The sequence below is a fragment of the Leptodactylus fuscus genome, chromosome 3, assembly GCF_031893055.1.
Source record: "Leptodactylus fuscus isolate aLepFus1 chromosome 3, aLepFus1.hap2, whole genome shotgun sequence".
In the NCBI taxonomy this organism is placed as follows: Eukaryota; Metazoa; Chordata; class Amphibia; order Anura; family Leptodactylidae; genus Leptodactylus; species Leptodactylus fuscus.
This window is the reverse complement of record NC_134267.1, coordinates 119,668,323-119,810,894: the sequence shown is the minus strand read 5'-3', so window position 1 is coordinate 119,810,894 and position 142,572 is coordinate 119,668,323. Positions and strand designations below refer to the sequence as shown.

The window sequence follows — 142,572 nt, the reverse complement described above, 5'->3', positions numbered from 1 at the left end:
TCTATTAGGGGGAGTTCACACTACTGTTACTAAAGTCTTCCGTCATAGGATGACAGCAATAGACTTCAGCTATCACAGAAAATGGTCACAGACTGATTCTGTGTCCATTCCCATTGACACTAATATAAACAACATGACAGAAGCTAGCTTCCATCAGGGGCGTAACTACCAGGGTTGCAGCGGTAGCAGCTGCCACAGGGCCCGCGACATTAGGGGGCCCGGTGACAGCCGCTACCACTGTTTGTTTTTTCTTTTTTAAATAGGCCATTAATGGCTGGAGTTACTAGAGTTGGTAACAAGTCCTATTTACATACCGATTCTGGTTCCTGCTCATGGCCGCCTGCATCTCTTCTTTTACAGAGGTCAATGTGAGCAGAAGCGGGGGAATCGGTAAGTAAGGCCACAGGCCTCACAATCATTAGTATTATACTCGGGGGTCTATTCACTGATCTGAGGCTCAGGGGAGGTAAAAGAACATTAAAATCATTGTTACTTACCTCTTCATGCGGGCTTCAGGCCTACTTCAGTGACGTCCCTGACGTCACATAGCCAGAACCTGCATCCTTATGCGTCGCGGCGCAGGCCTGGGTCACATGACATCCCATACGTCATTGAAGATGGCTGACATCATCAGGGATCGCATCGGAGCCATGGATAGGTAAGTAACAGTGTTTTTTATATTTGTATCCTCCCTTTGGTCTCCGATTATTATACTCTGGAGTCTGAAAAGACCCCAGAGTATAATAATTGTACATGGGTGTCCACAATGGGGCAATAATAGTGTGTGCAGAGGCCAATATGGGGCATAATAGTGCGTGCAGAAATGCGAGGGGGGGCGCAGTCAGTCGGGGTCTTAGGCATCAGTCGTTGGGGGGGGGGGGGGGAGGCCTTGACAAAAGTTCATCACGGGCCCCCGCCATTCATAGTTAGGCCACTAGTTTCCATCATGTTGGTTTAATTTTATAAAAGATGATAAAGTCCTGCATGCACCACTATATAACATGAATGGGCCTAGTCAGGAAGGAGTGTCTTCAGGCAGATGTCGCGAGGCGAATTCGCCTGAAAGAATGAGCATGTCGCTTCTTTTTTCCGGCTCCCGAAAAAAAGACCTGACCGTCTCCCATTGATTTCAATGGGAGCCGTCACTTTGGTCAGGATTTTGAGGCAGATACAGCCTTGACCAAAAAATCCTGTGTGAACTTACCCTTATCCTACTCAGTGATTGATAGCCTCTAGAGATGAGCGAGTACTATTTGAAACGGCAGTTTCGAATAGCACACACCCATAGCAATGAATGGAGCCGGCCGGCACGCAGACGGGGCCAGCGTCCTGCCGCTTAACCCCCTGCGTGCCGACTGCGTCCATTCATTCCTATGGGTGCATGCTATTTGAAACTGCCATTTTAAATAGTACTCGCTCATCTGTAACAGCCTCCCCTGTGTGATGGTGCATACATATACTAATATGGTCTATCACTGAGTAGTAGTTAGAACGGGGTAGGGTTTCTCATCTATAACATGCAGCTTGCAGATTGTACTGCTTTTTTGAATGTTATTGATTCCCTCCTATTTTTTTTTTACAATTATATCGCCTAATAATGGTTTGTTTTGTTTTAGGATGAGTTATATTTTCAGTGCTATTTTGGAGTACAATAATATATATATATATATATATATATATATATATATATATATATATACTTTTACTTTTTTACTTTTTGAGGGAAAAACAGTAGTTCACAAACTCATTCTCTGGTTTGATAGAATTGCAGCATATATATATATATATATATATATATATATATATATTTGTATATATGCGACCACCCCGGGAGAACCGTGCAGGAGGCTGGACTGTCACGGTGACCTTATAGGCACCAGAACTCCCAGGAGAGGTGCACAGGGAAATAGGCAGAGTCAGTTAGATGTGACGCCAGTTGGAGTATTAAGACACCCGCTGGTCCCTGGGCTGGAGATGGTGATGTGGGTGCCAGTGCTCTACTCCAACAAAGAGCATTAGCCCAGGGCTTAGCTGTAAGGAAGGCAATGTCCAGGCCAGGATCAGTAGAAGTGCTCACTGCGTTATTGTAACAGGCATCTGCTGGTCACTTGTCCTGTAACAGTGAGCTGTGGCACAGGGGCTTGTAGCTGGCTGACACCTTCCCATGTATTAGCAGAGAGTCTAAGATGTCTGCAGATCCGGCTTCTGGTCTACTGCAGGGGCTCATTTACCTTGTAGAGGTCGGTGCAGGCTGCCAGGGTTATAGCTCTGCTCAGCCTGATATAATCCTGTCCTCTTACTGATAGTGATGGGGGCGCTGTTACAGCTTCTCTGCCCTGCTACTGCGGTGGCAATCCTCACAACACAGTGTCTGAAACACAAGATGGCGGCTACTGCCACACTTCTTCTTCCCTTGCTCTTACAGAATACTACTTCCTCTCTCTGCTATGACTATTTCCTGTTCCAGCTACAGATCCACTCACCATAGTGTGTGTTGCTATGGAGACCACAGCTCACTAGGACAAGTGATACCAGAGAACAACAGCTTAACAATATTACACAAATGAATACAGAATAAACATGACAACATATACAAACTATCATAACATGTAAGGCACTTCTATGGTCAAATAACCATTAGTAACTCCTGTGAGGGGGTTACATCCCTCCCTTCTTGAATGTAGCACGTCCTCAGGCTACCAATAACACAGAAAACAGTCAATGACTTAAATATTCCATAGTACAAAGTAAATGGAATAAACGTTAAATGGGTTAGAACCAAATAATAAACATAGAGGTAGAACTTTGGGCAGTCCAAGCATGGTGTCGCCACTATGGCACCAGGTATATGGCTTATTTGTTGAAGTGAAGATAAACAACAGTCTCCAAGGCAGATGATCAGCTGAAATGCACAGTCTACTATGGCTGATCTTGGCATGCTCCTTTAAGGGCTGTAGCGAACTGAGGGTTTACCCTTGTTTACCCTTTGGGATCTCCTTTGAGAAATTGTTTCAGGCTCTGAGGCCTCCTCTCTCTCAACAGGGAGTACCTGAGTATCCGGAGTCTCTGATACAAAGTCCTCTAAGGAAATGGAGTCACTTGTTTCCCTTGACACAGAAGGAGTCTCTCTTTGCAACGGTGTAACCGTAGGTCTCACAAAGAAATATAAGTTAGGGGAAGCCAGAGCAAGTACTAATTCTGTACCATGTTGGCCAGGAATGGGTATACAGGGTAATGTCCGTCTTGGTTGTGACAGAGCGTGTGGAGTAGCCGGTAACCGACGGGTCACTCTAGTACTTGTATAAGAGGAGGGACAGACTTTGAGATCATCTCGAGACACTAACTGGGATGGACCTTCTCCATCCTCTGGAACAATTTTACACACTTTAGGGTTATCATGTGGTGCCTCTTGGACAACATAGGCTTTGTCTTCCCAACGATCCTCTAACTTATGATGCCTAACATGTCGTTTTTTTAGGACCTTATCTCCAGGTTGCAAGGGTTGAGCATTTGCTCCTTTGTCATACTGGAGAGCCTGTTTGTGTCTAGCCTGGTCCAGAGATTTACACACAAGTTCCTGAAGTTCTCTATTAACCCTTAGTCTTTCTGCTACCCAAGTGTCATTTGGTAAAGGTGGGGACCTAACCTCTGTAATCACTCCCATTTGGTGATCAGCGGGGAGCTGTCCTAACTGTCCTCTAAGGAGGTATGCAGGAGTGTACCCTGTGGAATCCTGTCTGGTGTTATTATAGATCTCAGTGATCTCTGGCAATAGCTCTGGCCACTCAGATCGTTTTTCACGGGCAACTGTTCTCAGCATGTTGATAATGATTTGATTGGCTTTTTCACAAAGCCCATTACCCTGGGGATGGTAGGCTGTAGTGCGGATCTTTTGACACCCATAGAGGTTGCAGAACTATATATGCCCCCACCAGGGTCCCCCTACCACGACCCCGACACTTACGAGGTCCTACAAAGGGAAGCTGTCCACTTCCAACCCAAAGGCAGAGTACTAATATGCGGAGACCTGAATGCAAGGACAGGCACAGAGTTAGACTACCTGCCTCCTGACGACAACCCACATACGCACGGTAGTGAGATCCACCACCCAGAACCCACACAGACAAGAAGAAACAGCCAAGACAGAATTGTCAACAAGAGTGGGAGACAACTGCTGAACATGTGCCGAAGCCTAGGACTGTACATAATAAACGGACGTACCACAGGCGATCCCAGAGGACGCTTCACACTAAACTCTCAAGTGGGCAACAGCGTGGTGGACTATGCCATTACAGACGCAGACCTGTCAGACATTGAAGACTTCACAATCGCACCTGACTCCCATCTATCAGACCACAACCAGATCCTACTATACATGAGAACCAGGAACAAAACACCCATACATGAGCCCCAACAGTCCGGCCTCTACAACCTACCAAGACATTTCAAATGGGCCAACCAACAGGCCATAGAATATAGCAACGCAACCAACCGACCCGAAATCAAGACACTGCTCACAAACTTCCATACAAACACCTATCAGCCAGACCAACAGGGAGTCACCAGAGCTGTGAAGGATCTCAAGTACATCCTACAGACCACAGCAGAACTAGCAGGCCTGAAACGAACCAAACCCATAAGACAAACCAACAAACAGTCCCACAAATGGTTCGACAGCGACTGCAAAGCACTACGCCATACCCTAAGAACAGCCTCCAACCAAAAACACAGGGACTCCAACAACAAGGAGGTGAGGGAAGCCTACAGCAATCTATGCAAGCAATACAAGGGCACCCTCAGAGAGAAGAAACAGAGATACCTCTCCCACAAAATTGAACAACTAGAGGACTCCCTCCAGGACAGCTCATTCTGGGAGACCTGGCACCACATGGGCACAAAGCCCAAGAAAAACTCTCTCCACATCCAAAATGGCAATATCTGGCTCAACTACTTCAGAGGTCTCTACAAAAACATCCCAGAAGAAGACCTAACTCCAGAACAGCAACAGATATTCACCAAACTGAGGGACATGGAGAAAGTCATCAAAGACTTCCAGAACCCTCTGGACTCGCCAATCACCATAAAAGATATACAGGAAAGAATTGCCGTGCTGAAAGGCAAAAAGGCCAGTGGCCCTGACGGCATCCTACCAGAGATGATCAAATACAGCCCTCCAGCAATACACGCGGCACTGGCAAAGCTATTCACCCTCGTGCTCAATGCTGGACACTTCCCCCAAGACTGGAACAAAGGGCTCATAACCCCCATCTACAAGAATGGGGACCAATACGACCCCAACAACTACAGAGGGATCTGCGTCAGCAGCACGCTAGGGAAACTGTTCAACAGCATCATCAATAACAGAATCCTCACCTTCCTCACACAACACGGGGTCCTCAGCAAGAGCCAAGCAGGGTTCATGCCAAACCACCGCACCACAGACCATATCTACACCCTGCACAGCCTCATCAAGACGCACGTCCACAACACCAGAAGAGGCAAGATATTCGCCTGCTTCGTGGACTTTAAGAAGGCGTTTGATTCAGTATGGCACCCAGGACTACTCCTAAAACTCCTAGAGAGTGGAATAGGAGGAAGAACGTACGACGTCATCAAGAGCTCCTACACCGGAAACCAGTGCAGTGTGAAGGTGAATGGGAAAAGGACAGCATACTTCCAACAGGCCCGAGGGGTCAGACAAGGCTGTAGCCTGAGCCCAACGCTCTTCAACATCTATATCAATGAACTGGCTACAGCCCTGGAGGCCTCACCAACCCCAGGCCTCACCCTGAACGACCAGGAGGTGAAGTTCCTGCTATAAGCCGATGACCTCCTACTCCTGGCCCCCACCGAGAAAGACCTCCAAGAAAGCCTGTCAGTGCTGGAAAAATTCAGCACCACATGGGCCCTACCCATCAACCAGAAGAAGACCAAAATCATGGTATTCCAGAAGAAGGGCCACAATAAAGCCTCCACCACCTCACAATTCACACTGAACGGCTCCACACTGGAGAAAACCAACAGCTACACCTACCTGGGGCTGGAGCTCAGCCAATCAGGAAGCTTCAAAGCAGCAATAGAAACCCTGAAAGCAAAAGCCTGCAGAACCTTCTACGCCATCAGAAGACAACTGTACCACCTCAAACCACCGGTGAGGGTCTGGATGAAGATATTTGACGCTGTCATCTCCCCGATCCTTCTCTATGGCAGTGAGGTTTGGGGCCCAGCCACCTACCCAGACCAGTCAAGGTGGGATTCCAGCCCAACAGAGAACTTCCACCTGGAGTTCTGCAAATACCTGCTCCATGTCCATCGCAACACCACCAACATAGCCTGCAGGGCAGAGCTAGGCAGACTCCCCCTATGGCTCACCATAAAGAAGAGGGCGCTAGCTTTCCAGGCACACATCCAGGTGAGCAAGTCCGACTCCTACCACCACCAAGCCTGGCTAAGCCACCTGAGCAAACCAGACATTCACCAACCAAACAGCAGCCAACAACCAAACCAAAAACACCAACAGATGATAACCAAGGCCGAAATAAAGGCGACCACAGAGGCAAATAGAGAGCGGTACATTGAAGAATGGAGAAACGAAATAAATAACTCCAAGAAACTCACCGTGTACCAATCCCTACAAAGGGACTACACCATGGCCACCTACCTGGAGAGAATACGCCACCCCAAGCACAGACAGACCCTGAGCCGATACAGACTGAGCGCCCACAACCTAGAGATAGAGACGGGGCGATACAGGCAGACGTACAAGCCACGGGAGAAGAGACTGTGCCAGCACTGTGACCAGGGGGCCCTAGAAGACGAGACCCACTTCCTGCTACACTGCACCAAATACTCAGCTGTGAGGGCCGTCTACTACCAAAGACTCTCTGCCCACATCCCAGACTTCATATCTGCAGACGAGAAGAGGAAACTCTACATCCTACTGGGAGAAGAAGAGGCCACTGTGGAGATCGCTGCCCAATACGTGTCCAGCTGTCACCAAATAAGAGGAAGATGAGACTCCACGGACTGTTATATTTATCCCAAAACACCCGCCCCACCCACCCCCACCCCCACCTCCCCATACAGCAGCCACCAACGAAGAGGAAGATGAGACTCCATGGACTGTTATATTTATCCCAAAACACCCGCCCCACCCACCCCCACCCCCACCTCCCCATATAGCAGTCACCAACGAAGAGGAAGATGAGACTCCATGGACTGTTATAACCGAACCCCCCCCCCATACCCACCACCCACCCAACCCCCCCCCCCCCCCCCCCACCCACTTTACTAGCTTTGGCAATGCCAAATACCTATTCGGACGTGCCAATAAAGCATTTTTTGATTTGATTTGAAAAAGCTCTGACTCAAATGCAGGACCTTGATCAGTAAGGATCTTTTCAGGATAACCGTAGGGTCGCCCAAAATGTCTTTGGAATTCCCGAGCTGCTGTTTTACCAGTGAGATCTTTTACTGGGACTACAACCATGAATTTTGAAAAATGATCAATCATTGTTAGTGCATAAGTGTAACCTGACCGACTTGGAGTCAACTTGACGTGGTCAAGTGCTACCAACTCTAGTGGTCTGACTGTGACAATGCCCTGTAGAGGGGCCCGTTGGTTAGATCCTCTCCGCAAAGCACATTGTGCACAATCCCGGCACCACTGTTCAATTTGAGGGCGCATTCCCACCCAGTAGAAACGATCCTTAATGGTTCGTTCTGTCTTTTGGGCATTGAAATGTCCTGACTGATTATGATACGCATCCAAGATCAAAGGAGCGTCTTGTCTTGGTATCACAATCTGAAACACTCGCTCATGGGTACGAGGATTTACATAACGGCGGACCAGTTTTTCCTGCAGATAGGTTAAACGACCGCGCTCTCGCCAAAGATTTTGAAGTTCAGGGCTTGCATTCTTATCTGGACCTATTGAATTAGAATCTTTTAAAAGGTCTTTTAATCTTTGCAATGTTGGATCTTGTTTTTGGACTTGTTCCCAATCCATATGATGGAGGGACTCAACTCGCACGGTCTGAAGGGTACAATATTTGGTCCGGACATTTTGATTAACACGTTGAGTGACTTTATCATAGAAGTCAGGGAGTTCAATTTCTTCCCATATGTCAGGGTCATCTAGGTCATTAGTTGACTCTTGGGGTAACCGAGATAAAATGTCAGCATTAACATTCTCTCTCCCTGCACGGAATTTTAAGGTAAACTGATAATTGGCAAGACGTGAAGCCCAACGCTGCTCAATTGCTCCCAATTTGGCAGTGCTAAGATGGGTCAGAGGATTATTATCTGTATATGCAACAAAAGGAGTGGCGGTGAGATAATGATGGAATTTTTCGGTAACCGCCCAAACCAAGGCCAGAAACTCCAACTTAAAGGAGCTATAGTTAGAGTCATTACGTTCAGTTGCCCGAAGCGAACGACTGGAAAATGCAATGGGTCTAATCAAACCTTCTTGTTTCTGGGAAAGGACAGCACCAAGTCCAGTTTTACTTGCGTCTGTTTGCAGAATGAACGGTTTACTGTAATCAGGGTAAGCAAGGACATTTGGACCGACTAAGGCCGCTTTTAACTCCTCAAATGCTTTTTGCATTTCAGGGGTCCATTGGATAGTTGGACTCTTACCAGATCGGGTGGTAGACTGACCTACCAGTACAGCCTGTAAGGGTGCAGCAATCCGGGCAAAGTTTTTTACAAATCGTCGGTAATAACCAGCGAACCCAAGGAATCTATGGGTGGTAGACTGACCTACCAGTACAGCCTGTAAGGGTGCAGCAATCCGGGCAAAGTTTTTTACAAATCGTCGGTAATAACCAGCGAACCCAAGGAATCTACGGATGTCTTTTACCGTTTCAGGGGTTGGCCAGTCGCGTATCCGTTCAGTGTACTGAGGATCTGGCGACACCCCATCAGCGCTCACAATGTGTCCCAGGTATTGGATTTCAGATTTTAGGAGATGGCATTTGGAAGGCTTGAGTTTCAGACCATAGCGATCCAAAGACTCAAACACTCTCGCAAGGTGATCCAAATGCTCTGCATATGTCCTGGAGTAAACAATTATATCATCCAGATATAACAGGACAGACTCAAAGTTTAGATGACCTAAACAGAACTCCATGAGCCGTTGGAATGTGGCAGGCGCATTGCACAACCCAAATGGCATCCGGTCAAATTCAAACAGACCCATTGGTGTTGTGAAGGCAGTTTTTTCAGCATCAGCTGGGGACATAGGGACCTGCCAGTATCCACTGGTAAGGTCCAGGACAGAGAAGTAGGCTGCAGACTGAAGAGCTGCAAGGGATTCCTCTATCCGGGGCAGCGGATACGCATCCTTGTGGGTGATATCATTCAATTTCCGGTAATCCACGCAAAGGCGAATAGTACCGTCCTTCTTTTTGACGAGTACTAAGGGAGCAGCCCAAGGGCTTCGGCTGTCCCTTATGACACCGGAATCCTTCATGTTTTGGAGTAAGCCTTTTACTTGTTGGTATTGTGCTGGGGGAATGGGCCTATGTCTTTCCTTGATGGGAGGATGATCACCAGTTTGAATTGTGTGTTCTACTGCAGTGACATGCCCAAAGTCCATAGGGGACTTGCTGAAAATGTGTTCGAATTCGTGAACTACCCGCAATACCCCTTCCAGCTGAGATGAAGGCGTCTCAGGGGTTCCAAGGTGAATCTCTTGCCACCATTCTTTTTGCTCCCCAGAGGGGTTACATGTGGGTTGTGAATTGGTGGTCTGAGCTTCACAATGGACTCTGTGGAGGCAATCAGCATCCTGAACTCTGGATAATTTGGCAACCACTGTATACCGAGGTAGTGTAACTTCAGAATCCCCAAAATTCAACAATTGTATAGGGACTCGTCCATGGGTCACCTTAGCCAAACTACGGGCAGCAATAACTGTACGATCCGTAGGCATTGACTCGATGAGCACGGAGTAATCCCTGTCTTTGACACCAAACCTGGCCCGGCACCAGACCATCATCACATGACCAGGTGGTAAGATGATGGGTCTAGCGTCAGTCACCGTAGCTTTTCCGATCTCACCTTGGGAAAGTTGGACCTGTTGTTGTTGGACCAAAACCTTAATGGCCTTATGGTAGATGTGTCTCTCTTTTGGAGCGGCTATTTGAAGAGTGTCAGACAAGGCAGCAATGGCTTCATCAAAACAATTAACTAGAACATTGGTCCCAATGATGATGGAGGGAGTGTCTCTGTCTTTGGCAACGTCCACAATGACAATCCCTTGATCCTTCAGTTCGGTTTTGCCAATCTTAAGGGTGGCTAGGAAGTATCCTACCTGTTTAAGTTCTTGTCCATTGCTGACAATTAGAGTCACCTGCTCATGAGGATTGCATGGTTGTAGCTGATCTCGAGACCAATATTTTTCAAACTGGGCAAGGAGCATGGTAGTCATCTGTGATCCCGTATCCAAGAGAGCAGTCAGTGGGATGTTGTTCATATTGATGGAAAGGATAGGACGGTCTCCAATGAAGCGTCGGCCCCATTCAGGTGATAGTGGACCATTGTGGTGGTTGTCTTCTGGGGGTAGGTCCTCTGCCCCAGGACGGCCTAGTTTAAAGGCTGGCATTCTCGTTCAACGTGTCCTGGTAAATGACAACTTCGACAGATGGGCCTTCCAGATGAATCAAACTGGTCCGTGACCCTGTGACCGGGTCGATATAATGGTCTGCGTGAATACTGATGTGGCGAAGGTCGCGGCCAGTGCCGGGATGAGGGAGACCTTGGTGGTGTCAGCTAAAGGTCATCTACTTTTTTGCAAAGCTTAATTAGATTCTTTGAAAGTTCAGCGATTTGTCCTTGGAGTTCAATGTTGGAGTCAGAAGGTTGGATCTGTGCGCACTGAGCAATGGGTTGTTGGATTACACAGGGCGGAGGTGCTGTAGAAGCTGAGGGCACATTATGCTGCTCCACTGGCATTGTGTCCACTTTAAGGATTTGGATGGCTGTCTCTTTAAATAGGTTGAAGGGTCGGTCAGGGTCTTGAGAGTTAAGCATACGTAGTTGCATTTTAACTGCATCAGGTGTAGCACCCTCAATGAATTGCTCCTTCAGTGTGCAATCATAATTGTGAAGCTCGTGAGGATCTAGTTGCGCAACCTGGCGGAGAGCTTCATCCAAGCTCAGAGCATAGTCTCTAAGACTTTCACCTGCGTTTTGCTTGCGGCTAAAGAACCGAGCTTTTAGTTCTGACAGAGTCTTAGTTTCAAATATGGCACGCAGTTTATCAAATATTTGCTTAACAGTTTGTTTCTCCTTAACATCCCAGGACTTAACTTCACGGAGGGCTGCTCCTCCCATCTGACCCATTAACATAGCAACCTTCTGCTCAGCAGTGAGGGGATAAACTTTGAAAGTTGCTTGCATCTTTTCTTTAAAGTCCTTTAGGGTATTTGGCTCGCCTACATAGAGTGGCAGCCATGGCACGCCTGGGTAATAAGGCATTGTGATTGGCATCACTGCAGCTGTGGGGGTTGAAACACTACACCCCTCTTCCTCACTACTGAACCCTTGGTGTTTAAAACTGACAAAATCCTTTTTTTCTTTGTTCCTAAACATACTGGAGGTACTTGGCTCACCTGCTTTTGCCGGTGCTGTAGATTCAGGTATGGCATGCGATGCAGGGCCAAGATGGCGATATTGCACAGTGTCGCAGTCACAGATCCTTTTTTTCCTGCCGGCAGCTCAAGTGCCTCCCTTCTTTTTCAATGGCACAGCAATCCTGTTCGTGACGCCAACTGCGACCACCCCGGGAGAACCGTGCAGGAGGCTGGACTGTCACGGTGACCTTATAGGCACCAGAACTCCCAGGAGAGGTGCACAGGGTAATAGGCAGAGTCAGTTAGATGTGACGCCAGTTGGAGTATTAAGACACCCGCTGGTCCCTGGGCTGGAGATGGTGATGTGGGTGCCAGTGCTCTACTCCAACAAAGAGCTTTAGCCCAGGGCTTAGCTGTAAGGAAGGCAATGTCCAGGCCAGGATCAGTAGAAGTGCTCACTGCTTTATTGTAACAGGCATCTGCTGGTCACTTGTCCTGTAACAGTGAGCTGTGGCACAGTGGCTTGTAGCTAGCTGACACCTTCCCATGTATTAGCAGAGAGTCTAAGATGTCTGCAGATCCAGCTTCTGGTCTACTGCAGGGGCTCAGTTACCTAGTAGAGGTCGGTGCAGGCTGCCAGGGTTATAGCTCTGCTCAGCCTGATGTAATCCTGTCCTCTTACTGATAGTGATGGGGGCGCTGTCACAGCTTCTCTGCCCTGCTACTGCGGTGGCAATCCTCACAACACAGTGTCTGAAACACAAGATGGCGGCTACTGCCACACTTCTTCTTCCCTTGCTCTTACAGAATACTACTTCCTCTCTCTGCTATGACTATTTCCTGTTCCAGCTACAGATCCACTCACCATAGTGTGTGTTGCTATGGAGACCACAGCTCACTAGGACAAGTGATACCAGAGAACAACAGCTTAACAACATTACACAAATGAATACAGAATAAACATGGCAACATATACAATCCATCATAACATGTAAGGCACTTCTATGGCCAAATAACCATTAGTAACTCCAGTGAGGGGGTTACATATATATATATATTTAACTACTATTACACAATAAATAGCACTTTTGTTAAAAGTAATTGTTTCCACATTCCAAGATCCATAATGTTTTAAATTCATGTTCTATGTACTGACTGGATTAAAGTTTTAATTTTTGTGAGCAGGACATTTTTGCAATAGGACTTTTCTCTCTGCATTTTTCCACCCTTTTCGGGCACAAACTGGGTGCAAGCACAGCTGGCCCTATTATAGTCTATGGGGTCTGTGGGTTTCCGTGGGTAACTGCTTTTTTAAGCGGAATAGGTTTTACCCTTGAAGAACCCACGAACGGAAACCTGAACGCAGGTGTGAACCTAGCGTAATGTTGCTCCTTCCCTGCACTGCAGTTTAGTTTTACTACTATGTACCCAAACATTTTGTCTTGCCATTTTACCATTGCAGTATTAATGCTCTAATGTCTTATTGTTAATATTATATTACAATAACCATACAATAGGCTACTATGTCTGGAACAGTGTGCCTGCCAATGTTATGAAGCACTATTATTATGCTGTAAAGTGTTGCTCTTAGAATGTTTATGTAGTATCTTTGTACCCCCAACACCCCCCTACTGTGGCTGACATCATACTATACAGCAGTGATGGCGAACCTTTTAGAGACCGAGTGCCCAAACTGCAACCCAAAACCCACAAAATTTTCGCGGAGTGCCAACACGACAATATAGACTTAATACTATGCGGATCCACAATTGCGGACAGTTACTGACCAAAAATTACAGTCATGTGGGGCTTTACAGAGCTTTCAATAATACAAACAACGTTGTACTGAAATGTAAAGGTCTCGGCATTTGGTACTTTGAACAATTAATTTTCACTATTTACATCGCACAGGATCTGTTTTATAGTTACCGTGTAATATTCTTACATCCTGTACTAATATCACGTCTGCTATAAAACAGATACTGTGTGATATAAATAGTGAGGGGACCCCAGACAGTATTATATGCTCTGCAGTGGGCCCACCACACAATATTATATTCTCCACAGTACCACAGTAGCCCCCCAGTGTTATATGCTCCGCAGTAGGTGTCCCCCCCCCCACAGGATTATATGCTCCACAGTGGCATCCACACACAGTATTGTGTGCTTATAAATAGGCCCCCCCCAGTATTATATGCTCTTTAGTACACCCCCCAGTATTATAAGCCACCCCAGTATTATAAGCCCCCCCAGTATTATACACTCCCCCCAGTATTATAAGCCCCCTCAGTATTATACACTCCCCCCAGTATTATACACTCCCCCCAGTATTATACACCCCACCCAGTATTATAAGCCCCCCCAGTATTATACACTCCCCCCAGTATTATAAGCCCCCTCAGTATTATACACTCCCCCCAGTATTATACACTCCCCCCAGTATTATACACCCCACCCAGTATTATAAGCCCCCCAAGTATTATACACTCCCCCCCAGTATCATACACCCCACCAAGTATTATAAGCGCTCCCCCCAACATCATATACACAGTGAGCCACTCTCATACTCACCCCTGAAGAGCCGCCGGCATCCACCTTCTTGTCACTGGCGGCGCTGATGACGTCATCGCGCCCGCGTCGGGGCAGAGGTCAAACTCTGCAGCCAGTGTAGGCCGCGGTCGCGCGATCTGCGGCCTACCCTGACAGCTTTCAGCTGTATGTGCATTTGCACATACAACTGAAGGCAGTGATCGCTCATCAACGGGGAATCCTGTACCGGATTCCCTGTTGGTGAGCGATCCGGGCGACCGCACGCGTGCCAGCATGGAGGGCTCTGCGTGCCCTCTCTGGCACGCGTGCCATAGGTTCGCCATCACTGCTATACAGTATATGAACTATGGCTACTATCTAAGGAATACCACGGTGAATACAGCATAGATGGCGTACCTTATATATTATAATAGCCTCCTATAAGAAGATTTCGATTGTTATAGGATTCCCTCTGGTATTTGGTGTCTAGGGCCCACCAGTGGAATTGTTTTTAGGGGCCCACCACCAGGACCCCTGTAGATGAACAGTACCGAGACAGGGTGGCTAAAGGTAATAACATATCAGGAGCCCCGCTGCTCACCTGCCATACGATGTGTACCTAAACCCACTGCTACATCCTGTATGGCAAGAGAGCAGCGTGGCTCCTAGAATTGTCACCATTACTTGTAGCCACACTGTCCTGGAAAAGGTGATCTACAGAGGTCCTGGCTGTCAGACTCCCACAGATGTAATATTGATGGCCTATCCTAACATTGATAAATTCTTTAAAGATGATGTCCAGGAATTGGAGCAACCCATATGGCGAGCCGGAGGTTTAAAATAAAAAAGCATACTCCTCTGTCCCCGTCACACTGTTGTCCACCGCCAGTGTCCATTCACTCTCTTGCTGGCACCTTCATGCTGGGAGTCCTGCACTTCATGTGACCGCTAAAACGAATTGGGTACAGGATTTCCAGAAATGAGGTTTCGCCATGAGACCAAACAGACAGAGGTGGAGGACAACAGGGTGCTGGGGACAGCGTCCTGCACTTATTGTTTTCAATGGGAATCAGAATGAGGGAAGAATCAGCTGTTTGAGTGAACCGAGGTACCTGTGTAAGCTCCGTGACCCCTTCTCTGTTTACATAGTGTCATACATGTCATAGCAGCCATGTCATGTAACTACAGACTCATCCTATACATGTCTATGTGACAAAGCTTGAATTACATCACACAGTCACTATAGACAGACACCATGGGCCCCTCATACAGCTGATTAGCGGGGGGGGGGGGGCACTGATCTCTTATTGATGATTTATTCTGAGGATAGATCATCAATATAAATGAGCCGGAAAACTCCTTAAGCCGAGGCCCCACGTGGCATCCTGCAGCAAAAAAGCGCTGTGGCAAAAACCGTGGCCATGACACATCACGTTTCTTCCTGCAGCCCTTTGGACAGAAAGTTTGGAGAGCTTTCCACTGCATATTTTCTGCTTCAATTATATCTAAACTGGCAGAATTTCCATAGGTATGTTGCCATTTCCATAACCGAGACTGTTTTGGAAATTACAGAGTGTATCTTATTTTACCGCAAAGTGGGGATTGGGCTTCACGTGGCGAAAACACCACAGGAAAACACTACATTTTACTGTTCCTGCAAAGTGAATGGGATTCTAGCAAATTCCATCCACACATTGTGGAAAAATATGTGCAGTGGACATGCTGCGATTTTCAAAACCATTGGGGTTTTGGAAATCGTAGCATATCAATTATACCTACATATTCTTGATAGTGGTGGATGCAGGCGCTAAAGCAATATCTCAAATGCTTGAAAGTGATAAAGCTTTTTAGTACCCAGAACTGCAGTTATCAATAATATGCTTGAGCGAGCAGCGCAGCGCCCCGCATGTAAGCAATACTGGGACAGTATAACGTGCTCCACAGTAGCCCCCAAACAGTATTTCATGACCCACAGTGACCCCCAAACAGTATTACATTCTCCATAGTGACCCCCAAACAGTATTATGTGCACCACAGTGGTCCCCAAAAAGTGTTATGTGCTTACCAGTGACCCCACACACAGTATTATATGCTCACAGTGCCCATCTCCGAGAGCCTGAATCCCCATTCCCCCCTCTTACTCACACATGCTGTCTCTTCTCTCCTTCCATCAGACTGTTCCCGTCAGATTTATCTTCCTGTGTAACATCACACTGTTCTGTACGATCCCGTGTAGCTCCGCCCACAAAGTCAACACCTGGCAACCCAGTGGGTCCCCTCAGGAGGTTGGGGCCCCAGCACTTGCCGGGTGCTGACACCGGCCCTAGGTAGAGACCTTACCGAACCTCCACTACCTATTTAAAAAAAGGCAGTGGAGGTCTGGTAGGGCCCCATAAAGGCCCTCATAATGAGGACTAATAGTCAAGGCTCGGGGCCCACCAGGGGATTCCCCGGTCTCCCGGTAGGCTAATCCGACCCTGGTTGTAGTCTATTGTGCATGCTCTAATACAAAACCATTAAAACTTAATTAAAAGAATGATCGACAAGGCAAATAGTAATAACAGATCCACCGACAGAAATTAAATGGGCGAAGATGGATAAAACCTATATACCAATTGTGAACCTTATTACTGGACATTCCTACACTCCAAATGGTTCTGGATAACATGGACTTCATATGGCTTCTTGTACAACTTATACATTTTGTTAAGACACACAATGGTTATGACTTTATCACCTTATGTGCCTTCTCTGTGATACCATTTTATTGCTATTTCCATGTTTTTCTTGCTGTAAAATGAAAAAATTCCAATAAAAAAGTTTTGAATTAAAAAACAAACAAACAAACAAAAAAAAACCTATATACCAATTGTACTAGTGGGAATAAAAAAGTGTAATAATCATAAGATGCAAATAAGATCATGTAATATTAAAGTGTAAAAATGTAGATAATTCATCATATAGTGTGTATGAAGGATCAATACAAATCGAGCCTAATATAAAAAATATATATACAATAAATCAATGATATAGATAAATAAATTAAATAGTGCAAAAAAGTGCAAATGTGCCCAAGTGCGCAGTCAGTGGCGTAACTACTGCGGAGGCAGCTGCCACAGGGCCCGGGACATTAGGGGGCCCGGTGACAGCTGCTACCGCTGCAGTTTTTTCTTGTTTCTTAATAGGCCGTTACCGGCTGGAGTCCAGCCTGTAACGGGCCCTATTTACTTACCGATCCTGGCTGGGCCGGGATTGGTAAGTGATATCACGGGCCCCGCAAAGACTATTATTATACTCGGGGGTCTTTGCAGAACCCCAAGTATAATGATCAGAGGCCCGGGAGAGGTAAGAAACATAAAAAACTGTGTTACTTAACTCTCCAGGCTCCGGGCAGGCTTTGGCCTAGTTGTCTGAGGTCTCTGACGTCCCATGACCCCGGCCTGCGTCCCGGGTCATGTGACGTCCGACGTCATTGAAGAATGCCGACAGCAGAGGCTGACAGTGTAGGAGTCGGGGGACAGGTAAATAACAGCAATTTTTTATGCTTTTATTCCCCCGGGTCTCCGATTATTATACTTTGGGGTCTGAAAAGACCCCAGAGTATAATAATTATTATGGGTGTCCACAGTGGAGCATAATACTGAGTGCAGGGGCCACTAAGGGACATAATAGTGTGTGCAGGGGCCACTAAGGGACATAATACTGTGTGCAGGGGCCACTAAAGGACATAATACTGTGTGCAGAGGCCACTAAGGGACATAATACTGTGTGCAGGGGCCACTAAGGAACATAATACTGTGTGCAGGGGCCACTAAGGAACATAATACTGTGTGCAGGGGCCACTAAGGGACATAATACTGTGTGCAGGGGCCGGTAAGGGACATAATAGTGTGTGCAGGGGCCAGTGGCGGATCCAGAGTTTGCGGGGCCCTGGGCAATTGACTTTGGCAGGGCCCTACTTACTGGGGGGTCTTGCACTTCTAACCTGTACTTCCCAACTGTTGAAGACTAGAAAGAGGGAATAAAACGTGCGGCGCGCGCAGCAAATTAGGCCCCGCCCACTTTTATGTCGACTCCGCCCATTCTCATTCATTTTTCATGTGATTCCACACAGTATAATCCTCCTACAGTCACCCGTAAATTATATGTCCCCCCTCCATCTCTCCCCCATTTTCATATACACCCTTCATCTACCCCTAGTTTCATGTCCCCCCCTCTATCTCTGTCCCCAGTTTCATGCCATTCTCCCCCTTCATCTGCCCACAGTTTCATGTCCCCCCCGTCTCTGCCCCAGTGTCATGCCGTTCTCCCCCTTCATCTGCCCCAGTGTCATGCCATTCTCCCCCCTTCATCTGCCCCAGTGTCATGCTGTTCTCCCCCCTTCATATGCCCCAGTGTGATGCCATTCTCCCCCCTTCATCTGCCCCAGTGTCATGCCGTTCTCCCCCCCTTCATCTGCCCCAGTGTCATGCCGTTCTCCCCCCTCCATCTGCCCCAGTGTCATGCTGTTCTCCCCCCTTCATCTGCCCCAGTGTCATGCCGTTCTCCCCCCTTCATCTGCCCCAGTGTCATGCCGTTCTCCCCCTCCATCTGCCCCAGTATCATGCCATTCTCCCCCCTTCATCTGCCCCAGTGTCATGCCATTCTCCCCCCCCTTCATCTGCCCCAGTGTCATGCCATTCTCTCCCCCTTCATTTGCCCCAGTGTCATGCCACCCCCCCTTCATTTGCCCCAGTGCCATGCTGTTCTCTCCCCCCTTCATCTGCCCCAGTGTCATGCTGTTCTTCCCCCCTCCATCTGCCCCAGTGTCATGCCGTTCTCCCCCCTCCATCTGCCCCAGTGTCATGCTATTCTCCCCCCTCCATCTGCCCCAGTGTAATGCTGTTCTCTCCCCCTCTGTCTGCCCCAGTGTCATGCCGTTCTCCTTCTGTTCATCTTCCCCAGCCTCATACTGTTCTCTCACACACACACTCACCTTTCCTCGTTCCCCCGCAGCTCTCTCTCTCAGACACATATTGTAGGCGCGATGTGACGTCATCACATCGCGGCTACAAATGCCGGAGCTCAGCGTTAAAGCAGGAGCTGAGCTGTGACAGCTCCTGCTTTAAACGCCTATGTTTTTAGCTCATCGGCCCTGGATCCGCCCCTGGCAGGGGCCACTAAGGGACATAATACTGTGCGCAGGGGCCACTAAAGGACATAATGCTGTGTGCAGAGGCCACTGAGGGACATAATACTGTGTGCAGGGGCCACTGAGGGACATAATACTGTGTGCAGGGGCCACTGAGGGACATAATACTGTGTGCAGGGGCCACTAAGGAACATAATACTGTGTGCAGGGGGCACTAAGGCACATAATACTGTGTTCAGGGGCCACTAAGGGACATAATACTGTGTGCAGGGGCCACTATGGGACATAATACTGTGTGCAGGGGCCACTCCTTATTTTCTCCTTATTTACGGCTGTGTTTTAGTGTTCACTGTTTTTAGAATAGTGTAATTTTAATTTTGCTAACAATTTGAATGTAGGCCCCTCTTGATCTTCAGACCCTAGGCTAAAGCCTAGTTAGCCTAATGGTAAATCCGGCCCTGGATGTACCATATTTGTTTCTCTCTCTCATTTATTTATATCTCTCTCACAAACAATAGGGAAACATATAAACTCCATGTAGATGTTGTCCTTAGTCGGATTCAAACCTAAAACTCCAGATCCAAGCTAAGCACTCTGAGCAACCATCCTACACAAACATGTATAGACCAATAGAGGTGAATACAGCACTTGGAGAGTGTGGAGCAGGATACATTACATAAGAAATAGAGATGAGCGAACACTAAAATGTTCGAGGTTCGAAATTCGATTCGAACAGCCGCTCACTGTTCGAGTGTTCGAACGGGTTTCGAACCCCATTATAGTCTATGGGGAACATATACTCGTTAAGGGGGAAACCCAAATCTGTGTCTGGAGGGTCACCAAGTCCACTATGACACCCCAGGAAATGATACCAACACCCTGGAATGACACTGGGACAGCAGGGGAAGCATGTCTGGGGGCATAAAAGTCACTTTATTTCATGGAAATCCCTGTCAGCTTGCGATTTTCGTAAGCTAACTTTTCCCCATAGGAATGCATTGGCCAGCGCTGATTGGCCAGAGTACGGAATTCGACCAATCAGCGCTGGCTCTGCTGGAGGAGGCGGAGTCTAAGATCGCTCCACACCAGTCTCCATTCAGGTCCGACCTTAGACTCCGCCTCCTCCAGCAGAGCCAGCGCTGATTGGCCGAAGGCTGGCCAATGCATTCCTATTGGTAGCAGTGCTGAGCCAGTTCTGCTCAACTACACCGTGTGCCGGTCAGCCCATCTGATATAGCAGAGCCGAGTGTGCACACTCGGCTCTGCTACATCAGATGTAGCAGAGCCGAGTGTGCATAAGGGTTCTAGTGCACTCTCGGCTCTGCTACATCTGATGTAGCAGAGCCGAGTGTGCACACTCGGCTCTGCTATATCAGATGGGCTGACCGGCACATCTGATGTAGCAGAGACGAGTGTGCACACTCGGCTCTGCTATATCAGATGGGCTGACCGTCACATCAGATGTAGAAGAGCCGAGGGTGCACTAGAACCCTTATGCACACTCGGCTCTGCTACATCTGATGTAGCAGAGCCGAGTGTGCACACTCGGCTCTGCTATATCAGATGGGCTGACCAGCACACGGTGTAGTTGAGCAGAACTGGCTCAGCACTGCTACCAATAGGAATGCATTGGCCAGCCTTCGGCCAATCAGCGCTGGCTCTGCCGGAGGAGGCGGAGTCTAAGGTCGGACCTGAATGGAGACTGGTGTGGAGTGATCTTAGACTCCACCTCCTCCAGCAGAGCCAGCGCTGATTGGTCGAATTCCGTACTCTGGCCAATCAGCGCTGTCCAATGCATTCCTATGGGAAAAAGTTTATGTCACAAAAATCACAATTACACACCCGATAGAGCCCCAAAAAGTTATTTTTAATAACATTCCTACCTAAATAAAGGCTATCCCTGCCTGTACAGCTATCCCTGTCTCTTAGTCACAAAGTTCACATTCTCATAAGACCCGGATTTGAAATCCACTATTCGTCTAAAATGGAGGTCACCTGATTTCGGCAGCCAATGACTTTTTCCGATTTTTTTCGATGCCTCCGGTGTCGTAGTTCCTGTCCCACCTCCCCTGCGCTGTTATTGGTGCAAAAAAAGCGCCAGGGAAGGTGGGAGGGGAATCAAATTTTTTGGGAGTTTGCCACGTGATGTTCGATTCAAATCGAACACATCGAACAGCCTGATATCCGATCGAACATGTGTTCGATAGAACACTGTTCGCTCATCTCTAATAAGAAACAACAATTCAGCCTCATAAAATATAATTATCATAAAGCATATTCCTTACCACTAATGATGTATGAAGAAAAAAAAAAAGCAAAATGGCACAACGGGAAAACTCTGCCATCTGCTGGTGATATAGAAAACTGAACACTGAATGTAACAAAAAATAACTGAGATTGGCTGCAACAATCTATCACAAACAGACCTGTAAACTACCTCCTCTGGAACAGCCCTTCAATAAAAACTATTTCATGTAACCTGATTTGATTCCATACTTATAATGTATCATACCGGGCATATATCTAAGTGCTTGTGTGTCTCATAGAGGAACCTTTTCTCTACCCCCACAGAATCCATCAGCAGGAACTTAGAGCATCAGATGTAACGGTGGAACACTTTCATTAACACTTTCACTTTCACTGAACACTTTCTCTCTTGCAATTGTTAGATGCAGCACTTTAAGAGTTAATGAAAATTCAACAGAATAACAGGTCTTTCTAATGTCTGAACAGGTTATATCTACTTGTATGGAATGGACTGTATTACAGTCCACTCCAGTGGGTCTGACACAGGAAAAAAAACGCCCAATTTCAGTTGGTGGAGCGCATGAGTTGCTCCAAAAGGGGCCCACTGAGGTTTTGTCGCCCAAAGGCCCACAGAAGCCTGGATTACGGCAATACCCAATTTAGGGAGTCTTCACATGGAGTAAACACTCCGCTCATTCTGAACGTAAACTCATTCAGAATGAGCGGCGTTAAAACAGATCCTATTGATTTCTATGGGTGTGCGCTAAATATTGAAATCAATGGGAGGCTTTTTTAGCTATTGCTTTCAATGTGATATGTTCGTATGCCGGCACCCATAGAAATCAATACGATCTCTTTTAACGCCGCTAATTCTGAATGAGTTTACATTCAGAATTAGCGGAGTGTAAACTCTGTGTGAAGGCTCCCTTATATTGTTTTTTCATGTGTTACTAATTTTGCAGAATCTTTTATTTGCAGAATAAATACATTTTTTTTTCTTTGCCTCTGTAGCTTCTGAAAGCCAGAACATTTTTATTTTTGTTGATGGAGATAGTTGAGGGCCTATCATTTGTGGGACAAGCTTTGTGTTTTATTGGTACCACTATAGGTTACATTATGGCTATCAAAAATAGTAAAAACCCTTTAAGAACCAGCCTAATTTGTAACTTAAAAATGTTTTCTGATAAAGCCTATTTATTCCCTGTTCACAGGCAAGAAAGGAATAGAGCAGTAGGGCACATGTATGACCCCCTCTCCATTCACATGAGGGTACAGATGACCTCCATTCATGTAACCCTTAGCAACTTATTATCTATCCTGTGGATAGGGGGGAACTTATCTTTGCTGGAAAAGTCCTTTAAAGTGTAAGTAAATGTATTTATTTTCATAACACAATAATGCAGGTGAAGGGAACACATTTTGCAATATACTTAAAGGGATTCTATCATTAGAAAACCCTCTTTTAACTAAATACACAAAGGAATATCTTTAAGAAAGGCTATTCTTCTCTTACCTTTATTATTTTGATCCGCAATGCCGTTCCTGAGAAACAGCGGCAGCATGAAGTCAAGAAGATAGAGGTGTTCCTAGAGAGTTTTCAGACAGTACAGGGGAATGCCCCAAGAGATGTCTGGAAACTCATTTACATAAGGAAGAAAGAAGATATTTCTCAGGAATGACGGTGCAGATCAGGATAATAAAGGTAAGAAAAGAATAGCCTTTCTTAAAGGGATCCTATCATTCAGACGACATATTTTCTAAGTACCACGTCGGAATAGCCTTAAGAAAGGCTATTCATCTCCTACCTTTCGTTGTCTTCTCCGTGCCGCCATTCGCCTACAATCCACATCTAATACTGTGTAAGCGGCCATTTTTTTTTGTGGCCGCGAGCATGTGCAGTCGGCTTGCCCTAGAAGTTACAAGCCACCACTGGAAGAAGACGCAGTGAAGACCTTGTTGCAGAAGCAGATATTGGCGGCGCTGCAGAGTTCTCTGGCAGCATTGGGGACGCCCCCAGTGCTGTTTGAGCGCTGGGACCCGCTCCCAGTGCTGCAAAAGAACTCATTTACAGTGGGGCAAAAAAGTATTTAGTCAGTCACCAATAGTGCAAGTTCCACCACTTAAAAAGATGAGAGGCGTCTGTAATTTACATCATAGGTAGTCCTCAACTATGAGAGACAAAATGAGAAAACAAATCCAGAAAATCACATTGTCTGATTTTGTAAGAATTTTTTTGCAAATTATGGTGGAAAATAAGTATTTGGTCAGTAACAAAATTTCATCTCAATACTTTGTTATATATCCTTTGTTGGCAATGACAGAGGTCAAACGTTTTCTGTAAGTCTTCACAAGGTTGGCACACACTGTTGTTGGTATGTTGGCCCATTCCTCCATGCAGATCTCCTCTAGAGCAGTGATGTTTTGGGGCTGTCACTGGGCAACATGGACTTTCAACTCCCTCCAAAGGAGGGAGAATAGCCTAGGAGACGAATAGCCTTTCTTAAGGCTATTCCGACATGGTACATAGAAAATATGTCGTCTGAATGATATGATCCCTTTAAGGCTATTCCTACGTGTATTTAGTTAAAAAAAGGGTATTCTAATGATATAATCCCTTTAACTAAGAATTACTCCTGTCTTCATTTAGTGATTTCAGTCCTACTGTACTCAGTATACAAAGTAGATATGTTTATAATGAAGCCTACAGAGAGGGGAGCAGGGAGGTGGAGAAGGAAAGCGATAGAGATATGATGCTGTAGATAGCTTTGTATCTCTACAGCATAAAATGAATAATTTCTGTCAAGTGAAGGCTGGATACCAATTCCTGCTGTGTCAAGAAGGAAAACAGTCTCTCCATAGTGAGGATGTCTCGCTGTTTTGAGGAGCTCTTCAATCCCTATCCCCTTCCCTCTCTATAGAGGGCTATCATACAGATTTGATCAGTGACAGCAGGAGACAACTACATGAAGAAATAAGCCATTTTCTTAAAATAAACTATATTGCAAAGTTCGTTATCTTTTCCTGCACTTTGGATTTATGAAAATATAAATAAAATTATACTTACACTTTAAAGGGGTATTCCCACGTCGCATACTCACCAGTCTTCGATGCTGTAAATTCTTCTTTCTTCCAGCTTTGTTGCGTCATTGGTGGGCGGGGTTACATATGCAAAGCCAGTGGCGAGAAGTTGTCGCTTCTATGCCGCTGGCCCTGCGTGTGCGCTGCCGATGGAGCTAGGCATACAGCCTTCACAATGCAATACAGACCCGGTATCCGCTGTAATAGAGAGGCGGATGCCGGGGAGTGTAAACGCCGGCACAGGTGCCTGCAACATCGCTACGCTCCTGCCCTGCATGAAGCCAACAGCGGCAGGAGCGATGCTGCTATTCCGCTCCTCCGCCCCCTCCCCTCCGGAATAGCAGCATCGCTCGTGCCGCTGTTGGCTTCATGCAGGGCAGGAGCGTAGCGATGTTGCAGGCACCTGTGCTGGCGTCTACACTCCCCGGCATCCGTCTCTCTATTACAGTGGATGCCGGGTCTGTATTGGTGGCCCCTTACACCCCCCAAAGTATAAACTACCTCCCCTCCAGGCTCGCTCCTGTGCACTTAGCCCCTCCTCCCTCCCCCCTGAGAGCAGAAGATACATCACTTGACTTTTGACCAGATAAGTCAAGGGATGTGTCAACATAGAAATGAATAAAGTAAGATAGTGGACAAACAAAGCAGTTATGCTGAAACAGTGAATTTAGGAAAAGTCTTACATTCACATTAACAAGCAGTATAGATAGGAACCTTGCGATGGGACAACCCCTTTAAGGAGCAAACAATTTCTTCATGTTGTAATCGTCTCCTTCCTAGAGCTATAACTAATATATTATTCCATTGATGCGTGAGGTTTGTTTTATTATGGGGCATGTTCTAATTGTTGTAATAGTTGTCATTAAAGTTGATCAAAAGCCATGTGCAAAGGCTAATGAGATTCTGTAAGTATGTAAATTTAGTAAATAATACAGCTTGCCAGAAGATTTTGGTTTTGTTACTTACATGAAATATTGATAATCAGAATGTAAGAAATATTGCAATGAATGCAAAAGTACAACATCTCAAAAGGTATACAGTTGTATCTGCAACTTCTCTTTATTGGTATGGTTGTGTGACAATTACTTGTCTACTTCTCCACTGTTTCTTGCAGAGTATATAACAAATGTCAAAATATTTAAGGCTTCAATTTAATGGCATGTCATAACATGGACATGTCTCAAAAAAATGATTACATAGCCACTTAAAGTCAGCAAAAATAGCCTGGTAAATATGCTGGCCCATCAAATAGTTCAAGGAGGACACACATGTAAAGTGCTGTTTACTCTAGGGAGCCCCCACATAAACCCAGATAGATAATAATAGGAACATTTCATTACATACAAATAGGAAAGATGTTATGTTATGATTTAATAACAATCCTATTTAGAAAAATTAGACCCATTTAAACTCCTCTCTATCAAAATAAAAGGCATGTTCGTCTTTTTTCAGTCTGAACAATATTCCACATGTAATGGATATAGTTGTCCACATCCACCCTTGCAGCTATCCTTGTCAATATCAGTTATAAAATTTGGAAAGACATACAATTTTTAAACACGCAATATATTGTTTGAATACCGCACCCTAGGTCATATATACAAGAAATTCTTAAAAAATAACTGGAAAAACACAGTAATGGAAATTATGCTATGTTCACCCCTAGGTTCAGGCTGTCATCCTCTTGGCACACTTTTTGACCATAGCAGCAGTGAGTAATGGGGCTCAGTGCAGGCACATGCACCCGATATTGGGTGGTGTATATGGAGCACAGCAGCACAGATCTTACTCCATCAATTTCTTTTTTATAACGTAGATTGTGAACCCCGCATAGAGCTCACAATGTATATTTTTCCCTATCAGTATGTCTTTGGAGTATGGGATGGAAATCCACGCAAACACGGGGAGAACACACAAACTCCGTTTGTAGTGCTAACCACTGAGCCACCGTGTGGCCCCTTTACTCCCTCAATTTCTGTGAACACCCCCAGAAGCTCAATTTCCTACAATTAATGCAATTTTATTGTCCAGAAGATGTGGATTTTTCTTTGAACTTTTGTAAGGGATTTCTATCTATCTCTCTATCTATCTCTCTATCTATCTATCTATCTATCTATCTATCTATCTATCTATCTATCTATCCTACTAATATTATAAATGTGAAAGTTTGTATGTTTGGATGTTTGTGTGTTTGTTCCTCAATCACAGAGATAGATTGTAACCTCTATTAAAATATAGGCTTCTTTTTATTCCAGTAAATGACATGGCTTCATGACTGTTATGAATTTAAGTTCACATACTATATTAAACAGCTCTTAGCAGCACCTTATCTCAGCCAGGGCTGTTATCACTCTGTATAAAAATATGGTAACCCTCAGTGTGTATACACATTTGCATATTATCTGATCTGCTCCAGTGCTGACAAAAGGACATGGGCAAACACCTTTAATCCAAATTGGCAGTTTGCCAATTTTAAACATGCCTGGAAAATCTAATTTGTCGTGAACAACAACAGCTATGAAGGTAGCCAGAAGTCACAAAGTTCTCCTCAAGCGCAGCTGAGGTGGATCATCGACTCCAACAACACACTCATGATGACATGCTGGAATAATCACGGGCACAGCGCGAGGAACGAGTTTAGCAGCAGGCCAGCTTGACAGTTGCCAAAATGCCGGAGCAGGTGGATCATCAACACCAACAACATGCTCATTATATGATGTTCCAGCGAGGTGCTGAGATGCCGGAACAATCACAGGCACAGGCAAGAAAAAAGTTCTGCGGCAGGCCAGCTTGAGAGCTGCTGAAACGCCGGAGCATGTAGAGCATCAGCGCCAACAACACGCTCATTATATGGCTTCCCAGCGAGCTGCTGAGATGTCGGAACAATGACAGGCACGTTGTGAGGAACAAGTTCAACAGCAGGATAGTTTGAGAGCTGCCGAAATGCCGAAGCAGGCAAACCATCGACGGCAGAAATTTGCTGAATATAGGCGGATCATCGATGCCAACAACCCGCAGACGAAGTCGTGGGCAGAGACTAGTATGTGTGTATATACACTCACCGGCCACTTTATTAGGTACACCATGCTAGTAACGGGTTGGACCCCCTTTTGCCTTCAGAACTGCCTCAATTCTTCGTGGCATAGATTCAACAAGGTGCTGGAAGCATTCCTCAGAGATTTTGGTCCATATTGACATGATGGCATCACACAGTTGCCGCAGATTTGTCGGCTGCACATCCATGATGCGAATCTCCCGTTCCACCACATCCCAAAGATGCTCTATTGGATTGAGATCTGGTGACTGTGGAGGCCATTGGAGTACAGTGAACTCATTGTCATGTTCAAGAAACCAGTCTGAGATGATTCCAGCTTTATGACATGGCGCATTATCCTGCTGAAAGTAGCCATCAGATGTTGGGTACATTGTGGTCATAAAGGGATGGACATGGTCAGCAACAATACTCAGGTAGGCTTTGGCGTTGCAACGATGCTCAATTGGTACCAAGGGGCCCAAAGAGTGCCAAGAAAATATTCCCCACACCATGACACCACCACCACCAGCCTGAACCGTTGATACAAGGCAGGATGGATCCATGCTTTCATGTTGTTGACGCCAAATTCTGACCCTACCATCCAAATGTCGCAGCAGAAATCGAGACTCATCAGACCAGGCAACGTTTTTCCAATCTTCAATTGTCCAATTTCGATGAGCTTGTGCAAATTGTAGCCTCAGTTTCCTGTTCTTAGCTGAAAGGAGTGGCACCCGGTGTGGTCTTCTGCTGCTGTAGCCCATCTGCCTCAAAGTTCTACGTACTGTGCGTTCAGAGATGCTCTTCTGGCTACCTTGGTTGTAACGGGTGGCTATTTGAGTCACTGTTGCCTTTCTATCAGCTCGAACCAGTCTGGCCATTCTCCTCTGACCTCTGGCATCAACAACACATTTCTGCCCACAGAACTGCCGCTCACTGGATGTTTTTTCTTTTACGGACCATTCTCTGTAAACCCTAGAGATGGTTGTGCGTGAAAATCCCAGTAGATCAGCAGTTTCTGAAATAGTCAGACCAGCCCTTCTGGCACCAACAACCATGCCACGTTCAAAGGCACTCAAATCACCTTTCTTCCCCATACTGCTCGGTTTGAACTGCAGGAGATTGTCTTGACCATGTCTACATGCCTAAATGCACTGAGTTGCCGCCATGTGATTGGCTGATTAGAAATTAAGTGTTAACGAGCAGTTGGACAGGTGTACCTAATAAAATGGCCGGTGAGTGTGTATATATATATATATATATATATATATATATATATATATATATACACACACACACACAATGTTAGGATGGGGTCCCGCAGGCTTCCCGTCCAGCGCACAGCGCGGGCAGGTCAGTCCAGCCAGCCTTCGCTCTCAGCATCTTGCAGTGAGGTGTCTGGAGTCAGTCCAGCTTTTGGCCGACTGAGCGTGCTCAGACCTTTTGGAAGCGTTCAGAGGCTAAATCCCATTCTGCCCGCACTGAGCATGTCCAGTGAGCTTATGCTGCTGCCCCTGTGGTCGGGGACTTGCCTTTATATAGTGTGAGCTGACGCCCGCCGGGTGCTCACACTTTGACTGAAATCTTTTGAGACGGGAGGTCAGGGCTAGGTTCCTGTGAAAGGCAGGTTGTCAGAGCAGGCACCTTAGTTAGGATTCCTTAGCACTGCCGGTCGAGACCTGAATATCCTTTCAACTGTCCATTAACAATATAGCTTCAAGCTGTTCTGGAGCCCTTTGTATTACTGACCAGGGGTGACGTTTAACCCCTGGCAGCCTTCCCTGTGTAGCAGGGTGAATCATGTGCTAGCGTCTAGCTCTCTGCTGATAGTTCGCAGATCACTATTGCAAGGCCTCAATTGGCTTCACCCAGCAGTTATACACAGGTGCACTCTCCCAGTGAAGTTAACTGGTGAGAGTTTGTTGCAGTCTGTTCGCACCAGAACCGCACAGACACCACTGCCACTGCAGTTAACTGGTAGTTCGATTTGCAGACAGACGGCTGCCCTCCTGGGGCTTGTGGACCTCACTGCAGTGTCTTGCAGTCTAGCGGTTCTGTCCACGTTTACAAATATCATTTTCATATATATATATATATATATATATATATATATATATATATATATATATAGACAGAACCGTAACACACACACACATATATACATATATTGTGAGAGGGTGACAGGCAGAGTGCTGGAATCTCGCTATATCTCCCCCAGGTTTTTAACTTATGTGTGGTCCAGGGCGGGTCTTGAGTAGGCCTCAACCCAGGTGTAGAGCCTTGGCTCAGAAAAGAGCTGGGCCAGAAAAAGGCTGCAGATCCTGCATTCCAGTGCAGATCCATGGAGTGAAAGGAGGTGTATGGTTCTGTCCTGCAACCCTGAGTCCGGTGAGACAATATTGCTCTTGTTTTGTTCGTGTGGCTGTTAGTAAGCCACATGACTAGTTAGGCTATCAATTCTGTTTAGTTAGTTGCTCAGACAAGCAGGATTTTTTTATTTTGTTTTTGCCTGAAGTTAAAGCTGTATTTTGTTTTGCTCATTTTGTGCCTGAAGTAAAGGTTTATTTTTCTAAAAAAAAACCGTTTGCTGCATATTTTGTATCCCTGTCTTGACTGTCTGGGTCCGCCCCACTGCTTCTACTGAGCTACCTTCCCCCACAAAATACACACACGGGATGTCACTTGTGAGCTAAGATATTGTTTTTTCTTTTGCTTATCTATTTTATTATTTCTGTCCTCTTCACATAGTGCACTACTGTGTTTGTCTTCTTTTATCTAAAGGTATGTTCACACAACGAAGTGTAGAGAGGAATCTGAAATGTTCTTCCACCTCAAGATTCTTTGCAAAAACCAGCCCTTCTTCTGCAAAATCTTATGTTTCCAGTTTGCTCAAAAAAGAGGCATCTGCCCCCCTTTGATATCAACATGAGGCAGATTCTGGTTTGTTTTTTTGAGAGAGGAATTTTAGGGAAAATATGACCTCAAATATTTCTCCAAATTTAGCTGTATAAACATATCTGACATGATGTGATTACTGAGACAAAGAAAAAGTCTCCTCTGTGATATAAAGCATGATATATGTAAAAAAAAAACACTCTTCTCTTGTGTCAACCTTGTGCACAAAGATGGCATAGAAATTGTATAGTATTTACAAAAAAAAAAAAAAAAGACTGTTTATGGGTTTTGATGCATTTTTGACAAAATGGGGAGTCTATAAGAGTAAACTAGCTTTGAGCCTGCTGTAGCTTGAAAAAAAAACACCACTTGTCTCAAACATTGCAAAGAATGAGTTTTAGAAATAAAATTTTACGTTGTCCTATTCATAACATCTTTCTGTTGCATTTTTGCAAAAAAAAATAAAATAAAGCAATAGGCAAAAGCTTAAAAATCAAAACCCTCAAGGTGTCTTGTCCATACATTTTATTTATCATCTATGTATTGGACCTAGGGTGGGTTGATGTTCTTAATACCCTGGCAGCTCGAAAAAATGTCTGAAAGCATATTTCCTTGTATTGTTGATCTTTCTTTGTGTCCTTAATTGTATGTTTAGCTCCAGGCAAACAGTTATTGCTGAGCAGAAATAACATCATCAGTAATATACTCAGCTTTAACATTTACTGACATATCTGCTATCAAATTTTAGCTACCAAACAGAAAACAACAATGAGCTGTCCTTAGCTTAAATAACATTCCCCTAAAAACTATATTAATAAACAATTATTAATTACTATGTCATTATACTAATAAAGATCCTTGAGTAGTCATCTCTGGTTATGTTCTGCCACTATTTTGTTAGAAAAGCATTAATACACTGTTTCTTTTATATTACAGCTAATAGCATTTTCTTTACTACTAGAGATGAGCGAACAGAACATCAGGCTGTTCGAGATATTCGATTCCAGTTAAACGCAGGAAAAATTTGTATCCCCTCCCACCTTCCATGGCGCTTTTTTTTTGCACCAATAACTGTGCAGGGCAGGTGGGACAGGAACTATGACAATGTAGGCATTGAAAAAAAATTGGAAAAAGCCATTCGCTGCCGAAATCAGGGGATCTCTGATTCATAAGAATAGTGTCGGCCATGTTCGTCTCATTTTAGTTTTGGAGAGATAGGGAGAGCTTGTACTCAGGGTGAGAAACAGATTTTAGCCTTGTCTAGGCAGGAAAACATTCTTATAAAACAGCTCTTTTCATAACTGCACTGCAGGAACAATGTACACATACAGTGAACCTGCCAGTCATGCAGCAGGGGACATGGGCGAGGACGTGGATATCTAGTTGGTATCTAGTCCACAGTCCAGGTACTGGAGAGGGGCTGCCAGCAGTTCCCCTCATCAGTAGCAGAAGGGGGTGAGGACGTGGATGCGGATATCCAGCTGGGTATCCAGTCCACAGTCCAGGTACTGGAGAGGGGCTGCCAGCACCCACTTCACTCATCCTCCTCCTCCAACCCCAGCCCTTTCACCCTAATGTAATACTCAGTGGCGTAACTACCACCATAGCAGCAGAGGCAGCTGCCACAGGGCCCGGGACATTAGGGGCCCGGTGACAGCTACCTCTGCTACCCCCGCTCTTATCACAGACAAACTGTTGTAACTGTGATAAGAGCGGGGAAAGAGTGTAGGACCTTGTGTGACGTCATCCGTCACATGACTAGGTGGGCGTGTCTATAGCCCGTGCCGTCCTGGAAGAGAAGGAGAGATCTGCTGCTAGGTAATGAAGGGGAGGGAGAAGGGAGATGCAGGATGGAGAGTGTCTGTGTGTGTGAAAGTGTGTGTGTGAGTGATATCTGTGTATTAGGGGGAGAGGTCTGTGAGTGCTATCTGTGTATTAGGAGGAGGGGTCTGTGAGTAATATCTGTGTATTAGGAAGAGAGGTCTGTGAGTGCTATCTGTGTATTAGGGGGAGAGGTCTGTGAGTGCTATCTGTGTATTAGGAGGAGGGGTCTGTGAGTGCTATCTGTGTATTAGGAGGAGGGGTCTGTGAGTGATATCTGTGTATTAGGAAGAGAGGTCTGTGAGTGCTATCTGTGTATTAGGGGGAGAGGTCTGTGAGTGCTATCTGTGTATTAGAAGGAGAGGTCTGTGAGTGATATCTGTGTATTAGGAGGAGAGGTCTGTGAGTGATATCTGTGTATTAGGAGGAGAGGTCTGTGAGTGATATCTGTGTATTAGGAGGAGAGGTCTGTGAGTGATATCTGTGTATTAGGGGGAGAGGTCTGTGTGCTGATATCTGTGTATTAGGGGGAGAGGTCTGTGAGTGCTATCTGTGTATTAGGAGGAGGGGTCTGTGAGTGATATCTGTGTATTAGGAAGAGAGGTCTGTGAGTGCTATCTGTGTATTAGGGGGAGAGGTCTGTGAGTGCTATCTGTGTATTAGAAGGAGAGGTCTGTGAGTGATATCTGTGTATTAGGAGGAGAGGTCTGTGAGTGATATCTGTGTATTAGGAGGAGAGGTCTGTGAGTGATATCTGTGTATTAGGGGGAGAGGTCTGTGTGCTGATATCTGTGTATTAGGAGGAGAGGTCTGTGAGTGATATCTGTGTATTAGGAGGAGAGGTCTGTGAGTGATATCTGTGTATTAGGAGGAGAGGTCTGTGAGTGATATCTGTGTATTAGGGGGATAGGTCTGTGTGCTGATATCTGTGTATTAGGAGGAGAGGTCTGTGAGTGATATCTGTGTATTAGGAGGAGAGGTCTGTGAGTGATATCTGTGTATTAGGGGGAGAGGTCTGTGTGCTGATATCTGTGTATTAGGGGGAGAGGTCTGTGAGTGCTATCTGTGTATTAGGAGGAGAGGTCTGTGAGTGCTATCTGTGTATTAGGAGGAGAGGTCTGTGTGCTGATATCTGTGTATTAGGAGGAGAGGTCTGTGAGTGCTATCTGTGTATTAGGAGGAGAGGTATGTGAGTGATATCTGTGTATTAGGGGAGAGGTCTGTGTGCTGATATCTGTGTATTAGGAGGAGAGGTCTGTGAGTGATATCTGTGTATTAGGAGGAGAGGTCTGTGTGCTGATATCTGTGTATTAGGGGGAGAGGTCTGTGAGTGATATCTGTGTATTAGGAGGAGAGGTCTGTGAGTGATATCTGTGTATTAGGAGGAGAGGTCTGTGAGTGATATCTGTGTATTAGGGGGAGAGGTCTGTGTGCTGATATCTGTGTATTAGGAGGAGAGGTCTGTGAGTGATATCTGTGTATTAGGAGGAGAGGTCTGTGAGTGATATCTGTGTATTAGGAGGAGAGGTCTGTGAGTGATATCTGTGTATTAGGGGGATAGGTCTGTGTGCCGATATCTGTGTATTAGGAGGAGAGGTCTGTGAGTGATATCTGTGTATTAGGAGGAGAGGTCTGTGAGTGATATCTGTGTATTAGGGGGAGAGGTCTGTGTGCTGATATCTGTGTATTAGGGGGAGAGGTCTGTGAGTGCTATCTGTGTATTAGGAGGAGAGGTCTGTGAGTGCTATCTGTGTATTAGGAGGAGAGGTCTGTGTGCTGATATCTGTGTATTAGGAGGAGAGGTCTGTGAGTGCTATCTGTGTATTAGGAGGAGAGGTATGTGAGTGATATCTGTGTATTAGGGGGAGAGGTCTGTGTGCTGATATCTGTGTATTAGGAGGAGAGGTCTGTGAGTGATATCTGTGTATTAGGAGGAGAGGTCTGTGTGCTGATATCTGTGTATTAGGGGGAGAGGTCTGTGAGTGATATCTGTGTATTAGGAGGAGAGGTCTGTGAGTGATATCTGTGTATTAGGAGGAGAGGTCTGTGAGTGATATCTGTGTATTAGGGGGATAGGTCTGTGTGCTGATATCTGTGTATTAGGAGGAGAGGTCTGTGAGTGATATCTGTGTATTAGGAGGAGAGGTCTGTGAGTGATATCTGCGTATTAGGGGGAGAGGTCTGTGTGCTGATATCTGTGTATTAGGAGGAGAGGTCTGTGAGTGCTATCTGTGTATTAGGAGGAGAGGTCTGTGAGTGCTATCTGTGTATTAGGAGGAGAGGTCTGTGAGTTATATCTGTGTATTAGGAGGAGAGGTTTGTGTGCTGGTATCTGTGTTTTAGGAGGAGAGGTCTGTGAGTGATATCTGTGTATTAGGAGGAGAGGTCTGTGAGTTATATCTGTGTATTAGGAGGAGAGGTCTGTGAGTTCTATCTGTGTATTAGGAGGAGAGGTCTGTGTGCTGGTATCTGTGTTTTAGGAGGAGAGGTCTGTGAGTGATATCTGTGTATTAGGAGGAGAGGTCTGTGAGTGATATCTGTGTATTAGGAGGAGAGGTCTGTGTGCTGGTATCTGTGTATTAGGAGGAGAGGTCTGTGAGTGATATCTGTGTATTAGGGGGATAGGTCTGTGTGCTGATATCTGTGTATTAGGAGGAGAGGTCTGTGAGTGCTATCTGTGTATTAGGAGGAGAGGTATGTGAGTGCTATCTGTGTATTAGGAGGAGAGGTCTGTGTGCTGATATCTGTGTATTAGGAGGAGAGGTCTGTGAGTGCTATCTGTGTATTAGGAGGAGAGGTCTGTGTGCTGATATCTGTGTATTAGGAGGAGAGGTCTGTGAGTGCTATCTGTGTATTAGGAGGAGAGGTCTGTGAGTGCTATCTGTGTATTAGGAGGAGAGTTCAGTGCACTGAGATCTGTGTATTAGGAGGAGAGTTCAGTGTACTGAGATCTGTGTATTAGGAGGAGAGTTCAGTGTACTGAGATCTGTGTATTAGGAGGAGGGGACAGTGTCCTGATATCTGTGTATTAGGAGGAGGGGGAGGTCAGTGTCAGTAGATGGATCAGTACTCTACACATTGTTTGCATTCAGACTTGCCTGCAATTGCTGTTACTAATGACTGTCTAATAGTAGTCAGTCTGTGTATTCTATTGTATTGTACTGAAGGGGAGGGGGTTGTGAGATGCAGGATGGAGAGTGTGTGTGTGAGTGTGTATGTATGTGTGGTGAGGAGCAACAGTAACCTAGGGGCAGAGATGGAGGGGAGGACATGAAAATGTGGGTAGAGATGAGGGGTGCATGAAACTGGGGCAGATGGAGGGAGGACATGAAACTGGGGGCAGATGGAGGGAGGTACTTAACAGTTGGGTATTTTTAAACTACACTTCTGAATAGGCAAAAATATTTTATTAAAACTCAACTTTTATTAATTATAATTAAAACCACATATATATAACTAGTCTAGTATTTTCAATGTCATACCTCTCCTAGACAACTAAGGAGTCACTAAAAAGAGTATCTATTCCTAGGTGCAAATCCACCTGGTCTAGTGTGATAAGAAACGCTCCTTGTAAATCTAGTGTCTATATAATGCATGAGTGTTATAAGTAGGGCAATTAGAGAATATGGTTAGATTCCTAATTCAACATAGTAACAAGGTGTCACGGAGCAAAGGTATACGTCCTTCCTCTGGAAAATATCTTGAATCAACACGGACGCAAGAGGTCGGGAGACAACAGCAATTTATTGTAATCCACAAAGTTAGTAGCCGGTGGCGGTCACATCAACCGTAACAACAATAAGTCCACAGAAGTCACAATCCAATGATAGCTTTGGCTCCTTGGTCCTGTAACTAAGTCCTGGCTCTCTGCAGAGCTGTGCACAGGCCGGCTAACACATACTAACTCCAGCTACAACTATATACTAAGACTGTTACACCTATATCTGTGGGTGGGAAGGGCTGAGTCACAGATCCTTCCCCCCTCACCTATACCAAGGAGAGCAGACTCCCTGTCTACTATGGACAATGCACCATCCAACCTCTTCTTGGAGACACTGATCAGATTATCTCCACCCATTGTCCTCACTGGTCCTCACTAGTTAGAGGTATTTGCATACAATGTGCTAACACACTAGACCCTAATCAGCCAACTACACATTGATGTATATAACAGGTTAGAGAATACATTCCACATGAAATATATATTACACATGGCCTATAGTATGGACTCTAACCATCCCGTGACAACCCCTCCCCCTCTCAAAACATGTGCATGACACAATTGGCCTACACAGGTAAATTGGGGAATGCACATCAGTCTCTATAGGTCATATGTCCTCCTGCCGGGATAACCCATCCGCGTTCTGGTGTTGGTTCCCTCGGCGGTACTGAATGGTAAAGTTGTAGAGTTGAAGGGCTGGCATGTGGCAGAAAATCCGGTCGATCCATGTTGGCGTCTCTCTGAGCTTGGCTTCGGGTCACTGCTCCCACAAAGTGGCACTGTAGATTTCCAACATCGTTGCCTAACAGAACATCGGCCGGCAGCCCGCTCATCACACCAATTGTGCATCGTTTTGGTCCATAACCATAGTCGAGTTCCACGGTAGCTTTAGGAATACATTTCCGAGTACCTCCTGCCAACTCGATAGAAAGGCCAGGGCCCTCCTCTAGGGCCTCGGGTTGAACTACTCGGGGGTCCGCTACCGTTAGGAAAGCTCCCGAGTCCCGGAATCCAACAACTGTTCGGCCATCCAGTAGGACCTCCTGCAAGTGCTTCCTCTGAAGGTTTGCGGGATGTGTGGCGGAAGGCTGAATCCCATAGACCCCTGGAGGTGGAACAGATGGGTCATTCATGGAGTCATCTGGAAATGGGGCCAAACTTTCAGTCCTAGGGGTGGTTCCCAGGTAGTGAATAGGCCGGGATGCCACGGTGGCCCGTGCCCCCATGTTAACAGGGCAACTAGCTTGCAAATGTCCAGGCCGCCCGCACCCAAAACATCTGCGCTCTAGCATTCTTCCAGTAGGTCGTTGTCTAGGGACAGGGTTGTTCATAGCTGGAGGCCGATGGGCTGGGGCAGGGGTAGAGGGGGAATTGTAATCCTGAGGCCGGGCACGAAAGGTGGGTGGCTGGATGAAGGGTGTCTGGCGGACTGTGGTAGTTTTCCGCTCCTCTGCAAACAACCTCTTCCACTGCGGCTTGATGGTCAGGCCCTCATCTGCAAGGGAAGCAGCTTGCTCCACTGTGGCTGGGTTCCGTTCCAGCACCCACTCACGGATCTCAGCGGGGCACTGGGAAAAGAACTGTTCCTTAAGTATGACTTGGAGGATCTTATCGACTGTGACAGCCTCCTCTCCTTCTAGCCAGCGCTTGCATGCTTGCTTCAACTTGTGGGCGAACATGTGGAAGGAGCTTCCCCCATTGTAAGACAAAGAGCGGAACTGAACTCGGTAGGTCTCTGGAGTGACTGCATAATACTTCTGCACCGCTCTTTTAATGGCCTCATAGTCCCGCTGATCACTAGGGTCCATGGCTCTGAGAGCTTCCGCAGCCCCATCTCGTAGGTGCCCCACCAGATACCGGACCCAATCCTTCTCTGGGACTTCCATCAGGTGGCACTGGTGTTCGAAGTCCTGAAAATATCCATCAACATCCCCAGCCGCTTCATCAAAGGTCTTGAAGTGTTTATGGGAGCCATATGGTGGTTCTCTCACTGTTGGGCTGGGGGTCGACGTTTGATTATAATTCCTCATAGTTATCTCAGCCATTCGCATTTCATGCGCCATTCTTTCCTTTTCATGCGCCATTCTCTGTTCCTCCTTCTCCGTTTCCTGAGCCCTCTGTAATGCTCTACTCCTTTGCTCTGCAGTTGCTCCTAGCCCCAGCACTGCCAACTCCTCCTCATACAAAACAACCCATCTGCTCTTTTGGGTCTGTACCTGCCACTCCCGTATCTCTCCAGTCTCCTGGGGGCAGCCCTCCTCATGGTCGCTTTGCAGGGTCATCTCCTCCAGTGCCTCGATCAGTTGATCTTTCGTTCTTCCCTGGTAACTCAGGTTTAGTTCCCGGGCCCTTACTTGTAGACTTGCCATAGTCCAGTTCCTGTATTCTGAGGTTGTGGCTCCATTAATCGCTGGGCTGCTGTAGTCCATCTCGCTGTCCGCTGTTGATCCCACCGCTGCCAACCAGTTGTCACGGAGCAAAGGTATACGTCCTTCCTCTGGAAAATATCTTGAATCAACACGGACGCAAGAGGTCGGGAGACAACAGCAATTTATTGTAATCCACAAAGTTAGTAGCCGGTGGCGGTCACATCAACCGTAACAACAATAAGTCCACAGAAGTCACAATCCAATGATAGCTTTGGCTCCTTGGTCCTGTAACTAAGTCCTGGCTCTCTGCAGAGCTGTGCACAGGCCGGCTAACACATACTAACTCCAGCTACAACTATATACTAAGACTGTTACACCTATATCTGTGGGTGGGAAGGGCTGAGTCACAGATCCTTCCCCCCTCACCTATACCAAGGAGAGCAGACTCCCTGTCTACTATGGACAATGCACCATCCAACCTCTTCTTGGAGACACTGATCAGATTATCTCCACCCATTGTCCTCACTGGTCCTCACTAGTTAGAGGTATTTGCATACAATGTGCTAACACACTAGACCCTAATCAGCCAACTACACATTGATGTATATAACAGGTTAGAGAATACATTCCACATGAAATATATATTACACATGGCCTATAGTATGGACTCTAACCATCCCGTGACACAAGGGGAATAGGTTTGACGGGACCCATATGAAGACTGTCCGCTAATCAGAACACGCCTACTTTACAGCCATCCGCCCTCTATCCACATAACGTGTTTCAGGTCAAATCTATAACCACTATACCATTTGCCCTATTCAGATAGAAGTTATAGAGAGTGGTGTATTTTGTAGCTGCTATAGTGATTTCTTTGAATAATGAAGGTTCACATGCAGCTACTTAGTTACTCTGTTTCTTTGAAACACTCAGGCGTTATTAAATACACTCACCGGCCACTTTATTAGGTACACCTGTCCAACTGCTCGTTAACACTTAATTTCTAATCAGCCAATCACATGGCGGCAACTCAGTGCATTTAGGCATGTAGACATGGTCAAGACAATCTCCTGCAGTTCAAACCGAGCATCAGTATGGGGAAGAAAGGTGATTTGAGTGCCTTTGAACGTGGCATGGTTGTTGGTGCCAGAAGGGCTGGTCTGAGTATTTCAGAAACTGCTGATCTACTGGGATTTTCACGCACAACCATCTCTAGGGTTTACAGAGAATGGTCCGAAAAAGAAAAAACATCCAGTGAGCGGCAGTTCTGTGGGCGGAAATGCGTTGTTGATGCCAGAGGTCAGAGGAGAATGGCCAGACTGGTTCGAGCTGATAGAAAGGCAACAGTGACTCAAATAGCCACCCGTTACAACCAAGGTAGCCAGAAGAGCATCTCTGAACGCACAGTACGTCGAACTTTGAGGCAGATGGGCTACAGCAGCAGAAGACCACACCGGGTGCCACTCCTTTCAGCTAAGAACAGGAAACTGAGGCTACAATTTGCACAAGCTCATCGAAATTGGACAATTGAAGATTGGAAAAACGTTGCCTGGTCTGATGAGTCTCGATTTCTGCTGCGACATTCGGATGGTAGGGTCAGAATTTGGCGTCAACAACATGAAAGCATGGATCCATCCTGCCTTGTATCAACGGTTCAGGCTGGTGGTGGTGGTGTCATGGTGTGGGGAATATTTTCTTGGCACTCTTTGGGCCCCTTGGTACCAATTGAGCATCGTTGCAACGCCAAAGCCTACCTGAGTATTGTTGCTGACCATGTCCATCCCTTTATGACCACAATGTACCCAACATCTGATGGCTACTTTCAGCAGGATAATGCGCCATGTCATAAATCTGGAATCATGTCAAACTGGTTTCTTGAACATGACAATGAGTTCACTGTACTCCAATGGCCTCCACAGTCACCAGATCTCAATCCAATAGAGCATCTTTGGGATGTGGTGGAACGGGAGATTCGCATCATGGATGTGCAGCCGACAAATCTGCGGCAACTGTGTGATGCCATCATGTCAATATGGACCAAAATCTCTGAGGAATGCTTCCAGCACCTTGTTGAATCTATGCCACGAAGAATTGAGGCAGTTCTGAAGGCAAAAGGGGGTCCATCCCGTTACTAGCATGGTGTACCTAATAAAATGGCCGGTGAGTGTAGAACACAATGAGGGGTTAAATAGAGATACACATATAACCTATTTATCCCTATTCATATAGTGACGAGTCGAGCTTGAAAGTTCTCAGGGTACTGTATCGGTGGCTACAAATACAGTCCTATGAAAAAGTTTGGGCACCCCTATTAATCTTAATCATTTTTAGTTCTAAATATTTTGGTGTTTATAACAGCCATTTCAGTTTGATATATCTAATAACTGATGGACACAGTAATATTTCAGGATTGAAATGAGGTTTATTGTACTGACAGAAAATGCGCAATATGCATTAAACCAAAATTTGACCGGTGCAAAAGTATGGGCACCTCAACAGAAAAGTGACATTAATATTTAGTACATCCTCCTTTTGCAAAGATAACAGCCTCTAGTCGCTTCCTGTAGCTTTTAATCAGTTCCTGGATCCTGGATAAAGGTATTTTGGACAAACAATTCAAGTTCAGTTAAGTTAGATGGTCGCCGAGCATGGACAGCCCGCTTCAAATCATCCCACAGATGTTCAATGATATTCAGGTCTGGGGACTGGGATGGCCATTCCAGAACATTGTAATTGTTCCTCTGCATGAATGCCTGAGGATTTGGAGCGGTGTTTTGGATCATTGTCTTGCTGAAATATCCATCTCCGGCGTAACTTCAACTTCGTCACTGATTCTTGAACATTATTCTCAAGAATCTGCTGATACTGAGTGGAATCCATGCGACCCTCAACTTTAACAAGATTCCCGATGCCGGCATTGGCCACACAGCCCCAAAGCATGATGGAACCTCCACCAAATTTTACAGTGGGTAGCATGTGTTTTTCTTGGAATGCTGTTTCTTTTTGGATGCCATGCATAACGCCTTTTTTTTATAACCAAACAACTCAATTTTTGTTTCCAAAATGAAGCTGCCTTGTCCAAATGTGCTTTTTCATACCTCAGGCAACTCTATTTGTGGCGTACGTGCAGAAACGGCTTCTTTCTCATCACTCTCCCATACAGCTTCTCCTTGTGCAAAGTGCGCTGTATAGTTGACCGATGCACAGTGACACCATCTGCAGCAAGATGATGCTGCAGCTCTTTGGAGGTGGTCTGTGGATTGTCCTTGACTGTTCTCACCATTCTTCTTCTCTGCCTTTCTGATATTTTTCTTGGCCTGCCACTTCTGGGCTTAACAAGAACTGTCCCTGTGGTCTTCCATTTCCTTACTATGTTCCTCACAGTGGAAACTGACAGGTTAAATCTCTGAGACAACTTTTTGTATCCTTCCCCTGAACAACTATGTTGAACAATCTTTGTTTTCAGATCATTTGAGAGCGGGCTGTCCATGTTCGGCGACCATCAAACTTAACTGAACTTGAATTGTTTTGTAGAAAGAAATGGTCCAAAATACCTTCATCCAGGATCCAGGAACTGATTAAAAGCTACAGGAAGCGACTAGAGGCTGTTATCTTTGCAAAAGGAGGATGTACTAAATATTAATGTCACTTTTCTGTTGAGGTGCCCATATTTTTGCACCGGTCAAATTTTGGTTTAATACATATTGCGCATTTTCTGTTAGTACAATAAACCTCATTTCAATCCTGAAATATTATTGTGTCCATCAGTTATTAGATATATCAAACTGAAATGGCTGTTGCAAACACCAAAATATTTAGAACTAAAAATGATCAAGATTAATAGGGGTGCCCAAACTTTTTCATAGGACTGTATATGGGTCTACTTTAATACACTTTCTCACTCACTCAAGTCAAAACCGCAATTTTCCTTAAAAGGCTATAGAGCAGTGATGGCGAACTTTTTAGAGACCGAGTGCCCAAACTGCAACCCAAAACCCACAAAATTTTCGCGGAGTGCCAACACGACAATATAGACTTAATACTATGCGGATCCACAATTGCGGACAGTTACTGACCAAAAATTACAGTCATGTGGGGCTTTACAGAGCTTTCAATAATACAAACAACGTTGTACTGAAATGTAAAGGTCTCGGCATTTGGTACTTTGAACAATTAATTTTCACTATTTACATCGCACAGGATCTGTTTTATAGTTACCGTGTAATATTCTTACATCCTGTACTAATATCACGTCTGCTATAAAACAGATACTGTGTGATATAAATAGTGAGGGGACCCCAGACAGTATTATATGCTCTGCAGTGGGCCCACCACACAATATTATATTCTCCACAGTACCACAGTAGCCCCCCAGTGTTATATGCTTCGCAGTAGGTGTCCCCCCCCACAGGATTATATGCTCCACAGTGGCATCCACACACAGTATTGTGTGCTTATAAATAGCCCCCCCCCAGTATTATATGCTCTTTAGTACACCCCCCAGTATTATAAGCCACCCCAGTATTATAAGCCCCCCCAGTATTATAAGCCACCCCAGTATTATACACTCCCCCCAGTATTATACACTCCCCCCAGTATTATAAGCCCCCTCAGTATTATACACTCCCCCAAGTATTATACACTCCCCCCAGTATTATACACCCCACCCAGTATTATTAGCCCCCCCAGTATTATACACTCCCCCCAGTATTATAAGCCCCCTCAGTATTATACACTCCCCCCAGTATTATACACTCCCCCCAGTATCATACACCCCACCAAGTATTATAAGCGCTCCCCCCAACATCATATACACAGTGAGCCACTCTCATACTCACCCCTGAAGAGCCGCCGGCATCCACCTTCGTCACTGGCGGTGCTGATGACGTCATCGCGCCCGCGTCGGGGCAGAGGTCAAACTCTGCAGCCAGTGTAGGCCACGGTCGCGCGATCCGCGGCCTACCCTGACAGCTTTCAGCTGTATGTGCATTTGCACATACAACTGAAGGCAGTGATCGCTCATCAACGGGGAATCCTGTACCGGATTCCCTGTTGGTGAGCGATCCGGGCGACCGCACGCGTGCCAGCATGGAGGGCTCTGCGTGCCCTCTCTGGCACACGTGCCATAGGTTCGCCATCACTGCTATAGAGCATTCATTAGCTAACGGGGTTTGCAATCTATTATTCATCCCTCAATGCGCTTGGACCTGCTCTGCCTATGTTTGAAAGTGTCTCGTCTCTCTACGCGTTTCCCCCGGCTAGTTCCCTACACCGGGTTCATCAGGAGAGTAAAGTCACGTCAAGATATAACATTCACGGCCCCCCACGATGGTTGCGGTAAAAACCACAGTTCTCGGCGCCCTGATGGTGGACGCCGATACTTAAGTTGAAGACAGCGAGCGCTTCAAGAAGAGGTCTATATATGCGTTCCACGCCCCTGCCAGCAACCAATCCTCGAGTAGTCTGACGGAGGCTCGGCGGCAGGACCACGCCCCCCGATTTTGATTGGATGACTACTCGGGAATGCAGACGGTGAGATTGTATTCCCCGGCTGCGTCTATATCAGTCATAATCCGCGTCTTCTGTCTATGAATCAACAGGTAGGTATATAGTTATCAGGCTAATCTGCATAAAGACAAAATCGGAATCGGATTGGGTAAAGATTGAACGGGGTACCCAATGTAAATATCATGATATTAAGGACTTTAAAAATATACCCCTAAATATCTTTTTCTGGGGTATCTCAAAAAATCTCTTATTAGATATCTGATGACAATATGTAAACTCCATTAAAGTCACCATACATCCAAGTGGACCAAAAATGTGTTTAGATATCAAAAAACGCATCTAAGACACACAAAAACCGCATCAGTCTGAATACAGTCATATATCTAATATACCTTTTTATAAACACATAATGTCCATCCGCTTTATCAGAGACAATTGAGACGTTAATAGCATATGTCTCTTTTTGTGTATGTCATTGGATCTCATTCGTTTACCATATTTGAAAGATTAGAGGATTACAATCTATAAAGCAATATTTTGTTCCCCCTGCTTGACTATTTGAAACCATTTATTACCCCTACCCGCCATCCCAATTTGCTCTATGCTGATTTCCAAACACAAATGCCATAGGTGCTGGCACGACGTCGGGTCTGTATTTGCATTGTGAAGGCTAGACTGGTGTATGAGCGCGCACGCAGGGCCAGCAGCATCTCGCCACTTGGCTTTGCATATGTGACCCCGCCCACCAATGACGAAACAAAGCCGGAAGACAGAAGATTTCAAAGAAACGAAGACTGGTAAGTATGCGACGTGGGACAACCCCTTTAATTCCATGGTGCTTTATATTTGGGGGTTACATACAATACACAAAATATACAGGTAGATATGATACTAACAATGACCGACTGGCACAGTGGGGTAGAGGGCCCTGTCCACGAGGGCTTACAATCTATGAGGGAAGGGGGATAGAGACAGAAGGAGAGGGGGGGGACTGTTCAGATGGCAGTGCAGTGATAGTGTTATTGGAGGTTGTAGGCCTTCCTGAATAAGTGAGTCTTCAGGGCCTTCTTGAATCCTGTGATTGTGGGGTTCAGTCTTATGTGTCTTGGTAAGGAGTTCCAGAGTATGGGAGATGCACGGGCGAAATCTTGGAGACGGTTGTGTGAGGAGCAGATGAGAGCAGAGTGGAGTAGGAGGTCATTGGAGGATCTGAGGTTACGTGTGGGCAGGTAGCGAGAGATTAGTTCAGAGATAAATGGAGGGGCCAGGTTGTGGATGGCTTTGTATGTTAACGTTAGTAGCTTGAATTCAATTCACTGGGCTATGGGTAACCAGTGGAGGGACTGGCAGAGGGGGCAGCTGATGAAGAGCAGCGCAGTTTAAGGTGGACTGGAGGGGGGCGAGGGTGTTTGCTGGGAGTCCATGGAGAAGGGTGTTGCAGTAGTCTAGGCAGGAGATTATAAGGGCCTGGACTAGCATCTTAGTGGTTTCAGGGGTGAGGAAGGAGCGGATTCGGTGGATGTTCTTGAGTCAGAGGCGGCAGGAAGTGTTGAGGGTTTGAACGTGTGACTTGAAGGATAGGTCAAAGTCCAGGGTTACCCCAAGGCATCGGGCCCGAGGGACAGGGATAATTGTGGTTCCCTTAACTGTGATAGATGGGTCAGGAGGATGGAACATATGGGGTGGGGTGAAGATTATGAACTCCGTTTTCTCCATGTTGAATTTGAGAAAGTGGGAAGAGAGGAAGGAGGCTACAGCTGCTTAACAATCTGGAACTCTGGCCAGCAGGGAGGTAATGTCTGGTCCAGAGATGTATATTTGGGTGTCATCGGCATAGCAATGGTATTGAAAACCATGAGATTCTATGAGTTGGCCCAGGCCAAGGGTGTAGATGGAGAACAGGAGGGGTCCTAGGACGGAGTCTTGGGGAACACCTACAGAGAGAGGGTGTGGTGAGGAGGTGGTGTGCAGGTGGGAGACGCTGAATGTGCAGTGGGTGAGGTATGAGGAGATCCAGGAAAGGGCCAGGTCTGAGATGCCAAGGGATGAAAGAATTTCTAACAGGAGGGAGTGGTCAACTGTGTCAAAGGCAGAGGAGATGATGGAGCATCTATATTATTACTGGTATTATGAATGCTGTATTGTTATCCTTCACGATATATACCATTTAGCATATGACGATAAATATTATAGAGAGCCCTCGATTGGGTGACTTTACTCGATTTTCCACTGTATATCATATGCTTTATAGTATTATATTCCGATACTTATAATTATATGCCATATTCTATGTATTGTAGAGTATGAAGAGGGCCATATTTAGGCTGAAAATGTTCAAAAGTCTCTACTGTATATGTATACGTTTTTGGATATCTCTATAAATGTGTCTGTTAAATAACAGACACGTTATACAGTATATGTTCCTACATTTGTTCCTGCATGACCATGACTAAGTTTCTGCTCACTGATCTTACGCATTGCCATGGGTTTATTGTTTAGTAATGTATAAAAACATTTCCACATGGCAGATGACCGCATCTAGTTGCTGCTGCCAACACCAGCAGCTTCAGAAAAAAATGACTGCCACTTCCACCACCAGTGCCACCACCTTCATCCTGCGAGGTTACCTTAGTTCCACTGTGGGTAGGCTTTTTGGATATTGGGTCTGCACAGTGGCTGGAAGTCTTACTATCATCACTGCCAACACCTTCTTCATGTGATGTCATCTTCTCACCCTGACTCGGTTGTCAGGTCCTTTCTACAAAATAATCATCATCATTGGCAATATCATCATTTTCCCCACTTTTATATGGCACATCATTGCCATGGGACTCCTGCATACTCTTAGAATTCCCACCTTCAAATTTACCCTTAGCTCCGCTAACAAAATGACTATGTGTAGATGTATCACTCCCCCTGCCACTACTACCTTCACCACCAGCAGACACAACTTCCTCCTTTGCTTGCACACAATGCTTACTATTCTCATCCAGCTCATCAAAACGAGGAGGATGACTGCTCTGACTAGGAGAAATGAATAGTCCCACATCACTAGCAGGAACTTGTGTCAGTAAAGAATATGAAGGAGACATGGTTGATAGTCCATAAATGTCCTGCAATAAATTATGTTGTTATGGAGGAGGAGGAGAAATTCACAGAAGCTTGACAAAAAAAATCACAACACTATCGCAAAAGTCTCCTATAACAGAAATGAGCGAGCTAAATAATCAAAACTTCATCTACATTCTCAGGAAGTACAACAACCCTGTGGCTACTGGCTGTGCAACCAAAACCAGAATTATTGCCACCTTGATTCTTATTGTTAGTACTTAAACAAGTATTTTATTAACCTCTAACTTTTGCCTGCCCTGTTTTTTTCTAGTCATTTTTTTTTTTGCACATCAAATATGCACAGTAAATGTATATTACAGTACCATGGTATAGAACACTTACCATGGTTCTACAGACCATGAAATTGCAATAAACTCAATGTTACCTTTGTGTTTACATAGTGAGATAAAATGTACTGTCTAAGCTTTTATCGGCAAACTGCAATTAGCTGACCTGGATGTAACAGCCTCAAAACAGCATATGGTCCTTAGAACTCAGCCTCCCCCCCCCCACCACCTGCTACAGACAGCAGTGAGTCACGTCACATATCCTATAATGCTATAATGCTAGATAGAACAGGTGGGAGACCATAGAAACAATGCATAAACAATGGGAGGAATAATTTCACATATGAGGCAAACAAGCAGCTTGCTAAAGCAATATATTTAGGAAAAAACTTGAACATACATAATCTAGCAGTATATATAGGATCTTATTTTTTTTTTTAGATTAACACTGTGTCACACTGTGTATAGGGTGAGCAGAGAAAACACCATTAAGTAACATGAGTGCAGTGCAGGCTGGTAGACTGTACAATGGATTCACAACAAAAAAACAATGCATAAAGGATTTTTTTTTTTTTAGATTTTCGTAAGTGCCAAAAAACCCTCAACAAAAGATGTTTCACTAGCAGGACTAGCTAGGAAGTTTACACACTCTGTATGCAGCATCCAAAATATGCTCCCTCTATCCTATATATGATTTCTATCAGTAATCTGCCTACAATTGCTTAATTATGACTTCTATTCTTCTATTCCTAACTATTGCTTGTAATTGTAAGCTTTTCAGAAATGAGTGCCCTGTAGGATGCAGTGAGATGAAACACAGACCCTTCACTATCTCCAACATTACTGTAATACCATGTGTTCAAGCCCACAGCATCTTATATAGTGTACATGACATAATCACTGTAAGATGTCCACCTACCATTGTCTATTGGCTGAGAGGCTGTCACCTGATGTAAGCTGGTGCTACGGAAGAACGTCACACAGTGACTCATACACATGTGTCTGTTCTGTATTTCCTGCTCAAAACTTGTGACTGTGGCCATTTTAGTTCATCCAAGATGAATTGGCATTTAGTTTAGTTAAAAGCTAAACTATTTGGGATGTTCAGGTTGAATTCTGTTAGTGACAAATCTGTTCGTCCATTTCTCCTCATCACTGTGCAATTTATATTTAACATATCCAAAGAGAAGACATGAAAATGACTCCGGCAATCTTTATTATTACAGATACATGGTTTTCACCCAGTTGTTCATTTAGTAATTATTTTTAAGTATATGTTTTTGTACTGCAAACACTCCATGATGTAAATATAAAAAATTTTTTTTTTACACTGTATGTACATATATACACATTGTACATATCCATAAATAAAAATATTTTCTAGTTTTTATTTAGTTAGTATATTGTATACATGTACGAAAAAAAGTTTGACTGTGCTTTTAAATATCAAAGGATTATATACGGTACACACTTTATATTACTTGTCAAAGACTTTAACTCTTACATCTCATGCACATGACCATAGTTTTTATCCACAATTGCATATAAAAATACGGTCACATTTATTTCTATGGGACCAGACATAATTGCCTTGTGTTCATGACGAATTCAAGGACTGCAAATAATGAAGCTTGTCCTATTTTTAGCCGCTTTTGTGGCAAAGACCAGTGTAGGGAATCATACAGGATCCACTACGGTCATGTGCAGGAGGCATTATAATAAAAACTTATGCAGTAAAGGTCTTGTTTCTTACATAGAAATAAACAATTCAGTGAAAAGTGATTTATTTCCTGCACGATGGGAATCTCCACTTTTTAACACCATTTCATTTTTAGTCCAGGATTCTGTGCTGAATAATGTCATAATTAAGGTTGAGCAATTGGGATAGGGAAAGATTGGATCCCGATTGACGATCGAGCAAGTTTCACGATCGGGATCAGCTGGAAAATTATCGAAAATTGGATTTTAAAAACGATCCTGAAATCTTAAGATTGGCTTAATCCTAGGCATAATATTGCTTTAGAAGGTTGAGTTCCCCTTTTTACATTGTAAGACTCCATTCTCTCCCCAACTCTTCGGCTGAAGCCCTAAGTTGTGGAAATGCGTTTTTTTTAGGTTGCAGATTTTGCTTTGTTTTTTTGTTTTTTTTTTATCCAAAGCCAGGAGTTTTTTTTGAGAAGAAGGTAGAAGTATAAGACCTTCCTATATATTTCCCATTCCTTTTGAAGCCATTCTTGGCTTTGGCTCAAAAAAAAAAAAAAAAAAAAAACAGCAAAATTTGCAACAAAAAAAGCTGCATTTCCACAATTAGGGACCTCGATATTAGGGGTGTCTCCTCAAGATAGAGCATCAAAGATCAATAGAGGCTCCCTGAGCAGTGTTTCTACTTCACAGATCATGTAATGTCACATTCATTGGTCACATGGCCTGTTTGCAGCTCAGTTCAGGTGTTGTAAAATGTTTGGAACTGTGCTTGGCTTAGTGTAAAGAGCTGACTGTTGAGGGACTCAACTATTGGACCCCCACCTATTTTCAAATGATGACTTATCCAAAGAGACAGAGTTAAAGGGATTGATTGCAAGTATACCTCTTTGCTATATAGGGGATTGGGTTCTCTGTATTTTTGGCCTTTTTGTTAGGAATTTAATGAGTACAGAATTTTGGACCAATTTTGTTTAAACGAGCTGGACAACCACTTAAAGAGAACCTTTCATCATTTGGGGCACATGCGGTTTTATATACCGCTAGAAAGCCGACAGTACGCTGAATTCAGCACACTGTCGGTTTTCACAATCTGTGCTCCCAGTGAAGAGCTATCGGTGCTGGTACCATAGCTCTGCACTGCCTCCATCCCCTCCTGATAGTACTCGTCCATAGACGAGTGCTGAGAGGGCGTTCCTCACCGCTCTCACAGTACAGCGCTATAGGTGCTGCTCTGAGGAAGGGCGTTCCTGACTGACTGTCAGAAATGCCCTTCTGACAGTGAAGAGCTACGGTACTGGTACTGGCTCTTCACCGGAGGTACAGATCGTGAAATTCAGCGCACTGTTGGCTTTCTAGCGGTATATAAAACCACATGTGCCCCAAGTGATGAAAGATCCTCTTTAAAACAATTTCCTGAAAACGGAGAAATGCATTTTATGACACTAATTATTTATTATGCTATAAAATTATCATTTGCAATTTTAGAATTTGTACATTTTCATTCTAGTTCTCGGGGAGGTCTACAGTGCTACAGTTACAAGCAATCCAAATGTGGTGGATCCCCGAATTCAAGAATAGAGGTGGAATGGAACAGCAGCAGAACATTTAACTTAATAACTTATAATTTATTGAATACTACATTTAATAATTATAAGCTTAAAGAAAAAAGATACTAACTGTAAAAAACTGTAGAAATGCAGAAGTACTTTGGAATGTTACTATGCGTACTGTTGGGAAACACTATTTTAATTCTGAACATGCATGCCAGTGGTAAACACTGAATTGGGCCTGTCAGTGCCTTGACTGAATAAATGTCAAAGTTTTAAGGAAGTACTAATCACTGATAAAATCCTGCCTCACTGCAGGGATTTTGAGGCTTTGTCCTGTGTCTAATATTGGACTCCTATGTTCTAATGTTGCTGTAATTTTCTGAGACTGGAGGAGAAGAGTAAAGTAAAAAAAACACACAAAAACATTCTTCCACTGTGTTACATAAAATAAAAATCTCCTTAAATTTATAAATACAATATATTTCTTAAAAAAAAACTGTTGTTGTAGAAAACTTCAAGAATATGCACTGTAGATACTTCTAATATATTATTCCATTTTGCTGTTGTGTTCTTTATACAGTTTTGGTCCAACTATGGTCGTTTTCGATTGATTATATTTATGCAAAGTTATGTAGTTGTTATATATGTACAAAAGTGTATGGTCTTGTAATCCAAACTATATATTGACTTTGTACTGTACAGTTTAGCACACGGTTATCTTGCCTGTTTACAGAGGTATTTCAAGCACAACCTGCAGCAAAGGCAATAGACAAGCCAACCCTTAAATTTCCATTGTCCACATTGTGAAAAATCTAGAGGACAAAAAGAGTCCTCAGTATAGAATTCTAGCAAAAGACAGACCAATATATTAAGTTAAAAAATATAAAGGAAGCTGGAAAAATCATCCGGGAATATGTATCAATTGCGTGAGTATTTTGCATTATACGCAAACCAACATGGCCCTTTCCTTTCTTCCGGGAGGCACTAGAATTTGGACTCATGGCCAGGTGCACCACCTGCTTCTCTACATCTTCTGAAACAATTTGACTTTTAGTGTATCCTGCCAGACTGTTGGAGTCGGGATCACCATATATTCCATCCAGCATCATTGTTTTTGTGTGCGACATTCCACATGTACAGGGAAACTGGGGGGAAAAAAATGGATAAAATCTGGTAGTCATTCATAATTGGCAGGATAAACATATTTTGGAAATAATAATTATGTGAAAAGACAGTAAATCCAGTATGTTAAACATGTTTTATGTAATTTTTATGTATCTGCTCTGTGTCCCATATAGCAGGGAAGTCCCAGACAATGGCACATCATAATTTGGTTTAATCTGGGTTCTGAATATATAGGCTAGTTCAGGGACAGAATGTATTTGTATTGCTTTAGAAGCTGAAGAAGTAGGGAGTCAAGAATGCCTCAACTGCAATCTCTGCAGTCCTCAGCATAAGGTGTCATGGCTGTCTGGATAGGATGGGGAAGAAAAGGAAACGGCATAACTACAGTCAGAGAATATGTCACCCATGAATCACTAAATTTATAATGTTGCTGTCACCACTCTTGACATGTCTGTGTTAGTAAATACTTGAAGTCCACAAAATGTCCCTGTGTAGCCCAGGACGTTACCATGCCCTTTATCTTTAGAATGTGCCCCTAAATAGTCTGATACTGTCAACAATGTTTGGACACTGTTATTATGTAGTGGTGCAGTCCTTTGACAGCGGTATGGTAACACCCAGTTTGAAGGTATGGATGTAAACAGACATGATGTGGAGTTGTGGTGGTAAGGGTGGTAAAGTTTGTAAGATAGCCCAGAGCTCAGCAAAGCCACATCCTATGACACATCTCATCTCATATGACAGTAAGAATCCAATCATCTTCCTCTCTCACCAATTTGCCTGCTCTCACTTCTTCTCACTTCCTGTATTCTTAATTAAGCCTGGTTGGTCGGTCTGCTTTGACTGTTTAATGGACAGGACACTATGAAGTACCTCAGTAGATATAGACATTACCTTTACCATGTCAGATCAGCACCGCACCTCCCATGAGGTGACCTGAAGCGACCGCTTCAGGCGGCGCTATGCCAGGGCCCCAGGGAGGGCAGCATTTTTGCTTACCTAAGCCAGTCCAGGACAAGCTGTCCTGGACTGGCTTAGCACCGAGCGGTGGTTTGGGGAGGCCACTGGAGCAGCGCTGCTCCAGCAGCCTCCCCTCATGCTCAGGCAGAGAGCAGGCAGTCTCCGGGCCTACTCTCTGCCGGCGAATGGCGCTAAGCCCTGCCCCCTTTTGCTTCACCACGGCCCCTCCACTCTGCCACACCCCCTCCGCTCCGCCCCCTCCTCCCGACAGGGGGGGGGGCGGCTTTCTGTAGTTCGCCTCAGGCGGCGAAAGGGGTAGGTTCACCCCTGTGTAAGATGTACCATGTTTACTAGAAATCTAATATAAATATAGCTCAAATAATATACACATTAATGGTATATTACATTGCAAAGGTTTGGATAGGAAAAAAAACCTTATATCCTAGCAGGACCCAGGTCAGATTGCATTAATCTTAACACTTATCTCTTCGAAATCAGGCAAAATATCAGCAAAATGCAATTAACTGACCTGATAATATCAGGAGATAATAACTTTTACCCCTGGACAAACATATGGCAAAAGAGGAAGAGAGGGCTAATGACCCACAGCTCAACCCCAGATACAGCTTTCCCACAGGCAGTAAAACATCCTCCTTTCTCAGAATTCTGCATTTGGGAATAGGAGGAGGAGGGGCACCCCAGCAGGAGAACTTTGGTGAACTTTGGAGAACTTTGGAGCCAAACTTTGCCTAACTTTGTAGAACTTTTGTCAAACCTATCAGAGTCAGCTAAGTGTCCATTATCACTACAGAAGATCTCTAAGCTACTGGAATCAAGAATTATTTTAACTATTATTCTGTTTTCCTCCTATTCATTTTCAAAGTTGCTTGCCATGTTGTGTTATTTTTGTAAATTTTTCTTTATATGTTGCACTGAACTCTTTGGGTAATAAATTGTTAAATTTAAGGTTAGTTTTTGTTGCTGTATGAATCCATTAACTTTTGAAGTGTGTTTGATATGCCTGCATATGTGAGTGAAGCTTCCATTGAGTCAAATCACTGATGGTAGTGGAGTGTATTTTGGGTACGTGGACTGTGTTGGGGTGCGACTAATGCTCAATTTGCAGTCTGAGTGAGAAGAGTGAGTCAACACCTGAAAATCACAAGCACATCATGTACTAAAAGGCCTGTATGTGACAACAGTTCTGAGAGCAAGTGGGATCCAAGAACTCATCCCCCTTCCCCTCCAGAGAGCAGTGAGTCATGTCATCTGTCCCTAATCAGATAACAGACTGGGGATCAGGAAAATGAAGTGTAAACAATGGGAGGAATAATCTCACATAGTAGGTAAATGAAGCAGCATTGCTAAAGCAACGTATTTAGAAAAACTCTTGAATTTACATAAACTAACAGTTTATACAGGATCCTTGAGATGAGAATACCCCTTTAATGCTTTTCTGAAGAACTGCTAGAAACCAGTTTTGCTTCTCTACTTTTGTTCATGAGAGGATAGTGAAACATTGTACATGCGAAATCCAATTCCATATGTCAAATCAATAGTAAGATTTCAGAAACACATAACCACTTTCTTACAGATACTTAATGGTTTGATAGAGATGAAATAGATAGATAGAGGGATAGATAGATAGATAGATAGTGTCCTATACACTGGTGATCAGTGTTCCTTAACCTTTCCTTTTGTTTGCTTGTTATAAAAAGTAATTTTTTTTCAGATTTACATTACTAATGATCATCATAGCAACGGCAATTAGACCAAAACAAAACAATGAGCTATAGACTTACTAAATAAAAAAAGAAGTGCAATTATGAACAATATGTCCTCAAACTTCTGGTTATTACATCTTTAATTGAGAGTTTATTGGCTAGAAATTTCTTCACACAGGTCATTGCACTTTAGTACAAAGAGTTCATTGCTTAAAGCATAATCTTCTAATGTAAAATAAAAATAAAAATGACATATATAATTAGAAATTAAGAAACCTACAGACTTACAATTGTTACCTTAATTCAGGGTCATGCTAATAAGCATTTTATCTGTCATCTACACTTTCATTTTCTTTTACACATGCTAGACAAACAGGAATGAATACATAAAAAAATCTGTATCCAGTGAAATTAATAAAAATTTAGTAGCCTATGAAATGAATAAAAAACATTAGAAGCCTGTGTCCCCATCTTGTTTATGTAAGTGACAGCTACCTAAATTTATAAATAGTAAAATAAATAGTAGCTTGTGCCCTGTATAGTGGCAATAAATATCCCTATCTTGTTAACATACAGTTAGGGCCAGAAATATTTGGACAGTGACACAATTTTCGCGAGTTGGGCTCTGCATGCCACCACATTGGTGTTGAAATGAAACCTCTACAACAGAATTCAAGTGCAGATTGTAACGTTTAATTTGAAGGGTTGAACAAAAATATCTGATAGAAAATGTAGGAATTGTACACATTTCTTTACAAACACTCCACATTTTAGGAGCTCAAAAGTAATTGGACAAATAAACATAACCCAAACAAAATATTTTTATTTTCAATATTTTGTTGCGAATCCTTTGGAGGCAATCACTGCCTTAAGTCTGGAACCCATGGCCATCACCAAACGCTGGGTTTCCTCCTTCTTAATGCTTTGCCAGGCCTTTACAGCCGCAGCCTTCAGGTCTTGCTTGTTTGTGGGTCTTTCCGCCTTAAGTCTGGATTTGAGCAAGTGAAATGCATGCTCAATTGGGTTAAGATCTGGTGATTGACTTGGCCATTGCAGAATGTTCCACTTTTTTGCACTCATGAACTCCTGGGTAGCTTTGGCTGTATGCTTGGGGTCATTGTCCATCTGTACTATGAAGCGCCGTCCGATCAACTTGGCAGCATTTGGCTGAATCTGGGCTGAAAGTATATCCCGGTACACTTCAGAATTCATCCGGCTACTCTTGTCTGCTGTTATGTCATCAATAAACACAAGTGACCCAGTGCCATTGAAAGCCATGCATGCCCATGCCATCACGTTGCCTCCACCATGTTTTACAGAGGATGTGGTGTGCCTTGGATCATGTGCCGTTCCCTTTCTTCTCCAAACTTTTTTCTTCCCATCATTCTGGTACAGGTTGATCTTTGTCTCATCTGTCCATAGAATACTTTTCCAGAACTGAGCTGGCTTCTTGAGGTGTTTTTCAGCAAATTTAACTCTGGCCTGTCTATTTTTGGAATTGATGAATGGTTTGCATCTAGATGTGAACCCTTTGTATTTACTTTCATGGAGTCTTCTCTTTACTGTTGACTTAGAGACAGATACACCTACTTCACTGAGAGTGTTCTGGACTTCAGTTGATGTTGTGAACGGGTTCTTCTTGACCAAAGAAAGTATGCAGCGATCATCCACCACTGTTGTCATCCGTGGATGCCCAGGCCTTTTTGAGTTCCCAAGCTCACCAGTCAATTCCTTTTTTCTTAGAATGTACCCGACTGTTGATTTTGCTACTCCAAGCATGTCTGCTATCTCTCTGATGGATTTTTTCTTTTTTTTCAGCCTCAGGATGTTCTGCTTCACCTCAATTGAGAGTTCCTTTGACCGCATGTTGTCTGGTCACAGCAACAGCTTCCAAATGCAAAACCACACACTTGGAATCAACCCCAGACCTTTTAACTACTTCATTGATTACAGGTTTACGAGGGAGATGCCTTCAGAGTTAATTGCAGCCCTTAGAGTCCATTGTCCAATTACTTTTGGTCCCTTGAAAAAGAGGAGGCTATGCATAACAGAGCTATGATTCCTAAAACCCTTTCTCCGATTTGGATGTGGAAACTCTCATATTGCAGCTGGCAGTGTGCACTTTCAGCCCATATTATAGATATAATTGTATTTCTGAACATGTTTTAGTAAACAGCTAAAATAACAAAACTTGTGTCACTGTCCAAATATTTCTGGCCCTAACTGTATGTGACAAATGAATGGATGGATGGATAGATAGATAGATAGATAGATAGATGATAGATAGATAGATACTAGTTCTGTCTGAAAGGTTATGTACTATAAATTTTTGTATCTTTATAGAATTCCATTGTTTTCTTCATGTCATTGTAAATTAAGAAGTAAAATAATAAATTTCCTCTATGGTCAAGGTATGTAGATACAATCTTATAGCAGCAAATGAGACCTAGTCCCACATGAAAGGAGGTTACAATTCTGGCTGTGCTCCCAACACATGATTTACCTACCTTTTCCCTTAGCTTCCTTTCCTTCCGCTCTTGCACTGTGGTCAGGTAATTCACAGCTGCATATTCCAGCACCGATAAAAACACAAAGACAAAACTGACCCACAAATAAATGTCCACAGCTTTGATGTATGACACTCGAGGCATGGAGGCGTTTACTCCGGTAATGATGGTAGACATGGTCAGCACTGTGGTTATACCTAGGTAAAAGAAAACAGGATAACATTTCTTAATATTGCCTCATTTTCACCCTCAGCAACCATATCCAACCAGCTACAGAGGAGATATACTTTGATCTAGGATAGCTTCAAACATTTATTCTCCAAAGATTTTTGGTCCACAAACTTCTTTTATTATTTGCAAGAATGGCATTGTCTTGGAAAAACACAGCACTTGGAGATGCTGCTAAAATAGCATATACTGCTAATAAACAGTCTCTATTAGAAGGGCAATTTTGCAGGCCATTTTTGGGAGCGTATGCTGATGCAATCTCTTATTCCATCTGTCTAATGGTGAAAATGGCTGTGAAGAATATGTTTGGCACCCATGGGGCACCGTTTTCATGGATCTCTCATAAATTTGAGTGTATGGAGGGATGAGTCAAAATGGCCAAAAATAGAATATGACAGATATTGTGATGGTCCATTACAATGGACTGTTAAAATATCGGTCATCTGAATAGCCCTCATTAACACGCATTGCAATTAATGCAGCTGATATTCATGACCATCTGATAACCTGATCCAACTTGGTCCAACTTCCGATGCCTGCGCATTACGCTCCTGTATTGAATTATTGAATAATTATTGAGTGGCCTCCCAAAAATGGCCGCGGTACTGTGCAGGTGTCAGAAATTGGACCAACAGAAGAAGACAGAAGAGGCGGGGTTGCAGCTGAAGATGGAGGCGTCGCTGGAGTGAGCTCTTGGGCAGCAGTGGGGACGCTCCCATCACCGTTTGAGCACTGGGGCCCACCCTCATTGCTGCGGAGAACTCATTTGCATACCGGTTAAAACCGGTATTTCATAGGAACGGTGCCGCAGAGACCACGTCTAAAGGTAAGAGACGAATAGCCTTAATTAAGGCTATTCCGACGTGGTAATTAGAAAAAAATGTTGCTTTAGTGGTAGAATCCCTTTAAAGTGACCTTGAATAGCTAACCATACTGTATAAGGGGAAATTATTCTCAATGACCTTAAGACTAAAGGATATTCTAAAATTCCCTGTATCAGTTGTGTGTTAACGTAATGTTCCTATTGCTATTTGAAGCAATTCCATTAAAATAATATAATGGAATAGCTATAAAAGAAGCTTCCTAATATATTTGCATAGGTTGACTAAAGGTTCATTTACTTTTGTTCTTAATAGTTTCATGTGTGTAGATCAAAGTTATTGTTACCAATTTTACCCAAAAGACAAATGTGAGTAATTTTATTTCCATGCTGTCTTACCCAAAGAGACTCTAGCAGGGACTGCTCTGCGATCTATCCAAAAAGAGACCCAAGAAAGCATGACCATTAGAGTTGATGGAAAGTAAGTTTGTAAGAGGAAGAAAAAGATGTGACGTCTCAATGTGAAGTTAATGTACAGGCGATTGTACCATCCTATGAGAAAAAAAGTAACATAGTAAACTTTTATCTCTCATTGTAGTCAACATTATTGTCACTTTTCAAATAACATAGTGGATTAAAGAGATCAATAGTTTCTACCCAACCACAAATGCAGATAAAAGATAAAACACACTTTAGGCTTCCTTCCTTTTTAGTATTGTATCTTAATCTTGGGAATGTGCTATAGAAGTCGTGCAGGAAGCCTTTCAGTATTGATTTACTAAATTGTGGCATGTTTACTGTTGGGATCCAAAATAACTGTTAAGGTTCCCTTAATCTTTTATGGATATAACTCTAGATATGATCATTGTTTTGTTTTCTCATCCGTATATTCCAAAAGTCACAACTTATTATTTTTGTGTTACAAATTCTTGTTTTTTTGCAGTATGAGCTGTATTTTCCAATATCTGTCTTTTTTGTGTGCATGTTTTACACCGTTCACTGTGCAACACAAATAGCACATTTATTTTATGTTTCAGAAAAATTTACAGCTATGCCAAATATGCATATTGTTTCACTTACTACTTTTTATTTTACTACTTTATATATCAATTTTAATTATCTTGCCTTTTTTAAAAAAATGTAAAGTAATTTACTGTGTGGTTTAAAAAACATGCTATCATTATTATACAAGTCAATATTATTGCAGAGGTACATACAGTATATTGTATGTGTATCTTTTAACACTTTTGCTAAATAAATCCAATTTATATGAAAAAAAGGTTTTCTTGTCACTATGCACACATTTGTTTTATTTAACACTACCTTTTTTTTTTCTTAAATCCACTAAGAGAATTCATAATTCAATAATCTCATTGTTTGTATAACAATATGGTAATTTCAACTTACTAAATAATAATCTCGCAGTAAGAAACTGACAGGTAACTATTAGGTTGTGCCTTTGGTCTTTGACACTTGTTTAGGCTCCTGCTACTGTGGCAACCCAGTAGCACAATTGCATTGCAGGGTTCTGATGTGGAGACAGGAGGAAACCAGCCCCTCTATCTAAGCACTTAGATTTTGTGATGGCTACTGACTATGACATCTAGGGGGTTAATAGGCTAGGATTAATTAACTGATTTCTAACTCTGAACCAGTAGAGTCTTATTTTGAAACATAGGAGTGTTAAAAAATCTCTGATTCTTCATGAGATGTTCCCTTCCACGTCTGATCTCTGTTGGAGATGTGGCACTGCTCGGGGACAATGTTGCACATCTGGTGGAATTATCCTCTTCTACATAAACTTAAATAAAACTTTTAATGTAAAAAAAAGTTTGTCTCCTAATGTATCAGAATTTAACAACTGGAGTAATTTGGGTGTCTTATTGACCAGCTCCCTTCTTCCCCTCCCCTCTCTATGTAAAAAGTATCATTTTGATAAGTGGAGAAGGAAACATATTTCTTTATAACGATATATTACAAAGTTTCTTATACTCACTTGCACTATTGATTTATGAAAATGTAGTTTTTTAATTGGAGATAAAACTATTTAGGGAACTGATATTTTTTATTGTAGGGGATTTTGAGCTCTCTATCAGAAGTCAGAGCTCTCACTTGTGTAAAGTATTTTGAGCTTGATGATAAAAGATTAAGGTTTAAGGTTTAAGACCAGTTTAAGGTTATATTTTGACCCTCTGTGAGAGAGTGAAGGGTGTGGTCTGGGAAGACAGGTACATTCCAGCCAGGCAGCTAAAGGGTGTTTGGTAAAGATTCTCATCAGGGAGGTCAGCTGACTAATCAGGCCCTAATAACAGTCTGTGTGTGAAGACTAGCAGTGAGGCACCACACTGACAGAGTTGAACTGTCCAGACCGGACCTCCAAAGCAGGTACTGTGACACCCCTTGTTGTTGCCAAGGTGGGAGACTGGTAACCAGTCTCCTGTATAGTCAGGGAAAAGTTTCCTTACGTTTAAGTTAGTTTTCTCAGCCGAGAAGGTGTTTGTTTTGTTTATCCTGTGGCTTTGCAAAAGCAGTGTATGCGTTACATGAGAATAAAGCCTGAACTTGTGTGCAATCCAGTGTCTGTGTCCCTGTTTCCTGCACTGCTACAAGAATCTACCTGAGCAATTCCCCACACCCTTATCAATTGGAATAATGAATTAATACATAGATAGTTACCTGTGCTACTGTAGAATGCAAGTCTAGATGTTGTATGAAATTTCTGAATCAAAAACTGAGATAGTGAAATTTTTTCATCTGTTTTTAAGGACTCATTTCCTTTTTTCCAGTAAAGCATCAGATCTTCATCAGTGTAGGCATCTATTAATAAAAACACAGTAATAGTAGAGAGTTAGGAACACCAATCAATTTCAATACTGAATGACAGGATAGTTATTGTTCACTTATAGCCTCAATGACAACTCTAACCAGGAAGGGGATGAAAACAAAGGATTGGACACCAGAAACAGAATGAGCCTTATTGGGACTTTAAAAATCTGTTGCTCTTGCCTTCATTCTGTACCAACCATACGTGTCAAAACAGTTCTTCCTGGAAGAGGTTGATTCTTATTCAGGTTGTGCTATCCCAGAGGACCAGAGGAGTTCTAAAGGAAAATCCATCACTTATGGGTTTTTCACCAAACTCTCTGGCTGAGAAGAACTACTCCTTTGGTGATAAGAAGTTGCTGGCCACCAAGCTCACTTTGGAAAAGTTGAGATATCACATCACACTGTCATTATTTTTACTGATCCCAAGAATTTGATTTATCTACATACAGAACAGCGCCTGAATCCTTGCAAGGCCAGATGGACACTCTTCTTCATTTGACTTTTTGTTACACTTCTGGAAAGTCATCTTCTGTATGGTGAGTTTTCATACAACAATCACTTTGGATAGTCCACTGGTTCTTCTCCATTGCACATTGTCTTTGTTCAGTACACACAAGTCCATCGAGGATCCTCCTGCTGGCCGAGGAACAGACTGATGTCATAGCTGTAACATGTAATGGAGCAATAACTTCACTCTGCATAAGTCCACAGTTGCGAGATGCTGCTCTCTGCCACCTGCATCATCTAGAGTAGACTCACTTCTGTCCAAGTTACTTGCTGACTCTGGAGAGCAGTGCTAAAGTGAAGCCTAACACTGGTTGACTAAACCTAAACCAAAGCTTGTTATCACTCTTTACTCAGCAGCACAACATTGATTGTAAGGATGGGTTGCTGGAGAGAAGAAGATTGGCAAGTAATAGGAGACGTGGAGAAGCACAAGTGAGGACTGACTGAGGTATAGTGTATTATTACTGTACAGATGAAGTCTGGAATTAATGTAACAGATATCAAAGCACAATGGGAACATCAAACAGTAAAAGGGATCCCCCTTCCCACACCACCATACACTTACCAAATGAGTTCTCAATATATTTGAACACTCATAACTGGGTAAGGGTCCCTTTCTTCTCTCCCTTCCCACATTCATACATGTACTGAGCCTTCCCCAACACCATTATACATATACTAAGCCTGATATCAGTCTTGAAGTTTCACAAGAGATCTTGGTAGTTTAGAAAAAATATCAGATCAAGATCCTTGTCAGTCACAGGGGGTGCAATGACTTCTTCACTATTTATATTGTACATCATATGTTTAATAATGGCCTTGTAATGTTATTATAGCCTTGTCCTATATAGCAGAAGGTAATTGTATAGTCACTATTAATCAGATGGTATGCCATGCTAACAGTGAAGAGGTCCCAGCATTTGTATATGTCCAGTGGTACCTTTAAACAGCTGATCAGCACAGGTCCTGCATGTTGAACCCCACTGAGGCTAGATCATCATTAACAAGGAACTGGAAAACTCCTCTTAAAAGGGTTATCCATCTTTTAAAGACTGATAGTCTATCATTAAGATAGACCCTTTGAAGTCAATGGGACACCACTGTAGCACCCTTAACTGCCACTATCAAGAATGTACCATAGGGATGGTGAGAAGGCTTCATTCAAAGTTTGCACAGGACTTTAGGTAAGCCACTGCCTAGATATCTGATGACACTGTGAAGCAGGTGAAACAGAGTCCTCTCTGACAAAGTAATTTTATTAATTTCAGACTTTTGGAGTTGCTGACCCTGCTGAATCCATGGAATTCCGTAAACCAGATACACTATCACTAACATATATACTGCATGCAATTTTAGTTCCCAAATATTGTGATGTTTAATTTCTTCATATATATTCATAATGATAAGATTCCCTGCATAGCCATAAACTTAAAAAATAACATCCTGCATACATACAGCCTCTAATAGAGAAAGCTTAGCATCTTACTGAATAGTACCATACATTTAATATAAAACAGTACACAGCCTCTATAAATATTTAGAAATCAATTAGCACATACATTTTTTATTGTATTCATTTTTATTAGAATGTTTTTTATAATACAACCAAAAACAGTTTTGCTCATCAACAACATAAGTACATATCAGAGATTTAGATGCGGACAATACAGATATAAAAACATCAACATCAGATCTGATCCAGTATGAGACCCCAGAGTATAATAATGCTTCATGGGTGGTGAAGCTCCAAAATTTTGGATTTGGCCAAGTACAACAATTTTGGAAAACTTGTAATAAGCGAAACTCATTATGAACCAGTTTTTTCATCTTTAGTCTTTAGTATTTGTATTTATTAATTATGAGGACCAATTACCAGGTTCGGTTCATATGGTTAACCGTTAATACATGAATTCAAATGTGGACATTAACTCTAGGTCTATCTACCCAAACTTATATGGGGTCATTAACCCCAATCATGAACTAATCATCGGGGATCCTCATTGGGCAGTCTACATAAAAAATAATAATAATAATAATTGTATTTATGAATTTACTTTACAAAAAATACATATTTGGTGGCACCACAATTGTAATGACACATAGAATAAAGTTAACTTGTTAGATTTACTGTATAGTATATAACACAAAAAACTCAAAAGGCAATACATACCATAAATTACAACCACTGAAAACCTAACCCATTCCAAAAAAACAATGTTGGCTATGTTAATGAACATATATAAAAGTTATGTTTCCCAGGAGTGTAAAAACATAAGCAATAACTTTTTTCCATAAACCATTCTGTTATTGTGCAAAATACTAAAATGTCAACAGCAAAAAAAAATCAATACTTGCTGTATTTGTACCAAACAGTTGAATGAAGTTAAGCGGATGTTTTGAATGCATGGTGAATGGTAAAAACTGCAAAACAAATGGTGGATTTTCCCCACATAGTTATAAGGATGGAAAATAAAGTTATGCACAATATAAAGAAACTAAAAGAATTGTGGCCTTAGGAAGTTAAATAGATACCAATGAAAGATAAATGAAGTCAATGATATAAAGGAGAAATTTAAAGATGGATATATACTGGCTGGTTTACTCACAGCTCTCAAGCTCCAAGGTACAAGTCTGAGTATCCAGAGGGAATCGACTGAAGTCCATGTTGCACATCGCCGTCACAGTGATTCTTAACAAGAATGATTAAAGTAATTATATTGTATCTCTTAAAGAAATAGGAGAACTTGCACATTTTTCAAATATAAGAGCATACAGTCATTTATCTGTTAGATACAGTTCTGGCAATAATACATTGTACATAATCATTCTGTTGCCTGTTCCAAGATACATGATTCTCACTTTTAATTGTAGTGAACCGGATAAATACTACACTAGAAATAAGATGAGAACCGCTATATACTACAGGTATAAACTCAGTATCAATACTGGTCCCAATATAAGTACTGCCATAAAGTGCCTTAATATGGCATCATATTACAGAGATATTCCAAAAGCAGTACTTCTAGAGGAAAACAACTCTGGATAACAAAATCACAGTGTAACATCTTTGCCCGTCCGGGCTTTGGCGTCATCATCCGGCCGCATGCTGAGGCGCAGGAGATGTGTTCGGTTGTGATTTATTCCTTTGGGTTCTTCTTGCACTGTCTGAACACTGCCCTATTCCTTCACCTTGGTAATTGGTTTTCCACCACACCCATCTCCTTCACCTTCGTTTCTCTCTGCTCCTCTAATGGTTAATCTGGCCTTGCCCTGTGATTGACAGCCTGCCTTCCTGTCAACTCCAGGGGCGGGTTCTTACTCCCTATTTATTCTTGGCTCTCATTCACACCAGTGCTTGCTATTGCCTTGTGCGTACCTGCTCCTTACTGTCACTATCCTTGCTTGCATTCTAATTCTTGACCTCTGGCTTTCCCTACTGACTATTCTTTGGATTCCAATTTGGCACTGCATCGCTCGACTGTTTACTGACCCTTGGCTAGCTGACCTCCCCTTTGTTGTTAAGAAAACCAAAAAGAAAAATTGTTTTCAGCTCACCATATAAAGTATCCTTCTGAATCCCAGGAGACAAAAAGCCACTGCACGAACTCAGGTCAGTTTATGATAAGAAATTCCAGGTAAAAAAGCTCTGCTCAATACTGGGAATTTTCCCAGTATTGAGCAGAGCTTTTTTACCTGGAATTCCCTTTGTTGTTGTCCGTCTTGTCTGCGTTTTGTGTATCACATATACAGGAAGGGACCGTCTTTGTGGTTGCCGCCTATTACGTAGGATAGGGCCTGGCAATAGGAAGGGACAGTTGGGAGCTTCAGCTTAGGGCTCACTGTCTCTTGTGTCCCACCCCAGGGTTTTCAACAGCTACTGGGGAATTGCTGTCCTATCAATTCCCTAACACAGAGGTGTACAGATATACATTAAGGTTTCATGAGCTGCCATGGGTCTTTTATTATGGCACAATACACATCAAAAGTTGAAAGGAGCAATAATATGGCTTTGTACAGATGTTAGTAGTCCAGAAAGTTGTGACAATCATCTCAGAAGTAGTGTGTACAGACAGTCAAAAGCAAAAAACACTGATACAAAGATGACACAAGATTTAACAGTATTTGTTACATTTGTAAGCTATCTACCTCTCCAAGCTACATTAACATTATCAATTGTATTAAAGGTTTACATACTATAACTTCCCTTGGCAGTACTTACCTCATACTATAAAGGACTTGACCATCTGGGTAAACTCGCAGCATGATGTTATCTGTTGTAGTATCATGAATAAAGGATCGTTTGGAATGCACAAAAAACACATCAGGTACCCAGATTTTCTTTACTAGTCGACTATCAAAAGTCATGCTTTTATTTGTGGTACTAGGAAATGATAGGCGCTCATCCTTCCAATAATGTCTTAGGTACAGAGTCATGGTAAAGTCCTGTACAGAAAAGAGAATAAAGTAAATTAGCCCTAACCAAAATACCTTTAAAGTATATTACGTAGAAGAGATCTAGATGTAGTCTGAACCACATTTTTTGAAAGACTGTGGATTTTAAATGTGTGAAATAATGCTAGTAAACTTACAGTAAAATTTGTTCTAGTACAAGCCACTAAATGGGTTAAACATTCAAATCTAATACAATATTCCCTAAAGTTACAATGGCTTTAGATTACAACATTAGGTGTATGTAAATATATCATATGTATATCAGTGTCTCTCTGATTTAACTCCTTACTAATCGGTCTTCCCCTTACTAAACTCTACCCTCTACAATCTATTCTGAATACAGAAGCCAGACTCATCTATCAGTCTAGAAGGTACAGCGATGGCTCCAGTCTGTGCCAGTCTCTACATTGGATGCCTATTCACTACAGTATAAATGTATCACCCTCATCCACAAGGCTCTCCATAATGCCGCACCTCCCTACATTTCCTCCCTCATCTCTGTCTACTGCCCAACCCGTTCACTCAATGACCTAAGACTTACATCCTCCATTATCAGAACCCTCCACATTCGCATACAAGACTTCTCCCGAGTTGCACCACTTCTCTGGAATGCTCTACCCCAGACAATCAGATTAACTCCCAATTTCTACAGCTTCAATCGCAAACTAAAGATACATCTTTTCAGACAGGCCTATCACAATTCCTAATGTAAACCCTTCCGTACCGTCATTAGAATCCCTAAAATCCCTCTGTTCCAGCTTCCACATTATGTCCAGGCACCATCTACACATTAAAGGACACGACTGGTAATGGCTCATAAAGTTTTATGTTTGTGTAATGACAGTAACCTCTATTACAAAATTGTCTGACCTCTGTATAAGCAATGCTACCTCCGATGCTGCCCCTTCTACCTCTTGTGTCAACCCCTCCACCTCATAGATTGAAAGCTCTTATGAGCAGGGCCCTCAGTCCCATTGTGTGATGTGACTACTTCTTTGTAATGTATCTTTTTTTGCCTGTACTTGAACCCTACAAATTGTACAGTGCTGTGGAGTATGTTGGCGCTATATAAATAAAATGTATTATTATTATTATTATTATTATTACTATTATCATGTATTCTAAGAGGACCAAATATCTAACAAATCAGCATTAGGTTAAGTTTGTCAAGACACTATTATTTATTTATTTTACATATGTATATAGCACTAACATATTTTTCAGGGCTGAATGTATATATGCATCACTTAAATTGTATCCTTTGAACTCTGGGCACCATATTCTCAATTCTGGACTATCCAGAGGAAACCCACACAAACATGGGGAGAACAAACTCCATGTAGATTTGAACCTAGCAGTAAAGAGCATTAGTGCTAACCACTGAGATGCCCACAAAGGCAGAAACACAGACATAAAAAACATAAAAGTCACAAAATTAATACATGGGAACATATGCCCCTCCAAGACTGAGGAAGTCACAGTTGTTGGCGATGAGTATTTAGTGTTGTGTCTAATGTTAAAGGGGTTGTCCCATCACAAGGATCCTATCTATACTGCTGGTTAATGTGGATGTAAGACTTTTCCTAAATACATTGCTTCAGCAAAGCTGCTTTGTTTGTCCACTATCTTACTTTATTCAATTTTTTGTGGCCACAGCCCTGACCTAGCTGCTCCTGAGTCAAGTGATGTGTCTGCTGCTCTCAGGGGGGAGGGAGGAGGAGGGGCTAAGTGCAGGGAGAGAGCCTGTGTATCTAGCTAATCCTGTGTCTACACCATGTGACCTAGGTCCTGCACTCAGATAGAGGAGCTGCTTTCATTTCTTCTGTTCTCCCAGTTATCAGGCTAGCTAAATCAATTGTGTTCATTATGGCAGAGACAGGCAGTCTCTGTATGCAACACAGAATGGAGTTGCTGCTGCCTGTACTTCATAGTCCAATGTGGGTGGGCGGAGCTACACGCGAATTTGGGGGCGGAGCTAAACTGCAGGTTGTCTGTGAAACCCCACCCACCAAATGATGCAAGAAACCAGGAAGAAAGAAGATTTTACAAGAGTGAAGACTGCTGAGTATGTGAGGTGGGAATACCCCTTTAATTTATGTGTGACCTGTACCTATGCCTTTAACAGAGGCTTATACATTTGGGGTTGATGGTAATCTGTGGCAATCAGCAGCCTCAGGAAGAGGACCCGTGATGTCACAGGTAGTCGCATTCAGACCCTTCGCGAATTAGCCTCAGCGGTCACAGTACAACTCTGGAAGAGACCCACCGGAGCAGATGAACCAGAAGGCACAGAAGGACACCGGAGGATCGGGTACAAGTGAGTATGCATTTTTTTTAAATCATTTTTTCACTGCCCCAGCTTATTTAAACATTTAAAGGGTTGTCCAAAAGCTAACTGACTTATATACGTAACGATGTATGTTATCATTATTATTTTCTGCATACACTGACGAGTGTGAGACTTCCATAATTTTATAGACAATCATCTTGGATATCTCATACATAAATTTGACTTGCAACTATTTTTTATATGATTAATTATAGAGATGAGCGAATACCTGCCACTGCATAGCTCCCGGTGCAAAAACACTTCCCGAACATCAAATTTATACTGCCCCTTCCACCTTCCCTGGTGCCAGGAGCTATGCGGCGCAGGTATTTGATCGAGTATATTCGCTCATCTCTTACTAATTATGCAGATTCTTGTCATGTAACTGCATTGTTACTGTTTTTCTCCTAAAACATCTAAATTTAAATTTTTATTATTTTGTAAATTCACCTTTGGCTTTCAACACTGTCTGAATCCTTCTGGGCATGTTCTCAATCAGATTCAAGCAAGTCTCAACCGAAATCTGGTCCAAGGTATCTTCTACACATTTACAATAGTGGGGCATTCGCTTGCGTAGTGGTGGACTCACTTCACTTGGGTAGCATATGAGCCACCTCCACTGATGTGTTTTTCATACCAGAACTGATAAACCGACTTGTTGATTACAACATTTTGCATTCTCCCAATTGTCATGGCACTCGCATAAAGCCATTTGGCAACTTTCTTGGCCAACAGCTCACAATCCATCAACTGGATGATGCTGTTTCTATTTTCTTGGAAAATCTTCTACATGGCTGATCCTGGATTAAAACCAGTTCTCTTTTGCTTGGGAATCAACCTAATAACACTGTGCTATTAGGGAATATGAGAACTGGTTGTAATTTGTAGTATACAAAAAGAAAAGGATTTTTCCATCACTAGGTGCAAAATAGTAACAATCCAGTTACATGACAAGAATCTGCATAACTAATCATATGCTACATAGTTGTCAAATAAGATATCCAAGATGATTGTCTATAAAATAATGGTAGTCTAATGTTTGAAGCTGTAGTGGATGGTGAGATATGGAGCCTGAAAGTCAAAAGTTCAAAACATTGTTACCCCTTTACTCGTCAGTGCATTTCTCTTTAACCCCTTCCTGACATAATAGTATGGCGCACCCAGGAAGAACTGCCCGCAAACCAAGCACTGAACGAAACTGTGTGCATATCATCATGGTTGTTAATCAAGAAGCTGGAAATGGAGAAGTTGGCAAAGCCAGCCATCCATGACGGCTTCATCAGAAGGAAAACGACTTCCACAAAGGTGCTGTTTCATCTGTGGGAATAGGTGGTAGTCCAAGGGAGCCAAATGAGGGGAATAGAGTGGGTGCTGAAGCAGCTGGTCACTATAGGAGTGAATTGCAGCCTTGACTACAAAATGACTGTTGACTTTGCTAACTTCTTCATTTTCATATTTCAGCTTCACTACCTAACTTTAAAATGCTGTACCTGAAACAAAAAAAATCAAAATACTTCCAGATTACTCATGATTCCTTTCAAATAACTAAATAACATATTATATTGCAAAACAAGACCATGTGAAAAAATTTCATGGGTGGGCTACAAACTTTCAGGTGTCCCTCATAAATCTGCTCTCTGAAAGCAAAACCTGGGATATCCCACCTAAAGGGGTTGTTGGAGAAAACTGGAAATCCCTACATTAATCTAAGCACCCTCCCCCTCCAACTTTCTAAATAACATAATGAATCAAAAATCTATACTTTTGGTGAGATTCCACTGTTATGGCACCTCAGGGGCTCTGTAAATGGGACATGGTACCTGAAAACTATTCCAGCAGAATCTGTCCTTTGAAAGCCAGTTAACGCTCTTTCCTTTTCAAGCTCCGCCATGTGCCCGTACACCAGTGTGCCAGCACATATGGGGTATTGTCTTGTTCAGGAAAAAAATTCTACTTTAACCCTTTGTAAAGATGAAAAATTTGGGACTAAAGTGACATTTTATCAAAAAAAGGTCATATTAAATTTTCACTTACTCATTACACCCCTTGATAAATTCCTTCAGGAATCTAGTTTCAAAAATAGGGTCACTTTCTGGGGGTTTCCACTGTTTTGACACCTCAAAACATGGTGCCTTGAAACTGATCACAGTAAAATCTGACCTCCAAAAGCTTATTGGTGCTCCTTCAATTCTTTGTGTTGCTGTGTGCCCATATATCAGTTTACATTCACATGTGGGGTACTCTGGTAGACGGGAGAACTTGTATAATAAATTGTTTGATATAATTCCACCCTTTTGAATGTAGAGGAAAGGACCAGCCTTGCGGAGGACAGGCAGAGAAGAAATTGCTGAAGCAATCTGTCCATAGTGGCGGGATCAATATTGCCCTTGAAAAAGGGCTGTTTGCCCGGAACGCGTGGTGCCTAATAAAGTTGCCTTCCATTTTTCAAAACTTGGTGAGCGCTGATTCTCTGCCTGTCCTCCGCAAGGCTGGTCCTTTCCTCTGCCTCTGTTTGACGTCCCTGTGACTGCCATCAGCAGCTGCCTTCCAGTTCCCTACTGGTTCTTGTCTATTATGTCCATTGGTTGTTGTGTCAAACGCAACCAAGCCAGGTGAGCAGACACCTGTTTTGCTCTATTTATTCATTAATATATCAAGGGTATCATGCAAAGAATGGCTCGGTGCCAGGGATTTTGTTTTCTTCTCCTTACCCTTTTGAATGTGTAAATTCTATGACTAAATTAAAATAATTTCACCTCCATTTTGTTTTAATTTCTGTTAAACGCTTTTAGGGTTAAGATACTTCGCATATGCTATTTGGAATTATTTAAGAGGTGCAGTTTGGAAAATGGGATGATGCACAAGCTAGAAATAATATATCTGTATAATAATATACTGTATATTTATTAAAAATTATATTGTATAATTATATTAAAACAAAATCAATTACAGCTTACCATATCAACTTCTGATATGCTATCCAAACTCTCAACTTGCACATCAACACCAACAGGGATTGCAGGACCTGTAGTAAAGAACAATTACGCAAGATTGATTGTATACTACCTAGAATCTGTAATCTCCAATGACCTCTTAAAATGCTGAAAACACGTTAGACCACCAAAAAAAGGAAACATCTAATTTCTAATTATAGCAGAAATGCATTAAACAAAATAAAAAATGTAGTTAGTGAAGATCCACCCCTTCATATTACCACATCTGTAATAACATCATCAAGTAGGCATATGAACTTGTTAGTTGTATAAACTGTGAAATACACACGCCTATGTAAATATAATCCCTATATTTCCATTTATAGTTCACTGAAGCATTATTGTGAAGATCAGTGTAATATATTACATATATTAAAGTCATTCGTGCAGGTTTGCAAGCAACTATACACAATTTCTTCTATATAATGCCATATGCACACAAAAGAACACAGAAAATTTTATGGCAGAGCATAGATGGCAACATCTGACAGATCCCAGTACTGGAGTTGGAGGATACGTTATATGACATCTCACAGCTTTACTAGTGTCCCCCTAGCTGACCCTCAATGTTATTTACTATTTTATATTGAACAAAATGGTCTGTAGGAATATTAAGGTCATTTTCTTCTTGCAGAGGAATCACTGAAGCTGAAAGACAATTGTACTAATGGTCTCTCTTATTACTGTAAAGCATGTCATTCCTGTATATTCTGCACAGCTTGTTTACACTGGAATTCACATAGATTTGAAATCTCTTGAAGCAAGTTAGTTCTGGCGATCGAAACAGACATGTTTTAACATTATGTATCTCATTGTGTATCCTATCCTTGCATCAACCATGTGAAGTTCAGAAGGGACTGTCTACCCTGCATTATATTGGCGGCCAGTACATAGAAACAATGAGATAGTGAACTAACCTAGACCTGTAAGAGGGATACTAGAATTTCTATCTAAGCCTGTGATTATGATGCACAGGACAACTAGCTGAACTTAAAGGGGCTCTATCACTGGGAAAAGTCATTTTTAACTAATCACATCCTTGCATAGGCTTTAGAAAGTCTATTCCACACTTACCTTTTGTATGTAGATTGCCTCAGTGGTCTCTGAATAAGTCCATTTTTATTAATATGCTAATGAGCCTCCAGCCAGCTCAGGAAGTTCCCAGCAGCCTCCTCTCTCCTATTATCTCCTATGTGTGTGAGGCAAACAGGAAGCGAGTTATCATCATCAGCAGCAGCAGCCTCCCATAGGAAACAACAGGGAGAGGTGTGCACCATCTATCGTGCACTAGTCTAATTAGCATATGAATAAAAACGGACTTATTCAGAAACCACTGAGGCAATCTACATACTAAAGGTAAGTGTGGAATAGACTTTCTAAAGACTATGCAAGGATGTGATTAGTTAAAAATGACTTTTCCTAGTGATAGAGCCGCTTTAAAGAATTAATCCAACAAAATAAACATTTTTCCTTCCCTGCGTCCATCAACTGACTGTCTGTCACCCTACAGGCTTCTTTCATGTATACTGCCATTATATCCCTGCCATCCTAGCTTCTCTTCAGCTCCAGATCAGATACCATCTTGGCTTTTATGTTTCTCTTTGCTCTGATATCAGTCCTATGATACCTCAGCATAGCATTAAATTGTCAGCTGAAGACTGTACTATATCTACCTGCTGGTGTGTGTGTGTGTGTGTGGGGGAATGTAAATATCCCCCTCCTAAATAATCTAGAGACTATACCGACCGACTCCCACTGAAAGGAATGGGAGAGGTGGGAGGCATTCTTTGAGGCGGATTTTGGGGTGGATACTACTCAAAATACTGCAAAATACTATGCCTGAAGATATCTTTAATCTGACAGACTAGATGTGGTATTTTTCTGTCATCTATCTTTAATGCGTCTATGTTTCTACATGCATAAGCAACATTATTATTTATTATTATATATTGTTCTTTATGATTAAATATCTTATAGTGTAATGATGTAACATTTAAGGACTATGCTAGCATTCTGGTATACATGCTTTGAGAATATATATGTATTATATTGCTTTGCTGTGGAGTTCCTGGAAACCCTATAAATAATATCTATATTGTATAATTTTATACAATACAACATAATTCAATAATCTTGCAAATATTGTGTGGTTAAAGGGGTTTTCCCATCTCAAGGTACACACCCTATACTTCCTGGCTTCCATAAGAAATTGGTGGACGGGCTTAGCTTGAGTGCAGTGCTCTAAGAATAACAATGTGCTTGAGATTTATGTACATAAATAAGAGACACTGATCAAGCACTTATCAGACTCTTATCAGGTCTGAGCTAAATGTACTTTCCAGAACTAGTAGCTGTCAATGACAATAAAGGGAAGAGGACAGAGGTGACTGGGAACACCTTGTTAAGGTGTAAATTTTAGGGTTAAATAAAAATGACAGGCGAGGTGCAGATTGGGGTATATGGCACAAGAAAGGATGTGTCACCCTGAAAACTGGTGTAGAGGGCATCTTGAATTACTCTTAATGTGTCATGAAAAACATGACCACAGAAATTGACACATTAGGAATAAAAAACAGGGCTGTGTCCTAAAGGGGAACATGTCACCAGAATATTACCTAGTTTTATGGTGAAGTTTTTAAAAATTTTCAATATTATCTATAATTTACAGAATTCAGAAGAGTTAAGCATGTCTGATTCTGGCCACTAATCCGAATAATCTGCTGAGATTTCTAGTTTTCTGTAAGAGAATTCTTTGCTGCAACTCATTTAATCCCCTCTCTTCAGAATGACCTCTACACGTGTCATAAAGCATGCTTAGAAAACTCTCCCATAGAAGTCAATAGGTCTGCTCCAGACCATTGTGTTTATTATTATTATTATTATTATTATTATTATTATTATTATTATTGTTTATTTATATAGCACCATTAATTCCATGGTGCTTTACATTTGGGGGTTTACATACAATACACAAAATATACAGGTAGATATAATACTAACAGTGACCGACTGGGACAGTGGGGTAGGGGCCCTGCCCGCGAGGGCTTACAATCTATGAGGGAAGGGGGGTAGAGACAGAAGGAGAGGGGGGAGGCTGTTCAGATGGCAGTGAGGTGATAGTGTTATTGGAGGTTGTAGGCCTTCCTGAATAGGTGAGTCTTCAGGGCCTTCTTAAAGCCTGTGATTGTGGGGGTCAGTCTTATGTGTCTTGGTAAGTAGTTCCAGAGTATGGGGGATGCACGGGAGAAATCTTGGAGACGGTTGTGTGAGGAGCGGATGAGAGCAGAGCAGAGTAGGAGGTCATTGGAGGATCTGAGGTTACGTGTGGGCAGGTAGCGGGAGATTAATTTACAGATATATGGAGAGGACAGGTTGTGGATGGCTTTGTATGTTAACGTTAGTAGCTTGAATTCAATTCACTGGGCTATGGGTAACCAGTGGAGGGACTGGCAGAGGGGAGCAGCCGATGAAGATCGGGGGGAGTGGTGAATTAAATGAGCAGCACAGTTTAAGGTGGACTGGAGGGGGGTGAGGGTGTTTGCTGGGAGTCCATGGAGAAGGGTGTTGCAGTAGTCTAAGTGGGAGATTATGAGGGCCTGGACAAGCATCTTAGTGGTTTCAAGGGTGAGGAAGGAGCAGATTCGATGGATGTTGAGTTGGAGGCAGCAGGAAGTGTTGGGGGTTTGAACATGTGACTTGAAGGATAGGTCGGAATCCAGGGTTACCCCAAGGCATCGGGCCCGTGGGACAGGGGTAATTGTGGTTCTGTTAACTTTGATAGATGGGTCAGGTGGAGGGGCCATACGGGGTGGGGTGAAGATGATGAACTCCGTTTTCTCCATGTTGAGTTTGAGAAAGCGGGAGGAGAGGAAGGAGGCTACAGCTGCTAAACAATCTGGAACTCTGGCCAGCAGGGAGGTATTGTCTGGTCCAGAGATGTATATTTGGGTGTCATCGGCATAGCAATGGTATTGAAAACCATGAGATTCTATGAGTTGGCTCAGGCCAAGGGTGTAGGTGGAGAACAGGAGGGGTCCTAGAATGGAGCCCTGGAGGACACCTACAGAGAGAGGGCGTGGTGAGGAGGTGGTGTGCGAGAGGGAGACGCTGAATGTGCGGTCAGTGAGGTATAAGGAGATCCAGGAAAGGGCCAGGTCTGAGATACCAAGGGATGAGAGAATTTCTAACAGGAGGGAGTGGTCAACTGTGTCAAAGGCAGAGGACAGGTCAAGGAGGAGGAGGACAGAGTAATGACGTTTGGCTTTGGCAGTTACAAAGTCTTTAGTGACTTTTGTTAGGGCAGTTTCAGTGGAGTGACGGGGTCTGAAGCCTGACTGTAGTCTGTCAAAGAGCAGGTTGGACGATGGCCAATGGTTCATCTCCAGGAGACAGGATGTCCCAAACTAGTTTAGGTGGAGTTGGAATCACAAGGTTTTTAGGACATCTTTTTAAATGTAGAAAATAATATGGAAAATTCAAAACATCACCAAAAATTCATTGAAAATATGTTTAATGTAAAAACGTGATTTAAACAATAGGCTATTTCCTAGTGACACTTTCCCATTAAAGGGGATTCCAGGTTAAATATAATTCATCACTATCAGATCAATAGGGGTTCAAGTTCCCAACCAATTTGTTCTTTTCATCAGCCAATACACAGGGAATGGAGCAAATCTGCACTTTCCCTATAGATTTAATAGAGGAAGAAAACATGCAGACAAAAATGCAACAAAAACTCAATCAAAAATGCAATGGAGAAAAACGCAATGTGTTTTCCTGCCTTAGTTTTAAGGTGATTTTTGACTGTGTCCTTAAGAGGTTAAAAAATACATATTCACTATGCCGTTTTCATAAAACATTGTAGTACTGCTGAGTTATTGAATCTATTTTTGTTATATATTCTTTTTAGCTAATCTGTGATCTGAAGGCATCTCATGTCATGTTTTTATATTGCCAGCATCAAAGAGGATTTGTTCATTCAAGTAATCAGAGCACTATTCCCTTACTCTTGCCTGCTCCGGTATCTAAGCTTTCCAATAACTGCTTGGTAATGAGATATACTTTACCCTTCATTCTCATTTTCTAAATGATTTCAAACAGTTAATCTCTTTTTGTGTCTCTCCAAACTGATTTGATATCTGCTTTAATCTCTGCCTTCCCTAACACAATACAATGCACTTGCTAATGCTGAATGCATTTGCACCGAAGCTCCATAATGTGAAACTGTTGTCTTTCTGATATATAGAATTATATAACAATTATTGAAGGGGCTCAATAAAGGGAAAATCTTAAAATATATCTACAAAATCTTTCTGCTGTTTTCTTTTATATTTTAGCCTGATGCTCCAGATCCCTGGGAGCTCCAACGCTGTATCGGCGTGCTGTGCAGTTCACGCCAATACTGCTTAAATTCTATCACAGACCAGGGAACTGAAAAGACCGCTGATAACGCAAGGGATGTCGCGGCATAGGTGGCATGATGACATCACTACACTGCGCCACTTGTGCCACTACTACAGGGAGAATCTGCAGATGCTCTGCTTATCGTGGGAGCGAGGTAAGGTGAGTACAAGATTTATTGTTTTATGGTAAGTGATAGGGATTACCTGCTAAATATTATTTATAGAGGGCTAATATTTATGAGGGGGGAACTATTAAATATAAGGGGCTAGTATTTATAATTGAAGAACTGTTATATATAAGGGCACTATTTTAAGAGAGGAAGTATTATATATAATATTATTGTTAGGGAATTGCTAGGACAGCAATTCCCCAGTAGCTGCTGGAAACCCTGAGATGAGATACAAGAGATAGTGAGCCCTAAGCTGAAATCCCCCACTGTCCCTTCCTGCTTGCCTGGTCCTATCCTATGTAATAGGCGGCAACTTGGAGACAATCCCTTCCTATATACGTGAGACATAAAACGCACACAAGACAAACAACAACAAAGGGACGTCAGCTAGCCAGGGGTCAGTAACAGTCGAGCAATGCAGTGTCAAAATCGATATCCAAAAGAGTAGTCTATAGGGAAAGCTAGAGGTCAAGAATCAGAATACAAGAATAAACAACAAGAGAAAGCCAGCATGCACAAGGCAATAGCAAGCACCAATGTGAATATGAGCCAAGAATAAATAGGGAGGAAGAACCCGCCCTGTACTTGACAGGAAGGCAGGCTGTCAATCACAGGGCAAGGCCAAAATTAACCATTAGAGGAGCAGAGGGAAATGAAGGTGAAGGAGATGGGTGTGGTGGGAAATCAAATTACTAAGGTGAAAGAATAGGACAGTGTTCAGACAATGCGAGAAGAACCTATAAGAAGAAATCATAGCCAAACACGTCTCCTGTGCCGCAGCATGTGGCCAGATGATGACGCCAAAGCCTGGACGGGCAAAGATGTTACAATTATAATATACCTCCCTGATGTCAATGGGAAAGTATTTACATTCAACTGATTTTATTTCATGTGGAATCTGGGGTCACTAGCTTTATTGGATTTGTTACGAAGCTCACAGTAGTGGCGACTACACTTGTTTAATTGAGCCGTGTCCTTGGTTAGCAAACTTGAACATCGTTACACTCGACTTTGCAACAGCAAGATTTTACATCCAAAGAGCGGGTTTTCTTGTGACATAACAAATGACAAGTTCCCCAGTCTGGGCTAAGAGTCTAGATATCGCTGCTGCTCCTCATTTACTCTTAATTTGGGTCCAATTGTTGACAAGAATTTCTTGTATAAAGTCCTTTTGTGTCTTCCAAACAGGGGTTCATCAGCAGAGGAATTAGTACAGAAATATTCATCTAGTGATCTTGTTATCTATTGTGCCATAGGTGAGTTGTCGTGAAGAGAGGTCTTGAACCTCCATTGTCACTGTCGAGGGAGAGGAAAAAATATAGTCAGGACAAGTATAATTAAAGGGATTCTATCATTAGAATCCCTTTTTTAACGAATACCATGTAGGAATAGCCTTGAGAAAGGCTGTTCTTCCTCTACCTTTAGAATTCTTTTCCGTGCCGCCATTCCATAGATATCCCGGTTTTTCTCAGTATGCTAATGAGTCTCCAGACAGCAGAGGGGACAGTCCCCGTGCTCAAACAGCACTGGAGGCATCCCTTGAGGTGCTTGAAAACTCTCCAGCGCCACCTCCATCTTCTACAGCTGCTCCTCTCGGCCGTGTCTTCTGTGTTGTCTTCTTCCAGCGATCCTGTCTTCGGGATGTAAACCCAGCGCATGCGCAGTCGGCTCTGCCATTGGGCTTCAGGCAGAACGACTGCACATGTCTGTTTGGCCATTTTACTGTGGCTGTTTACAGGAACAGTATGCTCGGCCACAGTAAAATGGCCGAACACACTGCACATGCGCCGGATTTACATCCCGAAGACGCAGAGGACGTGGCGGAGAGGCACAGCTGTAGAAGATGTTGGCTGCGCTGGAGAGTTTTCAAGCAACACAGGGGACATCCCCCGTGCTGTTTGAATGCAAGGGAATGCCCGCAATGTTGTCTGGAGACTCATTAGCATACAGAGAAAAAACAGCATATCTACGGAACAGTGGCACGGAGAAGAATTCTAAAGGTAGAGGAAGAATAGCGTTTCCTACGTGGTATTACTTAAAAAAGGGATTCTAATGATAGAATCCCTTTAAGGTATTGTCCGATAAAGATATATTGTCGATAATCACAGGCTACATCAAATTTTAGGCCTGAAGATGCATGAAAAGGTAATCTAACTTTTAGTAAACATTATGCACAGGGGAATAAAATGAAAAAGCTTTATCCACAGGATGGTGGAATGGAGGAGCTGCCAGGAAATCCATCAGTTAGTGATCATGCAGAAACTCATAGATTAAAAAGAAACAAAAGTCTGAGAGCTGTTAATCACAAAAGGAAATGTTCATCAGCAAGTCTAGAGCAATGTTCGATACGTCCTATGAATCTGCGAAGGAGAATCAGGAATCGGGGGAGTGCTTAGCACTGCCCTTTATTCCTATAGTGAGACAAAAGTGTACTCTTGTGACAAGATAAAACCTTTGAGCAACAGCATTTGTCCACCCCCATCATTGTGTGACTCCATTTACACCCAGGGAAGGAAGTATAAAAAAAATTACCCCTATCTTTTGAGTCTGGGGTTACTGTGATGAGTTTCTGGAAACCAACTGAAACCAAACTAAGTGGTATCTGTAAAGTTAGGAGAGTTTCTTCAAGGAATACAACAGGACTGTAGAGTCCCTACACATTAAGAAAGCCCACAAAAAAGTCACTTTGCATTGTATGCCCCATTTTGCACTAGCGGGTTGAGCAAACAGACAAAGAGAACAACAACAAAAATGCACTTTTCTCACAATAGACTCAAAATACAGTCCAGTGGTTAACTAAACATTACTTTGCAGTATTCTATATATCCCAAAGGTGTTATTTACTTTAAATGCCAAACTGAAGAGATGTGTTTTGAGTCCTGATTTAAAATAAACCTGAGAACATCTATACAAGGACTAAAGTGTGACCCACAACTTACCACTCAGGCAGGAGCCACAAACATAAGAATATTAGCATGTGTCACATCCTATGATGTATGTTGCACTATGGCCCATTCACTTGGCCAAATATGAGAGAGGGTCAGGGAATACATTTACCCTTAGCCATACTCTGTAAACCTCACTCTTAACACTTTTTCCCCTAAGTTATGGGACCATCATGAGAGAACTAACTGCAAAAGCCTCCCTGCCTTGCAGCAAAAACTACAGTTCCTAGAGCCCTCATAGTCGGACACCGGCAGCTTGTTCCTGCTAAGTATCTCTCCACCCACCGATGACATGTGCTCATGCTCATATTGTATATGCTTAACATGGCTGCATATCTATCCACTTCTTTTTTGTGAAATCACTTCCAGGGTGGCTTAGTAGGTGGTAAAGGATCATTGACGATTTCCATATTTCCATATCCTATTAATATTATAAATGTGAAATGTTTGTGAGTTTGTGGGTTTGTGACTTTGGATGTTCGGATGTTTGGCGGTCAATCACGCAAAACCCGCTCCACTGATTTGGCTGAAATTTTCCACAAACATAGTTAATACACACGATTGTGCAATAGGCTACTTTTCAACACAATAACCCACATACGTTTTCCACACGAACCCCACAAAAAACAAACTGACATCACCATCTCTGCAATCTCACACACTTTGGACCATAGCAAGCCCCTAAACTTCACATTACCCCCTACAGTCTAGCCCCTAACCCCACACACTCACATTCACATATACTTTCCCACTTTCACCATCGTGCAGGAGCCTACCTCTGTCACTCTCCGGACCAGCCATGTTTGCAGACCCCACCGCTGGGAGGATCCACAGCTCCACCCACCACACTACTCCACTAGCTTCACAGGAGCATGCGCACTTTGCACACATAAACAACGTGTTACTAGCACGCCACCATTTTGCGCCTCCACCTTAGGCCGCAGCACACGAAATCCTGCCTCCAGCCCGCAACAATACCTGACGCCACTATCACCTCCCTGCTGTTACCTCTGCACGATCCATCCACCAGCTCGACACTGGTAAGTTCACGTACGCCATAGCCCTTCCCTTACACAATCTCGCATACACTGCGCTACCCCCGTCATGTCTCCGGTTCCAGCCAACTTTGCGTCCTCCGCCGCCTTCTCTTACCTGTCCCGCGGCTTCCGTCTGTCCCTCGCTGCGCGGAGGCATCCTCCTGCTCATCTCCGCCGCCTACACTGGGCTAGGCTGCCGCAGCGAAGGTTCCTATAGCAGCTGCTTGCTCTCCCACACAGCTCAGTGTGTCCAGGCTTCTGCAGGCTATGCTACGTAGCCTGCAATAGCACTGGCACGATTATGCAATACATAGCAATACATTACGATTGCAATGCATTGCATTGTTCAGGACACCCCCTGCTGGTGTACAATGGTATTGTTTTGCAAGCTGCTGGATGCAGCCTGCAAACCTCATTAGCATTAAAATAAAAACATAAAAAAAAAAAAACAATACTGTGAAACACACACATTACCTATCCCTGCCTCCGAAATCCCCCACTCTACTAACTGAACTAAACATTGCGCCTGCATACACTCACACTATTAGGCAATGCATTGCAATACATTACTATTGCAATGCATTGCATTATTCAGCGCACCCCCTGCTCTCCTTCACACCCACTAAACGCCCATGTATTTGCTGAAAATACACGTCTACAAATACACGTGTAAGGGTCCATTCACGCGGCGTTCATTTGGTGTTTATTTTTACGCCGAGCGCCGCGTTATGGGAGCGTTTGTGCTGCACTATTTACAGTGTACGTTCGAGGTCGCGTGTACGATCTACACTCACCGCAGACGAAGTCGCGGGTAGCAGCTAGTCATCCATAAAGTGCAGAAGTAGATGTGTGGCCATGCCAAGCCATACCTCCCAACTGTCCTGAATTCTGAGGGACATTTTCGGATTCCGGGTTGTGTCCCGCTGTCCTGGTTGGAAGGAAGTATGCCCCGGTTTAAACTCATTTGCATCCAGAGGACACAGATGAGTTGAATACACTAGTGAATGAAGCAGGAGCTGTTGGCAGGCAGCTCTTGCTTCACTGCTGTGCTCCACTCCCTGGAGCTGTATGCGCAATGTGATGACGTCACTCACATCACAGAATAGAAATAAATTTCCTGCACTCAAATTAATGCTTCCAAAATATTGTGAACTTTTATTAACATCCGACAAAAACGTTTCGGTCTTATATAGACCTTCTTCAGTTTGTCTTAAAAATACAAAAGGAAATAACAAAATATAAGTGATTCCATCTCATAAATATAGTACAAATAATATACAAATAACATACAGACAATAGTACACAACAAGGTAATCAATGGTGTTAGATATGTAGCCCAAAAGGTATAAGGTTTATAAGACATATGCATATCTGGGTAACACCATAAAATGAGCAGACAATAGTAGAGCATGCATAAACAGGTGAAGTAGGTGTATTCAACAAGATGATATACTGCCAAACCGAATAGGATATGTCGCCGTGCTTCTACTGAGGAATGGTGCCCAGCTTACTAGACAAAATGTTATGTCCTATGAATACATTGGTATCACAAATCCTGTACAATCTTACCGGTGGGGTATAGTGGAAAGTGGAAGCTTCTGAAATGGTCCAGGTCAGAGGGTGCAGTAGAGGTATGAGAGTGTGGGGTTAAAAGGGATTTTTGGCGCCAAGAGCCATCAGACCGGGAGCCCCGCCCCTAAAGGGGGCGTGGCCCCAAGCCAAAGGACCCTCGGCGCCTCCCCCACAATGTCTAATCAGCTAAGGGGAAGAAGGAGGAGAAGGAGGATGGCGTTGGTGGTATAGAGGGCAGACACAGGTTTCCCTGTGTCCGCAGCGTTATTAGCCGCCCCGTGGAGTGTGGAAGTCGGGCACTTCCGGTTCGCGTGTGCCGCGACAGGAAGTTATGCGTTCCACTGTGGAACGCACAAGGAAGACGGGCACTTCCGGTTCGCATGTGCCGCGGCCGGAAGTTATGCGTTCCACAGTGGAACGCATCGGGGGAAGTGTGTTGTTCGGCTAAGATAGCCGAAAATAGGAGAGTGCAGGCAAGTCTGCATAGGAAGAACTAATGGAGTAGATCACAGGAAAGAAGAAAGGAAGGAGAAAGTATAATAAAAATAAAGAATAAAAAATAAAAAATAAAAAACAAGGACAAGTGTGTAATGGAATAACCATGCGTTCCAGGCTGGAATACATGGAGGAATTAAAGGGACATGTGTATATAAAAGGAAAAAAAGGAAAAAAAAAAGGGGGAAAAAAGGGGAAAAAAAAGGGGGAAAAATCTAAATAAGAAAAAAGGAGAAAAATAAGGAAGAAAAAAGTGAAGGAATAATGGGGAAAAAAAAGGGGGAAAAATCAGAAGAGAAGGGGGAAAAAAAGGGGGGTACTAAGGGGAGGGGGGTCTGATGGCTCTTGGCGCCAAAAATCCCTTTTAACCCCACACTCTCATACCTCTACTGCACCCTCTGACCTGGACCATTTCAGAAGCTTCCACTTTCCACTATACCCCACCGGTAAGATTGTACAGGATTTGTGATACCAATGTATTCATAGGACATAACATTTTGTCTAGTAAGCTGGGCACCATTCCTCAGTAGAAGCACGGCGACATATCCTATTCGGTTTGGCAGTATATCATCTTGTTGAATACACCTACTTCACCTGTTTATGCATGCTCTACTATTGTCTGCTCATTTTATGGTGTTACCCAGATATGCATATGTCTTATAAACCTTATACCTTTTGGGCTACATATCTAACACCATTGATTACCTTGTTGTGTACTATTGTCTGTATGTTATTTGTATATTATTTGTACTATATTTATGAGATGGAATCACTTATATTTTGTTATTTCCTTTTGTATTTTTAAGACAAACTGAAGAAGGTCTATATAAGACCGAAACGTTTTTGTCGGATGTTAATAAAAGTTCACAATATTTTGGAAGCATTAATTTGAGTGCAGGAAATTTATTTCTATTTTGCTATGGCTATGAGAAGCCTTTTCCTGGCACCAAACTCCTTGACCGAGTGACGGCACATTAAGATTTTAAGGATTGTCACTCACATCACGGGAGTAGCTGGAGGGGGACCTGTCTGCCTCTATTTGACCCCAGTATAATGTCACCCTCCAGCTACCCCTACGGTTTAATGTCTCCTTCCAGCTGCCCGAGTTCAATGTCCTCCTCTAGTTGCCCCTAGTTTAATGTTCCGCTCCAGCCAATAATTTATTGTCCACCTTCAACTACCCCCCATTTAATGTCACCCTCCAGCTGCCCCAGTTTCATGTTCCCCTCTAGTTTCCCCCTGTTTAAAGTGGGGCACCAGGAGAGGGACATAATTACTGTGAAGCAGTTGGAAGGGAACATTATAATGTGTGAACATATAATGTACTTGTGACTGTAGGAGAATTGTACTGTGTGGGGGCACATGGGAAAATGGATGAGAATGGGCGGAGTCAATGTAAAAGTTGACATTTTGTCCCTCTTCCTGTTCTTCGAAAGTTGGGAGGTATGGTCAAGCACATACAATATGGAGAGAAAGATGCCAAACTAATCAGAAGCAACAACCTAATTTTGTAGACTCTTTAGGAAGTTCGTAAATCAAAATTAAATGAACATGAAGTTTACAACAAAAAAGCATTTGTAACACAATTCTCATTAGTAGAAAGTATCCCCATCTGTAGACTAATCTCTGGGGTTCTCTGTGATAGGCTGATACATTTGAAATAATAATTTTGTGAAATATACACATCCTTGTATATTTACATATTGGGTTTGACCTCTGAATGTTGGTATATCTGGAGAACTAAGATATGAAAAAGTTAGGAGACTCGCTCTGATAGTATCTGGTTATTACAGTAACTAATATCCCGAAGCCAGAGGGCACAACCACTGATTAGCTACTGGATGTATGGTCTGTCTCCCGAAGCGCAGATGTGAACCTCGCCTTAGGGATACAAATACACTGAATGCACATTTACTGATGAACATGCACAAGACCTTTGGAGTAATTTGCACCACAAAACTGACACATCACATTTATTAATGCCTACGAGAATGTCGAAGCTGTAATGAGGATAAGGTTTACAACCTTCCATTTTAGAATGATTACGATTTATCTACAAAAGACTGCAAAGCCCCATTTTGTGTGGTTTTGTCTGTTTATGCCTCTGGTTTTTACAGATATTTAAAGGAATACTATCATCTTGAACATTTCATAAATGGCTGATGGATGTGAATCCAACTTTGGAGAATTGCATCTATCTCAACAATATGCTGTGCTACGCTTCTTTTGTAACTATCATAAAAGTGAAAGGAGCTTACAGAAATAGTGTAGCATTACTGCCTGGGTTGCAATACCCCTTTAAGTTTTTCAGCCTGAAAAAGTAAATATTTTGTATAAGAAAATAATTAGCAAATAAAGCTAAACAGAGTGGAATGGTCTTTTAAGGATTTAGACGCGGAATCCGCCTCAAAATTTGCCTGCAAAAACATCTCCCATTCATTTCAATGGGAGTTACTTGCAGTTTTTTTCCACTAGTGATTTTTTTCAGCTAGCGTTAAAAAAAATGTGACATGCCCTATTTTCACAAGGATTCCGCAGCTGAGTCAACCACGGCGTCCGTGAATCGAGAATCCCTCCTGATTAGGCCCATTCATCCGAGCCTAATCAGGAGTGGGATACTGCGATGGGATGCCAATGCATTCCATCAGTATCCCGTCGTGCCTTGCCACGTGAAAAAGACACGGCAGAAAAGGTTTCCGCGATGTGAACATACCCTTAGAGCTCCAATCTTATTCTTCTACTGGCTTTTGGTTTTGCCATGGTCTTCCTGCTCTACCACTCTCTGACTTGTTGCATTAAGCCTTTGACCTACAAGTGGAGAATTAGTACTTACCTGTTGGCTCTCCAGTCCCTAACACTCTTTCCCTAACAGTGAGCCCAGAGCAGAGATGCAGAATGGGACCAGAAAACAGATAGGTCAGTAGTTACCTAATATTGCTGTATGGGGGAGTCAATGAAGAGGCTACTGTATGGCAGCTCTGTCCACTGTATAGTGGTCAAATGCCATCACTGCATCTCAGCACTTAACCATGGGAAGAATATGCAAATCTATTTTCCATGATGTAATTAGCAAGTCAGGTGCCTCAGTGTTGCAAATCAATAGAGGGCGCTCACTGGAATGTGCAAGCCTGTCTTCCCTGATGTACTGTAATTAGGAAGACAGAATCTCAGTGATATAGCCCAATAAAGGCTGCTCCCTTTAGCATCATGCTCGACCTTCCAAGAGGACTTTGGTTTTGCAGCACCCTTACATCTAACAATGCAAAGAAATAATAAAACAAAATCGAAGCTGAAAGATATCATTGACAATTTTTTTAACATTAACATGACAGACTAGTTTAGCAATTTTTTAAATTTGTTTTATATAAGTGATGAGTAGATTCAATAAAATGCTAAATCAATCTAATTCATAACTAATTGTGTCCCAAACAGATAACAGTAAAGTTGGTTGAACACTCGACTGGCCGACTATCTTTTGTTTATGAGGATGTGCCGATTGTCCCCTCAATGAGATAGTCAGTTGAATTTAAACATACAATCCTTTTTTTTCTCCTAAGAGGATATAAGCCTCTGACAAATTCTTCTAGCAGTGGCTATTCCTATGACCACATGTACTCTCAGGAGACAGTGAATGTGGTAGGGCGAGTTGAGAGGAATAGCTGTCTGCTGAATAAGTTCCGGTCACCATAAGATTGAATACCTAGAAACATTTGGTTGCTCCCTATCAATTCAACATCATCACTGAGGGCCCAAAAGACATGTAATGTGTATGGCCAGCAGCTTGGAATACTACAAGTGGTACAAGAGCCCTATAGGTCTGCCAAAGCCTATTGAGTTTCTTTCTATTCATTTGGATATCTTAAAACAAGTACAGCATTCAATATTACTTTTCGCAGTCTGTGAATAATGCATACTGCTTTTTTAATTACTTTTATGATTATAAAAATTTTAAAATTAACAGACTAAGAAGATTATACAAAAAAAATGTCTGGTACAAAGACCTCTGTGTGTAGTAAATACAAAAACAAACGCAACACAGTACAAGCATGGCAAATCATAAATCAGTTATTAGGGCTTATCTTTTATCACTTCACAGGCCAGGAAATTCCATTCATCCATGTCTTAGAATTATTGACAACCTGCAACCCCACCATCCGCTGAACCAAATACAAACTTCTTCCTAAGGTGCTCTATAGACCAATATGTTGATAGTAAGGGTGTCCCCATCCAGATCAGCTTCTCCCAAGACAACTTGGTCACAATGAAAGCCTTCCATTTGTGGAAGAATTTCCCCCTAAGGTGTAACATCTCTGCCTGTTCGGGTCACTGCACCACCCTCTGCTCGCATGCTGCGGCGCAGGAGGCGTGTGCAGTTTGAGAATCTGCTTAAAGTTTTTAGTTGCACTGTGTGAACACGGCTCTAGTCCTTAATTGGATTTGCACCACACCCGTCTTCTGCCAAGGTTGCCTCTGTCCATTAAGTGGTTAATCTGGCCTTGCCCTGTGATTGACAGCTGCCTTTCTGTGAACTCCATGGGCGGGTTCTTCCTCCCTATTTAGCCTTGGTTCCCATTCACACCAGTGCTTGTTATTGCCGTGCGCATACCTGCTCTTACTGTCCCTGTTTGCTTATACTATTATACTTGACCTTTGGCTTTTCTCATTGACTATTCTCTTGACTCCGATTTGGCACTGCATCGCTCTCTTGTTACCGAACCCTGGCTACCTGACCTCCCTTTGTTGTTGTTCGTCTTGTCTGCGTTTTGTGTTTCACGTATTCAGGGAGGGATTGTCCTCGTGGTTGTCGCCTATTACCTAGGATAGGGCCTGGCAATAGGAAGGGAAAGCGGGGGGCTTCAGCTTAGGGCTCACTGTCTCTTGTGCCCCTCCCAGGGTTTAACAGTTCTGGGAATTGCTGTCTTAGCAATTCCCTTACATAAGGGAATCCTTTTTCCTTTCTGCTTCCAATTGCTTTATCCACCTTAAGCGCCTCAGTTGGTCAATCACCAAAGTCGGTGTCGCACTGTATGCAGCTTTTTGGCCTATAGTTGCATGTGTTGAGGTCTTACTTTCAGTGCCTACAGTTTACAATGTACTGTACAGCAACAGATTTCTGTTAGGAGTATTTAGGTTCTTTACTTTCTATTTTTCTTACCTGGGGAGTTTTTGGCTGCGCGGTGTCTGGGGTGGCATCCTGGCGCTGCGGGGTTGTCCTGTCGTGAGTATTGGTGCACAACTTCTGACTTGCACGTGCGCACTGATGGTAGGCAGCTTTATCTCCTGGTTGATTAGTCTGTCCTCCCATTTGCACCTGGGAGGAGTGGTCTCTACTCTGTATTTAAACCCATGCCTCCCATGGTTCTGTGCTGAGTGTCGCTTTTACAGTGCTAGGCCTTAGCAGGAGGAGTAGGTGGTGTTCTGGGATAGAGGAAGTTCCGTGGTTGATTTTTGGGAGGTTTGGGTGAACGAGTTGGTTTGTGTGTTTTCCCTTCTGTGTTCACCAATCCTCCCTCTGTGTAAAATTGACTGTGTGAGTGAATTGCCTTATCCTTTGATTTCTACTCAGTTTCCCTGTGTTTGTTTCCTAGTGTAAGGTTCCTTCCCATATTGGTTTGGGGGAATCCTTTCCCACATGTTTCCTGTGTGCTGCTTGTGTTGTTAGTCAGCGCACACCCTTGTCAGTCCCTGTCAGTAGCAGCTTCACTTGTTCGTTAGGGGTGACCCCCTTTAGTCTCCAGTCCCTAGAGGTCTTATAGGGCATTCCTTCTCCCACTTCCCTCTAGGCCTACGGAATCAGTGAGAGAGGAGCTGTCGGGGTCAGGCTTAGCCTGAGTACAGCCGACCCACACCCGTGAGGCAGGGACCGGGATAGCTAGTGGGAGTAGTGCAGGGCGAGATTCCCTACTGCTATCCCTTAGCCCCGTTGCAGCTACCTGGACTGACATAACAGTACACTCAGCCGGTAAAAAAAAAAAAAAAAAAAAAAAAAAAAGGTTCGTTTGCATTATGACGGACCTGAAACAGTTGTACCAGGCGGTGCAGCAGATTTCCACTGAGATGGAGGGGATCAAGCTACGAATGGATGCCATCCAAGCTTCTGGCGTATCTCAAGTACAGCAGTTGGCTCAACACACAGCCTCTCAGGTGGAGGGCATACAGAGGCAGGTGAGTAGCGCCCCTGTGGGTCGGCCTCTGGAGCCAAAAGTCAGCTTACCTGAACCCTTCCGAGGTAAGAGGTCAGATTTTTTCCGATTTCAAAAGGACTGTCTTTTGTATTTCCGGCTACGGCCGTTTTCCTCCGGTTCTGAGGTACAGAGAGTTGGGATTATTATTACTTTATTGAGAGATGATCCCCTCATCTGGGCACATTCGTTACCAGCCGACTCAGCTTGCTTACTAACTGTAGAGGCGTTTTTCTCCACAATGGGGTTACTGTATGACGACCCAGACAGGGTACGCACGGCTGAGTATAACCTACGACGTGTGGTGCAAGGGGATCACGCTATAGGGAAATATTGCACAGAGTTTCATAGGTGGGCAGCAGAAGTACATTGGAATGACCCCGCTCTACTTAGTCAGTTTGAGACAGGGCTCTCGGACCAGGTTAAAGACCATCTAGTTTCTCACCCTGTTCCGGGAGATCTAGATGAGGCCATGCAGCTGGCAATCAGAGTTGGACGGCGCCTCCGGGAGCGTGGAGACAAGAGTCCTGGGGGGGCTTAGCCCTCCTCAATTCTCTGTTTTTAGAGAGGACCCGGGGGACCAACCCATGCAGATTGGGGCCACTGTGCGAAGTGCAAGACCCAAGAGTGAAGGGTCCCGCACAGTACGCTGTTTTGTGTGTGGAGGGATGGACATGTAGCAAGGGTATGCCCCTCCAGAGAATGGTTCACCAAGGAGAGTAATAACCCCAGGTCTATTGAGGGTAAAGGGAGAAAACCTACTAAGGAGGGAGGTGTGCATATTTCCTGTACTCAGACTGCCGGGTTGACCCTTGAAGGATGGGTAAATGGGCAGAAGTGCCGGATTTTGGTTGATTGTGGTTCGGCAGTCAACCTTATTGACTCAGAGTTTTGTGAGCAATTAAGGGTGAGTCCTTTGGTCTTGGAGTCTCAGATACCGGTGTGGGCTATTGATAAGACCCCTCTACAGCAAGCTGTCATCTCCAGACAGGTGGAGGGTTTGGAGTTAATTGTGGGTGGCCACAGGGAAGAGATTGACTTGTTCTTGTTGTCTAAGTTACCAGCACAAGTAGTTTTAGGGTGGCCCTGGCTGAAGCAGCATAACCCTATTATCAACTGGAAGACCGAGTCAGTAGTTTCTTGGGGGCAGGGGTGTAATGGTCGATGTCTGCCCATATCCGTTATGTCTTTGTCTATAGACAATTTGCCTCAAGAAATATGTGAGTTCAGGGAGGTCTTTGAGGAAAGGGCAGCCAAGACATTACCACCACATCGCACCTATGATTGCTCGATTAAATTTATACCTAATGCAGTGTTACCCAAGACAAGGTTGTACAATCTCACTATTCCGGAGAGGGAGGCGCTCAAAGAGTATATTGAGGGGAGTCTAGAAGTGGGGCATATTCGCCCATCTAAGTCCCCAGTAGCAGTGGGGTTTTTCTTTGTAAAGAAGAAAGATGGAGGGTTGCGCCCTTGTTTGGATTTTAGGGAGATTAACAAAATCACGGTGCGGAATCCCTATCCCATTCCGTTGATCTCGGATCTATTCAGCCAGATTACGGGAGCCCGCTGGTTTAGTAAAATAGATTTACGTGGGGCGTATAACTTGCTGAGAATCAAGAAGGGGGATGAGTGGAAAACAGCGTTTAACACACCCCTAGGACACTTTGAGAATCTTGTGATGCCTTTCGGTCTAACCAATGCGCCTGCGTTTTTTCAGAATTTTATTAATGATGTACTAAGTGCCGTCATAGGGAGGGGGGTTGTGGTCTATCTGGACGATATACTCATTTACACCCCGGATTTGGAGACTCATTGGGAGAGAGTGAGAGAGGTTTTAGATCTCCTGAGGGTTAACCAATTAAGTGCTAAGCTGGAGAAATGTGTGTTCGCGGTCAATAAATTATGTTTCCTTGGCTATATCCTATCGGACAAGGGGTTCGAGATGGACCCTGAGAAGGTCAGGGCAGTCTTGGAGTGGCCGCGACCCGAGAATCTAAAGGCGGTCCAACGGTTCTTGGGGTTCTCCAACTATTATCGCCAGTTTATCAAGGGATTTTCTGAGGTTGTGAAACCTATCTCGGACTTGACTAAGAAGGGGGCTGACTGTGCTAAGTGGTCGCCAGAGGCGCTAGCTGCGTTTGAAGAACTGAAGAAGCGATTCTCGTCCGCTCCCATTTTGAGACAGCCGGATGAGAGGTTGGCCTTCCGAGTGGAGGTGGATGCCTCCTCGGTGGGGGTGGGAGCAGTACTTTCTCAGGAGTTCGAGGAGGGTACGCATCCCTGTGCCTTCTTTTCTAAGAAATTCTCTGCCTCTGAACGGAATAATGACATCGGAGATAGGGAACTACTAGCAATAAAACTAGCGTTCGAACATTGGCGTCATTTCCTGGAGGGGGCCAGAAGGCCAGTCCAGGTATTTACTGACCACAAGAATTTGATTTATCTTGGGTCGGCGAAGAGATTAAATGCACGGCAGGCCAGATGGGCTCTATTTTTTGCGCGGTTCCATTTTAACGTGACTTATGTGCCGGGTTCAAAGAATGTTAAGGCTGATGCTTTATCCCGGTATATGTCGACTGAGGAGGAACGAGAGGCGCCTGCCACTATTCTTGGGGATGGAGTGGTGGTAGCAGTATTGGGCGCGAAATTGGAGAAGGCCTTGATCGAAGCGCAACACGCTGCACCTTCCAAGATACCTAGAAACAAGCTTTTTGTCCCAACTACTCTCCGACAAAGTCTCCTGAGGGAGTGTCATGAGTCGGTTCTTGCTGGTCACCCGGGGGTTTCAGAGACCATGAGATTGGTGTCTAGGAATTTTTGGTGGCCAGGGTGGAGTAAGGAGGTCTTGCAGTTTGTTCAAAATTGTTCGGTCTGTGCAAGAGCCAAGGCGTCGCATACCCGTCCCCACGGTCTTCTACATCCATTGGAACCTCCTAAGGCACCTTGGACTCATCTTTCTATGGATTTCATCACGGGCCTTCCGGTGTCTAAGGGTTTCACGGTCATTTGGGTAGTCGTTGACCGCTTCACGAAAATGTGCCATTTGATCCCGTTTTCCAGGCTGCCATGTGCCAAGACACTATCTGAGGCGTTTATTAAAGAGATTGTAAGGTTGCATGGTCTTCCTGAGGAGATCGTTTCGGACAGGGGACCGCAATTTGTGGCTAAATTCTGGCGGGCTTTTTGCAGCAGGTTGGGAGTTACACTGTCGTTTTCCTCCGGGTTTCACCCAGAGTCTAACGGACAAACAGAGAGGAAGAATCAGGATGTGGAACAGTTTTTGAGGTGTTTTGTTCGAGAGAACCAGAATAATTGGGCTGCCTTTCTCCCCCTGGCAGAATTTTCCCTAAACAACCATGATTCCAATGCCACAGGTACCACACCTTTTTTTTGCTCCGGTGGTAGACATCCTGTTTTCGGAGTATTTTCTTCCATTTCTTCCCCAGTTCCGGAGGAGGAGCTATTTTCTAAAAAGCTGCAAGGGGTATGGTCCCGTATCCGAGAGAATCTGGTGCGGGCGTCGCACCAGGCTAAGGTCCAGGCGGATCGGAAGAGAGGAGAGTTGCAGTTCTTCCCTGGTGAGATGGTTTGGTTGTCCACCAAGAATATCAGGTTGAAGGTTCCTAGCAAGAAGCTGGGTCCCAGATTTGTGGGTCCTTTTAAGATCATCAAGATGGTAAATGAAGTGGCGGCGCAGCTGCAACTACCTAAAAGGTGGAAGATAAACCGGGTCTTCCATGTCTCCTTGTTAAAGAAGGCCAAGAAGGGAACGTCTCCAGTTAAGGTTCCACCAGTTTCTGAGTCCGGGGAGTATGAGATATCCCGAGTTCTGGATAGCAAATATGTTCGGGGGAAGCTATGGTATCTGGTGGCATGGAAGGGATACGGTCCTGAGGATAATTCTTGGGTCCTGGAGTCGGATGTGTCAGCTCCCAGACTCGTGGAGAAATTCCACAAGGAGTTCCCGAAGAAGGATGCTCCTAGAGAATCCGGAGTCTTCTCCTTGAGGGGAGGATCCTGTTAGGAGTATTTAGGTTCTTTACTTTCTATTTTTCTTACCTGGGGAGTTTTTGGCTGCGCAGTGTCTGGGGTGGCATCCTGGCGCTGCGGGGTTGTCCTGTCGTGAGTATTGGTGCACAACTTCTGACTTGCACGTGCGCACTGATGGTAGGCAGCTTTATCTCCTGGTTGATTAGTCTGTCCTCCCATTTGCACCTGGGAGGAGTGGTCTCTACTCTGTATTTAAACCCATGCCTCCCATGGTTCTGTGCTGAGTGTCGCTTTTACAGTGCTAGGCCTTAGCAGGAGGAGTAGGTGGTGTTCTGGGATAGAGGAAGTTCCGTGGTTGATTTTTGGGAGGTTTGGGTGAACGAGTTGGTTTGTGTGTTTTCCCTTCTGTGTTCACCAATCCTCCCTCTGTGTAAAATTGACTGTGTGAGTGAATTGCCTTATCCTTTGATTTCTACTCAGTTTCCCTGTGTTTGTTTCCTAGTGTAAGGTTCCTTCCCATATTGGTTTGGGGGAATCCTTTCCCACATGTTTCCTGTGTGCTGCTTGTGTTGTTAGTCAGCGCACACCCTTGTCAGTCCCTGTCAGTAGCAGCTTCACTTGTTCGTTAGGGGTGACCCCCTTTAGTCTCCAGTCCCTAGAGGTCTTATAGGGCATTCCTTCTCCCACTTCCCTCTAGGCCTACGGAATCAGTGAGAGAGGAGCTGTCGGGGTCAGGCTTAGCCTGAGTACAGCCGACCCACACCCGTGAGGCAGGGACCGGGATAGCTAGTGGGAGTAGTGCAGGGCGAGATTCCCTACTGCTATCCCTTAGCCCCGTTGCAGCTACCTGGACTGACATAACAATTTCCACATGACAGAAGACAGCTATTGGATCTAGCTGGATCCAATAGTAAACTTGTGAGTAGGGTCCTCCAATCCCCTGCCCAGGGCATTAACCAGATCATGTTAAAGTTAGAACAAAGGGACACTTTTCATCCACACTGTCGTGGGAAGTCATGACACCAGCTGAAATATATCGGAATTTAGAAAGTAATCCTGCCATTTAGTGACAAATACCAGCGGGTTCAACTGATGACCTATAAAAAGGTGTCTCATTATTAAGGTGCCACCCAAGAAGCATCACATGATGGGTAAACCCAGTGAGCTGTTTCAAGACTGTTGCAACCTTATTGTTGCAAAACGTACTGATGGCATTGGTTACAGAAGAATTTCTAAATTACTGAAGGTCCCAGTGAGCACTGTTGGGGCCAAAATCCAGAAGGGAACAGAACATCATTTAACCATAAACTGGCCATGACCAGGTCTCCACACAAGATTCCAGATAGATGAATGAAAAGAATTATCAGAAGAGTTGTCCAAGAGCCAAGGACCACCTTTGAAGAGCTACAGAAAGATCTGGAATCAACAGATACAATTAATATGTGATGCACTCAACATCCATGACCTGTATGTACACTCACCATGCAAGACTCCATTGCTGAACGAAAAGCATGTTCAAGTGAGTTTAAAGTTTTCTCAAAAACATTTATGCGTAATCAATTTTTTTAAAGAATTTTGATATAACAGGAAAAGTAAAAACAACATAACAAACAGAGGCCTGTGGTCTCAAAAGTACAAGGAAATGTTGAGGGCAAACAATATGTGTGCTGACGGTCTGCCAAGAAACTAAGAAAGTTGACTTTGCAGGGTCAGAGAAGGCAACCAGATGCAAAAACCTAAAGAGAGCCTTAGCCTGCACATGTAATGAAAAGACTTCATGTGAACAGATAAATACAGTGCCTATAGTGGCAGCACAGAAGGGAAACAAAGAAACAAATAACTACAAAATAGGGGAGACATGGGCACTAACAAGCTCTAGAGAAGCACAGTGGGGAAGGACAGAAGAGCAAGGAAAGGAAGGGGGCATGGAATTGCCAGAGGGAGGGGTCCTGAATCCTAGGGACAGTCCTAAAGTCAGGAGAAAAAGTTAGAGAACTCAGTGCACTCCTGGAACAGGTCCCACAACCACCTGAGGGTCTCAAATTTGGAGTAATCATTTCTCAACAGCATACAGACAAGACTGTGAAATACTGGGAGAATATAGTCTGGTCATATGAGACCAAAATTCAACTCTTTGGATCCCATAATACACACCCTGTTTGGAGGCTAAAAGGCACTATATATCACCCCAAAAACACCATGCCAACAGTGAGGTTTGGAAGTAGGAGCATTATGGCGTGGGGCTGTTTTGCAACATACGGCACTGGCAAAGTTCATATTGAAGAAAGGATGAATGTACCGAGACATTCTTGATAAAAATCTGCTGCCAACCAACAGGATGAAGAAGATGAAATGAGGGTGTACATTTTAGCAATTCAATAATCCCAAACACACAGTCAAGGAGGCTCTCAATTGGTTTCAGAGAAAGAAAATAAAGCTTCTAGAATGGCCCAGCCAAACACTTGACCTGAATCCAATAGAAACTCTATGGAAGGAACTAAAACTCAGAGTTCATAGAAGAAGCCCACTGAATCTTCAAGATTTGAAGAGTGTTTGTGTGGAAGAATGGGCTAGAATTACACATGAGCACTGCATAGAACTAGTTTCCCCATGCAAGAGGTGTCTTGAAGCTTCATCACTAACAAAGGCTTTTTTTTTATTTTTTTTTATGTAGATTGTGAGCCCCACATAGCTCACCGTGTGGCCCCCACTAACAAAGGCTTTTGTACAAAAGTATTAAATAAATTTCAGTAAAATTAAGGACAACCTAATGGTACCTGTCTAGAAATGTGTGACTATGACACAAATTGTTGTCATGTGACTGTTTGTGTCAAAGTGACTTTTGCAGATGAACATGATTTTTTTCTTGCAAAAACTGTTTAAACTGCAACACCTATTGAAAAACTGCAATACTTAGATCAAAACCCACATATCTTTGAGAACATGCATACTGTACTATCAGACTATGCATATATATACGGAATGTATAAATAGATGTGTAGATAGGAACCAGTGGCAGGCAAACCACTTACTTTTTCAGCGACCTGCTTCGCTTATGGAAGGCAGATTCAGGAAGGAAGTTGTCGCTAATTTTGAGGCCTCAAAGTCATTGCCAAATTTCTGAAATTTCCCCAAGGTGGGACTATTAAAGGATTATCTTATCTTAAATTCCACCATATGAACATACCCTAACCCATCCGCTACATAAGAAAAGGCAGCAAGGAGAAAGGGGTGCTCATAGCAGGATGTTCTATATTCTTCTCTTCCTCTCTGAATGAGGACAATAAGAATATCATATTTTTTTTTGCTTTTTTCAGCAAATCAAACAGTTTCTCTTGAATATCCCATACCTCAGTGACTATGCATGCATTGTATTATTTTGCAATCTTTTTCCCTTCACTCATTTACTGGTTGGCTGGCTGTATTTTTAGAATACTATTGCAAATTCTATTGAAATAAATCAAAATCTTACATATTTGAAATAAGAGTTATACTATATTTTACTGCATATTTGAGCTCATGTTTCTGGTAGTCCATTCACTGTTACTTTCAAGTTGATCTCTCTTTAGCTACAGAATAAATCCCCTTCATATATCCCTCACTTACATACAGATATAGCCTCCAGCTCTCCATACAACAGACTAAGCTAAAAGCCTGCTGTGACCTCTCCGTTCTTGTTATGAGATTGTATCATGTGTCTGAGCTGCCAGCCAACCTGACAACCTCAGATTACTGGTGTGATGTCACATGTCATACTGCACTGGAATATACGTAGTCAACGTCTTGCATTAGATATACAGTGTGTTACATTATATACAAGGCCACAATGAAAGCAATAGCAGGAAATTGGCTGATAACTGTAAGTAGTAGAGACAGCTATTTAAAAGTAGCACACTTCTGTGAGCCAAGACCAAACTCCAGACGCCTTCATCAAAGCTCACCATAAGGCCAGATGGACTTGTACCGTATCTGGGAATATGAATTGTCACCAGACAGATAGATGCCAATAATTAATACACCACTGTAGAAACTAACACAAACTCCACCAAACTTTACTCAGTGGCGTGGAGACAAGAGAAGTCGTACAAGCACAGGTCAAAACAAGGAAAGAACATAATGTACAAAATTGGAAGACAGTATCTGGCAAACAAGCCAAGGGTCATAAATCCAAACAAGCAGGCCAAAGCTAAATCAAGAGACAAACAATGGCAGTATTGTTAACACATCATGTTGGATATCATTGCTGGAGGCAGGTGAACAAAAGATCGCCAGGGGGTTCACTTTTAGTTTGGGAGTATCAGGGGACTGATAAGATGAGCATCATGCCTTTTGTGGTATTTTAGCATGGTATATATTTACAAACATAACTATACAGCCACTTCAATTTATGTTATAGGATATTATTTATCATCGGCAGGTAAATGCAAAAGTATAAGAAAGAAAAAAGCTGTTTAGCCTGTGAATCTCACCCTTTCCTCCATTAACACTGAACACACCATGATGATGTCTGCAGTGTCTTGATTCTCTAAGCTAGCCCATATAACAATTATATTAATGTGAAGCTTAATACAGTGAAATTTAGAGCAGATTGCACTGACAAGGCCCAAAATACTTTTCAAATATATTTTCCATAATGACATTTCCTACACATTTGTTTCACAAAATATTTAAATTGTATCTATCAATCCCTATGTATGTTCAAGATAAGGAATCACGCACAGTATCCCAAAAGATTTGTCGGATTACCATAAGTTTCCTTTCATAATGAACATTGTATGGGATACCATACTACAAAATACTCACACAAATGTGGGTCATTGGTTGCAAACAAGATTTGTTACTTTGCTAACACAAAAGTAATTTTCCTAACAAATCCATTCAAGCCTATGTTACAAAATGAATACATCGTAATGAAAGTCTTGGGAGTAAAGCTAAAGCTTAGACTACAAAATTCTAAGAAGAATTCAAACACAGGTGAGTCTAATTATTCATAAAACAGATGTCCAAGAGACATAAAAAGGACTTGATTCACATCTGCGTATACACTCACCGGCCACTTTATTAGGTACACCTGTCCAACTGCTCGTTAACACTTAATTTCTAATCAGCCAATCACATGGCGGCAAGTCAGTGCATTTAGGCATGTAGACATGGTCAAGACAATCTCCTGCAGTTCAAACCGAGCATCAGTATGGGGAAGAAAGGTGATTTGAGTGCCTTTGAACGTGGCATGGTTGTTGGTGCCAGAAGGGCTGGTCTGAGTATTTCAGAAACTGCTGATCTACTGGGATTTTCACGCACAACCATCTCTAGGGTTTACAGAGAATGGTCCGAAAAAGAAAAAACATCCAGTGAGCGGCAGTTCTGTGGGCGGAAATGCGTTGTTGATGCCAGAGGTCAGAGGAGAATGGCCAGACTGGTTCGAGCTGATAGAAAGGCAACAGTGACTCAAATAGCCACCCGTTACAACCAAGGTAGCCAGAAGAGCATCTCTGAACGCACAGTACGTCGAACTTTGAGGCAGATGGGCTACAGCAGCAGAAGACCACACCGGGTGCCACTCCTTTCAGCTAAGAACAGGAAACTGAGGCTACAATTTGCACAAGCTCATCAAAATTGGACAATTGAAGATTGGAAAAACGTTGCCTGGTCTGATGAGTCTCGATTTCTGCTGCGACATTCGGATGGTAGGGTCAGAATTTGGCGTCAACAACATGAAAGCATGGATCCATCCTGCCTTGTATCAACGGTTCAGGCTGGTGGTGGTGGAGTCATGGTGTGGGGAATATTTTCTTGGCACTCTTTGGTACCAATTGAGCATCGTTGCAACGCCAAAGCCTACCTGAGTATTGTTGCTGACCATCTCCATCCCTTTATGACCACAATGTACCCAACATCTGATGGCTACTTTCAGCAGGATAATGCGCCATGTCATAAAGCTGGAATCATCTCAGACTGGTTTCTTGAACATGACAATGAGTTCACTGTACTCCAATGGCCTCCACAGTCACCAGATCTCAATCCAATAGAGCATCTTTGGGATGTGGTGGAACGGGAGATTCGCATCATGGATGTGCAGCCGACAAATCTGCGGCAACTGTGTGATGCCATCATGTCAATATGGACCAAAATCTCTGAGGAATGCTTCCAGCACCTTGTTGAATCTATGCCACGAAGAATTGAGGCAGTTCTGAAGGCAAAAGGGGGTCCAACCCGTTACTAGCATGGTGTACCTAATAAAGTGGCCGGTGAGTGTAGGTTTCTGTTAGGGGTCCGCTTGAGGAACCCGCAAATGGAAACCTAATCCACATAAAAAAGCAGTTACTTTAAGAAACCTGCAGACACCATAGACTATAATCGGGTCCGTATGGTTTCCGCTCAGTTTCCTCAAGAAAAATGAAAAGTGCTGCTTGCGTCGCTTTTCTCTCCGCATTTTTCATACGGAGAAGGGAACGGAATTCCCAAACGCAGATGTGAACCAAGCCTTACTATTTCATGGTTTCAGCAACAGCACCACATGGAAGAGATACATACATCACAAAACCTAAGAAAAATAATTCTCTACACAAAAAAGTGAAATCTACAAGAACATTAGCAAAGCTTTACTTATCAGTCAGAATATTATAGCAAAATTGATACAAAAATTAACAAAGATGGAACTGTAACCATCTCACAGAGAAATCTAGGCCACAAATCTAGTGTTTTAGTTTTTGGCCCTTAGGGTGAGTTGAGCCGTGTACCAGCAGTGTTTTTGGCCCTTGGGGTGAGTTGAGCCTTGCACCAGCAGTGTTTTTGGCCCTTTGGGTGAGTTGAGCTTTGCACCAGCAGTGTTTTAGTTTTTGGCCCTTTGGGTGAGTTGAGCCTTGCACCAGCAGTGTTTTAGTTTTTGGCCCTTTGGGTGAGTTGAGCCTTTAACCAGCAGTGTTTAGGCCCTTTGGGTGAATTGATCCTTTAACCAGCAGAGTTTTAGTTTTTGGCCCTTGGGGTGAGCCCTAAAAAAATATTTTTCAGGCCCTTGGGGTGAGACCTAAAACATTAATTTTCACGCCCATGGGGTGAGCCGTAAAAAAATATTTGTCAGGCCCTTGGGGTGAGCCCTAAAACATTATTTGTCAGGCCCTTGAGGTGAGTCCTAAAAATTATTTTTCAGGCCCTTGGGGTGAGCCCTAAAACATCATTTGTAAGGCCCTTGGGGTGAGCCCTAAGACATTATTTGACAGGCCCTTGAGGTGAGCCCTAAACCATTATTTGTCAGGCCCTAAAACATTAATGGTTTTTTTTTTTATTATTTTTTAACGGTGATGGTGGTGGTGTTGGAGGAAGAGGAGGAGGACGAGGAACTTGTGAGCTGGCACAGATACATGGAACTGTGTCTCGTCAGTACTGTTGACGGGACATGCTGGTTGCGGGTCCACAATATCCGCTATCCACTCTAACATAGGTTCTTAGTGCTTGGGCCTCATCAGCGGGGTACCCTGCACCCTGCTTTACGTTGTGGCACTGCTGGCTGCCCCTCTCCAGTATCTTATTGCATCCGCAGTCAAGCTACTGCGGCCTGGATCCCCAGCTGGATTTCCACGTCCCCGTCCTCGTCCCCGCCCCTTTGTGCTAATGATGAGGGGCACTGCTGGCTGCCTCTCTCCAGTAGCTCGACTGTGGCCTGGATCCCCAGTTGGATTTCCACGTCCCTGTCCTCGTCCCCGTCCGTTTGTGCTAATGATGAGGGGCACTGCTGGCTGCACCTTTCCAGTAGCTGGACTGTGGCCTGGATCCCCAGTTGGATTTCCATATCCCCATCCTCGTCCTCGTCCCTTTATGCTACCCTGACGCATTGTCAGATGTGTACAGGTGACAGTACGAAGCTTTATTCTCAACCCACTTGTAATGAATTTGAGCGCTAAAAAGGGCTTTTATGAAGCTTTGGCAGGTTGAGTGTCTATATACTGTTCCTGCAGTGTAGCTCTGAAAAGAGCTGTTGAATTTTTCCTGCCTAGCAGTGGCTAAACTCTCTCTCACCCTCAGTACAATGTCTCTCCCTATCTCACCAAACCGCATCTGACAGGAATATGGCTGCCACTATTCTTATAAATCCGAGGTCACCTGATTTCGCCAGCCAATGACGTTTTCCTCTTTCCTGTCCCACCTCCCCTGCACAGTTATTGGTGCAAAAATATGAATTTGTACTGCGTTTACCGTGTGGTATTCGTTCGAAATCGAATATGTCGAATAGCCTGATATTCGATCAAATACCTACTCAATCGAACGGTATTCGCTCATCTCTAATCATGAGTTCATACAAAATACTAAATATAGTGATTTTTGATGTTGGGTGTATTGTTTTGTTTTGTTTTGAGGATGTCTGCCATACCTCAAAAATCAATCAGAATATAAAATCCAACAGATAAATATCTATAATTTCCAAATTACAATAATCAAAATCACAAAAAATCCAAAGGTGTGATATGCGTGTACCAAGGCCCGGTTCACACCTGCATTCGGGTCCACATGGGAACCCCCCAGAATGGAATACTGAACGCTTTGGTGCTGATAAAGTGGGAGATTTGTACAAGGTAAAAGGGATTTTGAATAAGGAAGGCGATCACTCCATTCACACAATCCCACAACCAACATCTAAACTACCCAGGCAAGGTGCAGTTCACTTGTTAAAAAAGAAAGTAAAGTGCAGTATATGTGCAAATTGTCTGATGTTCAGCTGCCAAATACTGATATTTGTTGATGACCTCTGCTGAACATTTTTAGCTGGCTAAGTCTATTTTCAGACAATTTTTATTGCCAATCATCAGCTGAATTAGTTGAATATTCAATATGTATGACCAGTTTAAGATTCTACCAAAAAATGACAACTCATACCAACTATATAGCACAGGAATGAAAAGTGATGACATGGGTTTGTTTTGTAGTCATAGGACCTGGGCACCTTGCAACCACTGAGTTAACGATGAAGTTCTATGTATACCAAAGTATTCTAAGATCAAATGTCAACTGAAAGCCGTCTATCCAAGCGTTAAAGCTTGGCCAAAACTGGGGCATGCAACAGGACAATGAACCTGTGAGAATCTGCAAAAGAATGGATGAATAAAGTAAAAAACTGAACTCAATTGAAATGCTGTCGTGGGACCCTAAGAGAGTTGCTCTTAAAAGAATGCCAACAAACATCAATGAACTCAAACAATGTTGTAAAGAAGAGTGAGGCCAAAGCTATTTGCTCCAGTCATTGTTGCTGAAGGAGGTTCCACAAGCGGTTCATTCATTGGATTTACATGGCTTTTCAATTTTGGTTTCATTTTTGTTCGGTTGTTTGTTTTTCATCTTCAGATGTATTTTCCTAATTTGAATACCTTCCAAGATCCAGATATTCAAATGTCCAAAATTCATATATAAAAATATACAAAAGTCATATGAATCCGAAAATGATGCCAATGCAAAGTACAGCCCATCCTGTAAAAAAATAACCCCCAATATGAATAAACTGCTATGGCTGTGATAGGAAGTACCAGGGTCAGACTAATAAATATCTTTCTTGTATTATCTCTATCTCTTTTTTTTTAATGTAGATTGTGAGTCCCACATAGAGCTCACAATGTACAATTTTTCCCTGTCAGTATGTCTTTTTTTTCTTTTTTTTGGAATATGGAATGGAAATCCATGCAAACACGGGGAGAACATACAAACTCCTTGTAGATGGTTTTTTGCCCTTGGTGGGATTTGAACACCAGGACCCCAGCGCTGTAATGCTAATCACTGAGCCATCGTGTGGCCCCCTAGCACTATCTCTTTCTGCTATTCCTCCCCTTCCCCTCTCAATAGATTTCTATAGATTCATTTATGCAAAGTCTGCTACTGATCTTGTGAATTGTCAAAGCACTAACAGAGCTTCTAAAGTCTGAGAAGTGTCAGTGAGTCAGATCCTGCCCTTCTGTATCCCAGCATAGTGTATTCAAAGATGAAATCTAATTAACATAATCTTGAGATTCGGCAGATTCTGAGTACTTAGCATTCATTCCTATTTACCGTACACATTTGCTGCTTTTCCAGCATTCCTGTATATAAGGAAGACATGGAGAAGGTGAGCCATTCTGATTAACAAGATCCACATAAATCACATTTAAATCTTCTCTAATCCCTCTTGCAAAAAACCTATTGCTGTACTTCTGTAGATTTACAGAACTGTCTCATAAATCCAGGTCTTAAAACTTGAAACGACTAAGAATCTTGCATCCTTCATTTTGAAGATATATCAGTGAAATATTTTACTAATAATATTACAGAATCACAAGATCAAAAGACTGAGCAATAATTTTATGCACCAAGCCGTACACGTGCTATGGGGATTATTCATATGATCTCAAATGTAGTACAGCTTCTTCAGTATCCACATTTTTCACCTATTTCTGCCCAGATTTTTGTCTATATTTTCCATTTTCAGCATACAGATACTATAGCTACTGAACTAGCTACCCAGTATACAAAACTGTACACCACAAATGCATTCCTCAAAAGCATCCTGAATTGTGCTTATAAGAAGCCTAGTGTGCAATACATAGATCAACCTAAAAGCCCTCACTCCAGGAAAGCTGATAATCTGTACAGTAACCCTGCTGCTGCTATACTACTTGACATTGGCATTGAGGATGTCTGCCTTCTCTCAGTCTTCATACTTACCCCTACTGCAGCCATAACCCGTACCCTCTCACCCTCACCCCCCCCTTTCTTTTCACCTAAATAAGGACAAACAAGAGATGTTGAATAAATTGGCCAGAATTACACAAACGATACAAAAAATTATCAAGTTTTTTCAATAATCTTAATAAACATTCTACCTAATAAATGACAAATACCATAACCTCCCCTTTCATTAATTAACTTAGATAAGTAATTAGTGTAATAACGATTAAATGAATCAAAATGGAGGAAGCCCTTGAAGCTAAAAAAGAACTGACCGCCAAACTGTCCATCATAAAACAAATTACCTCCAGCCGCAACCACAGGCACGAGGGCACCATAAAACCGATGGCAGTACCACACTGCAACACAAAACCACTTCCTGGGACACCACCCAGCAGGAGTCCAAAAGCGGCCAGACCACCCATCCCCAGTAATTATAATAATTGGGGAAAATATACACCATGTCTTTTTTTTCACCCCCAAATGTTTACCAACTCCAAGGACCTCCCACCCCGCTAACTGCTGCGACAATTGAGCAAGACCACCCAAACGAAACCCAAAGAAAGGGCGGGCAGGACTGCTGCTCCTCTGCTGCGTAACTGGCCGCCGACAGAAGAGGCAGGGGGCTTTATCCCCTCCCCTTAGCAACTCCCACTGGCGGCCAGCAGCTCCCCCTCCCAACCCTGACAACCACCTCTTGCTGACCCCTGCAGGCCCTGTCATGGCGGCCTCCCCCTAAGCTGCGCTCCGCTCCGGCCTTTTCTATACAAGTAGCTTCTAGTCTCGCCTACTGTATCTTTCACTATCTCTTATAGATTGTAAATAGAGACCAGCGAACCAATTTGTTCCACCCGAATATCCCAAATTCTTTGTTTTTGGACATAACCAAACAATTGGGGTTTCACCACAGACTACCTTAAATGGCCACTGTGACATGCACTGTGGTAAATTATTGTAGTCTGGAATCTCTTCTGACTCGAGTATAATAGGTGAAGGCCCAGGTGAGAAGAAAAATAATATAAAAAACATTAAATGTTTTATATTCACCTTCCTTCACCTATTTGGGCTTACTTGAGGCATCCGGTACTCTCCTGGTGACGTCATGCAATTGGGGTCTCCACTCACATGGGTATGCTGAGTGTCATGATGTCATAATGCAGTGTGTGCCTATGTGACCACTGAGGCCCAATCACAGGCCTCAATGGTGACCCTGGGTGTGTGATATCATCAAGGAGACAGAGAGAGAGCACCAGACACCACAAGGAGGCCCTAAAGAGGTGAAGGAAGGTCACTATAATTGGGGGGGGGGGTGTTTATTTTTTATTTATTTTTTTACCTCCCCTGTGCCTCCACATTTGAAGAGACCCCAGAGTATAGTAGCTTCACTTCCGGTAAGATCTACTGTAAATTTAGAGTAGTGTTTTTACATTTTTCCTCTACAATATATTATAAATATAAGTGTAGCACAATTTTATACTGACATTGTGTAAGGTTATATGATGCACAATTTAGCATGCTACAACTTGGTATATCCTGGTTACTGTTATATCATACGTTGTGATGTATTTTCACTATGTTATACTGTATAAGCTTGTGTAACTTTAACTGTTGTAGGTAATTGTGTGGTCAGTATAAGCTGTATCAGTCAGTAGAAGTTGTATCATGCGAGAAAGGATCTGATTTCTGCTAAGTGCCTGGAAATGATCTGGACAGAGATGAGTAATGTAATGAAGGTGCCAACTGTGTCTGAATGATGAACAAGAAGACTGTGGAAGCTGCTCTTGCTTGGTGGAACAAACCATTCTGCCTCTCTAAATTGAATGATGTGATTCCCTCTTAAAGTGTGTCAAGTAGGAGAAGCACTTGTACACCCTCTTGTAAGACCCAGTGACTGATCAGACCACCCATGTAATCATTTACATATCCGCCTGGGACATAACTGCATGCCGAGTTTTGCACCAATTCAACATTTCTGTCTGGGTTTATTATTTTTGTGGTCAATGAGTATACTTTAAGAGAAGGACCTGGCTAACCAAGAAAAAAAGATAGTTTTCACATATGTTTTACTTGTTTAATCATTTTTTACATGCAAGTATTTCGTTTTCTGGAGCTGTTATCATCTTTTGGACATGTTTTGATGTTTTGCATTGTACTCTTTATCAGGGGAAAGAGGAAGGTCCGAAATGAACAGTAAGTGAATGTGTCCAGGATTTACATATTGTAGGAGTGCAGTTATTCAAGTGGCTGGTTTGCTGGACTGGAAAGAGTTGATTCCACTCCATATAGCAAGACGGTCCAGGATTTGGGCTGCTTAATGAACCTCATTAGGTGTCAGCTGAGAGGACTCCTGAAGAAAGGGAGATCATCATTGAAGGGGCTCTATCACTGGGAAAAGTCATTTTTAACTAATCACATCCTTGCATAGGCTTTAGAAATGCTATTCCACACCTACCTTTAGTATGTAGATTTCCTCAGTGGTTTCTGAATAAGTTTGTTTTTATTCATATGCTAATTAGCTTCCAGCCAGCACAGGAAGTTCCCAGCAGCACTCGTCTCTGCTATTATCTCCTATGTGTGTGCAAACAGGAAGCTGAGTCATCAGCAGCAGCCTGTGCTGTATACACCCATAGGAAACAATAGCAAAGGGGGTGCACGATGCATCGTGCACCAGTCTAATTAGCATATGAATAAATATGTTAAGACATGCCTTTAATCTGCCCAGTCCCACCCATGCCCTCTTTGACCTTATTAAGTCCCTTTCTATCCCTATACAGTAATTGTGCTACACAGAGTGATGAAACTACCTTAGTGACCTCACACCGTATAATGCGTGTTCTCTCTCAATACAATGCCCCTACACAGTATAATGCCTCTTTAATGGCATCTACATAGTATAGTGCCCCTTTGATGCTCTTGTAGCGTATAATGCCCTCTAAGTTCTTCTCATACAGTATATTGCCCCAAACAGTATACTGCCTTCTCCCCAAACACAAGAGATGGGAATAATATTTTTTTCATTGTATTGCCCCTATAGGCAACCCACTTAAATTTGTCACAAAAATCAAAACTAATGAAACTAATAAATAATCTGACAAAATGAAAGTAATTAAATGTTTTGTGTGGTCTGCTTTTCCATACTCATTGTTCAGTTTCATTGCTTCTCTATAGATTTTCAGTATCACACAATGATGATAACCACGTGGTTAGTAGCTAGCAGGGATTTGTTATATAATATGATGAACATATATACTGAATACAGCAATCCTATATGTGTAAATATAAGGATGAGAGGATGAAGGATAAATCCCTCTTGTTGTCCTTCGCTGAGCTTTCAGATGTTCAATGCCTGTTGTATGGAATTACATGTGGTATCTATGTAATGAAGTCATCTGACCCAAATGAGTATCAAGGCCTAATGTTATTGGTCACCAATTTAACCAGTTTTGTGCAACAAGACAAAAGGTCAGGATTTTTCATGTATCAGCTTATAAAGTCACCACTACCAGTACTATACACAGCACAATGCTGGAAGCAGTGGGCTCCTGTCCCTGTGTAGTGGTCGCAGGCAGTTATACCGCTCAGCTCAGCTCAGCTATTCAAAGGGAAGGCCATAAATTAAAAATTACTGTAAAGCCGGAGCCCCACGTAGCATAAACAACGACACAAAAAAACATGGCGTTTTACATTAACTGCAAACTGGATGGGGTTCTGGCTAATCCTATCTACAAATCACAGAACATAATCTGCAGCGGAAATGATGCGATTTGAAAAATGCTTAGAGGACCTTTCACCACTTTTGGGCACATGCAGTGTTATATACTGCTGGAAAGCTGACAGCGCGCTGAATTCAGCGCACTGTCGGCTTTCCCGATCTGTGCCCGGTGTACAGAGTTTACGGTGCCGGTACCGTAGTGCTCTATGGTCAGAAGGGCGTTTCTGACCATTAGCCAGAGACGTCCTTCTGCCTCGCGGCGCCTATCGCGCTGTACTGTGGAGCGGGGAGGAACTCCCCCCTCCCTCTCCTGATAATGCTCGTCTATGGACGAGCGCTGTGAGCAGAGGGAGGGGGCGTTCCTCCCGGCTCCACAGCACAGCGCGATAGGCGCCGCGAGGCAGAAGGACGTCTCTGGCTAATGGTCAGAAACGCCCTTCTGACCATAGAGCACTACGGTACCGGCACCGTAAGCTCTTTACACCGGGCACAGATCGGGAAAGCCGACAGTGCGCTGAATTCAGCGCGCTGTCAGCTTTCCAGCAGTATATAACACTGCATGTGCCCAAAAGTGGTGAAAGGTCCTCTTTAAGTCAAGTTATGTAAAAGAAAAAATATGTCCTTGTACCGTGTTAGCCAGTGGATATGAAATGAAAGAAATTTTTTGAGAGAAGTCCTCAGTAGTTGATACCTTTTTTAATGGCTAACTTAAAAAGTTTTTTGATGACATATCGAGCTTTCAGGACTACTATAAAGGTCCCTTCATCAGGATGGTATAACACAATTTCTGAAGGTAGGCATATATATACCTACCTTCAGAAATTGTGTTATACCATCCTGATGAAGGGACCTTTATAGTAGTCCCGAAAGCTCGATATGTCATCAAAAAACTTTTTAAGTTAGCCATTAAAAAAGTATCAACTACTGAGGACTTCTCTCAAAAAATTTCTTTCATTTCATAAGTCAAGTTAGAAAACGCATGTGTTAGGCTCTGAGTTGTTTGTTAATTGGTTGTGTGTTTTCGTCTGGGGATTTGAGCCAGTGTCCTGTGGTTCATCCTAGGTAGTTGCAGCTGCATTTATCCTTTCACTAGGGGTGACCGCCTCTGGTTTCCCAGTCCCTAGACTCTTTCAGCTCTCACCCTATCTGTCTGTTAAGTCTTCATGTTTAAGAGAGCCAACACACTCAGGCAGGGCCTAGTCAGCCGTCGTAGCACTAGGGACAGCTTTCCTACTCTGTTTCCCTAGTAGTGCTAGCACCATTCAGTACCACGGTTGTTGGGAATTGACACAATCTTGACACCATGTCAGGTACACCTAGGTAAACGCTGGCGGTTTCCATATAGGTATAATGGAAGCAGAAAGTCCACAGAGGAAAACTCTGTGGATTTTCTGTGAAACATGCTGCAGGAAAAACTGCAATGCGTTTCCATCATGGTTTTTCCCACAGCGCTTTTCGGCTGTGGCTTGCTACATGACACCTAAGCCTTAAAGGCAGTTATTGTGAATATAAGATATAAGAGAAAAGATTCATAGGATACATTTATCAACAAATGGCCAATTTGCAGGCGCACAGTGGGGGAATGTAAGTGAGTAGAAACATAAAAATGATATGATCCAAATAGTAAAAAAATCCAGCTTCATCAGGCAGCACGATGAATATTTTTCTTAAGATATAACTTTTATTCGTAAATTCCAATAAAAAATGTTACATAGTAACATCAAGTAGACAGTCAGAAATATCACATGAAAAAGGCTACGCGTTTCCGGACATAGCGTGTCCCTTCTTCCTGGCCTACTGATACAAACTAAAACCCACATATAAATAGAAAACACCTGACCCGAACTACTCCACCTATTTTCAAATTAACCCTTAATAGAAATTCACGAATGAGATGTATATACAAAAAACACTGCATATAAATACACATAATACATACATATATAAACATCAAACTTCGCTGCATATACATATCATTAAATACAATATACATAACAATACACAATAAATATCAATCTATGCAATATGAAAAATCGCCTCATTACCGCATTTCAAAACATCATATTCTCCCTGTACACTACATAAATACATATAACAATCCAAATCACATATGTTATCTTTGATTAAATACAGAATCCATTACCTTCAACTTTGTCTCAGTTACCGGATTCTTCCAAAGCTCTACATTCTTTATTCCATAAACCGCAAACAACAGGGTATAGAAACCATAGAAACTGGTCATCTGATACAAAGGTCATGTGTTTCGGTCACATGATCGGATCAAATACTATCTTCATTCATGTTTTTTAAGTGAATACTGATCACATGATAATGAACCACGCGATCAGATCACATGACCGGATCAGTTACTACTTACGTTTGTAATTTTAAAGGCTAAAAAACCAACTGCATCAAAACAAGATAAATGGACACCTACCCATCCTCTCAAAGCAAGGTTTCCTTTGCTAAAATCCTGATAGATAAATACTTATATCCTATAGTTCATGGCTCACATTTATCTTGTGTGTATTTACAAAACAAAATTCAGAACAAATGTTAAATCTATCAACGATGCTTTGAATAGAAGCCCATGTAAAGAGAAACATACCGGATCAAAACATACTATACATTAATAAATATAGGACAAATCCGAGCGTACGTTCAGACCTTTAGGATAACGTGAATTTAATTTCATGATCCAGTATGCCTCCCTGAGCAGAAGCCTCTTCCTCCAATTACCCCCTCTCAAGGGTTTTCGTACCTGTTCAATAGCATAATACTGTAATGAATTTGTGTCACCTTTGTGTACCGATAAGAAATGCTTTGACACATTTGAAGTATTCTCATTATCTTTTTGACTGTCTGCTAAATGTTCAGATATTCGCGTTTTCACATTCCTTATCGTACAGCCTACATATAATAGCGGTCATACTTTGATCTCACTGGTAGTGTGCAGCGGCTTTTCCCCCATCTTTGGTGACCGGTTACATTTGTGTTTCAACATGACTGTGGGTATGTGCTGTTTATTTATTTATATCTATATATGATTATTTTGTTCTGACATGTTTATATATATTTGATCGGTACATTCCCCTTGGATATATGTTTGGTATCACCGGGGGATTTCCCTCTGCCCATCTCACCAGTGAGAGGATTCAGTATAGTCTGCTACTTTGTGGTAGATTGTCTTCTGTTGTCACCCCATGTATTTTGTATTGTTTATCTGTGAATTAATAAATATATTTCTATTTTTATAAGTATTTTTGTTTCTGTCTCAAGTTGTTTTGGTTTGAGTATCTATTTGGTTTTGAGACTATGTATGTTATTTAATTTGAGGTGTTTCTATATTTACATATAATAGTTTGCAGATTGTACATTCAATCACATAAACCACGTGGTGGCTGTTACAATTAAGAAAGCTTTTTATTTGAAACATATTTTCTCTATCTGTGTCAAAAAAAGTTTCAGTCTTTTTTGCTTTACAGCATACACTGCATCTCGATTGTCCACAATTGTAGAATCCGAAATGCTTTAACCAAGTATCACTAAGTGAGTTATTGTTTTCTGTATACATACTGGGAGATAAACGATCTCCCAAAGTATGTCCACGTTTAGCAACAACTCGTACCCCATTATTCAAGATATCTTTAGTGGTTGGATTTTGGAACAGAATAGGTAGATGTCTTAAAAAAATGTCTTTAATTAATGGAAACTGTTGAGTAAATCTGGTGGAAAAAACCATACCATTATGTTTTTGTGTTTTATTCAAAGACCTAGTCTCTTTTAACAATGTGTGTCACGGTCTATTATGAACAATTTTTACCACCCTGTTTAAAGACCAGTTAGGGTATCCATGTTTTCTCAATCTTTCTAGAGTAATCTCAGATTCTTTTTTATAGTTTTCTTCATTAGAATACGCTCTCCGGGTGCGCACTAGTTCCCCTGCTGGGATGGATTTTAACGTGTGTTTAGGATGTTGGCTCTCTGCCAGCAAAACCGAATTTCCCATAGTAGGTTTTCTATACAGGCTGGTGTTCACACATTTATTAACACTATCACCCTCCAAAAAAATATCCAAAAATGAAATAGACTTAGTTTGATATTCATATGTAAATTTAAGCCCCATCACATTCGAATTCAAGTAATCCAAAAATCCTGGTACGGACGTCACAGTACCGCTCCAAACAATGAGCACATCGTCAATGTAACGTCCGTACCAGGATATCAAATCACTATACGGATATGCCAATGAAAAAATGCCACCCTCCTCCCACCATGCCAACGTCAAGTTGGCAATGGATGGGGAAAAAGGCGCCCCCATTGTAACAGCCACCACGTGGTTTATGTGATTGAATGTACAATCTGCAAACTATTATATGTAGGCTGTACAATAAGGAATGTGAAAACACAAATATCTGAACATTTAGCAGACAGTCAAAAAGATAATGAGAATACTTCAAATGTGTCAAAGCATTTCTTGTCGGTACACAAAGGTGACACAAATTCATTACAGTATTATGCTATTGAACAGGTACGAAAACCCTTGAGAGGGGGTAATTGGAGGAAGAGGCTTCTGCTCAGGGAGGCATACTGGATCATGAAATTAAATTCACGTTATCCTAAAGGTCTGAACATATGCTCAGATTTGTCCTATATTTATTAATGTATAGTATGTTTTGATCCGGTATGTTTCTCTTTACATGGGCTTCTATTCAAAGCATCGTTGATAGATTTAACATTTGTTCTGAATTTTGTTTTGTAAATACACACAAGATAAATGTGAGCCATGAACTATAGGATATAAGTATTTATCTATCAGGATTTTAGTAAAGGAAACCTTGCTTTGAGAGGATGGGTAGTGTACAGGGAGAATATGACGTTTTGAAATGCGGTAATGAGGCGATTTTTCATATTGCATAGATTGATATTTATCGTGTATTGTTATGTATATTGTATTTAATGATATGTATATGCAGTGAAGTTTGATGTTTATACATGTATGTATTATGTGTATTTATATGCAGTGTTTTTTGTATATACATCTCATTCGTGAATTTCTATTAAGGGTTAATTTGAAAATAGGTGGAGTAGTTCAGGTCAGGTGTTTTCTATTTATATGTGGGTTTTAGTTTGTATCAGTAGGCCAGGAAGAAGGGACACGCTATGTCCGGAAACGCTTAGCCTTTTTCATGTGATATTTCTGACTGTCTACTTGATGTTACTATGTAACATTTTTTATTGGAATTTATGAATAAAGGTTATATCTTAAGAAAAATATTCATCGTGCTGCCTGGTGAAGCTGGATTTTTTTACTATTTGGATCCTATTGTCTACTGGTTATGTCCTGCCAGTTTCCAAGTCTCCCAGGAACACATCGTCTCTAATTATTTTCATCTCATGGGTGAGCTGAATCTTCCATAATCTATGTGTATACTGATAAAAATGATATATCCACCTTCAGCACTGCAAAGAGTACATTACCTAGCATAATATAGGAATTTTAAGGTTAATTTAACACAACTGACAATATTTTACTTTCTACTCACTTTGTGAGTGATTCATCACACTTCCACTGGTCCAATGGTGACATGCTTTATACCACTCCTCTCGATGCTTGTGCTTGGCAATATAAGGCATTGTGCTTGGTGACACACTGTCTATTAAGAAGTATTTGGACACCCAGGCAAATGAAGATATCTACAGTTGTGATGTATGTCATGCCTTCTGCCATTAAATAGGAAACAGCATTGGCATTATTGCATTGGTATTAAACACCTGCAAGATGCCACGAAGTGCAGAGTTGTCTGATTTTGAGAAAGGGGTAATTGTGGGGTACCACTGAAATAGTCAATCCTTAAGGGACATAGCAAGCCAACTGAACTCCCCAAAATCGACAGTGGTCTATGTGATCACGAAGTGGAAGGTGAACAGTGATTGTCGGAATGTGCCCCGAGTCAACAGCTGCCCGAAACTGGGAGATAGAGACCGGTGAGTGCTGGCCAGAGAAACCGCACTCAACCGATGGCTCACATACACCAGGAATTAAAACAGGCATCTGAGAGTATTGTGTCGATTAATACCATCCGTAAGGAAGCATCTGCTGGGTTCTACCAACTATTGAATATGAATACATGTTTTCCTATTCTACCACAGGTGTCCAAATACTTATTGGTATACTTATTGCATGTAAGGTTTACATGCAGCTGCTCAGCCACGGAAACCATTGCCATGTAGCTCCTGGTTCATAGTTTTTGTTGCTGATGTTAATGCCAAAGGTTTTATTTTTTTTTTTTTGTTAAACCTTTATAAAACATTTCAGGGCAACCATAGCACATTCAATTTAGACCAAATAGATTTTGAAGGCGTATTTGGTTGAATCAAACACAAAATGAATTTTGGGAAATTTGCTCATGTCTAGATTTAAAGGTGGTGTCGAGGTACTAGACACCCACTGTGGAGACCGGGGGAGGTATAGCATAAAAGAAGTATACTCATCTCTCCCTGGCACTCTGTTTGGTTTCATGCTGTGTCCATGTTACATAACCTCTCCCCCAACATCCACAGGCGTTTGTCCAATAGCTCCTTTAATAAAACACCTGAATTCAATGGTATAATTGCGTTTTTATAGATTTCTATGTAATTAGGAATGCTTCTTTTGTATGGTATTTTACTACTGGTTATGGCTTTATTCCTATTACGGGATATTTGTCTAGCCTCTGCTGTTCCTGAGAAACAAGCACAGTTAATTTTGGTGCCTGATATGCTATTTAACCCCTTCCGATGGCACTTTTTGACTTCCTGACCAAGCTCGATTTTTCAAAACTGACATGTGTTACTTTATGTGGTGATAACTTTGGAACGCTTTAACTTATCAAAGTGATTTTGAGATTGTTTTTTCATAACACATTATACTTCATGTTAGTAGTAAATTTTGGTTGATATATTTTGTGTTTAATTATGAAAAAATAGGAAATTTGGTGAAAATTTTGAAAAATATGCATTTTATAAAGTTTGAAATGATGTGCATTTCATACAGTTAGTCAGACCGCCAAAATTATATCATAAATCTCATGCCCCAGATCTCTGCTTTATGACGGCATCAAACTTTAGTCACCCTTTTATTTTTTACGGACATTATAAGATTTACATGTGAAACAACAATATTCAAAATGTTCAAGAAATTTCCAAAAAACATTTTTTAAGGGACTAATCCAGTTATGAAGGGGTTTTGAAAGACCCTTGTATTAGAAACCCCCATAAATCACCCCATTTTCAAAACTGCACCCCTTAAATCAGCCAAAACAACATATATCAAGTATTTCAGCCCTATAAGTGCTTTTCGTTTAGCCCTAGAATTTGCACATTCACAAGGGGTTAAAGGAGAAAACGCATCCCACAATTTGTTATGCAAGTTCTCTCAACTACCTTAGTACCCCACTTGTGGGTGTAAACTAATATATGGACGCACAGCGAGACGCAGAAGGGAAGGAGCGCCAAGGAGCTTTTAGAGGGCAGATCTGGCTGTGATCAGTTTCAGGAACCATGTCGCATTTTCAAAGCCCTTGAGGTGTCAAAACAGTGGAAACCTCTAGAAAGTGACCCCATTTTGAAAACTGCACCCCTCAAAGAATTTATCAAGTGATGTAGTCAGCATTAGTAACCCCGAAGTGAATACGTAAGCTGGGTGGAGTAAATTGGGTACACCAAATCCCATTCTATTTTCCCACTAGCTCCTATGACACGGATGGGGAAGAGGGGCATTCTGGGGGATCAGCGCTGGTGTCTTCTCGCTCATAAGCTCTAAATATGGGGTGTCCCCTGAAAACGCTCGCACAGGATATACACTTCCTTCTAGTCGCAGCCACTTATGTCCTAATGATTTGGCGACTTTTGGGGGTTTTGTCTTCACATTGTACAAGCTAGATTTTTATTTTTTTATTTTCTGGCAACGTGGCCATATGAGGGCTTGGTGTTTGCGGTATTAGATGTACTTTTCAATGCCACCATTTTGAGGTGCCGGTAACTTATTGACTACATTTTATTAACTCTTTCTGGGTGGGATGTAAAATAAAACATCATAGCATTTTTTTTCCCCGCGCAGCATACAGCATAAGTAACATGTTACCTTTATTCTGCGGGTCGGTACGATTACGGTGATACCTCATTTATATGATTTTTTAATGCGTTGCTATTTGTGCAGAATAAAATTCAATTTAGGGAAAAAAGTCAATTATTATTGCATCGCCATCTTCTGAAAGGCATAACGTTTTTATTTTTCGCTAGACTGAGCTGGTTGAGGGCTTATTTTTTGCAGGGTGACCTCTGCTTTTTATTGGTACCATTTTGGTTTTCATCTGATCATTTGATTACATTTTATTGAACATTTTGTAAGGGAAAGGTGGTGAATAATCATTATTTTGTGCGGTTTTCTAAGTTTTTTTTGAATGTCTTTTGCCATTGAGTTCAATAATATTTTAATTTTATTGTTCAGGTTATTACGGATGCGGCGATACCAAATATGTAATGTTTTTTTCTATTTTTCTTTATTTTACATAGTAAAACATTTTATATGGGAAAAAGGGATTTTTGGGGCTTTATTTATTTTTAATTTATTTTAAACTTATTTAAACTTTTTTATCTTTACTTTTTTATAACTTTTTTTTCTGTCCCCATGGGGGATTGAAGAAGTGATTTGCTGATCACTGCTTAACTTCATGTACACTGCAATACACCCGCAGGGGGTGCCGATCGTGCACAAAACATACCGAAACCCCTGAGATGTATGACCGCCGGCATCTCATGGGTTAACACCCACGATCGGACCCGATTCCGACAGCGGGTGTTACAGGGCATTGTCAGCCGTATGTTACGGCTGACACCCACAGGGCATGGTGCGCACAGTTTCTGTGTACGCACCATGCAGTCGCCGTAGTACTAAGGTGGTTTGCGGGAAGTCCTTCCCGGCAGCGCCGTACTATTACAGCGGATGTTGGGAAGGGGTTAAGCTCTGAAGGGCAGTGTCAAGCAGGGGGTGTGATTCAGAGGCAGCCAGTGTCATACCTCTTGTCTACTCCTATCTGACACTGCCCTTCTGACAATACAGAGTCTAAATAGCACATCAAACACCAAAACTAACAGCATTGATTGCTCAGGAATGGTGGTTGCTAGAGAAAAAATTCCAACTAATTAGCAGTGCCTATTAATTCATCTAAAGAGCTGGGCTTGTTGGAGGTGGTTAAAAGGATCCTCTTTAAGACCTGACTTGGAGAGCAGGATTCACTCTACGGGTCTTTCCTGCTGACTTTAAAGAAAATAGTAGGATAAGCTTCAATGTAAACATTTCTTTCTGGCAACATATGACAGAGAAAACTATATAATAATTCAACAATAAAAACCACAAATATGCACACACCGTACAGTAGTAACAGTAGCTGTGTTTTTGTATGGTCTATAGAGCAAGGCACTTGATCTCAACCAGTTAACACTCAATGACAGTGTTACTAAGCAGACTCTGAGAACTGGCCAATCGCCTTTGATTCTCATTCTAAAATGACTTTCCCTACTGGCCACTCTATACTTGTATAATCCAGCTCTCCTAATACATATTTGCTCTTACCCCTATTAGGTTACAACACTTTAAACTACTATTTTAGATTAATGATATTCTTAAAATTTCAATCTTTATGACGTTCTACATCACCATGTTCTATGTAGTATATATTTACTTACAATATGAATTAAATACACAGTAACTATTGTATGAGATATACATGTGTGGCAGGATGGGTTGCAGAATGTGGCCAGTACAATAGCATTACTCACTCTTTTATAAGAAGTAAAATAACTTAGTATTAAGATTTTAACAGGGAATTCCAGCATAATATAACATGTGAGGGGATTCAGAGCAGAGAAGGGTTAAGCAGCTGTTGATCGCTCTCACAAAGATGCCCTGCTGTTTTTTGTTCAACTAATCCTTATGATCATTAGGAAGCTTCTCTAGTTAATCCTTATGCCCTGCAAAGACACCCACACATGTTGGACGGTTCCAGATGTTTATTGCACACGTGAACCATCAAAGTCATCTAAAAGGATCTGGCTAGAGACTCCTGTGATACTTCTTCAGCTAGTCATAAGCAATCCTGTGGAATATTGGTTATGGTTTTTATTGTTGCATTCATTTTATTGCATTTCTAACAGAATTGATAGTTTGAGCCACTGAGTGCAAAATGCAGTTATCTCCAAAACCAGCAATGCTGATTCAATATGACTCAAGCAAATAACAGCTACTTTGTGTCTGTTAATAACCTACAATACAAATAATGCAATGAGTGTAGAAATAACATTGACCTTTTAACCGTGTATTGGTGAGACACCCGCAATCCCACAATTCTCAAATGGGGCTATAGTGCTAGGTAACTGCTGCAGTTTTTTTGTTTTTTTTTACAATTTTCCCCTGCACCATTGAGATCCTAGTCATTTACTGACCATGAAACTAAAAAACAAATCTTAATTTAATGTCCTCTGGATCATATCATACTCTTATGACCCATCCTAGTGAGATTCCATAACGTATTAAGATGTTAGGAATATACAAAATGCCCATAAAGGGTTTAAAGAACAGGCATAGAGATCATGTAGAGCTGCAGTAAAAAGCACCTACAGTAAAAAGTTCTGCTTGTTAATAAGCATTATAGTAACAATGCATGTTACGCCAGTTTTTATATTCTTCTGATTCATTATATTGTTTGAAAGACCATTCCCTCAACAGTATTAATTGTTTACAGTGTCTTTCCTTATCCTGCTTTCACCCACCACTTTCACCACTTGGGGCACATGCAGTTTTATATACCGCTAGAAATCGGCTTTCATATTTTGTGGCCCCAGTGGAGAGTTATCGGTGCCGATACCGTAGCTCTTCACCATCACAAGGGCGTTTCTGACAGTCAGGAACCCCTTCTTCACCGCAGCGCCTATAGCACTGTACTGTGAGAGTGGTGAGGAACGCCCCCCTCCTCTCCTGATAGTGCTCCATAGACGAGTACGGGGAAGGGGGTTATTCCTCACAGCTCTCACTGTCGGCTTTCTAGAGGTATATAAAACCGCATGTGCCCCAAGTGGTGAAAGGTCCTATTTAAGTCACATCATCACAATGTGACCACTCTTTAGCTAGCCTGCCCACTAGTTGCCCTTCCTAACTTCCTACACACACATACAGACCTCATCATACTTACCTATCTTCCTGTTTAGATCTTCTGCATGCCGGCACTCCGATTCTATTGCATGGGCTGTCGGCAGACATCAAGAAGAGGACGAGTCAGTTGCCTGTGCAATAGAGCCGCAGTGCCAGCACTCCAGCTCTATTGTGCAGACGTGGGAGACTGTCAGACATCAAGAAAAACATATGCTATCCACACAGAGCAAGTGACGTACCATGCTCAAAAGGTTTGGGCAGGAAGACAGGTTAGTATTAGTGACGTTCCGTTTACAGAAATGGGTAAAATGGAACGTCACCATACAATCGGAAAATGTGCCTGGGGTGGTCTAAGTAAGTATAAATTTATGGTAACCTAAGTCATTTAAAAGGTAGGCAGAAATATTATTTTATCCCAGAAAACCCCTTTAACTTTCCCATGCTGGAAGCATCAGTTGTCAAACCTTCCAAGACCTTTGGCGACATCATCCTCACAGTCTAAGGGCCTGGCGAGTATACAGTATTATGAGCTAGGCAGTGTTTTGTGGAACATTGAAATAGAGATGGAGATAGTTACTAGAGATGAGCGAACAGTGTTCTATCGAACACATGTTCGATCGGATATCAGGGTGTTCGCCATGTTCGAATCGAATCGAACACCACGTGGTAAAGTGCGCCAAAATTCGATTCCCCTCCCACCTTCCCTGGCGCCTTTTTTGCACCAATAACAGCGCAGGGGAGGTGGGACAGGAACTACGACACCGGGGGCATTGAAAAAAATTGGAAAAAGTCATTGGCTGCCGAAATCAGGTGACCTCCATTTTAGACGAATAGTGGATTTCAAATCCGGGTCATATGAGAATGTGAACTTTGTGACTATGAGACAGGGATAGCTGTACAGGCAGGGATAGCTAGGGATAAACTTTATTTAGGGGGGAATGTTATTAAAAATAACTTTTTGGGGCTCTATCGGGTGTGTAATTGTGATTTTTGTGAGATAAACTTTTTCCCATAGGGATGCATTGGCCAGCGCTGATTGGCCGAATTCCGTACTCTGGCCAATCAGTGCTGGCCAATGCATTCTATTAGCTTGATGAAGCAGAGTGTGCACAAGGGTTCAAGCGCACCCTCGGCTCTGATGTAGCAGAGCCGAGGCTGCACAAGGGTTCAAGCGCACCCTCGGCTCTGATGTAGGAGAGCCGAGGGTGCACTTGAACCCTTGTGCACCCTCAGCTCTGCTACATCAGAGCCGAGGGTGCGCTTGAACCCTTGTGCACACTCTGCTTCATCAAGCTAATAGAATGCATTGGCCAGCGCTGATTGGCCAATGTATTCTATTAGCCTGATGAAGTAGAGCTGAATGTGTGTGCTAAGCACACACATTCAGCTCTACTTCATCGGGCTAATAGAATGCATTGGCCAGCGCTGATTGGCCAGAGTACGGAACTCGACCAATCAGCGCTGGCTCTGCTGGAGGAGGCGGAGTCTAAGATCGCTCCACACCAGTCTCCATTCAGGTCCGACCTTAGACTCCGCCTCCTCCGGCAGAGCCAGCGCTGATTGGCCGAAGGCTGGCCAATGCATTCCTATGCGAATGCAGACTTAGCAGTGCTGAGTCAGTTTTGCTCAACTACACATCTGATGCACACTCGGCACTGCTACATCAGATGTAGCAATCTGATGTAGCAGAGCCGAGGGTGCACTAGAACCCCTGTGCAAACTCAGTTCACGCTAATAGAATGCATTGGCCAGCGCTGATTGGCCAATGCATTCTATTAGCCCGATGAAGTAGAGCTGAATGTGTGTGCTAAGCACACACATTCAGCACTGCTTCATCACGCCAATACAATGCATTAGCCAGTGCTGATTGGCCAGAGTACGGAATTCGGCCAATCAGCGCTGGCTCTGCTGGAGGAGGCGGAGTCTAAGGTCGGACCTGAATGGAGACTGGTGTGGAGCGATCTTAGACTCCGCCTCCTCCAGCAGAGCCAGCGCTGATTGGTCGAGTTCCGTACTCTGGCCAATCAGCGCTGGCCAATGCATTCTATTAGCCCGATGAAGTAGAGCTGAATGTGTGTGCTTAGCACACACATTCAGCTCTACTTCATCAGGCTAATAGAATACATTGGCCAATCAGCGCTGGCCAATGCATTCTATTAGCTTGATGAAGCAGAGTGTGCACAAGGGTTCAAGCGCACCCTCGGCTCTGATGTAGCAGAGCTGAGGGTGCACAAGGGTTCAAGTGCACCCTCGGCTCTCCTACATCAGAGCCGAGGGTGCGCTTGAACCCTTGTGCAGCCTCAGCTCTGCTACATCAGAGCCGAGGGTGCGCTTGAACCCTTGTGCACACTCTGCTTCATCAAGCTAATAGAATGCATTAGCCAGCGCTGATTGGCCAGAGTACGGAACTCGACCAATCAGCGCTGGCTCTGCTGGAGGAGGCGGAGTCTAAGATCGCTCCACACCAGTCTCCATTCAGGTCCGACCTTAGACTCCGCCTCCTCCAGCAGAGCCAGCGCTGATTGGCCGAATTCCGTACTCTGGCCAATCAGCACTGGCTAATGCATTGTATTGGCGTGATGAAGCAGTGCTGAATGTGTGTGCTTAGCACACACATTCAGCTCTACTTCATCGGGCTAATAGAATGCATTGGCCAATCAGCGCTGGCCAATGCATTCTATTAGCGTGAACTGAGTTTGCACAGGGGTTCTAGTGCACCCTCGGCTCTGCTACATCAGATTGCTACATCTGATGTAGCAGTGCCGAGTGTGCATCAGATGTGTAGTTGAGCAAAACTGACTCAGCACTGCTAAGTCTGCATTCGCATAGGAATGCATTGGCCAGCCTTCGGCCAATCAGCGCTGGCTCTGCCGGAGGAGGCGGAGTCTAAGGTCGGACCTGAATGGAGACTGGTGTGGAGCGATCTTAGACTCCGCCTCCTCCAGCAGAGCCAGCGCTGATTGGCCGAATTCCGTACTCTGGCCAATCAGCACTGGCTAATGCATTGTATTGGCGTGATGAAGCAGTGCTGAATGTGTGTGCTTAGCACACACATTCAGCTCTACTTCATCGGGCTAATAGAATGCATTGGCCAGCGCTGATTGGCCGAATTCCGTACTCTGGCCAATCAGCACTGGCTAATGCATTGTATTGGCGTGATGAAGCAGTGCTGAATGAGTGTGCTTAGCACACACATTCAGCTCTACTTCATCGGGCTAATAGAATGCATTGGCCAATCAGCGCTGGCCAATGCATTCTATTAGCGTGAACTGAGTTTGCACAGGGGTTCTAGTGCACCCTCGGCTCTGCTACATCAGATTGCTACATCTGATGTAGCAGTGCCGAGTGTGCATCAGATGTGTAGTTGAGCAAAACTGACTCAGCACTGCTAAGTCTGCATTCGCATAGGAATGCATTGGCCAGCCTTCGGCCAATCAGCGCTGGCTCTGCCGGAGGAGGCGGAGTCTAAGGTCGGACCTGAATGGAGACTGGTGTGGAGCTATCTTAGACTCCGCCTCCTCCAGCAGAGCCAGCGCTGATTGGTCGAGTTCCGTACTCTGGCCAATCAGCACTGGCCAATGCATTTCTATGGGGAAAAGTTAGCTTGCGAAAATCGCAAACTGACAGGGATTTCCATGAAATAAAGTGACTTTTATGCCCCCAGACATGCTTCCCCTGCTGTCCCAGTGTCATTCCAGGGTGTTGGTATCATTTCCTGGGGTGTCATAGTGGACTTGGTGACCCTCCAGACACGAATTTAGGTTTCCCCCTTAACGAGTTTATGTTCCCCATAGACTATAATGGGGTTCGAAACCCATTCGAACACTCGAACAGTGAGCGGCTGTTCGAATCGAATTTCGAACCTCGAACATTTTAGTGTTCGCTCATCTCTGATAGTTACTAGACATTGATGGCAGCAATAGCATGACTACTTCCATGACTACCTTGCATAGCTTACAAAAAAAAGTGTTGTTTTAAAGTTGTATTACCATCTCAAGGATCATGTTCAGACTTGAAGCTTAGGATAACTGAAGTGTTTTACCTAATATATTGCTTTATCCAATTTGCTTCATTTGTTAGAGACAACTGAATCTATATCCTCAGCGTTTACAGCTGGTTGTCTAGGTTACATAACTGCTAAATAATGCTAGAATAATGTCTAAGTCCCTGCTCTTTTTGCATATAGCTTTCAGTTTTGAGCCCTGATAAAAGCTAGATAAGTTTCTTAAGCAATCCTTCTGTTATCTGTGTACGTAAATCCAGAGATAACTGTGCCATGTGCTGCAAACATGAGCTCCGTGCAAGAATAAGCTGAAAACCAGGAAGTGGATGGGAGAGGAGACCACAGGGCAGCAGAAATCCTGAGATAAGAAAATCCCTTTAAGTAAAGCAATCACTTCTATGAGAGCTCTAAATATCTTGTAATAAATTTGCCAAATGTCCACATCACTAATACAAAAGTGTACTACTACATATACAGAAACAGTGTTCAATAAATTCCTATGAATATGGATATATTTTAATAATAATACATTTTATTTATATAGCGCCAACATATTCCACAGCACTATACAATTTGTAGTATTTAAGTACAGACAAAAAGATACATCACTTCACACAATGGGACTGAGTGCCCTGTTCGCAGGAGCTTACAATCTATGGGGTAGAGGGGGGTGACAAAAGAGGTAGCAGGGGCTGCATCGGAGGTAGCATTGCTTATACAATGGTCAGACAATTTTGTAATAGAGCTTACTGTCATTACATAAACATAAAACTGTATGAGCCGTCAGCAGTCATGTCCTTGCAGATAGTGCCTGGACATATAAAGTTAGTATGAAATGGCATCATATTGTGTGTGGTAAGGGGGAATATAATCACAGAATGGTACATTTTAGGTACGGTATGGAAGGGTTTACATTAGGCATTGTGATAGGCCTGTCTGTGAAAAGATATGTCTTGCGCTTGAAGCTGTAAAAATTGGGAGTTCATCTGATTGTCCGGAGTAGAGCATCCCAGAGAAGTGGTGCAGCTCGGGAGAAATAGTGTATACGAACGTGGGAGGTTCTGATAATAGAGGATGTAAGTCTTAAGTCATCAAGTGAACAGAGAGCACAGGTTGGGTGGTAGACGGAAATGTAGGGAGGTGCAGCATTATGGAGAGCCTTGTGGATGAGGGTCATAACTTTATATTTTATTCTATAATGAATAGGCAGTCAATGTAGTGACTGCCACACTGCTGTAGCGTCTAGACTGATAGATGAGTCAGGCCGCTGCATATTTTAATATCTTAATGTAAGGGAATTGCTAAGACAACAATTTCCAGAACTGTTAAACCCTGGAAGGGGCACAAAAGACAGTGAGCCTTAAGCTGAAGCCCCCCGCTTTCCCTTCCTATTGCCAGACCCTATCCTAGATAATAGGCGACAACCACGAGGACAGTCCCTCCCTGAATATGTGAAACACAAAACGCAGACAAGACGAACAACAACAACGGAAGGTCAGCTAGCCAGGGTTCGGTAACAGGAGAGCGATGTAGTGCCAAATCGGAGTCAAGAGAATAGTCAATGAGGAAAGCCAAAGGTCAAGTATAATAGTATAAGCAAAACAGGGACAGTAAGAGCAGGTATGCACACAGCAATAACAAGCACTGGTGTGAATGGGAACCAAGGCTAAATAGGGAGGAAGAACCCGCCCATGGAGTTCACAGAAAAGCAGCTGTCAATCACAGGGCAAGGCCAGATTAACCACTTAATGGACAGAGGCAACATAGGCAGAAGACGGGTGTGGTGCAAATGCAATCACAGAACTAGAGCCGAGTTCACACAGTGCGACCAAAAACTTTAATCCAAAAACCAAACTGCACCCGCCTCCTGCGCCGCAGCATGCGAGCAGAGGGTGGTGCAGTGACCCGAACAGGCAGAGATGTTACACTTAACCCTTTAATGCTCTGTGGTGTACTATTATGTTGCACTAAACTGTGTCTGTGAGATCACTGGTGGCCAATATTATACAGCTGACACCTGGCTTTCACTGCCAGAGTTGAAGATAACTCAACTTAAATTCTGTCCAATTAACCCTGTGAATGCTGTGATCAATACTGATCATGGCATCTAAGTGGCTAGCAGCATTAGACTGGGTTTCCTTGAGCCCATCACAGGAAATTAATTTTCTATATAATCTATGCAGCTCATGTCATGTCTTTTTAATTAGACTCACATAACTTATCATCCACATGGTCTAATATGGTATTTTTAAAGCCCTGTAAAATTAAAACACATTTGTCTATAATTTTAATAAATTTTAGTGTAGTATTATGTACAATTTTAGAGTGAAAAAGGGAAAGGAGCACCTTGTAAAAATTTGGAAACCCTTTTAAATTTGTGTGCTCAGATAACTTTGACCAAGGTCTCAGACCATAATTGTCCAGTTAGGGTTATGGCTTGTTCACTGTCATCATAAGGAAAGGCCAAGTGGTGCAAATTTTACAGCTTTATAAATACCCCCCCCTCTCTGATATTGTGCCAAAAAACAGCACCGTGGGTTCTTCTAAACAGTTGCCTAGCACTCTGAAATGGTGGAGGCCCACAAAGCAGGAGAAGGCTTATATGAAGATAGCAAATAATTTTCATGTTGCCCTTTCCTCAGCTCGAAATGTAATTAAGAAGTGGCAGTTACCAGAAACAGTGGAGGTCAAGATAAGGTCTGGAAAACCAAGAAAAATTTCAGTCAGCTGACCGTAGGATTGCCAGAGTGGCAAATCAGCCCCACTTTACTGCAAAAGACCTTCAGGAAGCTTTAGTATAATCTGGAGTTGTGGTACATTGTTCTACTGTTCAGCGATACCTGCACAAATATGGCCTTCATGGAAGAGTCATCAGAAGAAAAACTCTCCCGCATCCTCTCCTGAAGAAATTCAGTGTCAGAAGATTGCAAAAGAACATCTACACAAGCCTGATGCATTTAGAAAACAAGTCCTGTGGACCAATGAAGATAATATAGAATTTAATATTGGAAATTTTAGAGAATATTTGCAGTCCCAAACAACTAAATATGCAGGATCAAAGGTATGTTTGGAGAGAAAAGGGCACAGAATTTCAGGAAAAGAACATCTCTCCAACTATTAAGCATGGAGTGGATCAATTATGCTTTGGGATTGCGTTGCAGCCAATGGCACAGGGAACATTTCATGCATAGTGGGAAGAATGGATTCAATGAAATTTCAACAAATTCTTGAAGAAAACATGACTTCTAAAAATGGATAATGATCCTAAACACACGTCAAAAATCCATAATAGACTACCTAAAAAGGCGCAAACTGAAGGTTTTACCACGGCCCTCACATTCCCCTAATTTGAACATCATTGAAAATCTGTTGCTAGACCTCAAAAGAGCAGTGCATGCAAGATGACCCAGGCTCTTACAGAACTGGAAGACTTTTCCAAGGAAGAATGGATGGAAATCACTCAAACAAGAATTTAAAAACTCTTGGCTGGCTACAAAAAGCATTTACAAGCTGTGATACTTGCCAAAGTGGGTTCTACTAGGTACTAACCATTCAGGGTGCCCAAACTTTTGCATTGGGCCATTTTCATTTTTTGTTATTTTAAAAATGTATTTTTTTTTCTTTAAAAAATATATTGGGAATGTGTAATCATTAATGCTATGCCTTTTGAAGATCATTTTATCTTCAACTTGCTTAAATGTTCACAATAAGTCATTTTGACTGGGGTGTCCAATCTTTTGCATGTCACAGTAGGAATATGTGCCTTCATATTTTATCAGATAGAACAGGTTATTGGAATTATTGCAACCTAATCTGATGTCCCATTTCATAGCAGAATTGACAGATTTAAAAAAAAAAAAAAAAAAAGCAATGGCTAAAACAGATTGATAGATATTATTCATTTTGGGGTTTCCTTACCAAGCTACATTCATGATACTATGGATGGTCTTAATAAATTAGAGGACTGGCATCAGTATTAAGATTACAGCTTCCCATAAACCAGGAAGACCCTCAGATTAACCTAACTATACTATGGTTGATTAAACTTAGCACCCGTAACAATCATTATCAAGAATTCACTGTAGGGATGAGGTAGGGGGCCCTGGACAAAAGATTGCACCAGGGGCCACTGCACAAAAAAGTTAAAAAGTACTGTGAAACACATACACAATAGGTAACCCTGTGTCCAAAAATGCCCAGTCTACAAACTTCTAAAAATATTTTTCTCATTTGGTGAATGCCATAGTCAAGTGAAAAAAATCAAAAGTGTAGAACTGCCGTTTTATGGGTATTTTTTTTTTTTTTACTGTTTTGCCTCTGATATAAACTTGAAAAGTAATCAAAGCAATAGACACAATACCAACATGACAATGGTATAACTAAAAAGTACACCTGGCCCCGCTAAAAAGACACCCTATGCATCCCTGTACACAAAAATATAAAAAGTTACGGGTGTTGGAAAAACCCCCCACTTTTTGTAAATTTTGGATTTTTGTCAAGGGGTTAAAATGTACATAAAACTATATAAATTTGGTATCCTCAGAATCGTACCAAAACATACAAAGCAGAGGCAATGGTTATTAGGAAACTGACCGTGACAAATTCTTTATTTAGTTTGGAAAGCCACCATCCAGCCTTCCCAAGGAAAGCGATCCCCAGGGTTCAGTGTTTATGTATGTGCTGTAATTGTTCATCAAGTGAGGATTTTGATGGGGAGAAAAATACCAGGGACTTTCATGAAAGAATAATTGGCTGCTATGATGGTAGCTCTAGAGAAATTAATGAAATCCTTACAAAATACTGGGGGGATTCTGGATCAGGAGCTAAAGGGGGTTTTATCACCAAGACATATGTGGTCCTGTCATGAAGGGAGATTGGAGGAACTCCCCTTTAGGGTCCATTCACACAGAGTAAATGCGTGCTCATTTTGGCAAAATACACGTGTAAAAATAAGACTCCCATTGACTTCAATGAGATTTTTTTACACGTGTAAAAAAACCACATCAGAATGCACATCAATATACACGTGTAAAATGTCATTGAAGTAAATGGGAGTCTTATTTTTACACGTGTATTCTTTACACGTGTATTTTGCCAAAATGAGCGCGTTTACTCCTTCTTACCTTAACTTGGTGTTCTTTTTGTTTCAGATCAGTGAATATGGTCTGGGTAAATAACCTTCAGAATCCCCATATGAGTTCCCTGATGAAATCTTTATTGAAACATGTATGGACAGAAATGTTTAGGTAGGGTTCCTTTGATAAGTACTGCTATCTCAGTTTCATGGCTGGGCAGTAAGGAACACCCCCTCTGACAATACAGAGCTATGGATAGTACTGTCAGGAGGGATGTTCCTCAGAGCTCGGTTAGACTCTCAGAAACACCCCTCTGACAGTGAAGAGATATTGGTAATTGCACTGTTATCTCATGTCCTGGGGCAGATAACAGATAAGCTGACAGCGTGCTGAATTCAGCGCAGTGTCAGCTTTCTAGTGGTATATAAAACCGTGTGTGCCCGAGGACATGAAAGGTCCTCTATAAACTGCGAAAAAAATAAAAAAAAAATCTGAGAAATTGCTACAATATTAGGAGTGGCAAAATCTAGAGTTTGGTACATACTGAGAAAGAAGGCCCTGGTGAAATGAAGAATACAAAAAGACCTGGATGCCTACAGAAGACAATAGTGGTGGATGATCACAAAACAATTTCCATGGTGAAGAGAAACCCCTTCACAACAGCCAACCAAGTGAACAACACTCTCCAGGATGTAAGCGTATCAATATCCAAATCTACCATAAAGGGAAGACTGCATGAAAGTAAATACAAAGGGTTCATTGCACAGTGCAAGTCACTCATAAACATCAAGAATAAAAAGGCTAGCTTGGACTTTGCTAAAAAAAAAAAAAAAAAAAAAAAAAAAAAAAAACATCTGAAAAAGTCAGCACAGTTCTGGAAGATCATTCTTCGGACAGATGAAACCAAGATCAACCTCTAAAAGAATAATGGAAAGAAAAAAGTATGGCGAAGGCATGGTACAACTCATGTGATATGCGCGAGCTGACTTTTTCCCATAGGAATGCATTGACCAGCGTTGATTGGCCGAATGCCATACAGAGTACAGCATTGGGCCAATCAACACTGGTTCTGCTGGAGACCAAACCCCCTTTTTCTTTCACTGTTTCGCCTCTGATTTAAATAAAAGGTGATCTAAGCAATAGACATTCCCCAAAATGGTATATCTACGGTAAATCTGGCCATGTCATATTGTCCGTACAAAAAAACGGTTATCCAGGTGGAGAGGCCGTATATGGACACCGGCGGTTTGCTTTACAACCCATTCAAATGAATGGGTTGTAAAGCAGACCGCTGGCAAGCCGCCGCCTGTCCAGTTTCTCCGAGGTTTAGGACAGAAATCCCAGGGCGAACAGCGGCGGCAGTATGAACCTCCTTTACATAAAAGATGGTTCGGGACCAGAGATGATCGAATAGTATTTGAAACTATAGTTTCTCGCTTCATAGGAATGAATGGAAGCGGCCGAACACCAAGAGGTTAAGCGCCGGCGTCAGCCGCTTCCATTCATTCCTATGGAGCGAGGTATTCGGTACTATAGTTTCGAATACTATTCACTCATCTCTATTCGGAACTGGAAAGCAAATTAAAAAAGCATTAAAGAGTATGCCAAGGGGTAAGTATGCATTAAAAAGAGGTACCCAACAGAAGAGGGGTAGTCTTATACGGTGAGTATATCCCAAACTCTATATTTTAACTGGAAAAGTTGGGGGTCGTCTTATACGCCCAGTCATCTTATACACCAGAAAATACGGTAAATACTTTTGACCAGGGCAAAGTGGCTTGCTGGTTTTCCTTCTGGCCCTCAGCGCCTCTGTCACCTGCTGCCCAGCCCTTCTCCCCTCGCTATGTCCTTGGTTAAAGGGATTCTATCATTAGAATCCTGTTTTAAGCTAAACCCACATCAGAATTCTTCCCCTACCTTTAGAAGTCTTCTCCGCACCGATGTTCCTTAGGTATCCTGGTTTTCGTCCATATGCTAATTAGTTTTCTCGCAGCACTGGGGGCGGACCCCAGTGCTCAAACAGCACTGGGGATGTCCCCAGTGCTGCAAGAAAAGTATTCAGCGCCTCTTCTTTCTATTCAGCCACAGGAAAATGTCCGACTGCACATGTCTTTCAACCATTTTCCTGTGGCCTCTCCCGTTCGGCCACAGGAAAATGGCGATGGACATGCACAGTCAGTGCTTTTTGAAGATGCGTGACTGGACAAGAAAGAAGAGGCGGAGGTGGTGAACAAGGAGAAAGCTTTGCTGGATAGTTTTCTCGCAGCATGTGGACGAAAACTGGGATATCTAAGGAATGGCAATGTGGAGAAGACATATAAAGGTAGGGAAGAGGCTAGTCCTACATGGGTTTAGATTAAGGCTCAAGCCCCAGGTTGCGGAAACGCAGCTTTTTTGTTGCAGATTTTGTTGCGGTTTTTTGAGCCAAAGTCAGGAGTGGCTACAAAAGGAATGGGAAATATACAGGAAGTTCTTATACTTATCCCTTCTGCTCAATCCACTGCTGGCTTAGGCTCAAAAAATCGTAACAAAATCTGCAACAAAAAAAAGCTGCATTTCTGCAACGTGGGGCTTCAGCCTAAAATGGGATTCTAATGATAGAATCCCTAAGCTTGCCAACAACTCTCCAGCATTGTAATGTACTTTCATCATATATTGTGAACTGTTACATTTCACAAACGTCATCCTTTTTCCGAAGTCCTTTTTACTATACTATAAATATAAAATATATCCATTAGTACTCACCTCCAAATGCAGGCCTCATAGTAAAATCATGCTCATCGACTCTGATCAGTTGATCATTTTTATGTCTTCGAAGTTTAGTGATGTCATGATTCTTTTTATATACATGGCTGGAAAATAAAAATGCTTTATTTAGTTTTCAAAGATGACCTTACTTGTTAGAAAGAAGTAGTATATTACAGTTGTATGCAAAAGTTTTAGGCAGGTATGGGAAAATGCTACAAAGTAAGAAGGCTTAAAGAAATAGAAGTGTTAATAGTTTATAGAATAACTGTGTGCAAGTGTAGCTGGAAGAATTGATGTTGTTAGCAATGGCTGATTACACAAAATATTGATTTTATTTATACTTCTCTCTTGTTCATTCACTTCACTTTTTATTGGCAAAAATAAACTGATTTTTAAGGCATTCTTATTTTGTGGCTTTTAGTCCATGTTGGTCTAAAAATTTTGCACAGTATTGTACCTTGTGACTGGATTAAATGACATTTCTGCCAATTTAATTTTAATGGTCACCTAAAGGACACAATATTTCAACATACATTGGTCATGCTAACGTAATCCAGATCCAGGACGATGAAAAGACACTGCTGATCTGCTTTTCATGCAATTGGCTGCATCAGCATGGGAATTTCACTGATGATACAACTTTATTACTAAAATCCATGCATGAGTGGCCATTTAGAAGCGCCTCTCTGCACTATAATATAGTACTACATGTTCTGTACTGCTCTTGTCATGTACTAGTATGAACAGCCTTTTGGACATCAGGTGAGGGAAAAGACTATTGGATCTTTCTATAACAATATGTACTATAGAGGACCATGAAGAAGCTCCTGTCCTCAGCGTAGAGAGTGATTTACAGATTTTAGCAGCTATTGTATTTGTCTCTTCAACGTTTTGTCATTTTGGGATGGCATAGTGGAGACTTCAGAGCCAGTTACAAGTTTTCCATAGTTAGATGTTAACTCAGTGGTTAGCACTGCATGTAGCGCTGGAGTCCTGGGTTCAAATCCTGCCAAGGCCAACACCTGCAAGCAGTTTGTATGTTCTCCCCATGTTTGTGTGGGTTTCCTCCAGGTACTCCAGTTTCCTCCCACACTCCAAAGACATATTGATAGGGAATGTAAATTGTGAGCCCTATATGGGACAGTGACTGACATTGTCTGTAAAGCGCTGCGGAATATGATGGCGCTATACAAATAAGCATAATAAATAAATTACAATTATAGTTCCAGAACAAATTAATATTATTACTTGAGGATCCATTCTCATTTCAAACCAACTGTAAAAAGTCTGTTTAGTTTTAGCTTAGTCTTCACCTTAACGTTTCCAGTTTCAGCTAAAGAAGGCGATACTTCTTGTATGGTCAGCAGTGGCCTATTCTACAGTGGGACCTTCATACATAAAAAGCACGTTTGAAAGTCTTTATGTGCTTTCACAATGTTAGTTAAACTGCAGAGAATGAAAAACTTGGCTTGCTACAAGGCATTAGGGAAGCTTTAAATTATTCCTAGATGTTGCTCTTAATGAACTTTCAACTCTAACAAATCCCTACTTCAGACGTCAGGCTAAGTATAACATGATTGTTGGGGATGCGCACTAAAGCATCCTTAGGGAAGGAAAGGCAAATGTTACTTTTTCAGGCTAATATATTGCATAATCCGGTTGTGCATCCATAGATCAGTTTTATCAAATAATCTAAGGGGGTACTTTTAATATAATGCCACATAGAGATCCCTAACAGACTGTGTGAATGTAAAAAGATTTAGTCTCTGAAATAACATGGGGTAGACTGAGAACAAGATATATATATATATATATATATATATATATATATATATATATATATATATATATATATATATAATTCAGTAATCCATGATATTATGAAATCATTATACGAATGTCTGCTCCAACATATTCTATCAGATTATATGTAATTAACATATAATGTTGTTACACTCAAAATACAGTATTTCATGCATTACTTATGTGTCTAAGTGTTACTGACTAACCGTGTGATATTACCCTGTAATCCCCAAAACAGTATTTTCAATACAATAAATATCAATGACATGTTGTGATATAAGTCATCTGTTTAGCTCACAATACAGCACACTAGTATCAGTAGATATACATTTCCTATTATTCTGATAATGAAGTAAATTAGAAGTTAACTCTTAAGTACTATCATGGTGTTTGTCATACACCACTATCATACACATATCATTATAATAGTCACCATGATAGTACTTAAGGGTTAATATTATTGGATCGCAGTTTTCGGATCACCATGAATTTAGTCCAGTGCATATAGACAATCTCTACAATTTTCTGGCTAAACTATTCCAATCTGCAGTCAATATTCACAAGCGTAGTGTTTAATCCTCATGAAATATAATATATACTCACAAGATGCTTTACTTATTTTTGCATCATGGTAAAGTCACTCTCCAAATTACTGTAATTGATAGTTTTTTGTGCGTTCATATGATAAGCCATATCTGTGTAAATACTGTAATGCAAAGACTATGGACATCTAGCACAGCTACAGCATGAAACAATCTCCTAGATGACAGTGTGTTCACTTTTAGGGATTCTTACCCGGTTTGCTTTTGCACTTCCATCTGATTTGTCCATCTTCTCCTCCTGTGCTTTCTGCTTTCTGTGAGAAGGATGAGGCAGAAGATCAGCAGAAGGAGTTTAAAGGAATGAGACATTTTCAGAAGAGTGGCTAGAAAATGATCTGCTCTGTAGTTTCTCCCAGCAGTGGCAATGCCTACTGGTGCACACATTGAGTCAGCTGTTTGTCCCAGGCAACATACTTGCAGGACAGATCAGTGTGCAGACTGTGCTTCTGACTCCTATGATGTACTACTGAGATCACTGACTTTCCTTAAATGAATGACATGCCCTGGCCATATCTGAGGACTAGTAGAACTTGGCTGTGCTTTACTACATATCCCCTGGGGTCCTAAACCAGAGATTTTACTAAATCCCTTACATAATAGGCATGTGGTTCACAATGCAATCATGGACACACTGCATGATTCATCCCAGCACTAATCTGGGTTAGATTTCCATGATAAACCACAGAATCTTTATAAGAATTTTGAAATATGCCTTTGAGATGTGTATTTTGTCTTGTTTTAGCTAATTCTGTGGTCATCTAAAGATTTACAAAGACAGAATGTACTGTATACTGTATATGTTACTGTGTATGTTACACACAGGAAAGAACAGGACAGCAAACTAGGGACCAGTAATGGCACCATACTCAAAGTAGAAACTATATTTTTATTATTTTCTCACTTTGTAAGATTTTCCTTGAACACTGCTAAACTATTTCTTTCTTTAACTGCTTAAGGAAAGTGCTGCTTTTGACCTTAAAGGGTCTGTCTAATGACTGTTAGACTGAAGATGATGCAGCCAATATACATTTGCCCCTCATCTGAGGTCTGAAACTCATCACTTGTTACTGCTCGAGGAAACTAAAGTTCCTGCAGAGAAAATTAACATACAGACCAGCTATCCAAATAAACAGAAAATCTACCCTTTGACAGTGACGGTGACCTGACATTTAAGGTCCAGATAATTCCATCAACCATCAATCACTTGTTATGGCTTGGGTTGTACCAGGCATGTGTTTGGAGTGATTTTTTGTTGTTATTGTTAAATTTTTTTAATGTGTGTACTGCATGTATTTAATTTTTGCTGTTATGTTTTTCATATTCATTTTATCTATTTGAACATAATACATTATGCAAGTCCCATTACGTGAACTTAAAATATTTTTAACTACCTTAGGTTAAGGTTCCACGGTGTGGTGTTTTTTGTTGCAGACTTTGCTGCATTTTTTTGAGCCAAAGTCAGGAGTGGATTTAACAGAAAGAAAGTGTCTAAATCCTTTCCACATTTTCTAATCCTTTTCAAGCTACTTTGGCTTTAAAAAAAAAAAAAAAAAAGCAGCAAAATCTGCAACAAAAAATGCAGCATTTCTGCAACATGGGGCCTTAGCTTTTATGCCAGGGCCCCATGGGACGTAAACACCGCGATTTGCCCACAGCGGAGACGCTGCGGGAAAAGTCGCGGTGCTGTACATTGCAGGCAAAGTGGATGGGATTCATGCAAATCCCATCCCCACTCTGCGGAGAAGATCGCAGTGCGGGCACGCTGCGATTTGCAAAGCCGTTGCGGCTTTGCAAATCGCAGCATGTCAATTATATCTACGGAAACACCAGCGGCTTTCCTGTAGATATAATGTTAAGAGAAAGTCTGCAGAGGAAAACTCTGTGAACTTTCTCTTAAAAGCGCTGCGGAAAGAACCGCAATGCGTTCACGCCGCGGTTCTTTCCGCAGCACTGTAGCGCTGCGATTTCGGCCCGTGGGGCCTTAGCCTAAAGAGGTTGTCCAGGATTTAAAAAAATCCTGGAGGAGCGGAATAACAGCATCGCTTCTGCCGCTGCTGGCTTCATGCAGGGCAGAAGCATAGCGATGTTGCTGGCATCTGTGCCGGCGTCTACACTCCCCGGCATCCGCCTCTCTATTACAGCGGATGCCGGGTTTGTATTCACATATGCAAAGCTAAGCGGCGAGATGGCCCTGCATGCACACTCATTGACCAGTCTAGCCTTCACAATGCGAATACAGACCCGACATCCGCTGTAATAGAGAGAGGCGGATGTCGGGTCTATATTCGCATTGTGAAGGCTAGACTGGTCTATGAGCGCGCATGCAGGGCCAGTGGCAATCTCGCCGCTTGGCTTTACATATGTGACCCCGCCCACCAATGACGCAACAAAGCTGGGAGACAGAAGATTTCACAGGAACGAAGACTGGTGAGTATGCGACGTGGGACAACCCCTTTAATTTAGCCCTAGAATTTACAAATTCACAAGGGGCTAAAGGAGAAAATGCATCCCATAATCTGTTATGCAATTTCTCCCTAGCATGGAATTATAAACGGATATATGGGCACACAGAAAGATGCAGAATTGAAGGATCGCTATTGGGATTTTGGAGGACAAATTTTACTGGAATCATTTTTAGGTGCCATGCTGCATTTGCAGAGCCCATGAGCTACCAGAACAGTACAATAAGTGATCCCCAAGACGTGGTCGTATTTTGGAAACAAAACACCTTAAACTGTTCCAAAACTGTTGCAGTTATGGAAATCATCAATGTCAATTCTATCTAACTTAGCTTAAGTAAAGAGCATTACTTCCTGTAGGGTGGACCCAGGAATATTAATACAGGGAGTCTAATCAAGTGTTGGGAACAAAGAACTTAGAAATGGGGTGGGGTAATTTGTGAGTGTGGCAACTCATGAAAAAAAAAATAAAAAATCTGCCCATTTCTATCAGACAAGCCAAAACATATCACATGTAGTTCATATATAATACAAGACTCATTCCCAGTACTAATATAGACCACCACCACCTTCCTGTTCAATTCAGATAGCCTTCAATGGAGACGAAAAATTTGGGGCTCTGACAACTCATCTTTGAGAAAATGAAACAGACACACTCAACCTTATAGATTATTGGGATGTTTGCATTGGGTCACACACATAATGGTGTATTACACCAGGTCTTGCTGTTTACACTTTACATAATACTAAGGAGGACACCACATATAATGGCAAGGGATAATACTATGCATGATAAGACATGCCTCTGCATATAAGGAGGACACGGTATATAACAGGGGTCAGCAAAGTCAATTTTTTTTTTCCCTCAAAGTCAAGTCAAAGATGAAGCAGTCATTGCGCCATGAAATAATTGTAAGGTTGTTGACCCTTACATGAAATTATATGTAACTAGCAGAAGGACCCAGCTTTGCACAGGTATATTTAATTTATTGTTTCTGTAGTGGCCCCATAACAATAGGTTGGTTGTTATGAAAACCTGGTGTAAAGCTGTGTGTATGTGAAAATTGAAGAACCTGCAAATTTCCATTGGTCCATAAGCATCATGTGATAATGTGTATCTCAGTTTGGATATCAGTGAAAAACCTGCGATCAGTTGTTATGGCAACCTGGAGTAAAGCTGTGTATGTTTATTGTATTGTATTTTATTGTATTGTATTTTATTTCATTTTTAAAGAATACCTACACTTGAAAAATGGTCTTTAACGACCCGAAACGCGTTGTGTGCATTGTTCAATAAAGCATTTTCAGTTACTTTCAGATGAGCTCTGTCCTTTGTTGAATCTTCTGAGGAGACTGGTCCATATTGTTCCATTTTCAAGATTAATGCGGGCTCTTATTCATATGCAAAATGTCAACATATTCAAATGACATATAGTCACAAAACCATACCACTAAACAAGGAGCGGTCACCATACATATTACTGATACTGAATAGAACACATCAAGAACCACACTACTAATAATACAACACTACATAAGAGCCAGATAATACCTCCAGAACATGAACACATAATACTACCACATAATGACTGAACAATAGCATGATACTGGGCAAAAAAGAAACCCTGTACCAATTCCAAGACCAGAATCAAATCCATACAATGACCATATGCCAGTTTTACACATATTTTGCAGATCATGCAAATTAATAATATAGCGTAGTTAGAACCAGTGACTTACTGGTGACATCTGATTCTAGTTGTTCAGTTTCCTACTTCTTCTTAATCCAACACTCAGGCATATTTGGCTCCTGGTTTTTCCCTGCACACCCGACGCCTAGGTCCCCTTGTACAAAAATGTAGTATCCTAAGTGCTCCACATGCCCTCTCTTAAGCCTCACACAGAAATTGTATCCATATTTGTGACCACTGCTACCTCATGTGCATCACTCTACCACTCTATGCATGCCCCCTTATGAGCCAAATTAATCCATAATTCCCACTATCACTCCCAATTTATTATGAATGTCCCCTTGTGCTCCCACCCACTGAAAGTGCTCCCTCAAATGCAACGATTTTCAAATGGTGCTCCCCCTTTATGTGTCCCTTCTGTTATGTGTTCCTTCTCTATAATAGTGCCCCCATGTGCCACTTAATAACTATAAAAATTACCTTTTGTGCTACTCTGGGGGAAAAAAATCATATACTCACGTAAATGCATTCCCACAGGAAGTCCTCTTTTTTCTCTGACCAGCGTAACAGGGTACAGTGACAAGAGATCATTAACTGACCCATGCTGCTTTATGCTGTGATGCTAATCTGATGTCACCAGCATCTCTCCAGTTCATAAATGGTGGGACAGGGAACTAGTGTCTCTCTGTTCAATCACAGTTTTAATGACTGTCAGTCCGACACTCGTGTGAGTTTGCAAGTACTGATGCTGACCCAGAATTCCTACGCTGCCTGCTTTTGACAGTAGTACAGTGTTCCAGGGCCAAAAAAAATCTTCCACTGTTCTGTCAGGGGCCCGACTGATTGGATTCCCACCTTTAGTGCACCTTCAGTTGCCTTCAGCTCCTCCCCCTTGGCAATGTCAGGATTAACTGACACTGGGAGGATCAAATCAACTGCCCAGGGGAACGGGCTGTATGCAGGATGGGCATGTTTAGTGATGCTGCAGCAGTGCACAGTAATAAAAGAAAACTCTGCCTGTGCTCCATTATCACTTGAATAAAGAATAAAAGTGCTTTTTCCTCACATCTCTGGGACCCTGAAACATAAGAAAGGTATGGTTTTTATTCTGCTAACAACATTTACAACAGTTTAAAGTATCTTGAGTCTGTGAAAGACTCCCTTTAAGCCAACTAGTAAGTGATGTTAACTTAGGGCCCTATTACAACACAGAACAGCTTAATAAGTGGAGAAATAAATAATCTCCCTATTGAAATATACTGCAAATACTCTTATATTTACAGGTACTATTAATTTCTGAAAGTTATTTATAACAGGATATATACTTCAAGAGTAAGGCTCTACATTGCGGAAAAGCTGCTTTTTGTGTTGCAGATTGTGTTGTGTTTTTTTTGGAGCCAAAGCCAGGAGTTTAGCAGAAGAGAGAAGTATCCCTATCCTTTCCCTACACTTCTAATACTCTTTCCCTGAACTTCAATTGTGCAAAATATCAGTTTTCAAGTGTTTTCTACCACTTTCCCTAACGCCTGCTGACGTCTCTCCCTCACTTACACTGGAAAATGCCTGAATCCAACATGCCGGAGGGTATTTATAGGGTTGTGATATCATAGGGCTGGCTGGATGTTTATTGGCTGTATGCATGGCATTGTGGGTGATTCTGCATTCCCAGAGTTCCTTGCCTCATGTCCTAACATGTGCAGCAGCAATTTTAGGAAAAAATGTGATTCGTTACCAGGAAGCATGAGAAAATCCAGATTCGATCAGCTTCAATTCACTCATCTCTAGTCACAAGCTTTGTTTTTCACCTTGCTCACCATATTGTGCAAAAACATCTATGTTTTCTGGTGTGAGTTATAATTGAAATCTATACTAGTTCCTAACTGGTGTGGATCTCCTTTCATTCACTAAAGGGACCTAAAAAGCAGCAGGGGACCAACCCATGCAGGTAGTTACGCCCCTGTACCTTTAATAAAACTAGATGAGTCTCCTTCTCTAGACAACCTGTTTTCTCTAATATTCTGTACTGCAGAGTATATGTATAAACATCAAAATGCCAAAAACCAAGTATTAATAAAAATATCAAAGATATAATAAACAATGGTGTGAATTAAAATTTCAAATAAATAAAAAGTTTGCTTGATGGTAGTAGACAGAAGCTATAATACTGCCATAAATGGCACGTGATTATGTATATTTGCCTATCATGCTCACTGAATGCTTTCACACTTTTGGTTTTAAGCACTGAAAACTGGGGATTAACCAACTGTTCAGATGAACTGCAAATAATCCAAAATGGGTCACTCAAATCAGCATCACATTTTATGCAAGCAAGCAAAGTAGTCTATGATTTTTATTTTTTTTTTAGACCTTCCACTTTTATTTCTGAATGAAAACTGCCATCTACTGGTATAAACGATAACAGAACAAATATACAGTATTCGAAAAGAACAGTTATTCTAATTAGTTTAGTATTTATTCAACATGGGAAATCAAAATTTATTCTCCATAACATTCTTCTAGAATGCACAAAGAATAATCAATGTTTTATTGCATTGATCAATGTGAAGTCTCTGTTTATACATGCTGCAGTTTTTAACCACTTTGTGTCGCAGCCATTTCTTGATTTTCAATTTTCTTTTTCTAACTCTCTCCCTTGATTCACTATAAATAGTCAGGTAAAGTTTTAACGTGCCCTAATAAGGATTATAGTATTACAGATAGAAGAGTGTATCCATCTAAACAGGACGTTTTCCCCATAAAATCAAAATTTTATTAGTTTATTTAAAAATTTCCCAAAACATAACAAAAAAACAACCCCACAAGATGAGCTAAAACTATAGCTGAAAACACCAATCGTACCCCTATTGAGGGGACCAGATAGTGTATAAGATTCACTGGTATCTCTTTGCCCCTATAAGACACCACTTCTCTAAATCCTCACTTCATACAATATGAAGCTAATTCAAAAAGGTAGATGGTGATCTAAAAACAACTACATTGTCTCGTCATTTGTTGTCTGAATTCTGCCCGATGGCTATGTTCTTAATATAAGAGTTAAAGTCCGGTATAGCAACCAGGTCCTATCCAGTGTAATATTAACCAATTAACTATTGACCAAATAACTATTATTAGCAATTGTTGCTGAAACAAGCTATGCCGACTACTAACGTGTTTCATTTCCTCCGTTATATACACCAAGGCATCTCATCAGAGGTAGAATTCAAGGTGAAGCTAGCTCAATCTGTTAACTGAGTATATCTACAGTATCTAACTTCGCTGCGTGGCAGTACGGAACACAGAGTTTTTCTTATTCCATCCCCCGTTTTCCCTTTTGATACTGATCAATAGCCATTCTTTTTTCAGCTTTCCTACATATAGAGCAGAGTTTTGGTTTTCTCTCCTAACCCCAGCTCTCCGCCAGCATTAATGTGTAGCCATGCGTGTCCGCTGAGGAGGCGGTCTATTTAAAGTCAGAAGGCACACCCTCCTACAGTAGTCATGGCCAATCACAGACAGTCAGCGAGACCAACCTCTATGCTGATGTAAGGATGCCCCTCTACACATGCGTCGACCTTTCTCCAATCGGGGGCAGGGAATCCTCACACTCCCCCCTAAAACCCGACTACCGGCCGGGATGTGTAGAAGAACAGTATAACACGGTGATCGAAAACAGGTAAGTATGTAATCGCTGTACTATGGATGATTAGTAGGGTTGAGCCGATCTTGACTTTTCAGGATCGATTTTGAAATCCGATTTCCGATCATTTTTCATTCGAACCCAATCTCGATCCCAATTCCGATCCCAATGCAAGTCAATGGGATTTTTTTTTACTAATCGGAGACCGGATTTTAAAAACAATCCTATTTACTATACAGCATGGAATCTAACAATTGAACGCTTTAATTGTTAGAATCCACGCTGTGTAGTGATTTTTTTTAATCCTACTTAGTCCCCCCTGGTGTCCACTTACCTGCAGAGATGGCTCGTCGGGTGCCCGGTGTTCTCGTTCTTATTCGCCTCGCTGCCCTCGACTCCCAGGTTAGGAGAGTGTGGGCGGGTTAGGAGAGTGTGGGCAGGTACTGGGAGAGGAGACGTCACGTCTCCCCGCCTTGTACCCGCCCACTCTCTCCTAAGCCACAAGCCCCACCTTCTTCCTAGCTCTTTAACACTAACCTGAGAGGCGGGGGCAGCGAGGCGAAGAAGAATGAGAACACCAGGCACCGGACCAGCCATTTCTGCAGGTAAGTAGCTACTAGAGATGTTAGCTAGTCTCCCATTAGAATGAATGGACACAGCCGGCGTGCAGGGGGTTAAGGCTGTGTGCTGGCTGCTTCCATTCATTCCTATGGAACCGCAGAATGAGCGAAGCATATACTCAGTGTGAAGGCTAACATTGTTAGCTTTTCCCACAATGCTTGGCCAGTAGCAAAGCATTGTGAGAAATAATCACCGATCTCGATCCCACCTAAAAAGATCGTGTTCGGAATTCCGATCGCAATCGTGAAATTTTCTCGATCGCCGATCGGAATCCGATCTTTTCCGAACACGATCGCTGAACCCTAATGTTTAAGCAATCATAAGGAAGCTCCCCCTCCGGTGACACCTGCACAGAGCTCATCATAAAGACTAGATTACGCATCTTAATTGCGTTAGCAACATCACCCGTTGTAACCGAACAAATGATGTATAGCCAATGTCCGTCAATATCTTGGGCCAATGCTGTAGACAAGTTTCTAACGCAGACCAATCGGACAAATAAACAAAAGCGATAGAAAGAAAGGTACAGAATGTTAACAGTACCTTCATACATATATGCCCAATATTGATATTAAATAAAGCAGGCATAGGCAATGTTATCATTTAAACCATGAGGCTTAACCGTTCTTAAAAGAAACATCCATCTAGCCTTTCTCTGTAGGAGCCTCTGATTGTGATTTCCACCCCTGGGGGAAGGCACCACTTTTTCAATTCTCTGAAACTTCAGATAAGATGTATCACCTCCATGTTGGTCAATCACATGACGTGCCACTGTTGTATCTTCCTGCCTTGTAATGCTTATAATATGTTCCCTCACATGCCTGCGGAGCTCACAAATGGTTTTCCCCACATACTGAACCCCGCAGGCGCATGTTATCAAGTATACCACACTTTCAATGCGGCAATTCACAAATGATCTATTCTGGAACAAACGACCCATGGTTGTACTTGAAAACGTCTTTCTTTGGCAAATAGATGGACATGCCAAACAAGACCCACACCGGAAAGTACCCACTAGTTCTTTAGCTTGTCAATCCAACCATGTATCAGCACTATGGGATGCTAGATGACTATGCACCAACTTATCCTTCAAGTTGGGTCCCCTCCTGCATGTTCTTAGAGGGCAAAGGCTCAGTACCGGACCAACACCGGGGTCTGATAACAAAATCCCCCATGCATCCTGAATAATATTTCGTACCGCACCATGCACTTCATCGAAAGTGCCTATAAAGCACATCTCTTCCTTATCTGTTTTTTTTTTAGATGGTTGCAATAGTTCACTTTTAGCAGTTGACAAAACACACTGATGGGCTTTTCGTAAGATGCCGTCAGGGTACCCCCTCTGATTAAACCTGCCCCTCAATTACCCTGCTGCAGTTTCATAGTCAGTAAGAGATGTGCAATTTCTCCGTAGGCGCATAAATTGTCCCTTAGGGTCTAATAAATGCAATAAAAAATTTAAAATATATATATAAAAAAATAAGAATAGGTGTGGAATGGAGGAGAGTACCATGTT

The 142,572-nt window shown here is 42.6% G+C and overlaps 1 protein-coding gene across 1 annotated transcript; it reads right to left on the bottom strand.

The window, feature by feature from the left end:
* Positions 1-51,140: 51,140 nt before the first annotated feature.
* LOC142197710 (gamma-aminobutyric acid receptor subunit rho-2-like) lies at positions 51,141-133,166 on the bottom strand. Its single transcript, XM_075268208.1, has 9 exons — positions 132,842-133,166; positions 130,241-130,347; positions 70,997-71,064; positions 65,478-65,701; positions 63,865-63,947; positions 60,602-60,742; positions 58,325-58,477; positions 56,878-57,074; positions 51,141-51,706 (listed from the first exon to the last, which is right to left on the bottom strand). Exons 1-9 carry the CDS (start codon positions 133,030-133,032, stop codon positions 51,407-51,409), a joined length of 1,464 nt encoding a protein of 487 aa, XP_075124309.1. The 5' UTR covers positions 133,033-133,166; the 3' UTR covers positions 51,141-51,406.
* Positions 133,167-142,572: the final 9,406 nt, after the last annotated feature.

What these genes read in the sequence shown, in the direction of transcription:
- LOC142197710 (XM_075268208.1), bottom strand. Translation starts at nt 133,032, where the DNA reads ATGTGTGCACCAGTAGGCATTGCCACTGCTGGGAGAAACTACAGAGCA. An exon ending in CAAGTCCTTTATAGTATGAG is followed by an intron (nt 63,948 to 65,477) that starts GTAAGTACTGCC and finishes ATTCTTGTTAAG; the next exon opens with AATCACTGTGACGGCGATGT. An exon ending in CCCTGCTAGAGTCTCTTTGG is followed by an intron (nt 57,075 to 58,324) that starts GTAAGACAGCAT and finishes TCTTTTACCTAG; the next exon opens with GTATAACCACAGTGCTGACC.